Source organism: Euleptes europaea, chromosome 6, assembly GCF_029931775.1.
Source record: "Euleptes europaea isolate rEulEur1 chromosome 6, rEulEur1.hap1, whole genome shotgun sequence".
NCBI lineage: Eukaryota > Metazoa > Chordata > Lepidosauria > Squamata > Sphaerodactylidae > Euleptes > Euleptes europaea.
This window is the reverse complement of record NC_079317.1, coordinates 100,632,417-100,766,450: the sequence shown is the minus strand read 5'-3', so window position 1 is coordinate 100,766,450 and position 134,034 is coordinate 100,632,417. Positions and strand designations below refer to the sequence as shown.

General features: G+C 45.0%; 2 protein-coding genes across 3 annotated transcripts; one reads left to right on the top strand and one right to left on the bottom strand.

The window, feature by feature from the left end:
• The first annotated feature begins 7,149 nt into the window (after positions 1 to 7,149).
• On the top strand, positions 7,150 to 8,046 carry LRRC10B (leucine rich repeat containing 10B). Its single transcript, XM_056851187.1, has one exon. The coding sequence runs from the start codon at positions 7,150 to 7,152 to the stop codon at positions 8,038 to 8,040; it is 891 nt and encodes a 296-aa protein (XP_056707165.1). The 3' UTR covers positions 8,041 to 8,046.
• Positions 8,047 to 39,703: 31,657 nt separating this feature from the next.
• Positions 39,704 to 119,668, bottom strand: SYT7 (synaptotagmin 7). 2 transcript variants are annotated; one of them, XM_056850978.1, is made up of 8 exons: positions 119,464 to 119,668; positions 111,235 to 111,600; positions 84,214 to 84,349; positions 63,236 to 63,506; positions 59,282 to 59,451; positions 56,861 to 56,975; positions 53,256 to 53,455; positions 39,704 to 40,283 (listed from the first exon to the last, which is right to left on the bottom strand). In XM_056850978.1, the coding sequence occupies exons 1-8, from the start codon at positions 119,571 to 119,573 to the stop codon at positions 40,179 to 40,181; spliced, it is 1,473 nt and encodes a 490-aa protein (XP_056706956.1). In that variant the 5' UTR covers positions 119,574 to 119,668; the 3' UTR covers positions 39,704 to 40,178. The 2 variants fall into 2 exon arrangements, with proteins under 2 accessions (XP_056706956.1, XP_056706957.1); XM_056850979.1 differs by lacking the exon at positions 119,464 to 119,668 and adding an exon at positions 93,707 to 93,829 and having other exon boundaries at positions 111,235 to 111,664.
• Positions 119,669 to 134,034: the final 14,366 nt, after the last annotated feature.

Below are 134,034 nucleotides of genomic sequence, written 5' to 3'. Positions count from 1 at the left end.
ACTGCTGCAATGTCTTCAGGCCTCGTCAGCATTCCCCTGTTGAGGAAGGAGTTCCAGTTCACGTGTTGCCACCAATCATACTTTATCTCAAAAGCTGTGGTGTTTTAAAGACATTAAAGAGTAGTTCTTGCTGATGTGTTCACTAGTATAAACAAATAATCCTGGAAAGATTTCTGAGGAAGGAAGGTGATGGCTTCTATGAAGAATCTGGGGAAACTTCCAAAGATACCCAGGGGCAGAGTGACCACAAGGGGGCCTGTTGTGACCATCTAGCCTGCCCCGTATGCAGAGCTTGGCAAGGCAGGACCAAGCCTGGACCAAGGGCTGTATTTGCTCCCTGCTCTTATCCAGTCTTGACCAGGATCACCAGATAAGGCTAGTATCTAGGACAAATATCCTATTTCTCCATGCCTGTGATCTGGCCATATGCTAAGCAGGTTGCAGGATCCTAATATCTGTGTTCCACATCCTTTCCGGATACTATCCCTTTCCTGTTCTGCTGTCCCTTTTCTGTCTGCAATGGATGCACTCAGCTCCCAATAACTGTAAAGGTTGCTTGATACTATGTCAGTCTTTGATGGAGAGTGAGAGCTCCCTCATTAATGGTCAGATCTGGGAGAATGTCCCCTTCCCAGTATTATTTCATAGTATTTTCTTCTCAAGTACTAGTATTTGCTTTTTGGCAGCAGCTCAGATTCTTTTCTTGACCTCAGCATGAATGAAAATGCACAACACAGAGACAGTAGGATCCTTTGTACCCCCACTGGGTGTGATAAAATAACCTACAGCAAGAGTTCCGCGTGGCCCTTTGTGCTGTGATACACAAAATCACCCACCTACGTTGTCAGTAGGATGCTGCTGCTTTCATGCTTTGTACATTAAACATTCACACAGTTGGCGATATAGTGTATGGTGTGAAGTGGTAGGAGGTGCATGTGGAACTGGCGTTCCCAGTATCCTGTCATGATGCAACCCATTTGAAAAGCAGATTTCCACTGTAGCCTCGAATAGAACAGACCCATTCAGACACACGCGTTACCCTCCTCACTGTCACGTGAGATGATACATGGATGTTTTTCAGCACCTCGGTATCTCTTCTCCTGCCGGCATAATGCACACCATCGCAACTCTTGTTCTCAGCTTTCTGACCAGCAATAATAGGTGCCATGGTTATACGGCCTTCCTTTTTCCATTTCTCACATTTCTCTCTGTGGATTGAGTTTTCATGCCTAGTGAATGTTTCATGAACTGGTGGCACAGGCTGCTTTGACACTGAAACACACACACACAAACTTCTCCATACCACACACAGCAGCTTTGTGTCTAGTGTAATGCAATCCGGCATGCGATCAGCTTTCCACTGAGCTAGGAGTGTGATAACGTACTTGATCTCTTACTCAAACTGAGAGGAGGAGAGTGGCTTGAGAGGAGTCTGCCCTTTTACCCAGCAAATCCTCTTGTCCTTGTCCAGGAATTTCTCTTGATCTTAGCTGGTGCACAGAATGCATGTTTGAGTTGACACTGAAAGATGGGGCAGAAGCAGTGACTGGTGGGCAGGTTGCTGCTTCCCCCCCGGTGTGTATATACAGAGTAGAAGAACTAGCTTGACTGACAATTGCAACAAGATTTTTTTTTAAAGAAAGGGATAAGCACTGTGAGGTGCCATCTAATATAATCCTTCCCCTACCCTTCAAGGTACTGCTTGGCTATCTCTGCAGCCTCAAGGTACGATTTTAATATCACAAGCAAGAGCTTTCATTATCTCAGTGGGTTTGGGTGCCACACAAATGCTCCCTCGTTACCAATGCTTTGCTTCAAATATTTCTTTCGCCCCCACCTCCCCAAGATTTCCCCCCTACATTTCTGAGATTTTCAAATAGTTATTAATATGACTCCATCTCTGTCCTTTCCCAGAGAAGCAATGTAGCGTCATATCCTTCAGAGTCTCACCTTGTAAGCCATTTCCTCCTATCGCTGGATTGTCTCTTAGCACTCAAGATCTTCTTGTCCTGATGACCTATTTGAAGCAGGCTCTAAGGCAGAGGGCTTCATCTCCTCCATCTCCCATAATCCTGGCATTTCCATCTTTGTATACATCCTGCAGAATCACCATCTCTGCCATGCTGTTCTCTTACATATCTAATTTGCTGTCTGAGTCTTTCTCTCTGCCTTTTCCCACCCACTGAATATCTGTGTTTGTATTTCCCCAGATGGATCAGCTGCATTTTCTGGTGAGAAGCGGTCCATGCTGTTACTTAAGGGGGGGGGGGTGTTGTCCCGAAATGTGTTTCTTTCTATACATTTGTGGGTGGATATGGAGGTGTTTTTTGTGTGTGCAAGTTTGTATATACTGGGTGGCAGTGGTGGTTCCCAAGCCATGGACCCTTGTTTCATGGTTATCTATCCCAGAGGCAATGTTAGAGTTTGGAAAGAGCAACTGGATGTGGATCAGCTCTGAACCATCAGCTGGTGACTGACTCTATGGAAGACAGAAAAACCAACGTCTCGTTCTGGAAAAAGAATCCCCATCACCTTTGCAACCATCTGGCATGAGACTAATTCAGAGCGAGTGTCACTCATGACGCTAGATATATGTATATATAAGACTGAGGGGGAGTTGGTATCAAAATAACTAACCTCCCAGTGGGGATACATTGAGGGAGTTACTCAGGATCAGGAAAGTGCAGAGCTGATATTTGCTCCCTGTGTGTCTGTGGAGGATCTGATTTACTTGCTGTGGAAGCCAGTGCTGAGAATTGTTCATCTCTAGGAAGCGAGACCAACAGTTGAAGGAACATTCGCCAGATTTGGAGACTTCATATATCATAAATGTTAATTTATATACCACTTTTTTTATTTCGTGTATATTAGGTAGGTGCCGGAGCTCTTTTATTTATTTTTCCTGTAACTGAAAGGATACTTTTTATGCCACAAAGGTCCTCTGGCCACAAAGCTTTTAGGGCATAACATCTGGTTTTTGTTTGCAGCAAGAGGCTGGGAGGTAAGAATATGATGTTAGCCTGTTTCCTTATCTACTATGGTCATCCCCAACACGGATCCACACAGTGGCAGCCGTTTTGTGGTAGTGTCCAGTACCAAAACTGCCCACAGATTCAACACGGCTGGGAACCCCTGTTCTACTGTGTCAGAGTAGTCCAATGCCTTTAATCAGCAATAATAATACAGCAAGTCACTCATGAGTATGGCAGCTCTGGTTGCGAAGACAGCCACAATGCTGCATATCCCACCCATTCACATCCTTTGCAGCCTAGTGTCGGAGCATTCATTTTAGTGCCAAGGGACCGGAAGTGCATTTCTTGTCACATTCTTGAAACAAACGTTTTGTGGTTTGTCTTACTCCCACTTCTGGGATGTGATCAGCTGCAAAGCACTGATTTCAAGTGACAGAGGCTACATTCTGAATTTGTTCATGCGAAGGCCAATAAGGAGTGGTTAAGAGCGGTGGTTTGGAGCAGTGGACTCTAATCGGGAGAACCGGGTTTGATTCCCCACTCCTCCTCCACATGAGCGGCGGAGGCTAATCTGGTGAACTGGGTTGGTTTCCCCACTCCTACATATGAAGCCAGCTGGATGACCGTGGGCAAGTTGCAGCTCTCTTAGAGCTCTCTCAGCCCCACCTACCTCACGGGGTGTCTGTTGTGGGGAGGGGAAGGGAAGGGGTTTGTAAGCAGGTTTGATTCTTCCTTAAGTGGTAGAGAAAACTGGCATATAAAAACCAACTCTTCTTCTTCTCCATGCTCAGAAATCTGTACGGAACCGCTTTTCACAGATCACTTGTGGCTGAAATAGTGCATGAGATGCCAGTCCTTGCAGCATTAAGATGGCATTGGCTTTCATGTACGTTTCATGCATTGGCTTTCTGCACATAGCACTGCTGTTGGATGTCATTGCAGGCAGTGGGTTCAACCCCATAAGCAGTTGTCAGAATGGCCCTCATTTCCCCTGGTGCAAAACAGAGAATGATCCCTATTTAGTGTTGCTGCAAGGGTTCAGCGTTCAAAGAAAACCACTCGGGTCTGGAAGAGCAATCCTCTCCAGGCTTCTTGCTATTTTCTTTCTGCTAACAATACGGGGTATTTGGTATTCTCATAAGTAGCTTATGAATGCTTCAAGATGGGAACCTTACAGCTCAACCCTTTGTGTTTATTTAGAGGTAATGCCCACTAATATGGATTACTCTCACGTAACTGGGTATAGAATTGGGTGTCTTGGGAATAAGGGCCGCTCTGTTGCCTACAGACCCTGCAGCACAGTTGGGACCACAGAATAGATTGCTCTTATCCTGCCCCAAAGGGAATGATGCAATTTTCATTGCATCTGCAGACCCTCCATCTGCTCCAGCGTTGAGGCTCAAAAGTACAAGCACCAGTAGTGGCAGAATCAAAGTAAAGCTAGTCCTGGACTGTATACAAGCTGCAGATGAGGAAATTCGGTGACTGAATGCTTCCCCCACAACAGTGCAACTCCCTGCTCACACAGAACTAGCATTTGTGAGGTTTTCTGCCCAACCATACTTTGACATGCTGTTTTTCTAGGTGCATGGAGTCTGCCTGTGTCTCCGCTAGGAGCATGCAGGATATCGTGCTCCTCTCTGCCTCTTTCTTGCTCCTACTACAGCCGTCTTCCATCCCTTGCCACTTACTACCTTCTGAACTATAACTCAGGCAATCCCCCCCTTTTTGTGGCTGTTTCTCCATGCTAGGCGTTAAACTGCACCTGTTGAAGTGCTTCCTGTTAACACAGCTGTTAAAGGCACAGGAACCTTGGGAAGAGGCTGTGGCTCAGTGGTAGAGCATCTGCTTGGCCTGCCGAAGATCCCAGGTTCAATCCCCGGCATCTCCAGTTAAAAGGGACTTGTCCCCTGTGCAAGCCTGACCCATGGGGTGACGTCACATCCCGACATTTACTAGGCAGACTTTGTTTACGGGGTGGTTTGCCAGTGCCTTCCCCAGTCATCTTCCCTTTACCCCCAGCAAGCTGGGTCCTCATTTGACCGACCTCGGAAGGATGGAAGGCTGAGTCAACCTTGAGCCGGCTACCTGAAACCCACTTCCGTCGGGATCGAACTCAGGTCGTGAGCAGAGCTTGGACTGCAGTACTGCAGCTTACCCCTCTGCGCCACGGGGCTCTTCATCACCTAGGCAAGCAGGTGATGTGAAAGACCCCTTTCTGAGACCCCGGAGAGCTGCTGCCAGTCCGAGTAGACAATACTGACTTTGATGGTCCAAGTGTCTGAGTCAGTATAAGGCAGCTTCATGCGTTCAATAAATGTTTTTTTTTTTTTTGGTGGTGGTGGTGGGGGAGGTAGTTTGGAATTTCCTGCATGGGGCAGGGGGTTGGACTAGATGACCCTGGGGGGGTCCCTTCCCATTCTATGAACCACGTGTACGATTCGAAGCGGCCGCTCTGCCTTTTGCACGGATAGAAGGAGCCCCACGTTAAGCTTACAGCTTTGATAAATCAGAATGATAATGAAAAATTTTGGGGGGAATGGGAGGCTTGGAGAATGTACTGTGAAAATTATTTTTTAACGGGACCATTTAAAGGATACTCATTGATCTAATCCCTTATTCATACTTTGTATTAATTTTTATATTAGGTATTGATTTAATAATGTTGGATACGACAAGAACAGGTTAATTAAAATAATATTGGGGTTCGTTCCGTTAGCAAAAGATTATACAATTTAATTTCTGATGGAAGAGGGAGAGGAGGAAGTCATTTGATTTTTAAACTAGAAATACTATTTGTTTTTCTTTTTATTATTATTATATTGTTTTTGTTGATCTATCAAATGAAGAAAAATAAAAAATATATATTAAAAAAAGAAGAAGTGAGCGAGACGGCCTAGGACTGCAGCCTCGACAACCCGGCAGCCCCTTTACCTTGGGAACGCCCGGCCGCGTGGGCTCTGAGGCGGGGGGCGGGGCCAGAACTCGTGGGCGTGGCCAAGGGGGCAGCAGGCGGCCGCCTGCTGCCCCCTTGGCCACGCCCACATGTTCTGGCCCCGCCCCCGCCTGCTGCCCCCTTGGCCACGCCCACAAGTTCTGACCCGCCTCCTCCTCAGAGCAGGCGGCCGCCTGCTGCCCCCTTGGCCACGCCCACATGTTCTGGCCCCGCCCCGCCTGCTGCCCCCTTGGCCACGCCCACAGGTTCCGCCCCCGAACAGGCGGCCGCCTGCTGCCTCCTTGGCCACGCCCACATGTTCTGGCCCCGCCCCCGAGCAGGCGGTCGCCTGCTGCCCCTTGGCCACGCCCACAAGTTCTGGCCCCGCCCCCGAGCAGGCGGCCGCCTGCTGCCCCCTTGGCCACGCCCACAAGTTCTGCCCCCGCCCCCCGCCTGAGAGCAGGCGGCCGCCTGCTGCCCCTTGGCCACGCCCACAAGTTCTGGCCCCGCCCCCCGCCTCAGAGCCCACGCGGCCGGGCGTTCTCAAGGCAAGAAGGTTGTCGAGGCTCCAGCCCTGGGCCGGGCTCCTCCCACCCGCTCCGGGCTCCTCCTATCCGCTCCGCTCTCGTGCGGGTGGGCGTGTCCTGGGCGGCGGCGGGAGGGGGGGGCGCGAGCCGCCCGCGTGGGGAGAGGGAGAAGCCGGGCAGGAGGGGCGCGCGGCCCCGCCCCGCCCCAAACCCGTCCGGCTCTGCCATAGGCGGCCCGTCCCGCGTGGGGGGTCGCCATGGAAACGGGTCGCTAGGCGCCGGGTGCGTGAGCGCGCGCGCGCGCGTGTGTGTGGGAGCCCCGCGCGGAGCTGCTCGCCGCAGCCCTGCCAGCCAGCCAGCCAGCCAGCCAGCCAGCGCGCCGGGGCCACCGGAGGCGGGTCCCTGCCGGCAGCAGGTGGGTGGGAGCAGAGGGGCCCGCCCGGGGGTCCCCCCTGCTGCCCAGGCGCTCCCTGCCACCGGGGGCCAAGGAGCCCCGCCCCCGCCCGTCAAGCACGAGGTCCCCCCCTGGGCGAGGACCCCAGCCAGGGGGGCTGCTGGAGGCCGGGAGGGGAGGCCCCAGCCCTGGCAGGGGGGGTCCCAGCCCCGGTTGGCCGGTGTGGTGGGCAGGGGCCTGGGTGGCGGGGGCCATGTCTCGTGGGAGCCCGCCTGGCAGCGGAGGCGCTGGCCTGGGTCCTGCCCCCCGCCTCCCTGGGCCATGAGGATGGGCAGCGGCGGGTCGTCGGGGGGCCGGGAGGAGCGGCTGCCCTCCGCCTGCGAGGAGCAGCTGAGCGGCGGGGACCAGATGCTGGAGCTGACGGGGCGCCACTTCAGGCGCCTGCCCGGCCCGGTGTGCGCCCTCAGCGGCCTCCAGAAGCTCTACATCAGCGGCACGGGCATCAAGGAGCTGCCTGAGGAGATCGAGGGGCTGCAGGAGCTGCGCATCCTGGCCCTGGACTTCAACAAGCTGGAGGAGGTGCCCGAGGCCCTGTGCCGCCTGCCCCACCTCACCCGCCTCTACCTGGGCAGCAACCGCCTCTTCGGCCTCCCGGCAGAGTTCGCCCAGCTCCAGACGCTCCGCTGCTTGTGGATCGAGAGCAACTACCTGTACCACTTCCCCCGGGCCCTGCTCCAGATGCCTTGGCTGCAGTCCCTGCAGATGGGGGACAACCGGCTCAAAACGCTGCCCGGCGGCCTGCCGCGCATGAGGGGGCTGCGGGGTCTCTGGCTCTACGGGAACCGCTTTGAAGAATTCCCCAAGCCTTTGCTTCGCATGACCCAACTGCACATCCTTGACCTCGACCGCAACAAGCTTACTGAGTTCCCAGACCTGACCCACCTGCGGACGCTTCGAGTCTTCTCCTACGACCACAACCCAGTGGAAGCGCCGCCCAGCGTGGCCGACACGGTCATGGTGGTGGGGGAAGGGGCCCAGGAATTTCTGGAGGCGAGGGAGGAACGTCTCCAGAAACTTCGGGAGCAGGAAGAGGAAGAGCAGGAGGAGAACGAGTCTGAAACTCTGCAGGCCAATATGAAAAACGACTCTTCTGTGTTGGATGACGGTGAGGGCAGCTACTCTGCCCTGGAATGCTCTCCAGAAGAGACATGACATGGATATGATAACGATAATATGGTTGCTGCTCAAAATATTGGGAGGCGTTGGTTGGCTGATGAATCTGCTTCTGCCCCACAGGCAGTTGGGAGCTAGGCATGTACTGTCATTGGTCTAAGGAACCGTAGGCAACTGTCCACCATGGCGGTTACCAACCTTTTGTAAAGGACACAGGACTCATCAGAAGGTTTGCTGTCTTTTTTTCTGGAACTGTGGGCAGTCCCAGCAAACAGGATTGCTATATATCAGTAAAAACCATGGGTAATCTTTTATGTTTTGCACGCCTTCTACCTAATCCCAGGGGATGGGGGTGGGGTGGGATAAATTGTTCTCATAACAAATAATTCCATTGTGCCCACACACTGAAATGATTGTCCTTTGTCCCAAACTCAAGGCATGGATAATGGTTGCATCATGGTGAAAGCCGAGTATCAGATAGACCTTAATCTGATGCGGTGGTAGTCTGGTACCTGTGGGTGATCTCCATCCTGGTTGTCTGGCATGCTACAGTCAGACTCAAGAACAAGACAGGATAAAGCCATCTTGTTTATTTATTTTCTCCCTTGAACTCTGAGCGGTGTGAATGTAAAGCCTTTTTATTTTTTTTTAAATCCCAGGAATTTTTATCCTACCACTGGAATTAGATGTGGAGAGAAGCCTCTCCTGGGCTGTTCCCTCCAGCTGTCAGGCTTGAAAAGACGCTCCTGTGGAACCCTTGTTTGTGTAGATCTATCCGTCCTGGAAAGAGCTTTGCCTCCGCTCTTTGTATGGTGGGAAAGAAGCTTTGTGCATTACCCTGCGGCTTTCCTGGACTTTCTATTCCCTTAAAAGGACACAGAAGCAAAAGCTGGTATGACCTGGGCCACTGCAGGCGTGTGTGGATCTTGGGCAGAGGGGTGGCAGCCACGGGAGCGTCTCCTGTCTCCGGGGATGGCAGGTTCATTCTTGTTGGTGGCTCTCGGGCTAGATTTGTACTAAATCTAAGCAATAAAAGCACATCAAGGGAAAGTAGAGAGTGGGGGTGGGGGACACACATTCTCAGGGAGATTGCACAAAAAGCAGGAGACCAAAGCTGTTGGGCAGACTGGAGGCTATTTTTAAAGAGTGCTGTAAACTAAATTATAACACCTGGAGAAGGGAAGCGAGTTTCTCAGGCATTGGTGTTATTTATTTATTTTTTGATCCTCCCTTTCCTCTCTCCGATCAGAGCTCTGTTGTCTTCCGTGCCTTTCTCTTAGGTCCCTTCCCCACCCCTTTCCCCTTCCACTGCTTTCCTTCCTCTCTTCCAGCGCACACCTCTTTGTCAGCTGTGTGCAGTCTCCCTCTGAACTGACTCCACAGCGTTCAGCCTGAGTCTCGACCGCGATGTTGGCATGGCACGCTGCCTCAGCACTGCCAAAGTTAACACACTTGATCAAGCGTCTTTGTCTTGGATGCTTTTCAGAGCATAATGGACTCTGATGTTATGTATTCCCATTTTATTACAGTTTGTTTCTGGTTTACCGGCTAGTTGCCATTAAAAGTGAAACCGTTCCTTTTCTTTCTCTGTGTACAGTCTCTCCCCCCCCCCATCAGTTATGCAGTTTCTGAGAGTGTGAGGAAGCATCTCCCTTCTTTTGAAAGTCATGCAACAGAATGTGAAGTATCAGCTTCACTCATCCCTCTTGGACTGGTTACAAAAGGCTGATTCATGGAAAATGTTTTCACACTCTTATTTAGTCCAGCCACATGATCCCCATGGTTTTGAGAAGCCTGTTCGCATAGATCTGTGCTCACATACCTCTCTATGCCATGTGCAGCTTCTCCCTGGCTATCACGTGGTACTATACACAACTGAACTCCACTGAACTACTGACACCTTTTCCAGCACCATCGATTTTACTGCAGCAGGTGATGCTAATTTTATGCGCAAGTCCATCGATTCTCCTCCACAGGCTTCTGCTGGAACTCCTGGTTTGCATTTTGTCATTGCTGACTCTAAGTTTAGCAACAGCCAGGTTGAGATTTATATATTCCATCCCAACTGGGAGGCAGGGTTAGGTGGCTTTGAGAATGAAAAGCCTTGTTGGTAACTTGATTTTAATCTTGTACAAAGCCTATTCTTTCTAGGATGTTGTATAGATTCTAAAAGACTTGGAAGCAGTTCTGGCTATATATGGGAGACATACCTCACATATGCCTCCAATATGTTATATATATAAAAAAGGTAAAGGTCCCCTGTGCAAGCACCGGGTCATTCCTGACCCATGGGGTGATGTCACGTCACGACGTTTCCTAGGCAGACTTTGTTTGCAGGGTGGTTTGCCAGTGCCTTCCCCAGCCATCTTCCCTTTACCGCCAGGTAGCTGGGTCCTCATTTTACTGACCTCGGAAGGATGGAAGGCTGAGTCAACCTTGAGCCGGCTACCTGAAACCAACTTCCGTCGGGATTGAACTCAGGTTGTGAGCAGAGCTTGGACTGCAGTACTGCTGCTTACCCCTCTGTGCCACGGGACTCCTAATATTTTATATAGGCTCACTTATTTGCTACTTGTTAAGAGGAATGAACAGGTTAGAATTGGAAAATGCAATGGGGAACACTTTAAACAAGGTAAACCAATGGGGGGTAGCCATTACAATGGAGAATGACTGAATACATGAGGGTGGTAAAATGTAATAGCAAGGGAGAAGTAAACTCCTGCCAGCAACTTTGAAATCAGCACATTATTTAACTGTTCTTTGCCTGAATATCACTGGGTTTTATTTATTTGATTTGTGCTCTGCCCCAAAGGCCTGTTATTTTATTTATTTACGTTATTTATAACCGGCCCTTCTCACAGGAACTTAAGGCAGATTACACATAGTGAAGTCAGTACAGTCAACAAAATGGGACATTCAATAAACAATTCAATAGGATTTTAGAGGTCTGGAACCAACCAGAAAGAACCAAACCACAGCATAAGTATTAACATGACTAGTTAAGCTGTGCAAAAATTTACATAATAGGATCCTACTTACAGTAACCTATACACAGCAGTATAGACCACAGTTCCTGATCATTTATCTATTACAAAACTTCTCTAATTCTACCCTGTTTTTGGCCACCAAAACCAAGAGAAAATGGATTTGCTTTGCTTTTGGATCTGCTGTCAAGCTACCAAGAACGTGTCTGTGTATGGACTTGCAACCCCAGTTTGATGCGTGAATGGCAGGCTTGAGAGAGTGATCCTGTGAAAAACTGCGGAGGTCATGATGAAAAAGAAGGATGAGTCAGTGAGTTATGTTGCTTTGTTTGGTGCATATAATTTTTAACTAATGCTTCATGTTAAGCCAGGAAGGCAATAGGGAGCCAGAGCCGATGCTAGGGCAAGGGTATCCTGTGCTTTTCCTGGCCTGTCTCCATCAGACGGTTGGGTTGTGGCTTTTTATACCGTGTGAAGTTTCCAGTCTGCCATCATAGGAGATAACCACGCTGCATACGCTATAGCATTCTCACCTGGAAATTAGGACAGGAGGAGTCACAAATTGAGCCAAGAGAAAATGCTAAAATGGAGTTGGTGGAAAGCACTGGTGGCCACTGTGGCAACCCGGGTGCCAAGGCTCAGAGACCAATCGAGGGACACATTATGGCTGTGTGCCTATGGGTCCAGCAGGACTTGAGCGCCGTCTGTGACAGGTGCTCCAGTCCCCCCACCCCTCAAAGTCACAAGGCCTGCAGCTCTTCATGACTTCTCTGTTGTCTCCATTTAATTTCAGTCACCCTCATCAAGCCCTCCACATGTTTGTACATGTTCATGTGACTCTGCATTTCTTAAGCTTGTGTTCCATTTCCCTAAGAAATACGTACGTCCAGGAATGATGTATAACTGTGTTCAGTGTTGAACCCCGTTGAGTTTCGGCAGTAGCTTCTTCCAGGGTTGTGAATACAGGGATTAAATATTCTAGAGTTTTCCATTACTGAGAACAAGGGTAGTGTAGCGGGTCTGAGAGCCGGAGCTCCCGCTCAGGAAATCCCTCCTTCAAATATCACCAGTGCCGTGAACCTTTGCAACAACCTTGAAAAGTAGGCCGCTATTATTATCACCATAGTATAGGGGAGATGGGCTGACATGGCTTGCCTGTGGCCAAGTCAGGCAAGCCATGTCAGCCCATCTCCCCTATACTATGGTGATAATAATAGCGGCCTACTTTTCAAGGTTGTTGCAAAGGTTAGATAATGTATGTTACGCGTTTTCAACATTTGACAATACTATACCAACACAAAGTCTTATTATTACTTCAAGCTGAAGGCCTGCGAGGAATTGCTGGCTGGGGAGAATAAATGATGGGGAAATTTCACCTTGACCCAGCCCTCCCCTTTCAAGGTACTATGAGGGCTTGCACAGGCTGGCCTCCATCCGTTTACTTCCTTCCCCCCCCCTTCAACTGACACCTGTCCTTTGCATCCCATGCTTCCCAGAGGCCATCCTCATTGGGGATCCATCCTTTTAAAGTGTTCAGAGTAATCTTTCCCTGCATATCTGGGAGGTCCCCACAGTAGGGTTGCCAACTGCCAGGTAGTAGCTGGAGATCTCCTGCTAATTCAACTGATTTCCAGCCAACGGAGATCAGATCACCTGGAGAAAAATGGCCGTTTTGCCATTTGAACTCTATGGCATTGAAGTCCCCTTCCCTCCCAAACCCAGCCCGGCCCAAAAATCTCCCGCCTGTGGCGAAGAGGGACCTGGCAACCCTACCCCACAGCCTGCAGAAACCCTGGTGGCCCCATTTTGCTGCCTGGAGGGATATACAGAGGGATCAATTCCCTCTCTGAGCTTGATCTTCTCCCTCCTGCAGATCTGATCTTTTGCCATAGGTGCCTGTTGGCAATTCCAGTTCACAAGTAGGACATGCACAGTAGCATAGTTTGGTTACAAGCAAAACTGAAAGTTTTGTGCTTTATTTTTTTATTGGACTATGGAGTTCTTTGCCAGGGATTGATGTTCTGAGGAATAGTGTGTGAGAAGTGGCTGATAACTTTGGAAAGAAACAGTGAGAAGTTCATTCAGTCATTAAAGGTGCACATGTTGCTGGTGGGCAGGGCTAGCTCAAAATATCCCCACTCCAGCAGATATGCTGCCTGTTGGGGGAGTGAGTGAGCCCCAGTGGTGCTAGCAGCATCACAGGAGTTTGGTTCTGACCTGGGCTGTGGCAACACAGGGCTGAGAGGCGGCCAGGGGCCTAGGTCCTGCCCTTGGCCTCCTCCCAATGGTGCTGCCAGCACTTCAGGGGCTCTGCTTTGACCTACGCAGCACTGGCACGGGAATGGGAGGCAGCAATGGATTGGCATCCCTTTCTGTTTGTGGCACCGCAAGCAGCTTGTGCGGTCTTGTGGGTGCTAAACTAGCCCTATTGATGGGATTGGCCATTGTGGGGGGAAGCTTATTGGCAAGATGCTTTTCTGGGCATATTCTTAGTTGCAGAGATACCTTATTGGTATCCAGAAATATGAATGGAGTTTCTGGATCCATGTGCATGCCTCATCTTTTTTGCTGAATGCTAATTCTCGTTCTTGACACCTGATTCTCTGTGGTCATGGTAGCTGTCTTCATTCGATAGGAATCCGTGGACCTGCAGGATTTGCAGGGCCTTGCATGCTGTTACTGTAGTCGTCCCGACTGTGTGGACACTCACTGTGTGGGGAGGGACAGCAGGCACGAGCATGCTGCACCCCCACCCCTGCCACCACGCGATTGCCAAGTGGTCTGTGTGGGGCAAGCTTGCAAAGGAAGTTCCCGCATGTACACCACCTCCCCATCATTAGCAGTGCCTGTTTTGGAGCATTGCTGATCATGGTGAAAGGGTGTGCACATGGGCAATTCCTCTGCACGTTCTTCCCACGCAAGCCACTTGGCGATAAGGTGGAGGAAAGCCCAGACGGCAAAACAGGTAGCCAAATTTTGTGCAATAGCATATAAAGTTCGACCCCTAATATTGGGCAATTGCAATTAGATAAATCATAATTTGGTCAATTTTAGTCTATTATAAATTATTTGGAAATTTTAATTAGGAATATTTTTTGGTTGAACTGCTGAAATTTTTTACCTTTTGTATAAATGACACATGTGTTTTTACTGGCTTATGCTGTATTAATGAAGAAGAAGAAGAAGAGTTGGCTTTTATATGCCGACTTTCTCTACTACTTAAGGGAGACTCAAACCGGCTTACAATCACCTTCCTTTCCCCACAACAGACACCCTGTGAGGTGGGTGGGGCTGAGAGAGTGTGACTAGCCCAAGGTCACCCAGCTGGCTTCATGTGTGGGAGTGGGGGGAAAAATCCAGTTCACCAGATTAGCCTCCGCCGCTCATGTGGAGGAGTGGGGAATCAAACCCAGTTCTCCAGATTAGAATCCACTGCTCCAAACCACCGCTCTTAACCACTACACCACGCTGGCTCTAAAAATCTAGGTGGAGGAAGGCAGTGGGGAGAGCACCCTCACCCTTCCCGCACGGTGAGCGCCCACTTGATCAGGATGCCTGTACAAGGCTTCTTTGTCTTGCTCTCAGGAGTATAAATCAGGAATGGACCATATAGACCAGGTACCCATTTTAAGCTGATTTTAAGATGTTAAAGAAGTGGGGAATGATCAAATAACATTGTCTGTTTACATTTTCAAGCGTTTTGTGTTTAAAAGATGATTTCATAGGTGTTTGTTGGGGGGAGGGGTGCTGTCTTTTCATAGTTACACATAATCTGGCCACCGGTACATTTGGAACGAAAAACTAATCTGGGAAGTTTTATGATTGTAGCTGAAGTCAGCAGCACCGTTTTGGTGTCTTTCGGTCTGGGAAGACTGGAGGGCCCTGGTTATCCTTATATGTGTTTTCTCTGTGTGCAAATTCGGCTGGCAGCAGAGCTAGTCTTGTCTCCTAAAATGCACACAGCTTTGGAATCCAGAGTCGGGTATAGTCATGACTAAAGCCTGGTTCACACACACATAGGCATGGGTGCAGAGCCCAGAGGTAGCAAAATGGTCTGCACCCCTTCAAAGTGCCAGGGTCGGGTTCCAGGGCCACATCCGCGCATCGTCGGATACTGTGCCATCAGTGTGCTATAGTGGTAATTCTCAGATGGAGTCTGTTGTCTCTCCAGGAAAATCCAAAGGCAGATGATGGCTATAGTGCACCAGGAGCACAGTGCCCAGCTGTGTCTGGATGTGGCCCTGTGAATGTTCCTTTGCCTCAAAAAGCTCAGGGAAAGCTGAAAATCAGAGCAGCAGGGAGAATGGCTGTACCTTATCTTATTGTGGCTGTACCTTATCTTAGCTCATTGTGATGGTTTCCTGTTTTTAGAGAGTTTTTCACATAGCATTCCAAAATGTGATTTGCCATCATCCTCCACCTGTGCTCTGTTGTGGTTCATTCCCTTGCCACGCTAGTCTCAGGGCAAAAACTCATGGTCACTTTAGCCTCCTTTATTCCCTGTTTCAGCCAGGATTCAGCCAGGATCGAATGCATGCATTTTCACCGAACGTGCTTTCGATCCTGGCTGAATCCTGGCTGAAACGGAATAAAGGAGGCTAAAGCGACCATGCATTTTCACCCTCAGAGCGGCATCTCATTCCAGTGTGACTTATTTTCCCTCTCGACCTGTCTATGCTGTTCTCTATTTCTCTCTCCTTGCGCATTTACTGTCCTTTTTTGTATCCCCTGCTTTGAGTCTCCTGCAAGGGGAGCCACCCGTGCGTGGGCCCTTGCCCCTCCTGCCAAGGAATGCCTTGAAGCAGAGTCTGTCGGGGTGGCTGGCCCTGCACTCCTCTCCACATGAAATCCTCCTGCTGGTGCTTCTCCAGTGAGAGATGAGTGTTAGGAGGGCGAGAGAAAGAGTCATGGTAAACTTGAAAAACTTGCCCTGCTTCAATAGCAGCTGCACCAGGATGACCACTGTGCAGAGCACCCTCTCCCGTGTGTTCTGGGTCTTAGCGCTGGGCCACCCAGCCAGGATTAAAATGGGACCATTTTAGCTCTCCCTTCTCCAGGCACTCTTGTGTCCTTGTCCCGTGCCGTGTCTAGAACTGGGGCAGCCTGGGCTGAAATCCCCACTCTGCCATAATATTCACTGGGTGACCTTTGGCCAGCCATGCGCTCCCAGCCTAACCTCACTCACCGGGTTGTTATGAGAATGAAATGGGAGGGGAGGACCTGATGTGCCACCTGGGAGCTCTTTGGAGGAAGGGCAGGATGACATGATCCAAGTTCTTGTCTGGGTGTACTTTCACAGGAGGTCAGACTCTCTAAGAAAGTTGGTATCTGCTAGCAGTGAATTCTTCATAATTACTCAGCATATTTGCTCAGGCATAGTTGCCCCATTACATACAAAGCACAAAAGAAATCAAATGTTAAATATTTTAATACAACATAACTTTTGAAAGCAATTACTTTTTCACCACCACTTGATTAATAAATTGGGAGGAATCCCAGGAGTTGTATGAAATTGCTTTAAGAATCAAATCAGACTTGCAGGCTGACAATTGGCTATTCTGGGTGTCCGTGACCACTGTAAAGGAGCCCTGTGGTGCAGAACAGAAAGCTGCAGTACTGCAGTCAAAAGCTTTGCTCACGACCTGAGTTCGATCCCAACAGAAGTCGGTTTCAGGTAGCCGGCTCAAGGTTGACTCAGCCTTCCAGCCTTCCGGGGTTGGTAAAATGAGTACCCAGCTTGCTGGGGGTGAAGGGACGATGACTGGGGAAGGCACTGGCAAACCACCCTGCAAACATAGTCTGCCTAGTAAACGTTGGGATGTGACGTCACACCATGGGTCAGGAATGACTCGGTGCTTTTTTTTATGACCACTTTATTCTGGGACAAAAGGACTCCTGGTTTTGCCTGGGTATTGTTAATGCTCTTTCAACTTCTTTTTTATCGTGATCTTTTACATACACACAGAGACAGACACACTAATAGATTGCTGAAGATGCTGTAAGGGATTTACTCCAGGATAACTGACAGTGGTCACGGACCCTGACAAACCTCTGCATCTGAAGGTTGTGAACTTTACCTGCCTTCTCAGCTTGCTTGCTGGAGAGCCAGCGTGGTGTAGTGGTTAAGAGAGGTGGTTTGGAGCGGTGGACTCTGATCTGGAGAACTCGGTTTGATTCCCCACTCCTCCACATGAACGGCGTTGGCTAATCTGGTGAACTGGATTTGTTTCCTCACTCCTACACATGAAGCCAGCTGGGTGACCTTGGGCTAGTCACACTCAGTCAGCCCCACCTACCTCACAGTGTGTCTGTTGTGAGGGAAGGTGATTGTGAGCCGGTTTGATTCTTCCTTAAGTGGTGGAGAAAGTCGGCATATAAAAACCAACTCTTCTTCTTGTGCATTGGTCCATCTGGGATAGGTCAACTTAACAATGCATTTCTTGTACAGTTGAACAGATAAGTGAAACGTTCTTTGGCTAGCGTGATACACTTTGTGTCTTGTTGTGGTGGTACCACTCGTGTTCCCATTTGCTGTTTCTGACTGTGCTCCCAAGGCTGCCCAGCAGTGTGAAAAGCATCATTCGGAAGGGCTCAGTGCAAACAACGTTACTGAGATGACCGAGAGGGAAAGTCACTCAGTTTGTTACATCCCCTTTCAGGAGAATCCTTCAGAGCTGTACAATTTCTGTAAGAAGAAGGGAGAAAAGGTCCCTGGCAACATAAGGAGAGTTGAGTCATGCTGGCTATGTGCAATGTGGTATATTGATACGAAATGACCACGGCAATTCTTGGTAGGGAAAGAATACAAACAGGAGTGGTTTTTTTTCAGATGGTATCAACTGGGGCAGCCCGGAGGGAGTCAATGAACCATCTGCACCCAGTTCTCTGAGAAATGGCACATAAGCCTCTTACAGTTCTGTGTTTCAAAGGCTAGATTTGGTAATGGGACACGGAGGTTAAAAGCAGAGGCGGCTTTCCCCGGTAGATGACCTTGGGCTGGAGTGTGTTGCGGTAGTGATCTGTGAATGTTTGGAAGTATCGTAATGGATGGAGGCTGACATAATTGATGAGACTTGCATATGATTGTTAGAATGACTGTTAAGTATAGTGTATTTGTCCCGTCCCCCCCACTCCCTTTAATCCCATTGTCATCTCTGGCTATCAAGGCCTTTGAGGGATGACCTCGAAAGGCTTGTTTCCTCTGTAGAAAAGTCTGGCTCCTCTGTAGAGAAAGCAAGCCGATCTCTGACTCACTGCCCGCCCAAGAACCTCAAAATATGTGAGTAAATCAGCTATCTGCCCCTCAGAGCCCATCAGCAAGTTGCTGGAGCATAAGTAAAGTCCTCCCATTAGTCCTTTTCCATTCTCTCACAATACAGACAAAGAGGTTAATTTAAGTCAATCTTCTTGTCTCCCCTGTAGGCCAGGCAGAGTCTGTTCTTTGCAGTTTTTCCAGGAAATCTAAGATTAGGTTTTCCTTGGCCTCCCTGCTGGCACAGCTTAAGTAAGGAAATTGAGCAAGTCATTATAAAATGTGAGATTTTCAAACAGGAAGCGTCTGTTTTAGATAGTTGCTCGTAGGTCTATCACCCGTTACTACCTGGAGATATTTGAGGGAGCTTGTACAGCAAGGAGAAAGTATTTGTGCCTCAGGAGCAAAGGTAAAGTAAAGGTAAAGGTCCCCTATACAATCATACATAGATTAAAGACAAAAATATAACAGTAGTGGCGGATCTACACATAAATGTCTATAAATGGTTTCTATAAAGGTAAGGTAAAGGTCCCCTGTGCAAGCACCGGGTCATTCCTGACCCATGGGGTGATGTCACATCCCGACGTTTTCTAGGCAGACTTTGTTTTTTTACGGGGTGGTTTGCCAGTGCCTTCCCCAGTCATCTTCCCTTTACCCCCAGTAAGCTGGGTACTCATTTTACTGACCTCGGAAGGATGGAAGGCTGAGTCAACCTGGAGCCGGCTACCTGAAACCAACTTCCGTCGGGATCGAACTCAGGCTGTGAGCAGAGCTTGGACTGCAGTACTGCAGCTTACCACTCTGCGCCAAGGGGCTCATCCACATTTCAAAGGGGGAGTCCTAAAAAAATGCATACAGTTCCAAGGTTCCCTACGATTATATGACTGCATTTGTGGTTCTGCTAAGCCTTCATAGGCCTCAGCAAATTATCGGTTCTATTGGTGTCCAAGGGTGGGTAAAGGAATCTATTACATAGACTGCAATCTAGATTGAGAAGAGTTAGTTACGATGATTCCCTCAGAGGTTGGAGTGTTACTGTAGATCCATTCCATACACTGGGATAGAACTTTGAAGCATATTTTAATTTGCCTTTTCATGAATCAGACTATTAGCCTAGTATCGTATGCTGTGGGGACCAAGGTTCTTCCAGTTATTAGGCAGACACTTTTATCCGCTATGCCACTCAAGAACATTTTAACTGGAAACGCCAAGGTTGGGACCTGCCTGCAAAGCAAGCTTGAGTTGTCCCACTGAATTACAATTCTTCACCAAGACAAATTGTTCGTATCAATCAAAGGCTATTTCCACATGGCCAGGATTCTCCACATTGCTTTCATTGCCTCTGCAAGTGCAGAGGCACGTGTGAAGGCCACAGAACTTCCACACACAGGAGCTTTCTGCTCACTTTCCTATTCCCCCCCCAACTTTTCCTTCTGTTATTAAAGGTGCATATGTTCCAGTCCTTCCACATGACAAACTAGCATGCTTGGACTGCATCCTTTCCCAAAAAGATTGGAGTGAAGCAGGTTTGGGAAAGCATTATTGAGGATGGGGAAAACCTGGAAAAGATGATTGGAGCATGATGTTGTGCACATGTTCCCAAAACAACAACAACAACACCCACTCCAGTTTGGAAGCCAAGATGGAGGGAAACCATGTGGAAACAGCCATATTCTGCCTTTGTTGTTTGCAACCAGCATGCATAGCTAAATTCTAACTATGTATGCACGACCAAGGCAGGATATGGCTGCTTCTAATGAACATAAATGCAAAGGGCCAGTGGCAAAATCAGTGCCAGTCATTCCATCCCATGTGTCTTTTTTGTGGGTAGCTCTACACAGCTATTCTTCTATAAAGGGAAACTTACAATGGCAGCGAGACCCAAATTTCTCTTGGGGAAAATCAGGGCTAAAACCCAACTTCCGTTGGGATTGAACTCAGGTTGTGAGCAGAGCTTGGACTGCAGTACTGCAGCTTACCACTCTGCGCCAAGGGGCATACACACACATACATGCACAAGCACCAGGAAGTTGCTGCAGACTAGAGGAATGTTGTTGGGGCTGCTTAGGCTGTCAGATTCACACCGGTTATCTTCTTTTTGTATCTTCAAGGCTTTCTGAATTTAACATTTAAAAATGGAACAAAAATATCTAACCATTTGAACTCTGGCCCCTCTGGAGAGACTGTCAGCTATAGGTTAGTCATTCTTGAGCAACCTTAATGTCAATGATAAATCCAGACTTGTTGCTGTCAGGATGCTGCCTCTTGTCCCCTCTAACCTGGCACAGCCCAGAAAGTATTAAAAGGGACTATACAGCTTTGGGTAAAAAGGTGAAGGAACTGGGAGCACAGGTTGTGTTTTCGTCGGTTCTTCCTGTAGGCCGTGGATTGGGAAGAGAACGAAAAATTCTGTAAATAAATGAGTGGCTGCGTCGATGGTGTCGCCAGGAAAGGTTTGGTTTTTTGGACCATGGCTTACGCTACCTGGATAATACCCTTCTATTGGGAGATGGCTTGCACCTCTCAAAGGTGGGTAAAAATGTGTTTGGCCACAGCCTTGCAAGCCTGATAAGGAGGGCTTTAAACTAAATCTTCTGGGGGAGCGAGACTTAAATTTAAAGCCTCAAATGAGGACAATAACTGCAAATATAGATATGAACGATTTGCAGAGGGTAGCACATACGCAAGGAAAGACACTTCAAAAATGTAACAATGGGAGGGAGACAATCTTACATAAGCTGCCAAGAAGGACCTGTGGTTTGCTGGGAGAGCATTGTGTTTGTTGTGCCAGAGGGTGAGTGGGTGATTAAAGCTTGATTGCTGTCTTAAAGCTTGATTGCTGCTCCTGAAAAGGGGGTGTTTTGATTGGTGCTGGGTGGAGCTTGTGTGTGAAAGGCAGGGGCTGTGAGCATATAAATTGCAAAGGCCCCTGCTTGCCAGAGGCGCTCTTGCCCTGTGGCTCTTAGCCTGGGGATCGTGACTGGGGACGTGTAAGGTGGGTAATAAATCTTGTTATCTTGTTATTTGGTATAGAAGAGTGTGGGGTTTAAAAATCAAAGAATAATATAATAATAAATTGATTAATAAAATACCAGTTATGAAGGTAAAAAGCCAGCAGGGGTTGGGGGGCTATCCAGTGTGCTACATGGAGTGTCACATGTATGATTATCTGCCTGCTGGACAGAAGTTGTGGGTGTGTGCTCGGTGCAGGGAGCTCCTGGCTCTCAGGAAGTGAGTTCGCTTCCTTGAGGCCAAGGTAGCTCAACTGGATGAGCTGAGGCAGGCAGAGAGAGAAGTGACTAAGGACTTCGGGGATGAAATAGTCACATCCCAGTCCCAAGGTGACGGCAACCTGCCAGTCACGGATGATGGAGGCCTTGGGGAGGGAGGCCATCTCACTGAGGTAAGGGGATATGGTACCTTAGAAGGGACCTCTTCCTTGGTGGATGAACAGATATCCTCTTGTACTGAGGATATGCCTTGGGGGGAGGGGGGCTTCTTGTAGTGGGGGATTCAATCCTTATGAATGTAGATAGCTGGGTTTCTGGCGGGCGCATGAACCGCATGGTGACTTGCCTGCCTGGTTCGAAGGTTGTGGACATTACTTGTCATATAGGTAGTCTGGTAGATAGTGCTGGGGAGGAGCCAGTAGTTGTGGTGCATGTTGGCACCAACGACATGGGGAAATGTAGTCTGGAGGTCTTGGAATCCAAATTTAGGTTGCTAGGCAGGAGACTAATAGGCAGGACCTCCAAGGTAGCTTTCTCAGAAATGCTACCTGTTCCACGTGCAGGACCAGCTAGGCAGGCACAGTTGGTGAGTCTCAATGAGTGGATGAGACGGTGGTGCAGGGAAGAGGGCTTTAGATTTGTAAGGAACTGGGCAACATTTTGGGACAAGCCGGGCCTATACAAAAGGGATGGGCTCCACTTGAACCAGGTTGGAACCAGACTGCTGGCGTGTAATATAAAAAAGGTGGCAGAGCAGCTTTTAAACAACCTGGTTCGGGCAAACTCAGTGCACACGGACAAAGGGAAAATTGCTTCAGATTGCCCACATGGGAATTACTTGGGCATGGAAGGGGATGGAGGGAAAATGCTGGATAGCCACTTAAAGATGCCCAAAGGCACTTGCCAGGCAAGTCGAAAGAGAGGAACAGTGTGGAGATGTTTCTATGCTAATGCTAGAAGCCTCCAAGCAAAAATGGGGGAGTTAGAGTGTATGGTTTTAAGAGAAAACATAGATATAGTGAGCATTACGGAAACCTGGTGGAGGGGAGAGAACCAGTGGGATACGGTCATCCCTGGTTACAAACTGTATAGAAATGACAGGGAAGGGCGTATTGGAGGGGGTGTTGCTATGTATATCAAGGAAGGCATAGTGTCTTATAAGTTAGAGACCATAAAAAGGGCAGACTTGTCCACAGAATCCTTATGGGTGACTATTCCGGGCCCCAAAGGTGATTTAGTACTGGGGACGTTCTATCGGCCCCCTGACCAAATGGCTCAGGGTGATCTTTAGATGGAGAATGCAATTAGGGAAGCATGTAAAGGTAATGAAGTAGTAATAATGGGAGACTTCAACTTCCCTCGTATCGATTGGATAAATGTATGCTCCAGTCAAGCCAAAGAGATAAAATTTTTATCCTAAATGACTGTGCCCTCGAACAGTTGGTCATAGACCCAACCAGAGGGGAGGCGAACCTGGATTTAATACTCTGTGGTGCTGCCAGTGACTTGGTGCGGGATGTGGATGTAGTTGAGCCAGTTGGCAATAGTGATCACAATGGCATCAAATTTAATTTATATGTAAGTGGGAAAGGGACTGGGAAATCTCACACAATTACCTTTGACTTTAAAAGAGGAAACTTCTCTAAAATGAGAAAACTGGTAAAGAGAAAGTTGAAAGGCACAGTTAGGAGGGTTAAATCTCTAGAAAAGGCTTGGGGTCCTTTTTAGTCCACATTACTAGAGGCTCAGCTAGATTGTATACCGCAGGTCAGGAAAGGTAGTAATAAGTCCAAGAGGTCACCACCATGGCTAATGGGTAAGGTGAAGGAAGCAATCAGAGAAAAAAAAGTCTTCCTTCAGAGACTGGAAGGTTTGCCCAAATGAGGCGAACAGGAGCAAACACAAACTTGCACAAAGGAAATGCAAGTAGAAAATTAGAGATGCAAAAAAATATTTTGAGGGGCATATTGCTAAACACATCAAAACAAACAATAAGAAATTCTTTAAGTATATTAGGAGTAGGAAACAACCAGCTAGGGAAGAGGTTGGACCATTGGATGACAATGGGAGTAAAGGAACTCTGAGGATAAAGCGATTGCTGAAAAACTAAATGAATTCTTCTCATCTGTCTTCACTGTTGAAGATTCAGGGCAGATTCCTTCTCCTGAACAGAAATTTTGGAGAGGGGAGAATGAGGAACTGAGGTAAATAGTGGTAACAAGGCACTCTTTTTTTGAAAGAGTGACAAGTATGGTAGATAAAGGGAATGCTGTATGTAGTGTACCTTGATTTCAGTAAAACCTTTGATAAAGTCCCCCATGATCTTCTTGAAACAAAGATAGTAAAATGTGGGCTGGACACTGCTACTGTTAGGTGGATTGGTAATTGGTTGACCAACCAAACCCAAAGGGTGCTCGTTAATGGCACAACTTCATCTTGGAGAGGAGTGACCAGTGGGGTACCACAGGGGTCTGTCCTGGGACCGGTACTATTTAATATTTTTATAAATGACTTGGATGATATAATAGAGAGCATGCTAATCAAATTTGCAGATGACACCAAGTTAGGAGGGGTAGTTAATACCCCAGAAGGTAGGGTCAGACTTCAGAATGACCTTGATAGACTGGAGAGCTGGGCCATAAGCAATAAAATAGATTTCAATAGGGAGAAGTGTAAAGTACTTCAGCTAGGCAGAAACAACATAAGGCACAGGTACAGGATGGGAGAGAGTTGGCTTGACAACAGTACATGTGAAAGAGATCTGGGAGTCTTAGTGGACCACAAACTGAACATGAGTCACCAGTGTGATATGGTGGCTAAGAAGGCCAATGCAATTCTGGGCTGCATCAATAGGAGTATTGTGTCTAGATCAAGGGAAGTAATACTACCACTGTATTCTGCTCTGGTCAGACCTCACTTGGAATACTGTGTCCAGTTTTGGGCTCCACAATTTAAGGAGGATGCTGACAAGTTGGAGTGTGTCCAGAGGAGGGTGACCAGAGTGGTCAAAGGTCTGGAATCCATGCCCTATGAGGAGAGACTTAGGGAGTTGGGTTTGTTTAGTTTGGAGAAGAGAAGGTTGAGGGGAGACATGATAGCCATGTTTAAATCAAGGGATGTCGTGTTGATGAGGGAATTAGCTTGTTCTCAGTTGCTCCAGAGACTTGTAATGGATTTAAACTAATAGAAAAGCTATTCCACCTAAACATTAGGAAGAACTTTCTGACGGTGAGGGCTGTTCAACGGTGGAATGTGCTGCCTCAGAGGGTGGTGGAGTCCCCGTCTTTGGAGGTCTTTAAGCAGAGGCTAGATGGCCATCTGTCGGGAGTGCTTTGAGGAAATGGCTATAATTTTGTAAGGTCTACTGATGCACACCCCCTGCATGGCAGGGGGGGAGGGTTGGGTCACTGGGGATGTGTGGGGAGGTAGTTGTTAATTTCCTGTGCAGGGGGTTGGACTAGATGACCCTGGTGGTCCCTTCCAACTCTGATTCTAACCAATTCTGCTCTGCTCTGTCTGCAGAGAGCTTTCCCGAAGCTGCCCTCTTTCCATGCACTGGCCACTCTTACTTTTGATCCTTGCACAGCTTCTGTGCCCGTGAAGTTTCAGAGCCTTGCTGATGATAGATCCTTTACGTATCTCCCAAGTGAGCCTCCCTGGGAGAGACTGTCCACCTATTTATTATGCAGACACTAGTTTGCCTCCCTTGGTTGCTGCCAGTTCATACACCACAGAATTAGAATTCTGCTGCAAAATATTTTCAGAGTCTGAAATCAGAAAAATCAAAATCATGCACATAAATTATGGACAGCATAAAGTAACTTACATTTACATAATCCTGTGTATGTTTATTGAATCAAGTCCTGCTGAATTCAGTGGGGCTTACTTCTTGGTAAATGTGGATAAGATTGCAATCTTATTTTCCAAGTATGCATATTTTTGTTTGCATTTTTCTTTTGTCACCAACTGACACTGCCTGAGCTCTTTGCAATATCAATATAGGGTTTAGGAGACGGGGGGGGGGGGGCATAACAAGGAAAGGAAGTTCTGCTAAATAAAGGATAACTTTCTTTGCCATGTAGCTCCCTTCTGCTTTGTGCAGTTTCAGGACAACTTGTTATATGCATATGAATCTTATGTTCTTAAGATGCTGTAAAGGTATCCAATTTGGCATTCGAATCTGTATTCTGAACCTGGAACTGTCATCCCAGTCGTATCTATTTCTAGTTCCTTTGTTTCTGTCTCTCAACCTTATAAAACTTGGACAGCATGCAAGAGAATTTACGTGGTCATTAATGTATTGGCATAATTGATAAACCTCGGCCAACATGAACCAAGCTATCCTTCTGAACTTCCACTTGCCGATGCTAGTCATTCCTCTGGATGTTTTGGCAGCTCCCTGGGTCTATCTATGAGCAAAGCGATACTAAGCCCTTTGCTAATGTCTTCCCTTTGCCCATTGAGGCACAGTAGGTGACAGTTTTCACTCACCTGCACTTTGCTCAGAAGCCTCTTCTGATGTTATACCTCTTCTCGTGGAATCTGTCAGAGCAGATTAATTTTGGCTTCATGCATACCTTGCAGATGTCATAATAAACCATAATTATCTTGTCATCCTCTTTGTGGCTTTTCATCTATCAACAATAGGTGCACCTCTTTTCTTCTTAACGTATTGTTCTATAAGTTCTATTTTTGTTTCATAAGAAAGAAATGGCCACATTTCTGGGTGGTTTGCCAGATTTCCTGTCTCTTGCAGACCCTGGGAAGCCACTGAGTCCCATCCTGTTAAAGACCAACAGGGAAATCAGCTGTTCTTGACACTGCATGGCATGTTCTTGTGTCTTGTGTTCAAGATGCTGGATGGGGGCATCACTGTTTGGATCATCCTGTCATTTCAATCTGCTTTGCTCCTCTTGTTAGCAGCCCCTCCACTCCAATGGAAGTATGAAATCAGCGATGATCAGAAACGTGAGCAACCAATAATCTTTGAGATCTATGCTTGCTTTGCTAATATGCAGTGCATGCATGCCTGTGAGTGTGCACATATCATGGGAGTGGACAATTTAGGGTTGCCAGTTCTGGGTTGGGGAATTCCTGGGGATTTGGGAGTGGAGCCTACAGAGGTTGGGGTTTGCGGAGGAGATTTGGAAGTGGGGCCTGGGGAGATCAGGATTTGGGGAAGGGAGCGACTTCAATAGGGTAAAATGCCATGGAGAGTCCACACTCCAAAGCAGCCATTTTCTCCAAAGGAAATGATCTATGTGGTCTGGAGAGCAGTTGTAATTCTGTGAGATTCCAGTCCCCACGTGGAAGCTGGCAAACCCTAGTGGGCATTGCATTATAAATGACCAAAAATGGGGAAAACACCGCCTGGACAATGGACAGTTTGGGCTCTTCTATTTCCCTTCTCCAATAGCTCTTCTCTTTTGAGTATAATTACTTTCCTTTCATTTTACTGTATTTCTCCTGGAAACCTTGTGCTGCAGGAGCAGGTGATCCCGCATGCCACCTGCTGCCAAGGTGTTGTTTTAGGGCAACCATTCCGTACACCAACATGAACGAGGCATGTGCTTGTAAATCTTCTGCTTGTAGCTGTAGAAGTGGTGAAGTTTGGACTTCTACAGACTGGCACAAGCCAAGAGATGTGGGAATCTAAATCGTCAGTGACTGGGTGTCTCAGAGGACAATTCATCCCCACCTCAGATCAGTATAGTGAGGGGTTGAATGTTGGTGTGAAGTGTTAGATTTCCCCCACACACATCCCACGTAATTCAACAGTCCAGTTGACCAAAATACCTGAGTCCTAGTCCTGTGCTGGGATGTGTTAATGAAGGTCCCTCCCCCAGAACATGTTGGTGGGGGATTCTTGAGGAGGATCTCCTGCCTGTGTATTCCAGATGCAGCAAAGGGACATTAACCCATTCCCTAGAAAATGATTTCCATTAGAGGTTGAGCCACAGAAGTCGTTCCAGGCACACAGACTCAGCACAACTGCAAGGAGGTTCTCACAATTATACTGAAGTGAGAGTGAAAGAGGACCACCCCTTTTCTCCTGGAAGAACTCCCCCTCCATCTTAAATGTACTTCTGAGATGGGTCTCAGCTCAGATCATTTACAGAACCCTCCAAGTTACAGGCTGTTAATGCAAAGGGAGTGTGTGAGCCAAGGGAAGAGCCAGTTCCTCGCTTGCTCTCTATTTACCAAGGTGCATTTTACCCTCAATGCAGGTGCAGATATTTAGTTCACCCCTGTGAGGCCTGACACAGGTCTTTGTGCATGCCTTGTTGCTTTTTTATTTTTTGCCCCTTTCAAAACAAGATATTCCTGGATGAGTGTTCCAGCAGCAGCAGCAAGGGAGCAAAGCAGAAGAGCATACAGTCAGAGAAGGTTTTAAAATGTAAAGGCAGTTGGCGTGGGCATGGAAATAGGGGGAAGTGTGCCATTTGCTCCTAATTACATTGCTGAGATCCCCCCCTTACAAAGTTCCCATATAATGAGAGCAATAGCATAGAATCCGCTTCTGCTTTCCTCGCCTTTTAGAAACTGCTGGGACGACCAGTCCTTCTCCCCCCTCTTTGTTACCCCTCTGCTTTTGATGACACACAGAGAGAGCCAAGTGATGAGTTATTTTACTATCCTTTATTATTTAGACTGGGGCCTCCTCTACAAAACAAGGGGCCTGGTTCTCAAAAAATATGGTTCTGCAAAGAAAACACCCCTACCCGGTAGACATCAGTGCTGATCACATCACACTGGTTTAGTAGTAACAGCAATAGTCGAAGTAATGTTGTTTCCATCCTTTTTTGTGTTTTATCAAGTTTTTATTATAAAATATGTCTGCTCCATGAGTTTCAACATCTCCAAACACAATAGAAAGAAGGTGGCTGAGGAGTCTAGCTGGACTGCCGCCTTCACCGCTAGTAAAGAAGTCGTCTACAGTGTAGTCATATTTTTCTGGGGGTTGTTTTGTCACCTTTCCAGTTTGTACACACTACGTTAGATGGTTAGCATCACATGAAGAAGAGATACCTGAACAAGATACAACTAAGAGCTCTAGAGTTTAAAAATAAACATACAACTCTCAGAATTCCAGTCGTACAAAAGAAACCACTTCTGGTTTGCAGGGTGGTGGTGGGTGAAGACAGCGCAAAGGGAAGCTGGCTAGAGCAACTGTTCAGTTTGTCAACAGTAATAATAATACTTGGTGTTTCAATAGTAGCACCTTTACTCAAAGGATGTCCTAGCATTTGGGGACCTCTTTGGGATACTTCTTCCGCAGACTAAAGAACCTTCTGTCCCATGAAGCACCGCTGAGATGTCAAGTGTGTCTGTGTGGGTGTTGCTTGTGCAGTGAGGTCTTGTTTAACTCATGGCCTTGATTATGGAAGCCTCACAATAACCCCTGAGAGGTAGGGAAGCATTATTATCTCCATTGTATAGGTTGGCAAGCTGAGGCAACAAGAGATTCAAGGATTTGGCCCAAAAGGTTACTCTCTACAGCAGAAACGGCAAGAAGTCTGCCCCCCTCCAGTCCAATCCTTAGTAACCTCCCTTTATATATGACACATGCTACCTCCCACAGATTCACATGACTCCCGTACCCTACCAATGCCACCCACCAGGCCACCCTGTTGTTAGTCAATCAGTGCCGCCATTGTCATCTGCTGACAACATGAAAGAGGTTCCATTCTGTTTCCTTTCCAGTGTCAGGTTCTAATTCTTTTTAAGTAAGCAAGACTGAAAATAAGAATAGATATTTTACGATGTTATTTGATTGGCTTTTAAAAGACTGTCCAGCCTGTTAAGAGATGTTCATCACTGTCGCTTTACAGACAACCTGAAGCTGTCTGCTGAAGATAGATGTTTGTTAAAGAGCAACAACCGGACAGCCTTTCTTGAGCCACCACATATTCCTGCCACACACATTCCTGGGTGTGAGATGGGCAAGCTACTCAAAAAGGTTTCCCTGTGTTGAGTTCTTCTGTCTCTTCTGTAAGGTCTCAGTTCACTTAACCCTGTGTTGTGACACTGTGACGTGCTTCTATGCTGCCATTAGCCAAGGATGTGTAATGTCTCTGTGTGTGCTGGGGGGTGGTGGATGGGGACGGACACATTTTATGACATCACAGCATGGCAAAGAGGGGAGGAAATCAACAGAAGGGTGCCCTTTGTCACCTGCTATGTGAGTGACTGCCTCATGGATGACGTATCAGGGGTGAATGGGTGCCAGTGGGACTTCAGGGGTCTGGAGATTTGTTGCTCTTGAATCAAAGGGGAGGTGGCTCACATTGTTTCCTGATCATTAATGAAAAAGGAAAAAGACCCTGGTGTTATTGTTCCTGTTTTGGAAGGAGCCCTGTGGCGCAGAGTGGTAAGCTGCAGTACTGTAGTCCAAGCTCTGCTCACGACCTGAGTTCGATCCCAACGGAAGTCGGTTTCAGGTAGCCGGCTCAAGGTTGACTCAGCCTTCCATCCTTCTGAGGTTGGTAAAATGAGGACCCAGCTTGCTGGGGGTAAAGGGAAGATGACTGGGGAAGGCACTGGGAAAACCACCCCGTAAACAAAGTCTGCCTAGTAAACGTTGGGATGTGATGTCACCCCGTGGGTCAGGAATGACCCGGTGTTTGCACAGGGGACCTTTACCTTTTTTGGACAGGAAGACACACTGAGCACACTGAGTGCTATGATGTAGGAAGGGGGGCCTACAAAGGCGTCGTGTGGCTTCTGCTTCCTATCCTAGCTCATGGCTGAGGTGGATGATGGAGGAGAGCAGCCATTTGGCACAGCTACTCAGCAGAATGTTGATCTCATGATGGGAACATTCATATTTCTTGTGTCTGGGGAAAGGAAACAGACACTTTCCATGTGCTAGACATCAGGACAATCTGGGAGGAATCGGCCACCACTGTTGTAAACTAGGTCCATGCAATAAAGTAAGGAAAATCAGGAAATATTTAGGCTAAATATGCCGCGAGGTATGCAATTGCTCTGGCAGCTCTATATGGTTTGTGATGTAGCAGCTGAACAGCAACTCACACAGGGTGGCCCACGGGGGATCACAGAGCCCCTAGTTTTGCTACCTGTATGGAACTGCAAGAACCAAACAGACAAGAATAATTGCCTTGTGGGTTGTGATTGGCTTGGTGGGTTACAAGGGATGAACAAAACTTGACTTATGCAATGTTTCCAAACCATTAAAGTTGGATACCACCAGCTTTTTTTTGCTCAGTCTTATTCAATCCTCCTCCCTTTTACAGCCCTGTCCCACATGGCTTTTGTCCATGCAAGCCCCATGGTCCACAAGTTGCGTTGATCCCGTTATTTGAGTGTGAGCAGTAAATTTTGTGGGGTTGCTCAATATCCACCTGTATTACCTGACACCAGATACATTGTGTAGTTTCTCTCATTAAAACTTCTACCCCACCACTGCTAGAATTCTTTGATGATAATCACAATGCTGTATCTGTAATATGGTCTGAGGAACTATAATGTCATGATGGACCCAGATCATGATGCATGGGGAGCTTACGGTGACCTGAAAGTCCGCAGTTAACCAGGACTTTTATAGTAGGGTTGCCAGGTCCCTCTTAACCAACGGCTGGAGGTTTTTGGGGTGGAGCCTGAGGAGGGCGGGGTTTGGGGAGGGGAGGGACTTCAATGCCATAGAGTTCAATTGCCAAAGCGGCCATTTTTCTCCAGGCGATCTGATCTCTATTGGCTGGAGATCAGTTGAATTAGCAGGAAATCTCCTGCTACTACCTGGCAGTTATTCAAACTAGTAAATACAACTGCAATATGTTAGTAGTCAAAGTTTCAGTTGTAGGCTATTTTAAATAATCAAACTATTGTGATAACTTAAATGGTTATATTTCAAGCATATAACGTGGTATGAGAATATCTCATAAATACATTATTTTTTCATAATGTTCCTTCAAAGTTCACAGTAATATACTGATATCCTATACATTATTACATGCATAATGTAACATAGGTCTCAGTCAAACTGTAAAGCAGGCTTGTTACAAAAAGCAAAATAAAGTGCAATCTCTTCTTGAACAACGTGTTTAGATTTTCTTCTTAAAGGGCTTTTATCCGCTTTGGTAGTGGTACAGGATGCCGGTAAATGCCTGTTTCAAAACTTCTTCAGCCACCACAAAATTCACGGAAGCCTTCAGCATCTGGGTTATGTATATACCTCAGAGCCTTAGCTGTAAAATTGTTAATGCCAGCATTACAGTAAAGAAATCTTATAATTTATATACAAACTGAAATTAAAAATTCTCATACTCACTTTCTCTTATCAGTATAAACTCTTTAGCACAGTAACTTGTGAGGTTCGACCCGACAGAGATCCTATCTTGTTCACAGTCTAACAAATCTAAGAAATCATTACATTTAAATGCAATTCTAGTAAGATCCCAGGTGCAGAAAATGGCATTTACAGAAAGGAGGTGAGATCGTTAGCCATATTTAACCCTTTAGGAGTAACACAGTCAAAGAGGTATATAACGATCTCACCTCCTTGTTCAAGAAGGATTGCACTTTATTTTGCTTTTTGTAACAAGCCTGCTTTACAGTTTGACTGAGACCTATGTTACATTATGCATGTAATAATGTATAGGATATCAGTATATTACTGTGAACTGTGAAGGAACATTATGAAAAAATAATGTATTTGTCGAAGGCTTTCACGGTCAGAGTTCATTGGTTCTTGTTGGTTATCCGGGCTGTGTGACCATGGTCTTGGTATTGGTGTTACTCCTCTGAAGATGCCTGCCACAGCTGCTGGCAAAACGTCAGGAAAGAAAATACCAAGACCACGGTCACACAGCCCGGATAACCAACAAGAACCAATAATGTATTTATGAGATATTCTCATACCACATGTTATATGCTTGAAACATAACCATTTAAGTTATCACAGTAGTCTGATTATTTAAAATAGCCTACAACTGAAACTTTGACTACTACCTGGCAGTTGGCAACCCTATTTTATAGGCCTATAAGTTGTGACTATTTGGGCAGTAGCCAAGTCTGCAGGAAAAAGATTTGCAACTCCCAAATGCATTTTGAATGTTAACATGGTTTGTTTTGCAAACACACACCAGAATGTAGAAAGGGCTTGTTGCCTAAGCATTTTAGCAATCCAGTCAAGGAGGAGGAATCAGGGCCCATGATTTAGATCAAAGCTTCTTAATCTGTGGGTCGCAACCCCATACGGGGTTGCATAACTGAATGTGGGGGTCACGAAAAATTTGGCAACAGTAAAAGGTTTCTTTATGATCTATTATCAGTAAATGTTTGATTTGTATTCCTATTTTATGTACCTATATACCCGGGGTTGCATAAAAATTTCTCAGGCGAAAAGGGGTCGCAAGTGGGAAAAGTTCAAGCCCTGATTTAGATGACCTTTTGCTCATGCTAAATAACATTACACAGACTGGAGTTTTGTGAATCACCCAGTAAAGCTTTAGCAAAAAGAAAGATGCCAGGCAGCCTCAAAGTAGGCACAGTTTATCCCCCCCCCCCTTAGAAGAATACAGTAATGAAGAATGAATGGTATTCATAACAACTCATGTTGTTGGAACGTTATGAGTCTTTGAACTATATGCTTAGGAAGCCACTAAGGAAGAAGGACCGCAGACTGTATAAAACACTAAAATAGAAAGTTGTGTATTTCCCTGTTTGTTTGGGCAAGGCAGTCGTCCCCTTTATGGTTCTCATATACAACCTCTCATGTGGCATCTGATTGGCTGACAGTTGTACTGGTGGGGCGCAAAAAGAGAAAGCTGTCCCCCCCCCATTTCATTACAATTTAGTTTTATTTCCTCCAATAAGAAATCAACTATTAAATAAGCGTCTGTTGCTCAGTTGTGACAACAATGGAGTAATAAAGGAGTGTATTAAAAACTCTCCTGGGGCTTTAATTTTTTTGAAAAGCCTGCCCAGCTGAGGTGATACCGCAAAATGCCATAGGGAAGGGGAGAGGGGAGCCTAACAGTGCAATCCTAATTCCATCTGTCCGACAAGATCCCTGACTTCTGCCAAAAAAAATGCCCAACTATTTGGGGCCTTTCTTCTTGTCCCAAAAGCTTCCCTTGCCTTTGCTATATATTGATTCATGTATAAAAAATGTGCCTGTCGGAAATATGATTTAGGTACCTGTACACGGTATAAAAATACTGTAAAACACTGACTAAATCAACAAAAGAAAACACTCTTACTCTCCCACCCCTAAAACTATTATACATGGCTTGTCATTCTTCTTGAGGCCAGTTTGAGAGAACAGGCTAGTGGGGTTGCTTGGAAGAAGCAGCTAAATGCCCAATATTACGTACTGGAAGATGACCCCTAGTCTATGGGATTAAAGGCCTAGGACTGCAGGAAAATATTAAAAGCATGGAAAGCACGCTATAGTTTCCTGTATGCAATGTTCTTGCTGGACTTCTGACTGGACACAGATCCCTTCTACAGCTATATTGTAAAGATCTGGAGGAAGAAGGAACTTGCATAATCCTGTTATGTATAGGTGGAAGAATCCCTCCCATTCAACCCTAGCAGTACTGGGTGCAATGTGCTGTTTAAAAAGATGGCTGCAGGAAAGGGAGGAGCTTCAACCAAGGAGGGTGTTCTAACTGTGGACTTTGTTATTTGGAGGCCTCGCTCGGTCTGTTGGAAAGGGAACAGCTGTAGACTTATGTGGCTAAAGACTTACTGCTAGGGTAGAGAAAGAGGCAAAGAAAAGGGGGAGGGGAGGGGATTTGTCAATCAAGTTTGAGGAGTACTGCACATGGAACTGTGTCCAAAGGAGGCTGGAAAAAGAATATTGTCAAGATACATGAGTGTGGGAAAGGGATAGAGGGGAGCTGAAGGGGGGAACTGATGGGCAAGAGGGTGAAGAGGCAGCAGGTAGAATAAGCTATGTGCTCATGCTAGGACTGCTGAGGTGGACTTGGCTGGAAAGAAGTTGTCAAAGTGGACATCTCCATCATCCTGTGTTGCAAAAAATTTTTTTTGACCCAGCTACTGATATCATGGCACTCTGCATGCAACCACCATTCACCTGGCCCACCAAACCCTCCTTCCCGGGTCTGGCTCCTCCACCACCACTAACTCGTAGATTTGATGTTCCAAGAACCCTCCTACTTATTTATTCACCAGCTTCAACTCTCACTGCAGGTATGCCTGTATTAAATGACTTCTTTATGTTCTCACTAGGCTTGCCAAGTCCCTCTTTGCCCCTAGCGGGAGATTTTTGGGGCAGAGCCTGAGGACGGCGAGGTTTTGGGGAAGGAAGGGACTTCAACGCCATAGAATCCAATTGCCAAAGCAGCCATTTTCTCCAGATGAGCTGACCTCTATCGGCTGGAGATGTTGTAATAGCAGGAGACCTCCAACTAGTCCCTGGAGGTTGGCAACCCTAGTTCTCACTCTGCTACCATCCAATCATTCTCTTGAAAAATGCCCCATTTCCGCACAGCCAGCGAGTTCTGGCATAATCTTTGTGTAAAACAGTCTTGCAATCTGCTCACCATTCCTCAGCAATCCTATACTTTTTTTGGGGGGGGATCTGAAAGTGTTGCATTAACTGTCAAACCCATGAGTAGTTGTCTCTCAGAGAAAGTATCAACTGAAGTAGTAGAAAAGGGCAAGAGTCCAGTAGCACCTTAAAGACTAACAAAAATATTTTCTGGTAGGGTATGAGCTTTCGTGAGCCTGTGGCTCATGAAAGCTCATGTGTGTGTGTGTAAAGTGCCGTCAAGTCGCAGCCGAATTATGGCAACCCCTTTTTGGGGTTTTCATGGCAAGAGACTATCAGAGGTGGTTTGCCAGTGCCTTCCTCTGCCCAGCAACCCTGGACTTCCTGGGTGGTCTCCCATCCAAAGACCCAACAAGAGATGGATTGACTCAATAAAGGAAGCCACAGCCTTCAATTTGCAAGATCTGAGCAAGGCTGTCAAAGATAGGACATTTTGGAGGACTTTCATTCATAGGGTCGCCATGAGTCGGAAGCGACTTGACGGCACTTAACACACACACACACACTCCCATCCAAATACTAACCGGGGCCGACCCTGCTTAGCTTCTGAGATCTGACGGGATCAGGCTAGCCTGGGCCACCCAGGTCAGGGCAATGAAAGCTCACACCCTACCAGAAAATATTTTTGTTAGTCTTTAAGGTGCTACTGGACTCTTGCCCTTTTCTACTACCGCAGACAGACAAGGGTTGAAAACGCATGGTCACATTATCCTCCTTTAATCTCTGTTTTAGCCAGGATCGAACACACATTAGGTGAAACGCATGCATTCGATCCTGGCTGAATCCTGGCTGAAACAGGGATTAAAGGAGGATAAAGTGGCCATGCGTTTTCGACCTAACACGGCTACCCAAAATTATCAATGAAGTGTTATACTGTTGCATTGGAACAATGCTGCCACCTAGTGGCTATGTTGCATGTTTGCACCTGTTTTATTTATAGCTCATTGGCAATAGTGGGCTGGATCTCGAGAACACCAAAAGCCTTACCTGACAGATAATTTATTCCTCCCTGTCTTGGCTGCTGTCACGAGTGCTCAGTCCATACACCATCTCAAGGCTTGGAGTGCATCAGATAAGCAATTTCACAGGTCCCGAAAATACACTCCTTCAGTGGGAACCAGACGATTGGCTATATTAGAGGCAAGCAGGGCTCAAGGTGCTGGTGGGTGAGGGGTAGGGTTGCCAGGTACCCCTCTTGATTGGTAGGAGGATTTTGGGGGGGCGAAGCTGGGGCAATCGTGTATGTGTGTGCGATTGTTGATCCAGAGCAGCTGGGTGGATTGGTGGGCAATTGCCCGCCGGAACCACCCACCCGGCAACTGGGGTTGCCAACCTCCAGGTACTAGCTGGAGATCTCCTGCTATTACAATTGATCTCCAGCCGATAGAGATCAGTTCCCCTGGAGAAAATGGCCGCTTTGGCAATTGGACTATGGCATTGAAATACCTCCCCTCTCCAAACCCCACCCTCCACAGGCTCCGCCCCAAAAATCTCCAGTTATTTTAGGGTTGCCAGGTGCCCGCTGGTGGTGGGCAAACCCCTGGCAATTTACCCCTCTGCACGCCGAGCACCTGAGGGTCGGTGGGCAAACGTGCATGCATGCGTGCATACCGCGCACGACACTTCTGGTTTAGAACCGGAAGTTCTGCCTCGCGAGGGGCCTTATACCTCTTAGTTTGAGTGGTAAAGGGCCGCTTAACCACTCAAACTAAGAGGTAAAGGCCCCTTGAGAGGTGGCACATCCGGTTCTAAACCAGAAGTTACGCGCGTGTGTCGGTGCGCGTGTGCGCACATGCACTTTCTGACAAGAACCTTTTGCCGGAGGAGAGGAGGGACCTGGCAACCCTAAGTTATTTCCCAACCCAGAGCTAGCAACCCTAGTGGGTGGAGAGACACTTTACTTGAGCCTGGGGCTTCATGAAGGCTCCAAGCCTAATATTACAACGTGGTCTCCTTAGGTGACTGAGCTGGGACCATGTGTGCTCATGGGACTCATGCTGCAAGTCTGTACTAGGCCCAGAGGCATTAAGCTTGGTCTCTGTGTAGGTGAAATGTCTTGGGCATGGGCATTATGAGCAGAAGATAGGGTTGCCAGGTCCCTCTTCGCCATCGGCGGGAGGTTTTTGGGGCACAGCCTGAGAAGGGCGGGGTTTGGGGAGGGACTTCAATGCCATAGAGTCCAGTTGCCAAAGCAGCCATTTTCTCCAGGGGAACTGATCTCGATCAGCTGGAGATCAACTGTAATAGCAGGAGATCTCCAGCTAGTACCTGGAGGTTGGCAACCCTAGCAGAAGATATGATGGGCGAGTGATAAAAGGACCCTAAATTCTGGCTCTGCCTGACCTTCACGGTATAAAAGTAAGTCAACAGATAAAGACAGTTTTGGGCCCGATACCCAGAAATGCGTTTGGAATCTATCCTGGCCTCTGTGGTGTACCAAAGCAGCTCGAGACATTTTGATGCCAGAGGAAGAAAATCCAAGTGGTGTTTTCCATGGTGGGAAAAAACACAATTAATTTAATATTAGCTTGCTGACCTTTTAATGGCACCCCCCCAAATAAACCCACTGTCTCCAGAGGCAGCCCTGCCTTTCCCTGTCAAATTGTGGAGCTGGCCCTGCTTGTGCGTCAGGACTGTGCTGCTCACAATTCTTCGGCCATGGAGGAGTGGGGTGGGTGGGTGCTGGAGCAGCCAGCCTTCGGGGAAATGAGGCAGCTGCCAGACGGATGACTGGATGGCAGCATCAGGCAGCGAAGGAGGATGGAGGCTACCAGAGCCTTCTTGAGCCAGCTAGATAGCTCCAGCCCACACACAGGGCCTTGGAGGTACCTGTGCAACAGCTAATTGTAACCTAGGCATGCCACTTCAAAGCTGATTCACAAAACCATGATGAAGACAATATGAATTAACTTTGAGGTGGGGGTCTAGATTGAGGAACGTTCCATACATATGGCCACACACCATTTTTTCACTCCAGACTGTGCCAAAAACATGGCCAATGGGTTTGTCAAAAACATGCTATTGCCCACCACACGTTAGGAAAGCCTGCGGCTTTGCACAAAATTGAAGTGCATGCTCATAAGTCAGAGGATCCTCTTCTGTGGTACAAGACAAGCTAGGGCGTGGGGGGATGCAGAGTCATCTTGTAGTATTGGCTCATAGATGTACTATGTCCTGGCCTAACTCACTTTGGATTTTTTTTTTTGTCAAGCGACTGTGATCTGGACACTTGTCAAAATATTCACAAGACTTAACACCAACATGCATCCCAAATAACTGACAAAATCAAGTCATGCAGATTTTAAAACATCACAAGCGTTGTATGAATTGATCTTTGTTCTCTGATAGCAGGAAAAATATGGTAGGGCTCTGTCAAAAATCCAGAGCAGAACTGAAATCACATGCAAATGATTTCTTTCTAGTCCTTGCTTTCACAGCCCTGCCCACCTATCAAGTCTTGAGAGGGTTTGGGTTTTATGCCTCGGGGAGTCAATGTCCTCTGACATTGAGGGATACCATCAGGCAATACGGGAAAAAATTGCAGAGGAAAGTTATAACATTCTGTCAAGGTCAAAGAAGGAACTACTGAACTGACATCCCACACCCAAAGGCCGCTTTGGGAGAGTTCAGCCATCTTGGCAATGTAAAAGAAATTTCTCACTCTAGGGAAGTTTTGGTACCTCTGAAAAATCAGATCCTTCTTTGTCACCTACATTAATCTGGGGACAGATGTGCCCTGAGGACATGTAGATGACTAATGAGAAATCAATTCCCAGGCAATCCATCTTAGCAGTGCTGCAGGAGAGTTCAGAAAGTAGGAAACTGATTGGCTGGAGGTTAGCTAGGAGGTGTTTTCGCTGCAATGGAAGAAAAGTGGTCTGGGGGAAAGTACGTGTCGAAGTCGAGATGGGAAGACCAAGTTTGTACCAAGACATATTGGCTACTGGGGAGTAGGTAATGTACTCAAGTCTTTGGCTGGCAGGGTGGAAAGTTCGTGAAAAGTGGGGTGGAGTATTAAGGTTGGTATCAAGTTGCTTGACACCATTTGTGACAAGGTTATTGGTGTGCTGAGAAGGGTCAGTTTGAGTTGCTTACCCCAGGAAATTCAGGAGTGCCCAGCGTGTCTACTTTCCCTCTGCTAAGAAGCAAGAGAGAGAAAGGTTAGCCCCCCCGCCCGACACTATGATCACACCCTTCTGTTTGTGACACGCATTTCACGGATACCAATTCTATGTGCCGCAGACTGGCAAGGAGAAATTACTTCCTCCCTGTCCCTTTCCCTTTCCAATCCAAAGCTCCTGCGCTCCTCCTTTTCCACATGGCATAAACTCTCCACGATACCTGCGGGGCTCTCAATCAAACCCTCTCAGGCAGGGAAACAACTTCTCTAGGGCTGAGAGAAAGAGAACACAAGTGACACATGAATGTCCTGCACGCATAATTACAACACACACACACACACACACAACAAACACACAAGGAGCTGTAAGGAGCATCAGGGCTCCTCTCCTCCCCCCCTTGCTGAGAGGCCTGGCCATGACAAAGGTCTAGCCAGCACTGTTATTTATATTATTCTTATTACTCTTACCAGTTTTTTTGAATTATAAAGAAACAACCTCATTGAGACAGCGTGTGTGACCTCCTTGCTATATTCCCCTTCTTCCGACTAGGCAGCCGCCGGCAGGGGCCAGCTTCCTCCTGGCGGAACAGGGTGCCATCCCAAGGGGCCTTTGGCTGGAAGAACTCATAGGAAGTCTTGTATGGCGATAGCAGACCCCTCTCCTCCCATCACGCCAGCGCCACTGCCACACCGGGAGCCCAAACAAATCAGTTCTGAGCCCATTTTCAACTGGAGGGCTGGTCTCTCTCTCTCTCTTTCTCTCTCGTTCTTTCTACAGAAGGAGTCTGAAGGAAAGGCTAAAGCAGGAGGCTGGGTAGTAATGATGCTCCTGATGGTGCTGTGCGCTGAACCAGCACACTGGGCACCAGCGCCACTTTCCCAGAGTCTGGTATATGTATCAAGTTTTACTCCCTTAGCCTCTGGTCATTCCCGAGCTTTTCCCCCTGGGGGAGACCTGGGCGCAGCCATTGTGCATAAAGTTGTGAGGATGTGGCCAATAAACGTTGACTGGGTGCACTGAAATCCAGAGCGATTCGTGGGCCTCTGCCTCTCAGGCCTTCAGCTGGTGCCACTGTGCCACAGCCTGTCGAGGGTGCGAAATCATATCCTTCCAGTGCTTCACCTCGCCCGGGCCACTCTTCCACGACAGGTAGATCTAGCAGAGATGGGGGAAACAAATCATACACAGATCAGAATGCAGGAGGGTCTGTCTCCTGGAAGGAGTCTCCCGGTTTTCCATCCACAGACAGCCTCCCAGGTAGAACCTCGCCCTACCCCTCTTCCAACAGCAAAGGCTCACTCCACCGTGTCCTGTCCTGTCTTCGCTTCCTCCTCTTCCCTTTAAAAGCTTTCTCCACACAACCCCCCACGTCTCTCCTTGCTGTTCTCCTGCACGCTCCACAACCATTCCTTGCTTGCCAAGTGTTTCTTTGGCACACACTTTATTCCAAACTGCTCATGTCAGAATATATCCCCTTTAACAGACAAGCTAAATGGAATAAGGGCTGCCACATTTGTTTATTCAAGGGTTTGCCCTGTTTGTATTTAAAGCATGGGATGTCTGTTGTTGTTTTTATAGCAATAGGGATATGTAAGTTTAGGGCTGGGATTGCCAGGCTCAAACCTGGAACTGCTGGGACACTTCGAGGGGCAGAGATCAGCAAAATCCTAGAGCGGGGGGGGGGACATCAGGCCCGGGGGCCGTTTAAGGCCCGTGAAATCATTTGTTCCGGCCCTAGCTCAGAAGGATCAAAGACTGGGGATCTGCCCCCTCCCACAGACAGGAATAGCCTCTATTAAAGGCAGATGTGAGTTTGTTTTGCCAAGAAAAGGAACCTTTTCCCCCCCTTGCATAAGAGTTGTTAGCTATGGAAATGCTAGGACCGCCCAAGAAATTGTGTTAACCCTTTCCCACCCGGGCCATGGAGAAACGTATTCCCTCTGTACTACAAGAGGGCTGGGGGTAGAAGTGGCGACAGTGGAGGGGTTAAAGGGGGCAGGGCCAGAATGTGCAGGGGGGGGGGCAAGTTCTTAGCCAGTGTGTCCTCATTTCATCCCTGCAGGCAGAGGTAGCAGGAGCCGGCTGTAGAATCCGGCCCTGACCATGCAGAGCAGGAGCAACTCCGGCGTGTGGCTGGACGGCTACACCCGGCTGGTGCAACAGACCATCCTGTGCCACCAGGTGGGTGAGTGCGCCACCAGCTGGATGCCTGCCTGCTTGCCCGTGTGTGTGTGGGGGGTCATCTGGGGCAGCTGCCTGCTTGGGACTTGGTTGGCTAATTTTTAAGTTGATAATTTTGTATGGCCTGGGAATGATGTTATAAATATCCAAATGGCCCTTGGCAGAAAAAAAGGTTCCCCACCCCTGTCCTAGAGCATTGGTAATGTCACTTTGTGTAGCTCTGGTGTAAGGCCAACAGTGACATTCACAAGTTCACAAGGTTGGAAGAGACCAAAAGGGCCATCCAGTCCAACCCCCTGCCATGCAGGATCCCACAATCAAAGCGCTCCCAACAGATGGCCATCCAGCCTCTGCTTAAAGACCTCCAAAGACGGGGACTCCACCACCCTCCGAGGCAGCACATTCCACCGTCGGACAGCCCTCACCGTCAGAAAGTTCTTCCTAATGTTTAGGTGGAATCGCTTTTTTATTAGTTTAAATCCATTACTCCGTGTCCTAGTCTCTGGAGCAACAGAGAACAAGCTAGTTCCCTCAACATGACATCCCTTCAAATATTTAAACATGGCTATCATGTCACCCCTTAACCTTCTGATATGTTCATGACCCTCGCCCCCCGCCCCCCATTTCCCCCCACCCCTCAGTTGTGCACTGGCAGGGGATGGGTCTGCAGAGGTCTGCCTCCTGAAAGCCGGCAAATGGCACCCCTATTTAAGGCAATGGTCTAACCTTTCTACACCCAGGGCCCACCTTCAACACCAAGGTGGCAGCGTAGGACCTGCTGAGCAACATGCACAGCACAGAAAATCACATGAAAGGAAGGAGGATCCAGAGTGACCTCACTGTTGTGGCAGAGTTCTGTACTGCACAGAGCACTGGATGAACAATTGATGGGGATGGGGGGCAGGCTAGGGGAAAACAAAGAAGGGAGAGCTTTTGTGCAGAGGGAATCTCCAAAGAATCCTGTCTACTTCTGGGTGACCTCACTGTGCTGGTCCTTCTGGTCCGCTCAGGGTCTGCCTGAGCAGAGGCAGGAGGCAGAACCACCTTGCTCTGTATGCATGTAGTCCAGCAGCATGCTTCCACAAAGCTGCAAAATAATGGCAGCTCTACAGGAAGTCACAACCCAGAAGGTGGGATTCCATGACCCACCTGGGGTCCTGACCCGTGGTTTGAATATCCCTGGTCTAGGAAAAGAAGGCCTGTAGGCAAACTCACAGGGAACACACAAGAAATGGAGAATCTCACAGACAAAGACAGAAAGATATCTACAAGGTCTGATGGTCTAATGAGACTTCCTGCAAGTACTAAGAAATGGTGACATATTTCAGAGAACAGCATAATCCATCCGACTGCGTAACACAACTAATCATGCTACGGAGGAGAAAAGCCTGGTGCCAACTTGTACACCCAGTTTCTTGTCGAGAGACGTCTCCGGCCACCGACTCTCGCTAAACTGCTTTGGGCCTCACATTTGCCAGTGGAATACTAACGGTGTGGTCCTGTTTGATGGAGCTTTTCACCCACACCAGCTGCCACCCTTCATTCCTCTTCTGCTGAACAAACGTGTTGGAGGTGTCAAAATTAGCTTCATGGCAATGCAAACAAGTGTTAATCCCTTTGTGTAGCTGTGGTTATTTTTACCTCCTGGCTTTCTCTATTGCTGCATGGAGGGGTGCGTGTGTCAGCTACTCCCCCGCAATGACAGCCAAGACTTGTCTTCCAGATTCGCTAATGGAGCTTCATGACTCTCACTCAAAGACAAATGACTTCATAACTTGATTGGAGGTTGCACAATAGTGGCAATTATTCAGTCACTCCTTATTATCACATTGCTGCGGCAGAGGTTGAGGAAGGAGAGCCATTCTAAACCTCGGGCTGCAGTCTCTTGGAACTTTCTTGGCAAGTTCTCTTCTGTTTGGGTCCTGACTCACTTGGGACTTTTGCCTCTTTTGTGGCCAGCGAACCAAATGGTCTGTGTGAATTCCACCCCTCTCCTCTTTCTCTCCCACAAAAGATGTGGAGAGAGACTTGGATTCTGCTGCACATTTAATAGAATCTGAGCTAAGATCCTATGTCTTTGCCTCTCTCCTGACGGGCTATATTTGGAGCCTTTTAAAAATGGGCGGGCAGGGAGTATTAAGAGGGTGTTTTTGAAAGGAAATGTGTTGAATTTGCCATAGTACTTTGAGGTTTTGTGTCTTTGGAGAAATAACTCATGACAAACCAAACAAAAGCCAAACTCGATACATGAATACCTTCCTAATTACTGTGGACAGAACTCCCAAAATATGAACAATCTGTTTTAAAATAACCGAAGGGGCGGCAAGGGCCTCTTATGCAACATGTGCCTTAAGCAGAGAGGCCGTCACTTTCATTCCTCAGGAAACTGAAGCACAGAGACCCTCTTCGGTCATCACCTAGAGAGCCATTGGCATAGCTGGTCATTTGACAGGAGGGTTCTGAATTCCTAGAGACGGGGCCAACCTTGCGTTTGCTAAACAGTTTTAATGTTCTTTAAGTTCTCATCTTCTCGATGCTGGTTTCATTTTATGCTGATTTTAATTTAATGTACATGTTGCTTGTTTTACTACAATGCTACATTAGGGAATAATTGAATCTCTGCAGCATGCAGCAATAATAATGAGATCGCCATGCCAATTTATCATCATTACATTAATGGAAGTTAAATTATATATATTTAATGTAAATCAGATTTGGAGCTGATTAATTTCTTATAAAGCGCTGCTTATAATCTTGCATTTTTAAACAACAGGCCAGGTCTCCAGCTGATAAGAATTTGCATTCCTTATTCTCTACATTTAAATGAGCCATACTGATGTATGCTAAGGAAAAGCCAAATTGCACAGGGGAATGGGCCAGTGCCGAATGACATCTGATGAAGGAGAATGACGGCTGGCTTGGCAGGTCCTTCACCGGGCATCCAGCTTGCAACTGCGCCCACGATACAAAGCTGCTAAAACTGGCATGGTGCTTTTGGGTTATAATCTCGGAGCACAGCAAAGGAATTACATGGGCCTTCTCCTAAGGGGAGAGACCATTCAATAGCTTTGTTGTGCACCTAAATCAAAGTTCATTGGTAGAGCACACACTTTATATGTATAAGGTCCCAGGTTCTAATCTAGCACTGTCATTTTTAAAAAGGCGCAGTGCTAGAAAAACAACTGTCAGAAGCTCCCTAGAGCCACTGCTTATCAGAGTAGGAAGTTCTGGACTAGAGAGACCTAGTGTTGTGGGTCAGTCAGGACTGGATGGCAGTGAGGACTCATCAGGGGAAGAGGGGCCCTGTGTAGCCAACCCAGAGCTAACAGAAAGCATCCAGCAAGGGACTGAGGCTCAGACGGAGCTGGGCAAGGAAGCACAGCCTCCCCTCAGTCCTGAGTCAGCAGACGAAGGGCAAGCAGTGGGGCCTGGCCCTCCCAGATCACCTACACCTTTGCAGCAACGTAGGAAGAGACTGCCAAGGGAGTTGCGAGAGAGAAGACACAGTGCTCGCCTGGCAGCTGTTGGCTAATAGTGGAGGTGAATTGTTGCAGGATTCTGACTGAATTAGTGGGAGCCAAGCATAAAAGGCTCTTGGGGGAATATGTTGGGCGTGGCTATAACGAGTACAGCAAACGCTTACCTGACGCCACTCTGTTGCCTGGACCTCAGACCTTAGCTTGATTAATAGTGCTGGCTAACCCTCGATAGCTGACCTTGGACTGAAAAACTCTGACTCCTGGAACCCTCCTTGCTCTCTGCTACCAAGACGCTGCAACCTGACACCTGGAGCCTGCTAAGCAGAACACGGAGGGTCTTGTGATCAGTGCAAACATACCTATGGAACAGAAGTATGCTCAGAATTCAGGTGACCAGCCCCACCAAAGCCTGAGAGAGTAGTTTTGCCACAGCCTGAAAATTACAGTGCGCTGCAGTTATCCTGGACTTTCATTTTACACCACACTATAAATAGAGTTTCATTAGATTCAGTTTTATCCTAAGCAAGTTCCTGCCCTCCAGAGGGATGAGGGTTGCAGAAGTGTTCAGGAGCAAAGAAAGATTGTATACAATATTCCAATTGTGCTATTCCACTTGTTGATTGCATGGGTTAAGCCTGAGAATGTGGGATCTCAGCTAAACTTACAGGACCAGGTTAAAACATGTTCCCTAGCTTAGTTCATCTAGAACTGTCTGTAGACACAGAGTGTTTTTCGGTACAGCTGCAACCCCTTGTTTCTATATGCTGGCGAGCTTTATCTCTTTGGTACAATACTACAGTACTTGGAAATACTGTTGCATCATAGGAACAAATGTATGAATACATCACACACACGTCTTGAATGAGAAAGGATGCACAGCCCATTTACTCTCCTCCTAATTGCAACATCTGGTGGTAATATAGTACCAGATGTTCTAGTTTAAGCACAAATATGAAACCTTTTAAAAGAAACAGCATACTCACAATGACATACAAGCATGGCACTCATAAACAGGATTATTTAGGGACCAGATAGGGAGTAATATTATCATGATTGGTTTGCTAGTAGCTGCTGATTTAGGAATGATTCAGATCCTCTGGAACCCACAACTGGATGAGACTGACTCACCAAGGAACAACATATCCGTACAGAGTTGGCAATTCAAAGGTCAGAGAAGACACATTAGACAGATGCAAAGCATTCAGCATATTCATACTCTTGAGATTTCACCGCTGTTGTACTTGGAGGGTCTAGCAACCTGCATGACAGGATCAGTTTTTCTAATAAAGAATCAGGTGGCTAGTTGTGAAATGTAAGAATTTTAACTTGACTTTTTAATATAATCAAGTTTCTAGGTCTCATTATCTTATATTCTAATAGTGAAGTTGCCCAAATCTTTGGATACTTAAATCTGTTGGCTGGAGCTGTGAGCAGGCAAGACAGATCTTTCTACAAACCTGAAAAGAGCCCCAGGTTTGCAGAAAAATGTGAAATCTAAAAAAGAAAAAGAATAAAAAAGAATTGAGGTTTTTTAAAAAACTAAAATAATAAAAGGAGTACCTGTAGCATTAAAAAAAAAAGGATTCCCTCAGTGGCTGTTGCTAGACAACCAGACCATTCTAGGCTTCAGCTTCTGTGAGCAAAAGTCAGAGGGGGGGGGGAGCAGATCCTTCCTAGAGTGGTTTTGGCCTCCAAGGGAGGACTCATTGGGGCCTGTGCCTGGTAGCAACCTTTGGGTGACTTGATACTACCTGACTTTCATGATTCAACTAGGCCTAGCTGCTTGCTACTGTTCAACAGCAGGCACTCTATAAAAAACCAATGTGGTATAGCTGTTAGCGTTTCAGAGTAGAGTCTGGGAGACCCAGGTTCCAAGTTGGCAGCCATCACCACATCCTGGGGCAGGGAGTTCCACAATTTAACTATGTGTTGTGTGAAAAAATACTTCCTTTTATCGGTTTTGAATCTCTCACCCTCCAGTTTCAGCAGATGACCCCGCGTTCTAGTATTATGAGGGAGAAAAACTTCTCCCTGCCCACTCTCTCTAAACCATGCATAATTTTATAGACCTCTATCATGTCTCCCCTCAGCAGCCTTCTTTCCAAGCTAAACAGCCCTAAGCGTTTTAACCGCTCCTCATAGGGCAGTTGCTCTAGTCCCCTGATCATTTTGGTTGCTCTTTTCTGCACCTTCTCAAGCTCTGTAATATCCTTTTTTAGGTGTGGTGACCAGAACTGTACATAGTATTCCAAGTGTGGTCTCACCATAGACTTGTACAAGGGCAGTATGATATCAGCAGTTTTATTCTCTATTCCTTGCCTAATTATGGCCAGCATGGCATTTGCCTTTTTTACAGCAGCCGCACACTGGGTTGACCTCTTCATCGAGTGATCCGCAACCACCCCAAGATCCCTTTCTTGATCTGTTGCTGCCAGCACAGATTCCATCAGTGTATATGTGAAGTTGGGATTTTTTGCCCCAATATGCATCACTTTACACTTACTCACATTGAATCTCATTTGCCATTTTAATGCCCATTCTTCCAGTTTGAAGAGATCCTTTTGGAGCTCTTCACAGTCCGATTTTGTTTTAACCACCCTAAATATTTTGGTGTCATCTGCAAACTTGGCTACTTCGCTGTTCAACCCCAACCCCAGGTCATTAATAAACAGGTTGAAAAGCACCAATTCCAACACAGATCCCTGAGGCACCCCACTGCTCACATCCCTCCATTGGGAGAACTGACCATTGATTCCTACTCTCTGCTTCCTATTTTTCAGCCAGCTCTCAATCCATAAGAGGATTTGTCCCCTTATCCCATGACTATGAAGTCTGCTTAGCAGTCTTTGGTGGGGGACTTTGTCAAAAGCCTTTTGGAAATCCAAATACACAATGTCCACAGGCTCATTCCTGTCCACATGCTTATTGACACTTTCAAAAAACTCTAATAGGTTCGTGAGACAGGACCTACCTTTACAGAAGCCATGTTGGGTTTTGCTCAGCATGCCTTGCCCTTCTATCTCTTTGGTATAAAGAAAGAAATATATGGATATATAAATATAGCTGAAAATGATAATCAGATGAAAGGTAGGTTGGTGAATGGCTGAGAAGGAGAGAATAAGGCAGGGAAACGGGAGAGGATATGGGAGTTACCAGGGGAGGGAAAGAGGAACCAGTGTGGGGAGGAGGATACAGGGGAAAGTGAGGTGGTTCCACCCCACAAGTCCTTGAGGGTTCCCTACCAAGCAAGTGGGCCTGGCCCAGTACCCGGCACCACACAACTGGGCCACAGATTTTCTAGGTAGAGGCTGTGAGGGGGAAGAGACGGAAAGCTTAAGACAGAGGGCAGATAAAGGTAGGTTGGCTGTTGGGTGGGAAGGAGACGGGGTTGCCAACTCCAAGTTAGGAAATTCCTGGAGATTTGGGGTGGGAGTGGTGGAGCCTGGGGAGGGTGGGGTTAGAGGAGGTGAGGGACCTCAAAGGGGTACAATGCCATAGACTCCACCCTTGAAACAGCCATTTCCTCCAGGGGAACTAGGGTTGCCAACCCCCATGTGGGGGCTGGGGATCTCCCAGAATAACAACCACTCTCCAGATGAAAGAGATCAATTTCCCATGAGAAAATGGCTGCCTTGGAGGGTGGACTCTATGACATTGTACCCTGCTGCAATCGCCTCCCTCCCCAAATCTCACCCTCCCAAGACCCCACTTCCAAATCTCCAGGAATTTCCTACCTCATTGCACAGCTTCGCATCCCCCCACTTGTGATTCTCAATCATTCTTTCATCCCACTGTTAAATGACTCCACCACCTCTTCCACTATACCATATTTTGATAGGGGAACCTCCTCCCTAATTCCTACAAAATTTGCCACCAGATTCAGCAATGTAAGGTCAGTACATATGTGATGATTTCCTCTATTTGCATAATTTATCATGATCATGGCATCTTGTCCTGGCTGAACAATCTGCTGTGGACACCGGAGTTCAAATGCACCCGGGGAACTGCCCTGCCTAGGCAAGAAAACCCCCAAAGCACAACTTCCCAAAATGTCAAAGACAAAGACTGGGGCAAATATATATGCTAGTGCGAAAACAAGCTCTTTATTCTGAAGATACTGACATTGATTAAAATGCCAAACAGATTTTAAAGTGAATCCTGATCAGGGTTTGTGTGTTCTTTTTCTTCCAGTAGAGGTATGTCTCACAGCTCTTTACTTACAGAAGTGTGTTCTGCAAACAGACCCCTGCCCAGAACTGTTTTCCATTCATTCCAACAGAAGGAACCTATCTGTACACTCACTGTTTTATGAAGCTGCGTCCAGTAAAAACGGTGCAGCTGAGTACTTATCAGGATCAATATCTGGATCAAGGAACTTGCAGTTTCTGCCTGATTTGAGGTTTGAGTACAGACCTTTAGACCCAGCTGTGCTTTATACTTATTTCTATATATTTATCTGTTTCCTAAGGAACATGCTGTTCTGAGGCTATATTCAGCTGAAATCTTTGACAAAAGGCAACTGACTGAAAAATGAAACCCTAATGCAACCTATGTCAGGCTAGAACTGTCTTTCTCAATCTTTAACCGCAAACTCTGGACACAAACCCCAAACTCTGAACACAAACTCCAAACTCTGGACACAAAAGAGCTGCCATTGGGAATGCAGAATCGTCTGTCTGGAGCGTCAAGTGTTGTGTCCCACAGGAGTTTGTTCTCTCACCAATTCTCTTTAATGTTTATGTCCAGAAGCTGAATGAGATTATCCACAGCTTTGGAGCTGGCTGTTATCAATGTGCAGATAACACCCAACTTATATCTATTGCTACATGCTATGTTTTTGCTTGGGGCATCCCCAGCTTGGGTGAAGAGGTCTGTTCTGAAGTCCCACTCTTCCCAGGCCCCTGGGGGACCTGATTTGGATTAGGACCGCAGCATACAGAGAGAGACCTTTCCCCTGCACCAAACAGCTCTGGGGAAGGGGGGAGGTACTATCTGCCCTAATGTAGCATTTAGCTTATCAGGATACATGCAGCCTTCAGTGGGGCAAGTAGTGCCCCCGGCTATTTTGGCTCAGGAAAATGGTAAAGGGGAGGTCTAAGACCCCCCCCCCTCTTTATGCACTATGGCACCAATCCAAATCAGCCCTCCCTGCACGCTTGGGAAACACCAAACTTCAGAATAAGCCTATGCACCTGGCCCTGGGAAGTCCCTGGGGAAAAGTTACTATGTAGTTAGGCCCTAAACTTCTGAGTGCAAATCATCTCAATCCTAAGCGAGTACTCGGATACTGTGGTTAAGCAGACAAGGGAAACAGGATGAAACTTTATTCAGATGATAGTAGTTGATGCTAGTTGGGGAAGCTGATATTCTGGAAGAAGTTGATTTACTAATTCTGTACTGAGTAAGATTTTTATTGGCTGACCACATTAAGAGGCCAGAAATGCTCTTGGACTTGTTAATGGAGAGGGAGGTTGGTGAAGTGTGCCTTTCTCCCTCTTATCTTTACTTGATCTGGCCACCTCGACCTATTCTTCAATATCCTCTAGAGTGGGTTATTGTGTAATGTACTTTACACTGGGCTGCCCTCAAAGACCACTTGAAGCTTCAATTACTACATTACTACAATTAGTACTGCTCATTGATTCATTGGGGCCAGTGGGTGTATCTTTTGCCATACCAGTTTTAAAACATCTCCACTGGTTGCTTAGTTGTCCGGGTTCATTTCAAGGTGCTGCTTCTTACCTTTAAAACCCTGCATGACCCACACATCTGAAGGCCTGCCTCACCCCAGATGACTTTGTGCTCCAGGGGCATTTGGTTTGGTCTGCCCAGAGACTCTCTTGCTTGTCGTGATTCTGTTCCAGAGGCCTGCGTTTCCACTGCCTGTTCCTCTGCCTTTTTGTTCATGGCTCCAGTTTTGCAGAATGGGCTCCTGGAGGCAGAGTGCAAAAAGCACTTTCCCAGCCTTCCAAAAGGCCCTAAAGGCTGTGCTGTTTCAATGAGCCTCCTCTTGAATCTGTCAGTAGGGCTTTACTGTGTGTAGCTGAGCAGTAAGTTAGCATTTAGTTGGTAAGCTCATGTAATGTTACTGGAGGCACTGTTTTTTTATTGTATTAGGGTTTTGTTTGTATCTTATGGTATCTAGATTTTAACAGGATTATGTAATTATCCCAGAGGGCAGGAAAATTTTTAAAACACACAAACAACTTGCAACATGGGATCCACATTTATGATCCTAAAGGCCCATCTTTCTCCTCTCTATAGTAAGGCCAAGATGCAAAGGATGTAGGGTTGCCAGATCTGGGTTGGGAAAATACCTGGAGTTTTTGGGGGTGGAGCCTGAGGAAGGCAGAGTTTGGGGAGGGGAGGGACTTCAATGGGGTGTAATGCCATAGAGTTCACCCTCTAAAGCAGCCATTTTCTCTAGGGGAACTGATCTTGGTAATCTAGAGATCAATTGTAATAGCAGGAGATCGCCAGGTGCCATCTGGAGGTTGGCAACCCTAAAAGGATTAGATGTCTCCTCTGCTTTTAAGAGTGATGCAGGAGAGGAAATTTTGGCATGGGCAGTTTTTCTACATAACAAGCTACACTGGCCACAATACCTATGAATGATTCAAGGTACAGGAGCTTCATCCTACTTTGCATCTGTTCTCCTCCCTTTAAAAAAGAAGAAATGGTTGTAATGCCACTCATGAATCCTGACTCACCCTTTAAAGATGAGTGATTAACGTCCCACTTCCCAAAAGTGAAAGCAACGTAACAGATTAGACAAATATCTTATTTGGTCTTCCTTAGGAGTAAATTACGTTTTCCACACAAATATGCATAATGAAGTCCAGACTTTAAAAATGAAATGCCACCCTCAGGAGGCTGCAAATTTGAGTAAAGTGGTAGAGGGAGTAAAAAAGGAGATGCTTAATTTTTTCCCTGATGGATACTTTTCTGCTTAGAACGACTCCTGCCAAAACTGCTTTTCCCCTTGAAGAGGTCTAAATGTTATGGGGAGGAAGGAAAGCAGCTTGAGCTAATTTGGGGGTGGAAAAATGGCCAGCAAGAAAGAGGTTGAGTATCCCTTCCCACCTGCCACTCCTCCTCTCAAAATTGCAGCGACCTGTCTTTCCTTGAAAAGAAATTTGGGCTTTGTTACATGCACTTGCTACACCAAGAGTTTCTGGTTCTCAAAATTCTAGGCTGGTATGACATCTCCAGCATTTACAAAAGGGTTGAAACTTCAAGGAACAAGAGGCATCCTTTCCCTCCTTGCCCTCCACCCCATTATTCTGTTCTTATTTCTGCCTTGATCTTCTCTCCTCCGACTGCGCTGCCCTCAGCCACTAGAAGGCCTCCTGTGTGCTGCCCAGAAACTCCCACCCCGAATACCTGTGTAGTGACAGTGTTCTTTCTTCACATTCCTTCTCAAAATCCATCTTTGTTTGCAAGGCCTTTGTCTTAACCCCATAATCCTGACCCCCACAAATGAAACAAAGCCTCAGTAATGTTGCTACAGTTGCTCGCATTCATCCCTGGTTGCCCTGGATTCTCTCCCTTTTTTATTACTATTAAAATAATTTATATACATCCCCTTGACTCTCTTATCCCTTCTCTCCTTTTGCTAATGTTGCTGTGTACAGTGCCATGTATTTAATACTGCAATCTAATTAATAGTATTGCTAACAGGGCATTGTGGGTATTGTTGCATAAGAACAGAGAAGAATGTTAAACCTCCCGATGTGCAAGCATGTTTATTTTCCCCATGTTGCGTGCTGATCTCTCTATTCTTAAGAGCTTTACAAAATGGTATGAGAATATTTTAGATCCTCGTGAAAAACTACAGCATTTCCGGACAGGTTCCTCACAATACCTGACAGAAGGAGGCAGTATTGGCTTCCTGTGAGGATGGGACTGAAGGAACAGAAGTAGATCCCTGCCATTGGTTGTACTCCTTCTCCAGCTAGGTCAGGATTCAGGAAGAGCCTGCCTGTGCAAACAACTGCATAATCCTCACTGAGGCCCCAGATGCCACCTCCCCCCCAATCAATAATTCACTGTCCTTTTCATCTTGGGATCAAATCCTGGGATCAAACAACTCCATTTTTAAGGGTAATAAAATGCATCCTAGCTGACTACAATATTTGCTTCTGTTCATGTGCTTTTATTCTGCTGCAGGCCATATGCTTGTTTTTGCCAGTTGCTTGGGGCACCTCTGACCACCATTGCTGTTGTTGCTGCCTGTACACCTGTTCGAACATCACAACTGAAGTGGGGCAACAGAAGGTTGTTTTTTTAAACGTACGTGACTGTATACACGCCTGGTAATTTCCTTCCCTCTGTTGTGTCATGAGTTCATCTCTGCTGACACAGTTCACTCACCTTCTGCTCATTCACCTGCCGTCTTGACCAATTTAACCCCTGTCGACAAGGGCGTGCACACGATCTTGTAAGCTCCTTGGATGGGACAACTCACCTTTCCAATGACATCATTCCGGCTGAGCTTGTCCTTATCCATGACAGTGATGATAATGGTTGTCTCTCTCAGCTTCTCTGTGGGGATGTCAAAGATGAAGGACTCATTGAAGACAGGGTTCAGGCACCGCTTCATCACAACCGTCTTCTTCTTTTCCACCCTCTTGTCTTTGTACATCAGCCACACCTTCACGTAGGGGTCTGGCAAAGGAAAAGACAAAATGAATAGCTGTGGGAGGGCTAAGAGTGCCCTCCCAGAACATAATGCAGCTCCAGTATGCAGCTCTATCAGACCTGTTAACTATAGATCATTTGATTGCCTGAATGATTGATTGAAGATATTTTTATCTCACCTTTTTCAGCCTGACACAGCCACAAAACTTTGGCTAACAGTAAAAGTAAAAACATAAAACAATGCACAGAGAATCAACACTAAAACAGAGTAATAAGCAATAAACATCCTCCCCCCCCCCAAACCAATGAGCCACTTTACACTGATGAGGATTTACATGAATTTAAAAAGCACAGTGAGGTTCGGTTTTATTTACACAAAAATATGAAGTTATTAAATTGCGTTCCTTATGGGAAAATGGGGAGGCTTATTCCAGATTAATTTTATACTCCAGTCTGTCCCACCTTGGGAGTTCTATCCCATTGCCAGAGATTCATTTTATCACAATTTCTTTTCAAACCAAATACATTTACATAGATAATGGACTAGCCAATTATGCAAATAATTACTCAGTTACTTTGTCAATGCCCAAGTATGATCAATTACTCAATATGGATACAGGACAAGCTAAATCGTGCTCAGTTTCAAGTGCACGTTTCTCCCAAAACATCATGCTAGATTAGGGGTTGGGTTTGTTTTGTGTGTGTATGTGCTGTTGTTTTTTGCTCTCATTTGTACCAGCTAGAGACATGTCAGGCTGCCACAGCTAGCAGCTGCATGGCTGATAACAACACTCTGGAGTTTGTTTGCTTGTACCACCAGCAGCCTCCCAGGCTGAACACTTAAGGCAATAACACACAAGAAGCTGTGAAATCCATGATTGCATCTTCCCAGCATTTTAAAACGGCGAATAGCTACTGCATCCTCCCCAATTCAATTTAGAGCAACAGCACATGGGGAAAAGGGATTTAACTCTTCTGATCTGCACAGTTTTCTAAATCAAACCTAACCCCCTACCCCTGCAGAGTTATTAGTACTAGAAAGGAAGGGTTCTTGTCCTCTTTTCTCTCTTGTCAATTTAATAACCTCACCGGATGGAGATTATTTTTGACTGAGAACATAATATGGGGGCAAAGGGTAAAATGATTCTTCCCCAGCACAGTGGCCCATATCTGAATTTGGGGAGGGGGGTCCATACAATACCAATTAGCTTTTACGAATTTCAGCTTTCCCAGCATCTTATCTATTTTGGACCTAAGAGTTTGTTCTTTAATCAGGGTTTCTAGCAGTTCTGAACCATCATGTTCCAAGAGGTAGATTTCTAATAAAGAGGTAGTTTTCTAATAAAATCTTCCAAACCAACATATTTCCTGTTTCTCCTACTATAGACCTTTCCAGGGAAGGCAATTTACCTCCTCAGCAAATAATCCACAGATTTCATCCTCCTTGGTGCAGAAGAGAGAATGAGCGAGTGAGAGAAAAATATCTTTCTTCCACTACAAGCTGCATAAGGTATTTGAAGGTATTGCCCTTTTGATACTGAGCAAGAATGAAGGAAATTCCTCTCCTTCAACTGGGCAGAGAAACTTCTAAAATGTCCAGATTTCGAACTTTATTATACTGGAGACCCCTATTCAATTTTGCTTAGAGACTTACTTAAAAAGAAACATGAGAACTTGTACGTTGTTACAATAGATTATTGCGTGATAGTGATCTGTGAGGAAAGGGTGGCTATGGGGGCCAAGGCAAGGGAAATTGTACCAGTGTTGGTGGGACCAGTAAAAATTCACAACTTTCTGCCCACACGATGTCCAAAGGCACTTTGACTGCAATCTTTTCCAAAAGATTGTATGGTCTAAAACGCATGGTCACTTAGCACAGTTCCAGCCCTGTTCCATCCCCGTTCCACCCAGGATCAAATGAACCCACATTACCTGGAACGAGCAGGTAATGTGCAAATGGATCCATGTAAACAGAAAATGCGGGTTCCTGCTGAGTAAGCCCTTCCCCCCAACCCCAGCTCCTGGTGATTGGTCCTTTCGAATTGACTAATGGAGGCTTCCCTCCACCACTTGTAATTTTAAAAGCATTTTAAGAACTAAAAAAACAAAAAACGGAGCTACCTGAAAGAGGGGGGGGGGAATCCAAGCCTCGTTTTAAAAAAGACTTTCTTTGGGCGAAAACGCACCGACGCTTTAGCCTCCTTTCTTCCCTGTTCCAGCCAGGATGCAGCCAGGATCGAACGCACGTTCGTGCGTTCGATCCTGGCTGAATCCTGGCTGGAACAGGGAAGAAAGGAGGCTAAAGCGACGGTGTGTTTTCGCCCTTTTTCTCAGAAAAAGCTCCTAAGTAGCAGCAGGCAGGAAGCATTTGAATTCCTGCCTCTTCACAAACTGCCTCATGATTGATGCCAATCATCTGTGTTTCCCCTATTTCTGTTTCTGTTTCTCCCAGAAGAGGAATGGGAAAAGGCGGGTTCATTTCGCTTCGATACAGGGCTGAAAGAAGAGTAAATAAGGTCCCGTCCGTTTGCGAAGATTTGATCCTGGGTGAAACTGGGAGGGAACTGGGCTGGAACTGGGCTAACTGACCATGCATTTTAGACCTATGCAATCAGGTTTGGGAATGATACCAGCAAAGCAAAAGAAAACCTAGAAGAAAGATGAATAGAGGACCATGTTGTGTGGATGCTCCTGAAAATAGTGCTGCTGTAAGGAATAGGGATGTTATCCCAGGCTTGACCCATCTACACTGGCTCCCAATCTGTTTCCGGGCACAATTCAAGGTGTCGATATTGATCTTTAAAGCCCTTATATGACTAGCAAACTTGAAGGACTACCTACTCCCATACAAACGTAACCAACCGCTACAGTCATCTTTGAAGGCCCTGCTTTGGGTGCCCCTGCCTTCTGAGATTAGGTGGGTGACAACCTGGGAGAGGACCTATTCAGCCCTGACCCCCAAACTCTGCAACTCTCTCCCCCTGGAGACTCGTCTGTCCCCTTCTGTTGCTTCCTTCCATCAGCGGGTGAAGACTTTTTTGTTTCATCTGGTATTCCCTCAGTGACCCCGTTGTTCTGATTTTTGTTTTTATGTTTTCGTATGTGTATTTTAGCTTGGTTTTAATTGTTTTAATGATGTGTTTGGTTTTAACGGTTTTGAAGATGTGTTTTTTAATGTATGTTTTTAATCTGTTAGCTGCCTTGGTGGCCCTGATGAAAGCAGAATTTTTTTTGAATAAACAAAACAAAATAATAGCTGGAACAAAATCCATGTGGAAACTGCCCTGGTCATCACAGCGATTGTGATTATGCATAGATTCTGGCCAGGTTTACTGGAAACTGATAAATGCCCAGAAAGAGTCATTTCTGGCTCTCTTAGATGAGAGGCACAAAATGCCATTTTATACAGAAGGCTGTCCTGATATGGAATACCTGATGTTCCCCCAATGTCCATGGCTTTAAGATTCCGAGCTTTTATAATATTCACTACAATAGAGTTAGCGGAAGGGTTGTAGCAAAGGGACAGAAGTAGCTCTCCTCGGCTTCCCTGCAGAGAAGAAAGGGACAGAGATTTAGGAATTCCTAAGACCTTTAACATTGTGCATCACTAATGTACATTGCAATAAATGCAAACAATGTTTAAAATATGGACTGAAATAATCCTAAAACAATTCAGGGCCTTGTCTGCTTCCCTCATAGAACATGACTTCAAATATGCTTTCACTGTGTGATCAGTTACTAAGGCTGCAATTCTGAAAGGGAGGAGGGGGCTAAGCTCCTTAGGAGACGATGTTACCCCGCACTGGCATAAGTGCCCCTTTAACCCAGGATAAGGGGCACTTATGCTGTCTCAGGGGCAAACATGCTGGCATCGGGGAGCCGCAGAGCTGTGCCAGCCGCTGCTGGCAGGGAATTCCCAGAAGGGAAAGCTGGCTTGGAGGGCCTTAGGCAGCTCCACGTCCAGGAACGCCCTCCAAGCCGGCTTTCCCTTCTCAGAATTCCCTGCCAGCAGCGGCTGGCACAGCTCCGCGGCTCCCCGATGGTGATTGCCTAACCCCTTCCACCCTGGGAATACCCCCTTGCGCTGTGGAATTGCTACGCTACCTTTTTGGGTGGTGCAGCCTCACTGTTTTCAATGGGGGCATTTCCCTGCTTTTCTATTTTTAGCTCCTTTTATTTTATTTTCTGCGGCCGGGAAGCCTCTGTGGAGGCAGTGGGGCTGCGCTGCTCCCGGCCACTGCCTAACTGCCCCCCCTTCAGGAACGGGCTGCAAATGTGAGAAAGAATTACCCAACACTGGTTGACATTAGGATTTAAATCAGGCTTGTCTTGACACTGACCAACGTAAGAAAATGCTAAGAACTGGTTCAAGTGAAGCTGGACCAGAAATAAACCTGAGACATGGCCATGTTGCCCTTTTGGAATTTAATTGGAGGACAAAAGCCGAATTAAGATAGTATGACAAACTGCAAATAAGCAGTCTGGAACTTCCCACAGGCCAGGCTTCTAAAGTGGGTTTTGAATTCCAGCCTGCGTGAAATAAGTTCCAATTACCAAGGCACCTGTCTGTGAATGTCCTGTTGAGGGCTTGATCAAACTGGTAAATTTTGCATCAAGCTCCATGCAGGGGGTGGGGTGGAAGGAGCAAGGGGCTGGCACAAGCCCACAACAAGCAGTGATGTATCTGATTGGAGTTCAAATGCAGTTTGTTGTGATCTATGTGCAGGGAAGGTTTTTTTGGGGAAAGGCACAATTACTGGCAAGATCTCTTCATGAATATATTTAATATTTTAAGAGCATTTGTTATTACTCTTATACCTCACAATAACTTTGTTTGCAGTAACCCACTGTGAATAACTTTGTTATCCACCCAGGCAAAACCATTTTTGGAAGCAAAGAGACTGGCACCATGGGCATTTCATTGTTTCCATCAATAGTCAGTGGGTATACAACCAGACAGCTGTCCACTTACATAGGCATTCCTGAGTAATTAAAAAACACAGAGCTGTTTTATACCCAGTCTGTATATTGGTCCATTTTGGTCCATCTAGCCAATATTGTCTACTTTTACTAGCAGAGGCTCTCCGGGATCTATGCAGGCCTTTCTTATCACCTGCTACCTGATAGAAATGCTGGGAATTAAACCTCAGATAGTCTGCATGCAAAACTTGCACTCAACCAAGGAGCTATGTCTCTTCTCTAATGGGTGTGCCATCTGATAATCACACAAGTATGCATATATTTATTAACTTGCTTCTCCTGATCCCCCCCAAGGGCACTTGGGGGTAGTCTATATTAAAAAGGTAAAGGTTCCCTGTGCAAGCACCGGGTCATTCCTGACCCATGGGATAACGTCACATCCCGACGTTTATTAGGCAGACTTTGTTTACGGGGTGGCTTGCCAGTGCCTTCCCCAGTCATCTTCCCTTTACCCCCAGGAAGCTGGGTACTCATTTTACCGACCTCGGAAAGATGGAAGGCTGAGTCAACCTTGAGCCAGCTACCTGAAACCAACTTCCGTTGGGATCGAACTCAGGTCGTGAGCAGAGCTTGGACTGCAGTACTGCAGCTTACCACTCTGTGCCATGGGGCTCCCTTTATTACAAGGCTTTTAAAGACTGAAAACTCTCCTCATTCAAAATAGTTACTTAAAAGAAGCGGGATGTCCACACCAGCACTGAAGTAGTCCTCTTTCTCTCCTGGAGACAGCTGCGGCAGAAGCCTTGGGGTCTGGCTAGACTAGATATAAGGTACTATTGTCACAAGGCCAGCCCCTAACACATACACCAGGCTAGGCTGGTCTTTGATGACCTGGGGGACAACTCTTTGTTCTAAAAGCGACATGTGTCTTACACTTCCATCACTGCAGGGCTTTAGTTCTTTCCAGAAGGTCTGCATCTGGGTCAAGTCCAGCTTGTTGAGGGGAAGAGATACTTCCCCGATGGGATCATTACGGCTGAATCGATCATAATCCAGGACCTGTAGATAGAGTACCCGTTGTACCACTTTCTCATAAGGGAAACCTGTAAAAGCAAAGGAACCAATGAAAAGCTGAGAACTGCACGCCACTAACTGCATTAAAGAAAGCCCACCCAGTTTAGATGAATGAGTGCTGCAAGGCTGTATTTTTTTTTAAAAATCCATTGCATATACTGATTATTTTCATCTCTGGATATAATATATTGCTTTATCCAGGCTGTCAATGAAGAAGGAGCAGTCATTGGCCTAGGCCACACATGCCTGGCCCACATGCTTCTGGGTAACCTTGAATAATATTTGTAGGTATTTCTGATGAATGAAGAGTAATCTGTTTTCATCCATCAAACTTGATGCTTCAGAGAACTGGCTAGCTGCTGTAAGGGCCAGGAAGGAATCTCATACCCTATCCATCACTGTACTTAGATCACTGGTGAAGGCTTTTGGCCTTTCTCTGGTAGCATAAGGCACTGGCCATTCATTCGAGTTTGGGAACTAAATGTGATGGACTAGTGGCATGATCTGATTTGGCAGGAGGCAAGACAGTCGATAAAGTAAAGGGACAATATGTTATATAGCACAAACAGAGCAAACCGTGAAGCTGAACTGTATGGAGAAATATTTAGGACATTTCTGAATCCTCTTGCTTTTGTGTGATCTCAGAAAAGTGTGGAAGGGGCAGTCATGGTCTGAATTTCATATTAGTACGGGTCTTTCTGATGAGTGCTCCTCTTAATGGTTTCTGCACATGGAAGTGGGCACCCCATTCAGGATGCACATAATTAGCTTAAGTATCTTGCAATGCTGTTGCCATCAGACATTAATCCACCTGTCTTCCTCCATTATCAGTCTTTTTCTTTTTGTTAGAAGTATTTATCCACAGTTAGTGGGTTCTACATTAAATCAAGCCTGAACTTTCCCTAGAAGCTAAAATGACTAAACTATGACACCAAAGAAGGTGTTGTAGCTATGCCGCTGCGTAAGGGGGCATTCCCCGGGTGAAAGAGGTTAGGAAGCTGACTAGTGCCCCGGGAATGCCTCTCCCATGCTGGTACGGGCGTTCTCTTCCAGGATTTAGTTCCTGGAGTGGATGTGCTGGCAGTGTACCTCCATGGCGCCCAGGCACCACTGTAAATGCCCTCCGTGATGGTGTAAGTGCCCATTATCATGGAATAACTGGGCATTTACGCTGCCGTGGGGTCACACCGGCTCCTAACAAGCTTCGCCCCCTCAGGAATGCATGATTCAAGTCTGTGTGAGAGCCCGTTTTGTGTAGTGATTACACTATGAGAGTACAACTGGGAGACCTGGGTTCAAAGCCTCACTCAGCCACTGGGTGGCCTTGGGTTAGTCTCTCTCTTTTGGCTTAGAGTGCCTCACAGGACTGTTGTAAAGATAACACGGAGAAGGGAACCGTGCTGTAGACTTAGTTTATTTAGATTTCAGTAAGGCTTTTGATAAGGTTCCACATAGTATTCTAGTTGACAAATTGGGAAAATGTGGGTTAGATCCTATTATTGTTAGATGGATCTGCAACTGGTTGACAGATCGTACCCAAAGAGTGCTAGTTAATGGTTCCTCGTCCACTTGGAGAGAAGTGACTAGAGGAGTTCCTCAGGGATCTGTGCTGGGCCCTGTGTTGTTCAACATCTTTATAAATGATTTAGATGAAGGAATAGAGGGGATGCTTATTAAATTTGCAGATGATACTAAATTGGGAGGGGTAGCAAATATGGTGGAAGACAGAGCCAAGATGCAGGATGATCTTGACAGGCTGGAGAAATGGGCTAGAACTAATAAAATGCACTTCAACAAAGACAAATGTAAAGTTCTGCATTTAGGTAGGAAAAATCAAATGCATAATTATAGGATGGGGGAGACTTGTTTGAGCAGTAGTGTGTGTGAAAAGGATCTTGGGGTCTTAGTAGACCAAACACTGAACATGAGTCAGCAGTGTGATGCTGTAACTAAAAAGGCAAATGCAGTCTTGGGCTGCATCAACAGAAGTATAGTGTCCAGATCACGCGAAGTGATGGTATCTCTTTACTCTGCTCTGGTTAGACCTCAACTAGAGTACTGTTTTCAGTTTTGGGCACCACAATTTAAGAAAGATGTAGACAAGCTGGAACGTGTCCAGAGAAGGGCAACAAAGATGGTGAGGGGTCTGGAGACCAAGTCCTATGAGGAAAGGTTGAAGGAGCTGGGTATGTTTAGCCTGAAGAGGAGAAGACTGAGAGGGGATATGATAACCATGTTCAAATACTTGAAGGGCTGTCATATAGAGGCGGGTGCCGAGTTGTTTTCTGTTGCTCAAGAAGGTCGGACCAGAACCAACGGGTTGAAATTAAATCAAAAGAGTTTCCGTCTAGACATTAGGAAGAATTTTCTAACAGTCAGAGCGGTTGCTCAGTGGAACAGGCTTCCTCAGGAGGTGGTAAGCTCTCCTTCCCTGGAGGTTTTTAAGAAGAAGTTAGATGGCGATCTGTCAGCTATGCTGATTCTGTGACCTTAGGCAGATGATGAGAGGGAGGGCATCTTGGCCATCTTCTGGTCACTAGGGGTGTGGAGGGGGGAGGTAGTTGTGAATTTCCTGCATTGTGCAGGGGGTCGGACTTGATGGCCCTGGTGATCCCTTCCAACTCTATGATTCTATGTGTACATTGCCCTGAGCTCCTTGAAGGAAGGGTGGGATAAAATATTGCAAATAGAAGTCAGACGTCATCTGGCATGAGCATGTATTGGAGCCCATACCCTAAAGTCCCAGCTGACCAAAAGGCAGTATCTCCATCTTGGTTCTCATTTTGCATGGGATCCAGGTAGGTTGGAAGCAGTGCATATTGCTATGATTTGGCCAGGTCCATGATGTGAGAACACACCCCAGAATCTCCTGGGATGGTGTAGGGGACTTGGGGCAGTTCCTACTCTCCTCCATCCTTTATTTGACATGGCACCCCCTCATTCCTTTCCAGCCAGTTAAGGGTCCTCCTTGGCCAAATATCCAAGGGTACCCAAATCCTTGCCCTGCTGGTACAAGCTTTGCAAATATCACACTCTAGGACAGATTTATAGCTGTGCCTCTTAAAGGAGTATTTTGAGCTGTTCCCACAGTCTCAGGTATATCTATGTCTGACTCATTAGTAGACATTAGTAGTATAACCTCTCCCACATTACAATTTTGTGGAGTTCCCTTTCAGCTGCACTTCCTGTATACAAACAGTGACCCTAACCTGATAATATAGCAGGTGGTGCATTGTAATTGAATGCCCATTCCCAGAATGTGTGCCCAACTCTGTACATAAAATAACAAAGGCATTTCTCATGTTACAGCCCCCCTCCCATGTAGGACGATGATAGAAGCGTTTCAGTGTTTCAGAGTCAGAAAGCCATTGTCTTCATGCCTGCACTGCATTCTTGGTGGCCACTCTGACACATAATTGGCCAATCCAGACCATGAGTGGCTTTTAAATGGTAGAGTCAATTCCAGGTAGAGTCAATTCCAGCAATCTAATATGTTGACTATCCACTAAATGATAACTGCCCCCAATTGTTAGTACAGGGGCACCAGAGCAAATGGATCAGTGGTCTGGTTCCATTTGGCATAGTTCCTTGTTTGGTTATTCTGGACAGTGGCACTTTCTGGAAGTATTCTGGACAGTGGCACTTTCATGTTTTAGTATCGCTTGCCCTTGCTTTCTGCCAATGAAGATAAGCATTATCACAGCTGGTAGGTAGAGAACTGAAGCTCAAAGTAGACATACTAAGTGACTTGCCTAAAGCCACAGTAAATCCATGACCTACATAACCACTGTCCTAAACCCTAGACCATCTTACCTTCAAAGAGAAAGGTCTCATTCCAGTGTGGGTTTAAGTTCTTCCTTTTCACTTTTGTCTCTAACTTATTTTTTTTATCTGGTAGGAGGTAAATTTTGACAAAAGGATCACTGGTGCCACTGAAATCCTTGGCTGGCAGCTCCTGACCTTTCAATATTTTGACAGTCAGGGTAGATTCCTGGAAATTGTAACCAACACTAAACTGGATTCGGCCTAGGTTCTCCCGGCTGGAGCTGTCATGTCCCTCATCATCCTCAGACCCTGGAGAGAGCTGTGGGTTAAAAAAAATGAAAAGAGGGAGCCATGAGAATCTAATGAGTAGGGTTCATCTTCTGCAGACATGGATTTTCAAGCACAAGAAACTGAAAGGCAGTCGCCTACCTTGGTTTGAAGTGGAACAATCAGCGAGAATTTATTTCTCATGGTTTATTACCTACAAATACTTTATGTTCAATTACCCGAAGAGAACATTTTCCTTTACAATCCACTTCATCCTATCTAGCCAGTGACAGGGAGAGAAGGCTGTGGTTCTTCCCTTCTAAGGCCTGGAGCCTTTCCAAACTGTTTGCTGTCCTTAGGTAACAAGCAATACTTGAAGTATAAATAAGTATCTAAAGGGGAATGGGCTTTGAGAAATTACTGCAGAGAGAGGATATGGTTACCACAACGTCTGTTTAATCAGAGGCCTAACTGGGTGTGAGCCTGAGGGACAGGAAAGATGTATTCTACAGAGAACAATATGTCTCTGCTGCTCGTTGCTGGAGTGTGAAGCCGCTCAGCTCACAAATGCTTTACCTCACTGTCATCAGCCACTGCTCCAGCTTCCTAGTTAACTCTCTCTCTTATATCAAGCTTCTACATAGTTCATGTCTTTACAATAACCTCCAAAATGTTGGGTTGAGAAATGAGCTCCTCTGACTATGTATGAGAGAAGCCTTTATATCCTTCTGTGGACCTTGGGCTACTACCTCTCATAAAACATGAATCGTAGGGTTGCCAACCTCCAGATAATCCTGGAGACAAACGAGGCTCAGTGCTGCAATGGTAATAGAAAAGATCCACAACAGCACTCACAACTATAATAATAAAGTAAGGATTTATAAAGTGAAAAGGGTGCAAAAAAGTGAATATATACACATAAATACAAGGGTACAATAAGATACAAATTATCAAAGGAATCCAGCACAGATAGAAATTCAATTGAAGAATATAAGCATCCTGTAAGCCAGGTAAGTCAATGTATATTGTCCACAATATGATGTTATTTCTTCTCTGTATATAACAGGCTGGACGGTAAACAGCGATGGTGAAGCCACAACGAAGAAGTATCAGGACGTGTCATCTAGATCAAAAGCACGTTTTGCACTTGGCTTCATCAGCTACATGTATCTATGTACCATGAAATAAATATGCTATTTTATATTAATAAATATTTGTAACATGTTACAATTTATACTTTATTTCCAATATTATTAAAAAAGTAAATTAGACTGAAATATGCATAAGCCATCATATATGTAATCTAGATCGATGCTCGGCAATTCTGGTCCTAACTGGTCTAATTGTGCTTTCTATGTACATAGAGCCACATTTGCATAAGACGCAATATACGACATTTTTTGAGGCACAGTTGAAAAAATGCCTCAAAGAAAACTTAAAACCCGTAACAGGGGATGCAAGTTCTTTAGTTGTAAAGCACAGGTTGCACACCAATGACTATTAAGAATTCTCTTAGGTAAGACCTTTTTAATATGTGATACATATATGATGGCTTATGCATATTTCAGTCTAATTTAGTTTTTTAATAATATTGAAAATAAAGATAAATTTTAACATGTTAAAATATTTATTAATATACAATAGCATATTTATTTAATGGTACATAGATACATGTAGCTGATGAAGCCAAGTGTGAAACGTGCTTTTGATCTAGACGACGCGTCCTGATATTTCCTCGTTGTGGCTTCGCCATCACTGTTTACCGTCCAGCCTGTTATATACAGAGAAGAAATAACAACATATTGTGGACAATATACATTGACTCACTTGGCTTACAGGATGCTTATATTCTTCAATTGAATTTCTATCTGTGCTGGATTCCTTTGATAATTTGTATCTTATTGTACCCTTGTATTTATGTATATATATATTCATTTTTTCACCCTTTTCACTTTATAAATCCTTACTTTATTATTATAGTTGTGAGTGCTATTGTGGATCTTTTCAACCTCCAGATAATAGCAAAAAGAACCAGCAACAGAGACCACTATAAATTAATTATTCTTATTCAACCACTCATAATACATGCAACCACAGTATGTATATATAATTACACAGTTCATAAAACAATTATAATAGAAAACATCCAGTGTACAATGCTACAGGTAAGTAAAAATCAGCAAACGCTGAAGAACAGTTCTTGAAGGGACGCGATGCTGAACTCTGTGGCTGAAGCCGCCGTGTAGGTCCCGTTTGAAAAGACACTTGAGAGCAGGGTGCTCACTTGGTGAAATAAACGCTGCAGCAAGTACTTCAATTCCAATGGAAGTCTAATAGAAAACAACCAGTGTATAACCGTACAGGTAAGTAAAAATCGGTGAACGCTGAAATGCTGAAAGACAGATTTTAAAGGGACGCGAAGCTGAGCTCCGTTGCTAAAGCCGCCGTATGGTCCCGTTTCAAAAAACACTTGAAAGCGGAGTGCTGCTTTGGTGGAACGAATACTGTAGCGAACACTTCAATTCTAGTGGAAGTAAAACGACATATACACTTTGCCAACTGTGGCACAGATGAAGTTTAAGGGAAGACAATTCCTGGAGCATAGGATGCACCACACAGGATCCCGATCCGCAGGTTGAAATTGACAAGATTCCGGTAAATCTTGTTTCGGATAGTCTTCTTCAGATAAATTTAATGCATTGATTTATTGGACCGAGTATTCGTTCCACCAAACGAGTGCTCCGCTTTCAAGCATTTTTTGAAACAGGACCATATGGTGGCTTTAGCAATGGAGCCTCCCCAAACCCCGCCCTCCTCAGGCTCTGCCTCAAAAACCTCCCGCTGATGGTGAAGAGGGACCGGGCAAACCCAAAAAATCATCATGTCTTGGTACTGTGGGTAGAAGAAAAAAAAGCAGTCTTGTCTGTTCCATTTCCTTAGATTGTCACCAGAATTAAACTGGTGCTAATTAATAGAGATGTTGGAACAAAGGAGCCACCATCATTTCTTCACTGTAAAGGAGGAAACTTCCTGAATCAAAGGATATCCAAGATACAAATGTGCGTGCACCATAATTTGCTCTAGAGTAAATTTCAGTCCTACTGAAAAATACACTACAACTGCTTTTATGCTAAAGCACAGATACTTAAAGTCTTCATAACCAAGAAATATACTCGCAATGCAGATATTTTATTTACAGTGGGAGACCCCAAAGCAATGACTGTGAGATTGTGCAAAACTGCATCTTTTGTGTCAATCCAAAATGCACTTATAGAGGCCTAGATTCTTTAAACAACTCATTCCAGTGCCAAACCAGTAATATTTGCAATCAGGAACAAGTTAAAAATATTGTCGAAGGCTTTCACAGTCAGAGTTCATTGGTTCTTGTAGGTTATAACCTACAAGAACCAAGGAACAAGTTAGTTTGGGCAAATGATGTGCTTCTTCCCTATTGCAGAGTTGCCAGCCCTATTGCACAGTCACCAGGGAGAAACTACAATCACTACCTGACCCTCTGCATCATCTGTAAAGGAGTTCTTGATGTGGTACAAGAATAGATACAGTGTGAGTGGCTCCTGTCACAATAGTAATGGAACAAATCAGTAAGAAATCAGAAATCATGGGGACAGCAATCCTAAGTAGGTCCACTCAGAATCATACAACAGTCAATGGAAATTACTCCCAGGGTAGTGTTGTTAGGATTGCAATGTTAATTGCAAATACATGTGTTTAGGATGACAGTTTGTGTAGCATTTCCTTCTTGTACAGCTGAGATCAGTCATCATGCCAGAGGTAAGCTACAGTTTCTAACTTACCTCTACTTAAGTATCTCTAAGAGCAAGTGTACTTACAGGCAAATGCAGTGGATACATTTTGCAACAATTAGAGTGAAAACAGTATGTTTATGAAAGCCAGTGGTAGTTACCACTAGTAGTAACCAATAGTAGGAGCTAGCAGGAGAGGAAGGTGGGAAACCTCTTGATAGCAGCAGCTGAATAGGATCTGTGCTGAGTTTGCTTCTCCTCTGATTCCAGGTTTTTAGTTTGGCTGTGACCACAGACTCAAGCTTCTTGCTTGAGCTGAAGGGCACGATCCAAAAGGCTCCCCCCTCCCCAGTTCTTAGACTGTGGCTTGCAGCCTGAGGTTTTGAAGTGAGCTTGGCCAGTGGATCTAGGACCTGCCCAAGATTTGGAGTACCGGTATTCTTGTTTAGGTTGTTTAGATTAAGTTGTTTATTTAAACTGTATTCTATATGTTGCTTTAGGTCTTCGTTGGAGATGACAGCTGGATAAAAATAAATAAATAAATCAGAAGTATTGATCAAAACCAGAATATATCTGATTGACAAAGGGCATTGCAAACTTGATTGTATCGCGCTGCACAGCAACTTTATGAAGTTGGCAACTGTTTTGCAGATGAGGAAGACCAGACAGTAAGTCAGGGTGTTGGAAACTTTCCCATTCTTTACTAGGCCTAAAGCCTGAACCAATCTTTTAAAGAACAAAGGGACTCACTTTCTTGACACCTGGGGAAAGCGAGGTTTAGGGAGGAGAGGGACTTCAGCAGGATAGAATGCCATATGGTCCACCCTCCACAGCAACTATTTTCTGCAGGGGAGTTGATCTCTGTGGACTAGGGTTGCCAGCTGGAGCTTTTTGGGGCGGAGCCTGAGGAGGGCGAGGTTTGGGGAGGGGAGGGACTTCAATGCCATAGGGTCCAATTGCCAAAGCGGCCATTTTCTCCAGGTGAACTGATCTCTGTCGGCTGGAGATCAGTTGTAACAGCAGGAGATCTCCTGCTGTTATTTGAGGATTGTAAAGATGGAACAAATACTGCATGGGCTGATATATATCAAAGGGAATCCCTAAACTTAACAGGGAACAAGTTTTGTTAGCAGCGCTATTGAGATTTTGTAATCCAATCTCCAATAGTCTGTGTTTTATTGTTTAAAATGCTTCTGTGTCTGAGAGCATAAACTACAAATCCAATGGTACACCAATGGATTTAATTTTACTCTCAATGTGAATTAACCAGATATAAAGGTGTGATTCCAGAAGCATATGGTAAATAAGGGAGGAGGGATCCTTGAAATGTAGGCGTAGCCAGAATTTAACAGTGATAAAACTCCCTTGGTCAAATGGGTAGTAACAGGGTTGTGTGGCCAGTTGATATAATTGACCATGCATTTGATTGACCAAGTAAGATAATGCCAGTTCAGACCCCCCGGGCATATAGATCAGAGCCTTCATTCTAGTTTTGATCCTTGATCCTGATTCCTTTTTTGAACTTGTCATGTGGGTTAGTCTAGCTGACTGGGAACCTGATTGCTCCTGGACAGGAGTGGACACTGAAAGCTGAAGGGCTTCAGCCTTTGTAGTAACATCTAGAACCAATGCTGTCACTGTGTAGTTAGCCTTTTGAATTGGAGTTTTTATTTTCTGCCCTCACTGTTCTTTTATTGCTATTCCTTGCACAATTTTAATAAATCACTTTAATTATATTCCTCTGTTGTCTTTGACTTCAGGAGGCTTCAGTCTAATTCCCGTACCTTGGCCTGGATTGGCTCTGGCTACCAAGTTAACTGTTTTCTTGTGAAACTCACTTTGCAAGTGGTCTACCTTGCAGAGGTGACCTTCTTGACTTTGATCCCAGGAAGGTTAGAAGCTTGTCCCTTGGCTTCTGGCTGTTTGGATAATTAAAAGGACTGGTGGCAGCTACCTAGACTGAGGCGTGGGATTAACACCTCAGGATTTTGTAATTTGCTTGTTAACTGTCCATCCTATGAATTCCCTTGGACTAGGGATTCTCAACAAGAGGCTCCACCCCAAAATAACCAGGAATTTCCGCACCTGGGGTCCATGGGAGAAATGGACCTTGAAGATAAATCTCTCCTCAGTCCAAGGTCAGTCCTGATTTCTAGTCACATGATTGGCCAAGACTGGTGACATACCTTAAAGAACCACTTGCCCTTTCTTGAGTACAGTTTCAGATGTTATATGTTATTATGCTTATGATACATATTATTCACTTTATTTACTCATATCCTGCCTTTCACCCCAATGGGGACCCAAGGCAGCTTACATCGTTCTCCTCTCCTATGTTTATCCTCACAACAACCCTGTGAGGTGGGTTAAGCTGCGAGTGTGTGACTGGCCCAAGGTCACCCAGTAAACTTCCACTGCACGAGTAGGGATTCGAACCTGGATTTCTTAAATCCTAGTCTGACACTTTAACCACTGCAAAATGCTGGCTCTCAAGAGAACCCTAGAGGCATTAGTTATTTCAGCTCAGTTCTACAATGCCCCTACACAGCAGACCTAGGATCCAACAGATTATGACAAGAGATTGGAGTGGTAGAGGTAGAGAAGTTGATTCTGTGCTGATTCAACACTGTCTGTTTGCTGAGTTTTACTAAGGGCACATAGAAAGTTAAAGTGTCTAGTGGAGATTGGAATCCATGGTACATAAGGAAACTAAATGTCTGTGTTGACTCCCACAATAAGGTCAACAATTTCTAATTTTAAATCTCATCCTCCTTGGCAGCTTGCCCTGAATCTTTTCTTGTCTCTGAAAGACCTTAAGAAACCCTCAGCTGCTATTGTTTCTAAAGACTCTTCAATATATGTCTGCTATCCAGAGGCAAGCAAAACACTCCAAAGAAAGGGAGATAGTAGACCCTCAAGGCTGGGGGTAAATTCTTCACTTGATGGGGCAACATCATAAAAGTATTTGGGGTTTACAATGCAAACATTGCAGCCAGCTGGAAGCTACAGTGTACAAGTATTAGCAATTGAGTATTAGCACACTTGAGTTCTGTGTTTTATATCAGGTCCCAAAAAGATGCGCAAAGATGTCCAAGGTTAGATCCTCCCAGCATTTTAAAAATGTAAATACTAGTCACATAGGGTCCAACTTCAAATTGGGACCAGGTAGTGGGAGAAGAAGGGGTTTAACTGTCCTGCCCCATGTAGGTTCACGTGTAATTATTCTAAAAACAGATGGGGAAAAGATGGGTCATTTTCTTTTTCAGGGCAAATGCGGGATGGGGTCTCAACTTTCAATTGACATTGCAGGAGGGGACAGGTAGTTAGAATCTTCCATAGCTGGTTACCACAAACCCTATTATTCTAACTAGGTTGGACATTCTGGACCTATCATGAGCCTTTCTTTTCTGAAGGAAGATGACATCCAGTAGGCAGCTTCCTGTCCCCTTTCAGCCTGGCACGCTGGTGGGGAAAATGGTGTTGCTGCGCCTGCTTTTTTGCTGGTGCAGCCTCACTGATCTCTATGGGGTGAAATGCCCCATTTAAAATTTAAAAAGTCAGTGGAAGGCTTTTTAAAGCCTTTCGGTGCCTGGGAAACAAGTTTGGAGGCACCGCCTCGGCGCCTCGGCCATGCCGTCCCCAGCCGCCAAAAGGTGAGGAACGGGCTGTAAATGTATTTATTGTGGCAACTACTACTGGGCTCATACCTTTCACACCTTCCCAAAGGCAAGAGCCCTTTTATCCCTGGAATGGTCCCAGCTAGAGGATAACTTGTACAATCACTTGCCACTCTGTTGGAAGCTCTGAGCTTCTCAGTATTGTCCTCCTTTCACTCTCCATTGATGCTCCTTTCTTCCATGCACTTTATGTCGGAGTTACAAGGCTGTCAGAGTAGTTTGACAGGTTGTATTTAGATCTAGTGGATCTGGAATGAGGTCACAGGTCTGGAAACTCCCTGGAGAGCAAGAGGGAGCTGGCCAGAACTGGTTATGGCCAGAAGGCTGATGCAATGCAGTAGCAACAGGTGTATGACTAAGCAACTACTGTGATTGGTGCCTGAGATGGCTTAGTGTATATAACCACATGGGAATCAAGCCTATGTGTGGGAATGCTATAAGCGGAGGAGTGTATAAAGAGTTGTATTATATGCACTGTAAAATAAAACTAGCACTGCTTTTCTAGTAGCCAGGCGTTCTGGTGGTGTTTTCCTGGACCAACTGCGTAATCCGCTGGCACCCGGGTCACTTTACCCTGTCTGGGCTATTCCAGTGACATCTTTGTTTTCTCTCTAGAGAAGATCTCTTGGTGGGATAATAGGAATAACTCTCTGAGTTTAGATAAACTCTTGAATTTCTTGCCTGTAGCTTTGGTGAAATTCAGGGAGCTGTCAGAAAGGATCACCCCTCTCCCGGTGTTTCCTCAAATATCTTCTGGCCCCAATCCATGTGCTTGTTTCAACAGAGTCAGAAGGACCAATTAGATAAATACCTGCTGACAGCCTACCTGCCATATTACCAAAGCCATCTCCTCAAGATCCAGTCAGGCAGCACAGACTTCGTCTCATCCAGTGCCATAGGTCTTGTGGGACTGGAATATTTACTTCGGCCATAGAAGAGCACAGATGGGATTTGGCAGAGGAACAGAGCTAAATCACTCACAGCTTTCTAATGACGGGGCACAGTCTCAGAGTACAGCAGGAAAAGGACGGCAGGCATTTAGATGGATATGGAAAGCATACGGATGAGATAGGAGAGGGGAAATGATAAACCAAAGGCGTAATCATGGAGGAAATGCTTCTTCTAGGCACACCATTTTACCAACCAATTTATTTATGTGCCACACAGAGTAAAGAATCTTAGACCTGAACCTCTTTCTTATGAGTCATTCAGATTAACAAGGTTCGTCCAAAGGGTTTCGTTTAATGTTCATTTAATGCTGAAGAAAGGACACTTGATGTCTCAGAACAACCAGTTAACTTTTCTAAACAGCTCCCCTCTATTTTTGAGGTGTTGAACCATTCTCGAACAGGTATGTCTGGGGAAGAGATTCTGCCAAATGTAGTGCCTTCAGAAAGTCTTTATGCTGGTGGATCCCGCTTTGCAATGGGAGAAAACAAAGCTGTTGTTTCCCTTCCACCATCCCTATCACCTAAAATCAGATTGTCATCTCCAGGCCTAGAGACTATCTACAGCACTGAGAGCCCCAGGGGAAAGAAGGGTTTCCATCTTAGTCAGGGATGGACTAGTAGAGAATCATAGCCCTGGAAAAGGATCTGCCCCCCGTCTGCCACAGTCCTGCCCCCTCAAAGGAGGGAGAGAGTCTTTCCCTGACAGACTTAATAGTCAATCCTCCCCTAATCTTGGCTTTAAACTGAAGAGCACCGGCTCTCACAAGGTACTGCGAGGGGCATCTCACTGGTTTATTTGATTTGCAGCATGTGAAATCAGATTGTATCCTACTAAAGAGTCTTCAGGGCCTGCTATGAAGAGCAAGGGATGTAGTTTGACCTATTCATTATGCCCTCGTGACATCTAGCCTCCCTCGTCTTCCTATTGTGTCCAAAATATTCTGGACTTTCTTGAATCATCCCTTCTCACAACTGCTTTTCAAGTTACGCATAACATATAAATTGGGAAGCTTAGTAAAGCTGAATGGGCTAAATAAGGACCTGCCCCCCCCTCCAGCCTTTACTCTGGGATGACAAGGAGTTCCTGAAGAGCAAGCTGTTACTTGTCCTGAGGACCTGAAGGTAAATCAAAGCAGATGGTGTATGTACTGTCCTTACTTACCAAGGAAATCTCTATTTTTTGACGCCACACCTCCTTCAATTGCTAAATCAATTTTGTCATTTGGGAAGCCTTTTAAAAATGTTCTTGGTGTGCACCCACGGGCCCTGGAGGGCATGGTCCACTTCCACAGCTACATACCTGCCTATCCAAATGTTGCTGTCTGAACTGCAGTTCTGCTAAAAACTACTAAGTTCACTGTGATATTAAACTTTTCAAAAGCATTTGTTAACCCCCCCCCCAATGTGAAACCCTAGAAGGCTGAAAAGCAGATGATAAATTTCAAAGCAAAACCAACTTGCTAATCATCCAGATTAAAGGGAAATGTTACGGTCAGCTTAATGCACCTGCTACAGAAAGCCATTGCAGGATAGATTATTTCAGTTTAAATGAACACACTGAGGAGGGATTTTCCTCAGCCTTGCTGAGCCAGTGGGCGATTCGGGAATTTTGAGAAAGGGTAGCAGGAACCACCACAAAATGGCTGCCATGGGGGCAGTTACAAAATGTTTGGAGGTTTCAAGCTAGACATCCTCTTATTGTGGGGGCAGATATGTCTGAATGGGCACTCCCTGCAGACCCAGGCACACTCTTATTCCTTACCATATATCGGGAAAGAAATGACAAAGCATCATCTAGCCCATGATGTAGGAGTGGAGTAGGTGGGGGTATGCTCAAACTGTGATATTTGTGTGAAGGTAAGGATGTTTCAAGCCCACAGCAGTGCCACTAATTTATCTGTGAAGACTGGAGAGTATGGGAAGGAGCCAGGGTCAAGAAGAAAGCGGTCAGCACTTCCCCTTCCCCAGGAGCTGACGATGAATACTTACAGTGCATTCCTGAGATTTCGGTGTTCGGGGACGATGGGGAGGAGGCGCCGCTGCAGCACTTCCTAACCTGTTTCCCCAGCGCCAAAAATTCAAAAAAAAGCCTTTTAAAGGCTTTTTAAATTTTAAATGGGGCTTTTCGACCCATAAAGAAAAGCGAGGCTAGGCCTGCTAAAAAGCAAGTGTAGCCTTGCTCTTCTCGCCGCTGGCATACCCAGAGCAAAAGGGGACGCCCCGGGAATGCCTCCTGGGATGCCGGGATGCCCCCCGCAATGCCAGTGCCAGTTTGGCTCTAAGGCTCCACCATGCAGAATTCTATTTTCTTCTGGGCAAATTATTTCTTCTGTCTTGGAGACAATGCTGGAAATGTGTCAGTAGATGATCAAATGCATAGCATCCCTCCGTGCCCTTACTACAGCTAAAAGACTCATATTACAACAATGGAAAGATAAAAGCCCACCTCTGGTAAATCAATGGATTGAGGACCTTTGAACGCTTTCAATATTTGAACGCATGGTATATTGATGGCAATGGCGTATAGAATTATTTTTAGATACCTAGAAACCATTTAAAGGAGCCCCGTGGCGCAGAGTGGTAAGCTGCAGTGCTACAGTCCCAAGCTCTGCTCACGACCTGAGTTCAATCCCGACGGAAGTTGGTTTCAGGTAGCCGGCTCAAGGTTGACTCTGCCTTCCATCCTTCCGAGGTCGGTGAAATGAGTACCCAGCTTGCTGGGGGTAAAGGGAAGATGACTGGGGAAGGCACTGGCAAACCACCCTGTAAAACAAAGTCTGCCTTGGAAACGTCAGGATGTGACATCACCCCATGGGTCAGGAATGACCTGGTGCTTGCACAGGGGACCTTTACCTCACCTTTATAGAAACCATTTATAGACATTTATGTGTAGATCCGCCACTACTGTTATATTTTTGTCTTTAATCTATGTATGATTGTAAAATTTTAAAAAGGGAAAAAAAGAATGAATAGTGTCCCATGAGCTGGAAGCAAAATGGAAATGAAGCAGCACAACAGTATTTTTCTATTCTTCTACTGGTTTCTACTATTTGAGATGTGTTATCGAGCTCAATAATATGTTTAGGGAGCAACACTGGGTGTATGACATACTAGAAAATTAAACTGAATTGTATTGCACTGTTTAGTGCTGACACACTGGCCACATTCCTGCCTGTGTAACTGCATTTTGCCATCCCCTCCGCCACCCACACAACCTCTCTTATATGTCCCTAACAGTACAGCCAGGGATATTACCACTGGCAAGGTCTTGGAAATTGTGAAGCTTAAGGAAAGGGAAAAAGAAGCAGAAAGCACAGAGATGAGAATTATTAACCAAAACAATGTTCTCCAGCTTGTAGGATACTGCCCCAGGGTTGAAGACCTTACACACAAGGTCATTTAAAACAAGAAGGGTCAAAGCTCCCAGAAACAGGCTGACTCCAGGAGAACTGCACTAGGGAACGAATTGCCTGAAAATGAGAATCAGCACATCTCTGGTTGCAATGAAAGTAAAGCTACGTCTACAAGCTTTGCCACAGAAGCACCCTGTTTATGTGAAGATAATTTGGAAGTTTTAACTACCATATATACGCGGGTATAAGCCAACCCGAGTATAAGCCGAGGTGCCTAATTTCACCCCCAAAATGGGGAAAAATTAGGCACCCACGTATAAGCCAAGGGGGAAATGCACCCCCTCCCCCCCGCAGGCTTACCTGACCGGGCTCCAGGAGCGCAGGCAGGCGGTGGCAGCGGTGGCGGCCCCCTCCCTGCACGCAGGAGGCCCCACAGGGTCAGCTGGCAAGCGGGAGGACCGCCCGGTGAGGTGGGGTGGGGTGTGGGGGAGGTGGGGTGGAAGAAACCGCCGCAAAAGGCGCGATGATCGCGCAAAAGGCGCGATTGGGTGGGGTGGGGGGGGAAGAAACTGCCGGCGCCGCGCAGAAGGTGCGATTGGGGGGGGGTGCAGGAAGAAGCTGCCACCGCCACCGCGCAGAAGGCGCGATCAGGTGGGGTGGGGGGGAGAAGGCGGGACAGCCCGCCCATCAGCTGGCCGGAGGGAGCGCGCTGGGAGAGGGCCCGGCAGGCGAATTACCGTATTGACCCGAGTATAAGCCGAGGTGAGTTTTTAAAGCCAAAAATAATGGCTAAAAAACTCGGCTTATACTCGAGTAGTCCAAAATGCTCTAGGACAGTTATTGACTGTAGCCAGCTAGAAGGACCATATTGTGGCACTATTAATGGAATTTTACTGGCTGCCAATTTTCACTAAGCTAAATACAAGTGGCTGATGGAGATCTTAAAAGTCCTACTGTTGAGTTTATCTGAGCCAGATATCTAGTACACACGAACACATGAAGCTGCCTTATACTGAATCAGACCCTTGGTCCATCATGGTCAACACTGTATACACAGACTGGCAGCAACTTTCCAGGGTTTCAGGCTGAGGTCTTTCACATCCTGGTCCTTTTAACTGGAGAAGCTTGGGATGAGCCTGGGCCTTCCACATGCCAAGCATATGCTCTACCACAATAGCCCCTACCCAGTATGAACCTTATGTATGAACCTTTCCATGCAGTAAGAGCTTCAATAACTACATTGAATGGATGAAATTCCACAACAGAAGAGGCTGTTCTCCAGATGTCTCATCTTTTGGAGATGAAGTTGGCATCTCACTAAAAGCAGGGTTGGTTGGTTGGGGGGTAATGGTATTCCATATGTGGAATATGCTGTCCTCCTTATAAGAATGGCGCTAGTTCCATTCTGGTCTTCATAGTACGAATTCAGACCTTATTATTTCATCAGGCCTTTTGGGGGGGGGGATATGTGTTTATTTAGGTAATATCTAGATGCTGACCTCCCTTTCCCCCTCCCACCCCATTTTCTATTCAACTTCCACTCCCTATCAGTTGTTATGCCTCTTTGATTTGTTTCAAATTAAGTCCAATCTGAGGTCCACCTCTCTCCCCTGTGGTATAAGATCCATTACTGGTGCCGTAAAAACATCCCTCCCTGCTGGAAATTATTTTGGTGCCATGAATTAGGCAACCTGTGCATATTTTCGGCATGGATAATTAATTTTTATCTCGTATTAATTTTTATCATATTGATCTATGTATTTAATATATTGGTTTGCTTATATTGTATTTTAACTATGATGCGAGCTGCCCTGAGCCCGACTTTACTGGGGGAGAGCTGAATATAAATTAAAGTTGATATTATTATTATGTAATTGATATGCTGCCTCTGTAGAGTTGCTCAAGAAGGCTAAATAGCTTCCTCCCTTTTTAAAAAGGCTGAAATGTTAGCATTTAGATTTTCTATTGTCCCGTTAAAATGATTTCTATCAAGTTGTTTGAGAAATGTTCACGTTTTATGACCATGTCACTTTGTGGAACGTGTGATATAAATAAAGTAAATTTCATAGAGACTGTAGCAGCACAGATCCTCTCTACTACTGTGTATATAACATCTGTCTGAGTACATTTTCATCCTACTCTTCCTCATCCTCTCACTCCCCAGCCAGCTGTTTCCTCCTAACAATTCCCCTGCCACTCCCCTTAATAGTCGCATGCTTCACTCTTGCCTAGCTGAGCATGGACTCTCGCACAGCAGTCTTCTTAAGACTAGCGTCTAGCCTAGTCTCAAAAGCTGTGAACTTCTCCACAGCCCTGTTACATTTGCCTTACTGCCGAGAAAGACTGTAGATAGCAGTTAGTCCCGCACTGTTCCATGAGGACATTTGCTCGGCTTCAGGCTCTGCATCTTGGGACAGCTTTTCTACATACTTAAGATTATTTCAAAAGTTAAAATTCCTACAGGCAGCAAATTGAATAAATCCTGATTGTAGGACATCACATGTGATTATTTCATATGATGCGCATCTTAAACATGTGCATTTGGAGAAGTCAAGCTAGAATAGTAGAATCACATAATCATACAGTTCGAAGGGTCCACTAGGGTCATCTAGTCCAACCCCCTGCACAATGCAGGAAATTCACAACTGCCTTCCCCCCACACACTCCAGTGACCCCTACTACATGCCTAGAAGATGGCCAAGGTACCCTCCCTCTCATGATCTGCCTAAGGACATAGAATCAGCATTGCTGACAGATGGCCATCCAGCCTCTGCTTAAAAACCTCCAGGGAAGGAGCGCTTACCACCTCCCGAGGAAGCCTGCTCCATTGAGGGACTGCTCTGTTAGAAAATTCTTCCTAATATCTAGACAGAAACTCTTTTGATTCAATTTCAACCTGTTGGTTCTGGTCCGACCTTCTGGAACAACAGAAAATAACTCAGCACCACCCTCTATTTGACAGCCCTTCAAGTACTTGGAGATGGTTATCATGTCACATCTCAGTCTTCTCCTCTTCAAGCTAAACATACCCAGCTCCTTCAACCTTTCCTCATAGGACTTGGCCTCCAGACCCCTCACCCTCTTTGTTGCCCTCCTCTGGATATGTTCCAGCTTGTCTACATCCTTCTTAAATCGCAGTGCCAAAAACTGAACACAGTGAGGTCTAACCAGAGCAGAGTAAAGCGATACCATCACTTTGCGTGATCTGGACACTACACTTCTATTGATTCTGTTAGACCTGACCAGGCCGCACTTTCTGCTCTTCCCCTTCACATCAGGCACACTTTGCTTCTAGCACTGCTTGCCCCAGTTCTACCACAAGAGGGAAGCACATGACACCATATTGACTCTAGTGCGAATGATGCCTGTCCCCCCGCCCCAGCCTGGTTATAAATTACTAAGATTAGGGAGGCGATAATGCTCAGGAACTTGACACTGTCACAAAGGCAAGCTCCGAGTGAGGTACAAGTAGGCAGTGTGCAGGGAAAATGACAGCCTGTGACTGTATAGTAGAGACCGAGAGCTATTTAGGACTCTTGTGGGCTTGCTTATTTCTCCAGAGGCCAGTTCACATGTGCATGCACGTCTTGATTACTCAGCAGATGATCTGCAGCTGAATGTGTGCTCAGACTTCACTAAAAAGCATTGCATCGTAGGAAATATGAGACCACATCAAAGTTCCTTCCACAGTGACTGATCTGTGATGGCTCAATCACCACCTGATGCTAGAATCAAGAGATGATCCATCACTTGTGAACCAGCAATGATAAAAAATGGCTATTTTACAAGCGTACATCCACACAAACAATTTACATGGATGTGAATAGGTTATGCCTATTCAAACCAATTGCTTCTCCCAGCATAGAACAATGCACACAATTGTGATTCCTTTTTTGGGGATGGCACAAACAAGGGCAAGGCATACCAATTCCTACAGAAGTGCTTCATTTCTTATATTTGCACCAGTTTTATAACGTGTTTACATGGGATTTCCTTCATGGGGTTGCATCTGGAACCTTCTAACAATGAACAACATATGTTTTAGTAGTTTTTAAAAATGGAATGAAAATGAGAAAAGCTCATTTGAACAAAATTACATGTAGACTGGTGGATAGAGCCACTAGCAAAGCTATTTACTACCATCAACAATTCGGGCTCTATTCCTGAAGATTGGCTACGCGCAATAATAATACCAATCTATAAAAAAGGAGGATTAGACTGTCCCGAAAACTATCGCCCGATCAGCCTCTTGAACATTATATCTAAGATCTATGCTAAGTATCTAGAACAACTACTAGTTAAATGGACATATGATAATAAAATCATTGGTCCTGAACAAATTGGATTTATAAAAGGATGTTCTACAGTGGATCACTGTCTCCTCTTATCTTGCCTAGCAAAAAAAAATATGAAATCGGGCACAAAAAGTTACATATTGCCTTCATAGATCTAAAAGGAGCTTTCGACTCAATTGATCGGAACATCCTTTGGAACAAATTAGAGTCCCTGAATATGGACCCCCGTCTTCTATATCTCATTAAACAACTTCACACAGGTACCTTTTGCCAGGTTAAATTCTCGGATGAAGGCCATTTAACACCAGAAATTCCCACCCTAAAAAGAGTAAAACAAGGCTGCGTTTTAGCCCCACATCTTTTAAACCTATTTTTAGCTGATCCTCCAAAGATTTTTAACCTAACTGACGGTCATTCCCCTAAGATTGGAAATTTGAAAATCCCACTGTTACTCTACGCCGATGACGCTTCTATTTTATCTTTTACAAGGGTCGGCCTATTAAGACACCTACAACTGTTCGCTGATTATTGCAAACAAAACAAATTGCATATCAATTATGCCAAAACCAAAATCTTAGTTTTCACCAAAAGATGGCACCTTTCAAAATGGTCCATCGATAATGTACCAATAGAGCTGGTCAAGTCTTTTAAATATTTGGGCCTCACTTTTAACTACAACTTAACCTGGACAAATCACAGAAATAATGCCATCAATTTAGCTAAATATTCAGCATCACAGATTAAACGTTTTTTTTTTTTTTTACTTAAAAGGGAACCAATATGTACCGGCAGCTATTCACGTTTTTACAGTTAAGATATTGGCGCAACTTCTGTACGGAATAGCTGTTTGGATAGAAGCATTGAATAAAAATTTGGAAGCTGTACAGACTTCCTTCCCCCGGCAAATACTAGGACTTCCTAGTTGCGTCCCATTCCAATCTATCCTTAGTGAAACGGGAATGATGACTTTAGAGACCAAAGCTTGGCCCTTAATTTTTAAATATTGGATTAAGATTCATTTTTCTCCAAATGAAAATCGTCTTACTCCCTCCCTATTAAAGGAAGCTGCAGATACAGAATGGTTCATGCTTGTCCCACACAAACTGAAAATCTTGGGATTAGATATAGACAATCTATTGATGCTGGATAGACAAACCATTTTCCGAGTTATCAAGAAGAGACTACTTGACCATGAAAGACAAACAATTCTGCCCACAACTCCTTTGTCTTGTTCTCCATCCAAATTGGGTCTTTTCCCCAATTTTGGATCGCTTCAGGGTTACTTTTATTTTTTAAGTGAGCCCTCCCTCTGCAGGGCTTTTATGTTAGCTAGACTAAACGCCTTTCCACTGGCGGTTTTATTCGGGAGATTTAGTGGTACCCCTTTGGAAAAGAGAATTTGTGGCTGTGGCTTGAACCAGATAGACTCCATCTATCACATTTTATTGGAATGCGAAATGCTAGTGGACCTACGCACTAAATTTCTAATGCCATTAATTCTGGATAGGAATTCTTCCCTCCACTCCTTGTTTAGGCTTCTAATGAATGGGTATGATTCAGAAATTACTGAAATAGTAACCATGTTTCTGAAGCAAGCTTTAATGATAAAAATTAAACAAAAAAGATAATAGCTGCTATTTCTGTTACTTGTAGACACTCGTTTTTTATATATACCTTATATCCACTGTATTCCGGCATACCCCATTTCATTCATGTCTATTGATAGACTTTGATATTGATGTTTTGTTATTTTGACTAATTCTGGAATACCTGGAATGATCTTATATGCCAATAAAGGTTTTTGAATTTGAATTTGAACAAAATTACATACGTGATATAGAAAGACAGAACAGTCCAATATTAGAGCTTTTTGGCAGCTCCTGAGCATTGCAAGATGTCTAGCTGTGAAACCTGTCAAGGGATTAAAAACTCAGTGTTGGCTAATATTTTAAGATTATCTTAATGAGACAAAGGATGCCTGACACCGGAACTAAGCTTGATTCAGTACAGGGGAACTTCACAAGTTAATTTTCTGTGTGTACCATGGGACCCTCTATCAAAGTTCCTTGCCTCAGGGTCTACATAATTTCCAGATATGCCCAAATTACAGGGATAAACTGTGCCTGTAATTTAATGGATCCGGAAACCACTTCTGTACTTGCTGTATCTGTGACTGGCAGTGCAATCCTAAACAGAGTTATACTCTTCCAAGGCCACTGACTTTAATAGACTTAGAAGGGTGTAATTTGTTTAGGATTGCATTGCTTATCTCAGCCAGCAAAATTGAATAAGCTACTGAAACAGGATAACAAGAAGGGTGGGAATGTCAGAAATTGGGAGGCCCATTGTGGAGATGTGGAAAAGATAGTTTATTTATTTATTTCACTTATACGTATTATTTTCCACTGGATTTTGATTATTATTTCACTGCATGTCTCTACCAGGGATTTTAAACAGTTATCTTTCTCTTTCACTTAAGAAATCTTAAACCAGGCGTGTTCCATGTCCATTCAGTAGCCTTCCTCTCTGTGTGCATGCTTCCCAATGTGGTATCTTAACAATATATGAAACAATTCAATTGCAATATTTGCTCCAGAGCTCCATTCCATATGGTTTCACTCCTTTCAATACAGTGCTCAAAGTGAGGCCAGAATCACTAAAATCCCTTTGGTAGTGACATAGTGGTTCAGGGGGAAGGCAGCATGGTATGGCTCAATCTCGTCAGATCTTGGAAGCTAAGCAGGTTCAGTCCTGGTTAATATTTGGACGGGAGACCACCAAGGAATACCAGGGTGGCTGTGCAGAGGAAGGCCAACCACCTCTGTTAGTCTCTTTCCTTGAAAACCCCACAAGGGGTTACCATAAGTTGGCTGAGACTTGACAGCACTTTACACATGCAGAGTGACACAGTGTGGACTCAGGATGGGAGTCAAAGGTGAAGGGCACAGGGAAGCTCAAATATAATTGTAGCTATCACTTTATAACACACCTGTATGAAACGGAAAGCATGGCCTGGTTTATCATAAATGGTTGCTTCTTATGTTAGGCAACCACCTGTAAATGAAAAATTGTTTTTGACTCCTTAAAATCAATATGTGAACTGCCCTTCAATACTCAATGTTTTTTAGTAATTTAAAATATACTTAAGAATTTCCATTTGGATCTAGTGTGCAGTGACCTTGCAATTTTCAAAACAAATTTCAATTTAAATTTCTGCTTCACCACTTTTAACCTATTTGCAAACATGGCTGTATGAATGTTGTATCACCCTAGAAATATGTTATTTGCAACTCTCATTCTCAGTAAGTTGATAAAAACACAGACAATGAGAGGAAGTTTTTCATTGTGTTGCTCTGAACAGGACAAATGTCAGAACCTGGTCAGCTTTGTTAGCTTCTGTTGATGCAAAGTGAAGCGAGTTGGCCAGAAATACGAGTCCCAAGGCCTAGAGCAGGGGTGGGGAACATCAGGTCCGGGGGCCATTTAAGGCCCGTTAAATCTTTTGGTCTGGCCCTTCGTGGGTCCTGGCAGATTTCTAGCTCACAAGGATCTAAGACTGGCGATCTGTCCCCTCCTGCGGACAGGAATAGCTTCTATTCAAGGCAGATGTGAGTTTGTTTTGCTGAGAAAAGGAACCTTTTTCCCCCCTTGCAGAAGAGTCGTTAGCTATGGAGCTGCTAGGACCGCCCAAGAAACTGTGTTAACCCTTTCCCACCCGGGCCGTGGAGAAACTTATTCCCTCTACAAGAGGGCTGGGGGCGGAAGTGGCGGCAATGGAGGGGTTAAAGGGGGCAGGGCCAGAATGCGCACGCGGTGGGAGGGGGAGTTCTTAGCCAGTGTGTCCTCATTTCATCCGTGCAGGCAGAGGGAGCAGGAGCCAGCTGTAGAATCTGGCCCCAACCATGCGGAGCAGGAGCAACTCCGGAGTGCGGCTGGACGGCTATGCCCGGCAGGTGCAACAGACCATCCTGTGCCACCAGGTGGGTAAGTGCACCACCGGTTGGATGCCTGCCTGCTTGCCCACACCAGGGGGGGTCACCTGTGGCAGCTGCCTGCTTGGGGCTTGGTCGGCTAATTTTTAAATTGATAATTTTGTATGGCCCGTGAATGATGTTATAAATATCCAAATGACCCTTGGAGGAAAAAAGGTTCCCCACCCCTGGCCTAGAGGCTGATGTTTCAGGTTCATAGTCCTAAATCAAAGCAGAATGGCTGGGTCTGGCATGATTTAATCACAGCGCTGGAAGATCCTGCTCACAGGTATGTATGCATTTCAGTGCGGTTTCCTCTTACATGATTCATGGTTGAAATTAATCCAATACAGGCACGTGCAGTTGCCCACCAGGAGGAGGCTGGGAAATTTCTAGTTAAGAAGACAAATAAAAGAACGATATTCTAGGAAACCTTTGCAAACCTAATGTATAGTCAATTTATTAATGATCAAGACCATGAAGGGATGGTTTTAGAACACTGGTTTTTCACTGAAATCTGAAACACAAATAGTTAAATGCACAGTAACACCAGATTAAACCTTGGCCTCATTTGCTGTTTTAGGAGGGGAGACTGAATTCCTTGTTCAAAAACATGCAGCTTCATTTCCTTTTGACTCCGTTCCTTTTGACTCCCAGGAGAAGGAAATGTGGGAAGTTCAGAGTAGAGCCCTCTCCAGCCGGTATAGGAACATGTAACATGAAAACTGGGCAAACCTGACTGCACTCACCATCAGCATCTCACTGGTCAGGGAGTTTACAAGGTCTGAGACGGACGAGCGAGGCTCTGTTTTGTGGTCAGTCTCCTCATGCTGCATCTGTCCTGGCACAGATGCTGTGTTCACTGCCTTGCCACCAGAGGGTAACCTGGGGGAGAGAGGGAAACTATATGCATCTACACTGGGTATAACAGAGGTACAGTGTTCAAGAAAGGGGGAAACACATACAAGGGAATAGAAGGCCAGAACCCTAGCTCAAGGCACACATTTTTTAAAAACAGCAACTTCCTTTGATAGCACATTTATGTGTTCATCTGCAACCCATTCCTTTGAATATAGGTCCCCTCCTAGCATGTCTGATTCTTACCTCTTCAGTATTTGTTTTCTGTTGGATTTAGGAATCCTCCCTTCTATGCTGCTTACAATTTAGATTGTAAATGTCTTTACAATTTAGATTGTAAATGTCTAGGGGAGGAACTTGTTTTTTCCCTTTGTAAAGCGCCATGCACGTTGATTTCATTGCTGTATATAAATAATAACAAATACCAATCCATGTCACTTCATTCTTGCCCAGAATCTCCCCGTGTTCTGGCTTGAGATTATCACATTCCTTTCCATCTGGATAGACCCCCCTCCCCACAATTCTTCTTCACTTGTCCCTCTGTGAGTATTTGAGATCCACTTCTATGATGTGCAATTATTTGCTGGTTTTGCCTCAAAATATATACAAGATTCAGCCAGACAGGGAGTGCTGAGGCGTCATGGGCTGGGTCTGTGCTGGTGCTTCCTGCAAGCTCCCTTCCTGCCTCTCCAGTCCATTAACCTTCTCCAAAAACAAACACTTCCTCTCACAAAGAGGCAACCGCCTTTGTTTGCTTTCTTTGACAAGCAATTGCTGAGATGACGTATGGCCAGATGGTTTCTCTGCCAGCCTCGGCGTATGTAGAGCACCTGGGGAACCTGAGTACAGGGTACTAAAGGGATGTCTCATGGTATCCCAGTAAAAGGACTAGCATCAAATATACAGGGCATGATTGTCTGCATCATGCCAGGTCTATAGTCCAAACTTGACACATGTTGATTTTGGAGACTTGAGAGTGATTTATCTTTCGCCAGATGGGCCTGGCAATGCTGCATTGGCTTATCATCAACTGATTATGTATTGCCTCACTAATAATGTAGCGTAGACCTGCTTTCCTGGCTACCTTTGTTTACCCTACAGAGGGAAATAGCCATGTGGCAGTACCCACTCCATGCTCTGTCTTTCTTTGTGCCCCCATATCAGCAGGGCTATGAATGACCAATCTAACAAAGGAAACAGAATTCTTTCTCATAAATGCAAACACGCTCTCATCAAAGGGCCTGTCAACAGAGAACTTCATTCACATCCCCATGGCTACTCCTATCCCATATGTCAAACATTCCTAATTTTAATAGGCCTCAAGTGAGCTCAGATCTGAGTAGTCTATGCCTGTGCCAGCTACCAGATGATCCCAGCATGATATTCTTTCAGAGCTCTATGTAATATGTCAATGATATTGCTTTTGATAATGTTGGGAGAATTCATAACAGTGAGGAATTTCACTGGCTATAACAGGTGTATTGCTTCATCTGGAAATAAGTTAGGAACTTATAGGAAGTCAGGAGGAAGAAGGGAGCCAGGAGAAAGAGCTGGCAGGAAGCACAATGCCAGGAAGGCACACAGAAGTGACATAAACTTGTTCATTGCCCAAAGAAATACAATGGCAATGGATTTACAAGGAGACAACTTGTCACAGTTAGAAACAGACTGACATACAGACATATAAAAACCAAGACACTAATATAAAACATAAGCAGGGGACCCATAAGGACTTGTATGGGGCATCTCATTTTCCCTCCCCCACTATTACCTCTTTCCCTTCCCTGATAGCCCCCAAAGACTCTCTCCTTTTCCTGCTTCTGGTTCTCCTTCCCACCCACCAACAAGCTTACCTAGATCTGCCCCCATCTTCAGTTTTTCTTCCTTTCAGCCTCTGGCAGCCTCTACCCAAGAAAACTCTAACCCAGTAGCACAGTAGGGAACTCAAGAGGAACTGCAGGGGCACCTCATTTCCCCTGGAAGTCCCTTCCCCATGCTATTTCCATTTTTCCTCCATCTGGCAACTCCCATATCCTCAACTTTTCTTGCTTCTTTTTCTCCTTCCTTCCCGCCCGCCCATCAGCCTACCTTCTATCTGTCCCCAATCTTCAGCTATATTATTTATTTACTTCATTTATACTCCACCTTTCTCTCCAATGGGGACTCCAAACAGCTTACATCATTCTCCTCTCCTCCATTTTATCCTCACAACAATCTTGTGAGGTATGCTGAGAATGTGTAACTGGCTCAATGTCACCCAGTAAGCTTCCACAGCAGAGTGGAGATTCAAACTTGGGTCTTCTAAATCATATTCTGAATCTCTAACCACTCCACCCAACTAGCTATTGTGGGATGGTTGCTGTTGAAGAGTAGCAAGCAGCCAGTCCTGAGTAAGTCATGCAAGTCAGGTTATACCAAGTAACCTGGTGGTTGCTGGAGGGTCTGGCCCCAATGAGTCTTCCTTCAAAGGACGAAATAGCCCTAGATAAGGCCTTGCCCCTTCCCCCTGCCTTTTACTGACAAAAACCAAGGCTTGAAAGTTAGCAATACTGTTGTGGTTGCCTAGCAATGGCCACTCAGGGGATTGGTTTTGTAAAGCTATGGTGCTATTTCTATTGTTTTTTTAAATAAATAAATAAATTCTGATGTTTCTGCAAATCTGGGGCTATTTCAGTTTTATAGAAAGAGCTGACTCGTTCATGGATCCAGTCTCCGAATTTAAATATCTTCAGATACTTGAAAATTAAGGAATTAGATATATTGATACTCAGGGACCACATACTACCCCTGCCAGGATTCAAGAGAAATAGGGGCAGACATATAAGCCAGCCCCACCTCCGTGTTACATGGATTAGGGATGCAAACATGACAAGTTAGAAACTTTCCCCCCTTTTGTGTGTGTGTAAAGTGCCCTCAAGTCGCAGCCGACTTATGGCGACCCCTTTTGGGGTTTTCATGGCAAGAGACTAACAGAGGTGGTTTGCCAGTGCCTTCCTCTGCACAGCAACCCTGGTATTCCTTGGTGGTCTCCCATCCAAATACTAACCAAGGCTGACCCTGCTTAGCTTCTGAGATCTGACGAGATCAGGCTAGACTGGGCCATCCAGGTCAGGGCTTCCCCCCTTTTAGTCCCAATCAAATTCAATCTGAACCCTGAGGCATGAATAAAAATGTACCTCATTTTCAGTGTGAAATTCAGCAGAGGGGTTGGACAGCTTGTTTGTGAATAGCTGGAATAGTTGGTGGGTTGCTTTTTTCAAATATCGGCAACCTGCTCTGTTAAGGCAGCTTCATGTGGAAGAAGTATGATGATCAAAACCTGAGGTAGCCCACAGTCTTCTTACTAAAAGGGATAGGTTAAACTAGGCTTGGGGATGGAGAAAAGTGCAACATAGGAGGAGGTGGAAATGTAATTTCCCCAACTCCCAACAGGAAGTATGTTAAGGCGAGACCTCTGTTGCAGGTTGCTGGAGACATGGCAAGCCTTGTTTGTACCATGACTGTAAGAATCTGGGAGGATACAGCTTAAATTCTTCAAGAAGCCAAACAAACTTATTATGTGGCCTTGGACCAATCACTGTCTTATCTATCTCACAGTTTATTATAAGGATAAATAAGAATTAGATAGCACTTTGCATATTACCAAATGCAGTAGAGATAATTGGTAATAAACAGTACTGCCCACACAGAGATGGATTCACAGATAAATGTGGGGACACACACAAAAGTTTCATACACCCCAGTAGAAAACTCATTATTCCATGCTGAGGCCCGCCATTGGACAAGGCTATCATTTTTAAATAGCCAATAGCGGCCAGTGTCACGCTTAGCTTGAAGTCAGCTGTGCCCCATTCACTGAAGTTTTCTATAGAATGTATAAAAGCTGTCTGAAAAGCACACAGAATGATAAATTGTTTAGAAGCATGAAAATAATGTCAAAGAGATGCTGATCAAGGGAAAAAAAACACACACAAAGACATTGGTCTGATATAGATACCTCTTGATGTTTCACAAAGTGTCAGAAGTTATGATAACCAGAAGGAGATGGATCAGCACACACCAATGAACACATCACATGCACAGTGCAGGCACAGCACACTGTTATGCATACACAACATGCATATGTCTAGGCATACTGACACATATCCAGAAAAACATACACAGAAACCGAGCAGCATACAGAGACCAAGCATTCCCATACACAAATAGTGGGAAACAGGGTTGCAAAGTGCCAGGTGGTGGTGAGCAAACCCCTGCCAATCCACCTGGCTGCCCGCCAACCAGCTGAGGGTCAGAGGGCAATGCATGTACGTGCGCCTGCCCACCGCACCACATCACTTCCGGTTTACACCCAGAAGCGCCGCATCCCAACGGGCCTTTTGCCACTCAAACTCCCAGTTTGAGTGGTAAAAGGCCCCTTGTGATGCGGCACTTCCGGGTGTAAACCGGAAGTGATGCAATTGCGTTGGCATGGCCATGCACGTGTGCACGATCTTTGCCTCACCTCTGCCCCAAAAACCTCCCGCCAGAGGAGAGGGGGGACCTGGCAACCCTAGAAACAGGGGACTCAAATATCACAAAGTGAGGCAGACAGACACATGCACAGTTTCAGACATGGTGGTGTGCACTGGCATACAGACTGGCACATTCATGCGCAGATAGAGGGGGCTGAAATAGCTAAAGATGAAAAACCAGGTTATAAATAGACAGATACAGAGAGAGATTGACTGTCAGAAGGTATGACAAATTCAGAGTTATTTTTGCAACCCCAGAGTACTGGATCAGTTGCAAAGCTGTCTGGAGGTTGGTTAGTGCAGTCACAAGACTGGCACACAGACATACACACATACACTCAAACACACACACACTGAGAGAGAGAGAGAGAGAGAGCAAAAGAAAGAAAGAGAGAGAGAATATCTTCTGCCTCATGGACTGCAGGCTGCCTCCTGATAGAAGGGAAATGGGGTGGACGAAAAGAGAAATAAACACACACACACATACATATTAGTAACGTAGACGCTGCCACCACACGCGCACAGAACAAGGCACTGGATTGGCGTTGCCAAGCCTGACAATGGGAAAAGGCTGGGTGCAACAGTAGCAGCAGGGCTAGAAGGAAGAAGAGGAAAAAGTGCAAGGTGGCTGGAGGAGGTTATTACATTGGGGTACAAGGCAGGAGAACACCAGGTGATTACTGCAAACAAGAGTGCTGGGAGGGGAGAGACTGAGGTACAAGGGATTTGAATGCACCCGCCCCACAAGCTCCAGCTAATGCCATCGGCCCCCTTGACAACCACTTCACAACTATCCACATTCCACAGGCGAGGCAGGCAGGGAAGTGTGTGGGAAGGAAAGAAGGACGTGGAGGGGATACAAAAAAGAAGAAGACAGAAGCACTATAGTGGGTGTGTAGAGGAAGCAGAGAAGAAGTCACACACAAGTGGAGTGCAAACACGTGGAGAAATGCTGCTGCTAGAAAGAAGAGAAGGGAAATCACTTGAGAGACGTGGAACCCGAAACTGAGGCCCAACTCAGATGTGATACAGTTGGTAGTAGTTGCTACAACCCTGTGGTTCCATCGCAGGTTGCTTCACTAACATACTAAGCTCTGATCCCTTCGGGTTATGCTGATCACATTATTTCTTCCTATACTATGATGGGGGGTGGGTCAACATCGACGTGGAAAGGAATGCTGTTATCTGTACAGCCTCACATGAGCAGAGGGTAATAATTACCCAGATAGGGAGCCAAACCACAGGGCTTTTCTGCATCTACCATGTCTCCTCAGGTGTGTACAATATAGGCCTCACAGGGAAGCAGACAGGAGAAAAGCAAGTGGCAGTGAGGTTTTTCTGATTCATTTAGCTTCAGATATACAATATAGGAGAGACATTGTGCTCATGGAGCAGTGAGAGAAGCTGAGCATCTGTGGCACTGACAGATGAGCAGATCATATCCCCATGAATTATGCTGCACCAAGACTATGTGGTGTTTGCACAGCATTTTAGGTTAGGAGAAACTCGTTCTGTCTGCCCAGGCATACAGTATCAGCATTTCTCCTTTAAGTCATCTGCTTTTAACGCTGTGTTTTTATGTTTCTAGCAGGATGTGAAAACATAATCCCATTTAAACTGATATCTCTCCTATTCAAGTAGATGATACTAGGAGAACACTTCCTACCTGGCTTGTTGCTGGTGGTAAACACAGGTCCACTCACATGACAAACAAGCATGCAGAGATCTGACAGAGTTTAGTACATTCAGCATGTGTCCAATCAACACTCTTCACACTACTGTATAATTCAGAGTTCTGCATCTTTGTGGTGATATCTTAAACATGATTGAGTAGAAAGCTTAGTCCATGATAAAGAACCATAAGTCCATTTCACCACGTGTGCAAATCTAGCCAGATCCAAACTGACCCAAACACTTTAAGCTTAACAGCAGTTAAAAATTACAGTTGCTATTAATATGCTACTCTGCTATCTGAAGTGAGGCAAACAGCCATCTGACTCAGGGGTGGGTTGCCATGTAGTAATTCTAAGACAGCTGTTCCAGAATTATCCCTTTATTTTTCCAGATTTCTTGGTGACTTTAACGAGTTGGTAGTAATACAGGGCTCAATAATGTGGAAGCTACTGACAGACATCTCTTGTCACCTGGAGTCTGAATCCTGCTACCTGTTTATGAAAGAGGACAAGCTTCCCTACTGTCTCCATGTGTTCACAGAAGATGTTTTCAAGTGGCTATTACATTGCTCCTAGTCGTCTGAATGCAACCAAATGAGAGGGCAAATAAGCACTAGTGTTTTTGTGCCCAGCGTTAGCAAATAAACCGAATCAATTTCTATGCTTCTGGTGTTTGGGGTTAAGAAAGTTACTCAAATGGAGAGTTCAAATAATGAAAAATCAAAGATATGCAGCCTAGACATTCTGAATGAATGTTATGTTTTATGCAGTGATTTTTTTTGCACGTATCTGAACATGTGAGCAAAGGGCTCCACAACTCATGCAGTCTGCAGAAGCTTGCATTGGTAAACTAGTGCAGGCAATCGTTTACCAAGGCATATCAAATTCAAAAAATACATTGTTAGAAAGATTCTTGACAAAATTATGAATATTTATGTAGAAAAATAACATTAAAAATAAGCCCCAGATTTCTGCTCTGTAATGCTAGATGCCTTTCCAAAGGCAACTGCATGCATGTTGCAAGATGCTTTACACACCTTCATGCTGTGTGTCCTACACATGCTGCATGCCCAGGTTCACAGTGAAGGCCAGAGACATAAGTTCCTTGTCCCATATTGATCCTCACTATTGCTTTAAGCAGATCTCTCTCAATGGGTTTCCTTCCATGCCCCTGATACGATGAAAAATGGAGTGATGTTCATATTCAGCCCTTTCAAAATGCCTGTTAAGATCTGCATTTTCTACTTGCCCACCTTCTTCTGTCCTTGAGTTGCTGAAATTATTATGCAACGGGTGCAGTAAACACATGCAGGTGTTCTTATTACTGAAGCTGTGTCCATAACCTAAGAGGGCATGCTCACGGAGCTGGGACTAGGGAGATCTGATGATGCAGAGAAACTTCACAGATTGATAGGGTTGCCAACCTGCAGGTGGGGCCTGGAGATCTCCCTCTACTACAACTAATCTATTGATGATATTACAGATCAGTTCCCCTGGGGAAAATGGCTGCTTTAGAGAGTGGACTCTATGGTATTGTACTCTGCTGAGGTCCCTCCTCTCCCCAAACCCCTTCCTCCCCAGGTTCTACCCTCCAGCTATTTCCCAACCCAGAGCTGACAACCCTACAGTTTGATGGTGTATAGAATGGACATGTGCCAACAAGTGATACTCCCGCTGGTTTCAGTGGTCTGAAGGGCCTCTTCATTCACCAGCTACTACTTAAAATTGCAGTTTGAAAAAGCAGGGGTGTAGTTGGACAATCAAATAGGTAGTGCTAAGACATGTAGAGGAATATAGCCACAGCAAGTTAAAAATAGTCAGCAAGTGAGAACGATGCTATTTAATTAATGCACCGAACATGTGAAATCTGCTCCTTCACACCTCCTCTCCTCTAAAGGTAGAATTTAACATACACGTGGAACTATTTGAAGCCTCTGCCTCTACCCAGGAAGTTCCCCTCCCATTGCCTATTTTCTGAATCACACAACATGACCCTGTTAGATCCTATTAGCCAAGTAAGGGAGCATACAGGATAGGGGAAGCTGGGAATGAGACTCTATTATTGCTCCACAGAAAGCATCTTGCAATTAATAACAATGTACTCTGTGTAGCTCAGAACAGGCAGAGACGATATTGCTATTTGCATCTTCAGTAGAAGAATTTGCCATAGACATGTGGCTTGAGTCACCTATGACCTCCTTGTGATTATGAATCTTCTTAATGTGAAATTGAAGACCTTGGTTATCATGGTGCACTTCAGCAAAGTGAGTATACTGATGGGAATGGGTTTAGGACCAATGCTGACACACTCTGAGTATGCTTTCTCACTGCTCCATAGTTTATGCCATCTGCCTCTGGGGTAATCTGGAAGTCCTCGGTCACTACCATATCTATGGAAGAGACATGGTGGGGTGAGGCATTTGAGTTATGGAACTGCTGTGAAGCTTTATCCTCCGCACTGTGATTGAAAATTCCCTGTTCCCATGACGTTTAATTTCATTTGCAAGATCAGGAAATTCCAATCTGATTTTATATGTGTGACCATAAGAGACCACGTTTTCCAAAAGGCAATTCGGCAGACAATTACTTCTCAATTGAATTCATGCCCTTTTTCAGGACCACAGAGATAACAATTGGTGCTGATTGAATAGTGCTTTCTTTTGAAAAATGACTGTGTACATTGATTCAGGCTTTCTGAAACTTTGTGGAACGTTTCCACAGAAAACAACACTGTCTTTTATTTGGAGGTTCCACTTACTCCTTATAGATAGCATTGCCAATAGCGGATCTGGTCAGAGAGACCATTCTCAACACAGAAAACTGATCCCCTCCCTACAGGAAATGCTTCTCATAAGGCATACCCATTCCACATATACCTATTATTGAGACTGGGAGGGCTCATGGAATAAGACGGATCTGAAGAGAGGTACAAAGGGAAGGATTTAAAGAAGCATGTGTTCCCAGCATAGCATGCACAGGAAAGAAATTCCAATGCCTCTCTTCAAGAGGGACCTGGCTGTCAGAGATGGAATGAGGTACTGAGCAGGAGGGGGAAATGTTGTGAGACCCGCTTAGATGTGTCACCAGGACCAACAGTGGGGCTTCTCTTGCACAAGGGCCATGATGTAAGCCTCCCCGTGAGGCTTTCTTTCCTGTTGCTGTTTGCTGCCACTGAAACCCCTGTCTCCTACTCATACCTCTTGTCCCCCTGAGAGTTCTGGTTCTGCTGGTTGCCGGCGGATTGTAGATCAGGTATATTGGCAAAGTCGTCCTGTTCTGAGAGCCCCAGTACAAGGGACAACACCACCATACGGCCTTCCCTGTCCATAGGTGTTCCAACCAGGGGAACGATGAGGCCCCAAGTTCAGTGAGCAGGTTGCAGATAAAGAAGACAGACAGACAGGAAAGAGAAAAGAAAACAAAGCTTAAGAAATTAAACTGGCAAGAAAACATTACTGCAGAGCTGCAATGCAAAGAGATTTGAATATATTTCAACCATACAAAACACACATCAGATGCTTAGGCTTCCTGGGCAAGATTCAGAAGCCAGGGAGAACAAAGAATAGATGGTCTGCAAGGATACCGTGTTTGAGAGCTGCATAAGACGGTGCTCATGGAATGTTTAAATGGGCAAACATCCTGGAGAAGTAAGACTGTGAACTCCTTTTGCATAAAATAAAACTTGATCTGTCTCCAGAGGCATGCCCCACATGTATCTGAACTTCAAAACACACAGTTATTATTGGTTAATCTAATCCAGACACTATGGATTCCCTGGATACCTCCTCTTCTCACTAATCAGTGATATCATGGACTACAGCCAGCCAGTAATCCGGATATACAAGGAACAAGGGCGAGCAAAGTTACTGCTGGACATAGAAGAGGTTGGGATTGTAGGTTACGGACAACAACTGGTTAAGAGTGATTGATACTGATCAATGTGGCCCTAAGCAAACAATGCAAAACAATACAAACCACTAGGGCAAGGACCCCCAAAGTGGCGCTCATGAGTGCCATGGTGCCCAGTAACACTTTCCCCAGTGCCTCCCAAGTGTTTTTAGAAAGTGGGTGAGGCCATGCAGGGCTTTTGCCAGCAGGTCTTCTGATTGGCCACTGGAGATCGACTGTGCAGATTTTTAAGAAGTTGCTTTGGTGGCAGCTGCCACCACAGCACAAGGACCTGCATTAGGGTTGCCATCCTCCAGATGGCACCTGGAGATCTCCCACTATTACAGTTCATTTCCAGATGACCAAGATCAGTTCCCCTGGAGAAAATGGCAGCGTTGGACTTTGTCTATGGTCTGTGGTCCTTCCCCTCCCCAAATTCTGCCCTCCTCAGGTACCACCCCCCAAATCTCCAGGTATTTCTCAACCCAGAGCTGGCAACCCAAATCTTCACTGTGTGACTGAAGGTAAGCTATGTATATGCAATTAAAAAATATGTTCATTTTAAAGGACATCCTATTCAACAAAGCTTCTGCCTGAAATGTTGAAGAGTTACTATTAGAGTTATATACGACCTCACTCCCTGACCTTTTGTGGCTGGCTCCACCTCACGTGGAAGCCATTTTGTGGCTACACCCACCATCCTGAGTCAGAACTCCAAAGGTGCTCACCGGCTTAAAAGTCTGGGGACCCCTATACTAGGGACAAGGTTTTTTTTTATTTGGCATCTAGATATACATTGAATGGTGCTTACATTCTTTATTGTAAACAGCAAGCTAAATGGGCTGAGCATTTATCTAATGCTGGATTTGAAAGTGGATTAGACTTGAATATGGAGCATTCATGTGTATGGGGAATTAATTTATGTTTAGTTATGAATCAGTTCAGGGACCATTTAATAGATTTCCGTATTTTCTCATTCTGATATGTAGTGGGTGAAACAAAGTGAAGCATCTGGATGAATTTAATAAGCCATTAAGTTATGTTATAGCACTGTGAAATCCCACCTACTAGGCACAGGCGGTCACTTTGAGGAACAGATTTTATAAACGTGTGTCAGCTCCTCTTTTAAAGCTCACCTCTACTGAGGACTTGAGCACTTTTTAGTGCTGAGCAAGAAAGCTCCTTGGCCTTTGGGAGCAGACAGCTGCGCTACATGCCCTAGGTGGCTGAGCGTAGTGCAACGGAGAAACAGTGCCATGACCCTGGTTCAAGTGTGGTGCCTTTCCCAGTGAGATGTGATGTGCCCACTCTCTGACATCCACGCACCGCTACTGATCGCACCTTGTAAAACCTTTCACATCGTTGAATTCAGAATGGGTCAGTGCACTCAACGGACTGGAATAGGTGCTCGAGAAGCTCTGTAATTAGATTTGAAGCTATTGAGCTGCATGTATGGAAGATCAGATAAGCACACAACTGAGAGGGAGGTTCCTGGCAGGTTCCTGGCAGGAACCGAGGCAGGTCCAAACAGCAGACTGCAACCAAACGGATCTAGCAGGCAGCATTACCACCCCCTTTTGTCTTTCCTTTGCGGGACTGAAGCTTGCTGTGTTCTGGCTCAAATGTTGCTGCTGGTTTACAGTTTGGCCTTGGGCAAAGACTAAACCTATCTGAGGCTTGTTTGGTGAGCCTGCTCTGTTAGCAGAGGGATCCTGTGGGAGCTCCGATATTCAGGGAATTAATCCATGACTGACATTTTTTTTAATGTTGGAAAGCAGAAGCTGTGCTTAAGAGCTGTTCAGCTGCTTAGGCTTAGATTGCTTGGCTTGAAAGGTGTAACAAAAGTTAAGGGGGGGTTGTCTCTGTAAACCTTACTTGTATGGTGCTTCTTACTGATTCATTTGATGTCTCCCCCCCCCCCCCCTTTATTTGCAATATTGCATCCAGGTACAATTCAGTGCTGGTTCTTACATTTAAGGCTCTAAATGGCTTGGACCCAGGGCACTTGAAGGACGGCCTCCTCCCATATTTCCCAGCCCACCAGTTAAGATCTTTTCAATCCCCGGTCTCTGTGCCCCCACCTGCAGAGGTGGGCAGCAACGAGAGCTGGGGCTTTTTCAGTGGTGCCACCTCGCCTTTGGAACACCTGTTTCAAGTTTTGAAGTCTGTTTAATCAATATCATTTTAGGCTGCTCAATGTATGTTTATGCTGTTTTTAATGACTTTGGCTTGTTTTGAATGGTTTGTTGTTAATTGCCTTGTTTTACTGTTTTTGTTGTAAGACATTTTGATGTAAGATCTCTGGAGAGATGATATATAAACTTTCCACATAAATAAGTAAATAAATAAATAAATGTTAATATATTGTCAGTCTACTTATGTATGATACACTGCTTTACTTTACTGTACTTTTAATGTTAATTAAGTGCAAGTGGGGGACCTGCAATAAACTTGCCGGAGCAGCTCTCCATTCCCCTCCCCTTTGCTTCCTGCCCTCTCCCCCTACTTCTTTCAGCCTCTCACCCTTTCTCCCTCCTGCCATCCCTTTTCTTTCTCTCTCTATTCCACTCCTGTCCCTTTCTGTCCCCCACCCCATCAATCTTTCTCTCTCTTTTTGCTCCCCCTCCACCTCACTGTCTCTTTCTGCCCCCCATCATTCCCCCAGCCACAGCAGCAGTGGGGGCCATGGCTCTCCTGGAATCATGATGGATCTACCAACTACAGAGATCAGTCCACCTTAGGGTTGCCAGCTCCAGGCTGGGAGATTCCTGGAGATGGGGGTGGAGCATTGAGATGGTGAGGTTTGGGGAAGGTATAATGCCATAGAGTCCACCCTCCAAAGCAACCATTTTCTCCACGGGAACTGATCTCTGTCATCTGAAGGTCAGTTGTAATTCACCTGGAGGTTGGCAACACTAGTTCCCCTGGAGGAAATGGTTGCTTTGGAGGATGGACTCTATGGCATTATACCCTTCTGAGGTCCTTCCCTTCCTCAAACCCCACCTTCCCCAGGCTCCACCCCTCAAATCTCCTGGAATTTTCCAACCTGGAGTTGGCAACTCTATCTCCTTCCCACCCAATAGCCACCTGACCTTTATCTGCCCCCTGTCTTAAATTTTCCATCCCCTCCCCCTCTGCAGCCTCTACCTTGGAAAACTACAGTCTTTCTCCACAGTGGGGATCAATCAGCTTACATTAGTCTCCTCATCCACACAACAACCCTGTGAGGTAGGTTAGGCTGAAAGTATGTGATAGGTCCATAATCACCCAGTGGGATTCCACAGCAAAATGGGGATTCAAACCTGGGTCTCTCAGACTCTGCTCTGAAGCTCTAACCCCTACACCACACTGGCTTTCATAGGGTGGCTGCTGTTGAGCAGCAGCAAGCCTAGTCAAGTCATGCATAAGAACATAAGAAAGGCCCTGCTGGATCAGACCAAGGCCCATCAAGTCCAGCAGTCTGTTCACACAGTGGCCAACAAGGTGCCCCTAGGAAGCCACAAACAAGACGACTGCAGCAGCACCATCCTGCCTGTGTTCCACCGCACCCAAAATAATAGGCATGCTCCTCTGATACTAGAGAGAATAGGTATGCAGCATGACCAGTATCCATTCTAACTAATAGCCATGAATACCCCTCTCCTCCATGAATATGTCCACTCCCCTCTTAAAGCCCTCCAAGCTGGCAGCCATCACCACATCCTGGGGCAGGGAGTTCCACAATTTAACTATGCAATGTGTGAAAAAATACTTCCTTTTATCTGTTTTGTATCTCTCGCCCTCCAGCTTTAGCAGATGACCCCGTGTTCTAATATTATGGGAGAGGTGTCCACTCTCTCCAAATTATGCATAATTTTATAGACCTCTATCATGTCTCCCCTCAGCCGCCTTCTTTCCAAGCTAATCAGCCCTAAGCGTCTTAACCGCTCCCCATAGGACAGTTGCTCTAGTCCCCTAATCATTTTGGTTGCTCTTTTCTGCACCTTCTCAAGCTCTGTAATATCCTTTTTTAGGTGTGGTGACCAGAACTGTACACAGTATTCCAAGTGTGGTCTCACCATAGATTTGTACAAGGGCAGTTTGATATCAGCAGTTTTATTCTCAATTCCTCGTCTAATTATGGCCAGCATAAAATTTGCCTTTTTTACAGCAGCCGCACACTGGGTTGACATCTTCATTGAGCTATCCACTACCACCCCAAGATCCCTTTCTTGGTCTGTCGCTGCCAGCACAGATCCCATCAGTGTATATGCGAAGCTGGGATTTTTTACCCCAATATGCATCACTTTACACTTACTCACATTGAATCTCATTTGCCATTTTAATGACCATTCTTCCAGTATGCAGAGATCCTTCTGGAGCTCTTCACAGTCCATATTGTTTTAACCACCCTAAATAATTTGGTGTCATCTGCAAACTTGGCTACTTCACTGTTTAACCCCAACCCCAGGTCATTGATGAACAGGTTGAAAAGCATCGGTCCCAACACAGATCCCTGAAGCACCCCACTGCTCACATCCCGCCATTGTGAGAACTGACCATTGATTCCTACTCGCTGCTTCCTATTTTTCAGCCAGCTCTCAATCCATAAGAGGACTTGTCCTCTTATCCCATGACTATGAAGTTTGCTTAGCAGTCTTTGGTGGGGGACTTTGTCAAAAGCTTTTTGGAAATCCAAATACACAATCTCCACAGGCTCATTCCTGTCCACATGCTTACTGATGCTTTCAAAAAACTCTAATAGGTTAGTGAGACAGGACCTACCCTTACAGAAGCCATGTTGGGTTTTGCCCAGCAGACCTTGCCCTTCTATATGCTTGACATGCCCTTCTATATGCTTGACATGCAGGGTTGCCAACCTCCAGGTGGGACCTGGAGATCCCCTGGAATTACAACTTCAGACAACAGAGATCTGTCCCCCTGGAGAAAATGGCTGCTTTGGAGGGTGGCCTCTATGGCATTATACCCTGCTGAGGCCTCTTCCCCCCCACCCCAAACCATGCCCTCCTCAGACTTCACCACAAAATTTCCAGGAATTTCTCAACCTGGAACTGGAAACCCTAGCCAGGTCCGGCCCCAGCAAGTCCTCCCTCAAAGGTAGGGTTGGCAGGTCACTTAGACTGGTGGGCAATTGCCCACCCATCCAGTGCCCGGCTTGGAAGCGGGGATCGTGTGCACATGTGGTTGCGCCGATGCAATTGCATTACTTCCGGTAAAAGGACCATTGCGATGCAGTGCTATGCAATCACGACAGCACGGCCGGGTACACGCGATCCCTGCCTCAGCTCCACCCAAAAAACCTTCCGCTGGAGCCAAGCGGGGACTTGGCAACCCTACTCAAAGGCCAAAATAGGCCTGGAAAAGCCCCTGCCCTCTCCCCCAGCCTTTTACTGGCAGAACTAAGCCTGGAATCTGTGGTCGCCTAGCCACTGTTACTGAGGGAATTTTTTGCTTAAAGCTAAAGGCACTCCTTTTATTGTTTTTGGCTTTTTAAAACTCCCCATTGTATTTTTTTAGATTCCTGGGGCCCTTTTCAAGTTTGTAGAAAGTTTTGTCTTGCCCGTTCACAGTTCCAGTCACCAGATTTAAGTATCCAAAGATTTGCTGACTTTGCTAGAATATAAAATTTCTTCTTCTGAAAAAGCTGTTCAGATGAGCCAGTGTGCTAAAGCAGTCTGCTTTTAGGCTTCTGACTATGTCTCCTTTAATATAATCCCCTTATCTCTTTTCTTTCTGTTTTCAAAAATAGCAATCAGTTAACTAAAAAAAAAAAGGTGTACTAAATAGATCAACTCCCTACAACGCACAGGTGTATTTGGAAGCAAGTGTTGCTCATTTTACTGGGACTTTCTCCCAAGTAAGGGCCCATAGGTTTTTTGCAGTTCAGATTAAGCTACTCAGTAATAAAACCACAGGAATAGGTTTATTAGTGGCACAGCACACATTATATGATCTTTGAGGGTTGTTAATAAAACCAGTGCTTTTGTGGCAAATTCTCTGCTTACTGTGTGGATGGGAGCCATCAACAGTATTTCTGTGGTAATTGTAATTTGTGTGCCAGCTTTTAGAATGATGATGACTACTCTGAATGATTATAGAAAAGGGCAAGAGTCCAGTAGCACCTTAAAGACTAACAAAAATATTTTCTGGTAGGGTATGAGCTTTCGTGAGCCACAGCTCACTTCTTCAGCTGTGGCTCACGAAAGCTCATACCCTACCAGAAAATATTTTTTGTTAGTCTTTAAGGTGCTACTGGACTCTTGCCCTTTTCTACTACTGCAGACAGACTAACACGGCTACCCACTGTGAATTATCTGAATGATTATGACTATCAACTGTCCACCAGGCACTAGGGTTGCCAGCGCTGAGTCCGAAAAACCTGGAGATTTTGGGGATGGAGCCTGAGGAGGACAAGGTTTGGGGAGGGACTTCAATGCCATAGAGTCCAATTGCCAAAGCAGCCATTTTCTCCAGGTGAACAGATCTCTATTGGCTGGAGATCAGTTGTAATAACAGGAGATCTCCAGCTAGTACCTGGAAGTTGGCAAGCTACCAGGCACCAATCCTTGGCTGTGACCTGGTTCCACCCCCTCCTTGGGGTTAATATTCTGACTTAGTCTTCTATCTTTGTAGCTGTTTCTCCCAAAGCATGGCAGCAGGGCCGTCTTAACAGCATTATAAGCCCCCAGGCAAAGCCGCGCACTGGGGCCCCCAACCTTACAACCACTCACAGGAATAAAAATGTAATGATTGATAAAATTAAAGATATATTTACTGGTACTTCCACAATGAACAAGTCCTTTCTTACATTATACTTCAGTGTTTATTATTTATCCAAACCCAAATTAACATTAATATTGTTCATTATCTTTAGTAAAACACATGATAAATAGGAATTTTCCAATAACAAATATTTAAAGTTTAGTGTAGTATTTATTTATTCATTGACAGCAAGTCGCAACATACATAGATTAGCATGGGGCCCCTATCTTCATGGGCCCCCTGGGCAACTGCCCAGCGTGCCTGTGTGTTAAGACGGCCCTGAATGGCAGCAGTTATAAGAGAAGAAACCTTTTTCCTTCATACTTTCAAACCCAAATTCATTTTCAGTGCATCCTGAGAACATTATCCTACCGGTAATCCCCACTGAATACACCTGAGCAGGATTCTGGGTTGACCTGCTTAGTATGACACTGTCGTAACATTGCAAAGCACATTTCTGATACCACTGAAGGATCAGTCAGGGTTCAGTATTGCATTGGGTTGGGTTGTACTGAGGAACCAGGTCAAAATTCATGCTCAGACATGGAACTTATTGCATATTGAGGGTCACTCACTAACTCCCAGAGCAGTTGCATAGATAAAGGGAACATTCTGCCATGAGGTTTCATGACAGGGGGTGTAATATAAATAAATATCACTACACTCTATAATATATTGTTCTGTTGTTTGTTATAACAAGAACAAAAAAAAAACCTCATGTACTATGAGCTATGAACAGGATGAAATAGTCAAGAGTGTCTATCTGGTTTTTCAAATAATCTCCAGCACAATAGAGTCAGTCTCTTTGACACCTAGAGTATTCTTTGACATTTCTGGATAGGTCAAGTACAATTCTGCTACAGTAGGCAGAAAGCAAGGTGAAGACATGCAAGTGAAACTGAGTGTTTGGATTAGTTTTGCTTAGGTAAAAATTTGTCCTAATTTTTCAGACGGGCTGAGCATGCAGTTTCACACTTGGAACTGAAGTCTGCTACTGTCTTTGAAAATAAGAACATGTCGCTTTAAAAAAATATTCATCGTGCAATAATGCTAGCATGATACAACCTGGTATATAATCTTTGTTTTCCATGTATTGCAATCTGAACAAAGCAGTGTTGAAGTTCACAGGACCCTGTTCCAGCGTAGGGTCTGGTCTAGGTTGCCCAATTCCATCACAAATCACGATATGGCTATCACGAATTGAGCCAACACCTCTTGTATTCAAAACTAGTTCTGTGGTGCACAAGAACAGGCTCAGGCTAGTCAGCGTCCACGTTAGCTATCCTCATCCTCCCATAATATTTTCGCCCAGGTAGATAGTTATGTCAAACAGAAGCACCTCCAAAAAGCATCTAATGTCCAGGCAGGTTTTATGAATACTCTATTGCTGGAGAATAAGTGAAAACAGTTTTAGGAAACTAAAAGAGGCTTTCCCACTGATGCTGGGGCCACTGAAGAGGGCCACTTTTCAATACTGTCAATTTCAGTAGAAATCTTTTTCCAGAGTGTTATAAAATGCAGACCCCTAGTTTGTGAAACCTCAAAGGAGCACAATGGAATGCATAGGCATCAAAGAGATGAGAACTTCAGTAGACGCTCATCATGTGTGTTCAGGTTGAATGGTTTTGCAGTCTTGTGTGGTAACATTCTGCTTCCCTGCCCCCTTTTTTGTGCCATCAAGTTGCAGCTGACTTATGGTGACCCTGTAGGGTTTTCAAGGCAAGAGACATTAGGAGGTGGTTTGCCACTGCCTGCCTCCGCATCGTGATCCTGGTGTTCCTTGGAGATTGCCCATCCAAATACTAACCAAGGCCAACCCTTTTTAGCTTCTGAGACCTGACGAGATCAGGCTAGCCTGGGGCTATCCAGGTTAAGAGGTTCAAAGATATCACACATACACCCCAGACAGAAGCACTCGTCTTGAATGAGTTCGCATTTAGAAATACCACATGTAATTGCATCACTTCATCTTGCAAGGGTGGGGTGACTCATCCTGCAATTCTTCTCATGAAAAATTCCCTGCATGAAGAAAACTAGCATGTAGAGGGAGAAGGCAAGGCTAGAACCCTTCTTTCTTATATGCAATATTTTCTTGGAGAGAGGTGAAGGAGGCTTTCAAAATTTGATCACTCATCTGAATTTTGAGCTAATGGTATGAGGACTGTACTATACGAATACGAAGAAGAATGCAACAGTGACCTGTGCAACTAAGAAACTTTGCAAACCCCTCACTAGGTCTGTATTCCTTGGCTTCAAAATAAAGCTCTACAGTTGTTCACAGATCACTTCACTGACCTCAGCAAAAGCTGCAGAGACCAAGAAAACATATGCTATAAATAGCTGAAACACTGTTCTGTAAGCACGGTTTGCTGCCAGCTACCATGCTGTCATTTCTGCCTTCTGTTCTACAAGGACAAGAGTAAAATTCACATGGTGGCATCAACCCACAGCTGCATCCTAGGGGATGGGTGTGATGCACTCAGAACAGAGGGCTTTTGGGGGTGAACTGCTTAATGACCACTTCCAAAAAATAATACCAATATCTGCACTCAGCTTCAATGCATCTTCCATGCAAGAGTTGTGACACTGAGAGTCAAAGTGTACAGGATGTGGGGATTCATGTTGGAGCCCCCATGCAGCTGACTGCAGCTTCAAGGTGGTGGTTGTAAGATTTTAATTGGGGGAAGGATAAAGAAGTAGTTAAACACCTAATTCCCCAGCAAGGGACAGCCAGACAGACAGAGACACCCCCCATCTTAGCTGCTAATCACAGATCTCCTACATCAGGTTTAGTTTGACCCTTGCACTACTTGTTGTTAAAAAGCTGTGATTCTGTCTCAAAAGGATTAATTTTTAAGGCACTGGCCTGATGATACTTAAAAACCCTCTAAACCGCATCACATCTCTGGCTAGCAATAGAAAGAGTGCAGCCAAAAGAGTACATATTTTCACATTTGGTATGGTTTTATGACAAGACCAATCCTTTCCGGTCCCTAATATTATTTTAGATCTGGGATATTATTGGGGTTGAGGTACAAAACAATAATATAATAATTATATTAAGTTATTATATAGGTTATATTACTTTGGTTTCTTCAAGTGATCCTGTGTAATTTTTTTGCTCATTGAAATGAAGGCAATGAATGCATCTTACTGGGAAGCTTAAGATACTGACAAGGAATCCAGTTGGTATGGGGAAAAAACTGACATAAGAGTCTCCTTGAGAAACCAGAACACTTTTTAGCTACTTGGCTCTTGTTTGTGACATTTAGGGATTCCAAAAGTATTCAAAAGTATTAAGCAGATGATGAGAGGGAGGGCATCTTGGCCATCTTCTGGGCATGGAGTAGGGGTCACTGGGGGTGTGGTGGGGGGAGGTTGTTGTGAATTTCCTGCATTGTGCAGGGGGTTGGACTTGATGACCCTGGTGGTCCTTTCCAACTCTATAATTCTATTCTATTCATGCTGATGAACCCATTAGGAACTGTTCCTACTGTTTACATAGAAGAAACTGATTGTTACCCGTCATTGATTTTGTAACTGGTACACCACTTCTAGAGCTGGAATAGTATAATAGTTGGCAACTCTGGATTGGGAAATTCCTGGAGATTTGGTGGTGGAGCCTGGGAAGTTTGGGGTTTGGGGAGGAAAGTGACCAGAGCAAGGTATAATGTAGGGTTGCCAGGTCCCTCTTCGCCACCGGCGGGAGGTGTTTGGGGTGGAGCCTGAGGAGGGTGGGGTTTGGGGAGGGGAGGGGCTTCAATGCCATACGGTCCAATAGCCAAAGTGGCCATTTTCTCCAGGGGAACTGATCTCTATCGGCTGGAGATGAGTTGTAATAGCAGGAGATCTCCAGCTACTACCTGGAGGTTGGCAACCCTAGTATCATGTCATAGAGTCCACCCTCCAAAGCAGCCATTGTCTATAGGGAAACTAATCTCTGTAGTCTGGAGATCAATTGTCATTCTGGGAGATCTCCAGGCATCACCTGGAGGCTGGCAACCCTAAACAGATCCTATGAATTAGTTGCTTGTCTTTATTCTGCATTCCCCCCTTTTCTTGTAACATTTTAAATTTTTAAGTAAAGGGGGAGCATGAGTGTGGACATTTTCTTCAGAGTCCCCTACCTAACTCTGAAAGGATGACACAGCCTTGTTACTGCCATCTCCCACAAGCCCTGGGAGGCTAATAAATGCATTTGAATTAAAATAGAAGGAGAAGAGCATGAGGTAAACAAGATTTACAAAATTCAAAGTTAATGGGTTGGTGTTTTCTTTTAGGTTGGGGGAGAGATGGTACTAAAAGGCAGTAACTTCTAAAAAAAGAAGAATAATTGAGCTGATCAGTTTGTTCTCTTTTTGTGGGTACTTTTTCAGCCAATTAAGGCAAGAACAAGCAAATGATGTTGTGCAAATGGAGAGGCCCATAATACTCTGGAGATCAAATGAAATTCCTTTATAAATCAGAAAATGTGCAAATGAAGAGAGAGGTCTATGAAGCTGAACATGAACATCTTTCTGTTTTAGACCAGGGTGCATACTATGGTGCTGATATGACTGGACAGGAAGGAAGATGACTGCTCAGAATAACAGAAAAGCAGTAGAATAGAATTTTTTAAATTCTGGATCAAACTGGAAGGAACTGAAAATTCATCTAGTAGTCTAACATCCTGCCCAAAAGGCAGGACTATCTACACACCACTCTCCTCACAGATCAACCCACATAATCCAGGTCACAAAAGGTACCTTCCATAATGGTGCAAACAAAGCAAAGAAATCCAGATGACCTAAGCAAGTAATCTTACCAGAGAGTAGGGTTGCCAGCTCTGGGTTGGGAAATACCTGGAGATTTTGGGGGCAGAGCCTGAGAAAGGTGGGGTTTGGAGACGAGAGGGACTTCAATGCTATAGAATCCAATTACCAAAGTGGCCATTTTCTCCAGGTGAACTCTATCGGCTGGAAATCAGTTGAAATAGCAGGAGATCTCCAGCCACCACCTGGAGGTTGGCAACCCTACCTGAGAGCATATGTTTCCAAGACAGGAGTGGGGGAAAGCACCTTCATTAACTAGCCAGTGTGACCTGGTGGAACATTTCTTTCCTGTCTGCAAATGCAGAGATCAGTTAGAATCTGGACATGAGCAAAAGCCACCCAGAGGGAAAATTGCCAAATCTGCAGCACAATTACATGATCATCAGAGCATTGATAAATAATTACCATTTGCATCTTTCAGCTGAAGATCTCAGAACACTTTACAAAACCACAAATTAATTAAATGTTGTAACCCACTATTGGAGATCAAGCAGCAATCAAAAGTAGGCTTTCTATTTCCAGGTCAATCTGGGGAGCAAATCTTCTCCCTTCTTTTTCCCCCCTGACACAGAGAAAAATCTGGCCTAGGGAGGAAAGGGAGGGAGAAATACCTTCTAGGACCAACCTTTTCTCAAAAAGATGTGTTCTAGAGGCCAAAGACCGGGTTCACTCAGAGTATGGGCCACTACCCAGGAAAAAGAAGGAAGAACAAATGCAGTATCTGTTACATAAAGAGTGCACTGATGCACATATTAGATGCAGTTATGGAAAATGAGTTGGAAGGGCTACCTCTAGGTCCTGCTGTTCTCTAAAACCTTTATGAAGCAAGATTCTACAACCTACTTAAACAGCTTGTGTTCTGTTGTTCAGCTTCTGCTACAACTATTTCTCCCAATGTTTTACAAAGGTTTTTCCTACAACTATGACATAGTTGCTCTCTCTCCTTACTTGTCTATTCACTGGGCTAAATACATTCAGCTTTTCCTTGTATGATGGTCTATCCAAAGCATATACCATCCCCATAACTCAGGGTTTATTTTGAATGGTTTCTTAATATTTACATCACACGGATGAACAACTTAGATGACTATGATTCTTAGGAGAGACCTGTGCTCATCTACCACTAGACAAGCTCTTTCTGCTGGTTTGGTATAAGTTCTAGCACCACCTGCTATAAGGGAGTTGTCACATAAAGTTTTTCCTTAGTTTTTAAATTAATATTCTGATTTCCTGTGCAACTATGATTTCATGCAACTCAAATCGTTTCTTTGCTTTATTGTCCTAATTTGTATCAGAGATCACTGTTTTAGCTACATCGATAAGCCCCTTTTATATATGGAATTCTCTAATACCAGCCATTCATGACAATAAATCTCATAAACTCTGCAGTACTCTTTTCGTGAGCCAGGCAATCATCTACTGACTCTTAAACAGTAACCCATTCATCTGATTTCCCATAGCAGAATCCTCTATCTGCTGTTTCAGGGCACATTCTGCTTCTGTTGCCCCAGTGAGCTCACAACTGCAAAGGCACTTAGAAGTTTTGTTTCAAGTGATAGTCTGGGTTTGGCTTCCCAAAGTCCTCCCTTGGTAGGTCATTAGTAAACATTAAAAGGGTCTGCAATTTATGCACCCAAGGGAGCAAGTCCAGATTCCTTTTTGCAGATTTGATTCCTCTAGCCAACCAAACGAGGGTCTAGTTTGGTCCCAGGGAGGCAGAACTCCCTTGCTCTTGTCCTATTTTTAATTTTGCCCTTGGCTGCTTTGTCGTATGGTTAGAGCTGGGTTGTATCTCAGCTGGATGCTCTATGCTCTGTCATAATAAAGGACTCTTGAAACTACTAGCTAAGCTTTTGACCAATATTTTTTTTAGTATATCACCTTTAGGAACATGAACTGATTACTCTGCCTTATACTGAGTCAGATAATTTGTTCATTCAGCCCAGTTAGGGGCAGAGGTAAGCAGCTTATGAGCTGGTATAGAGTAATGGTAAGAAAGTGGCCAAAGTGGAACTTCCCATCTTGTACTTTGAGCACTCTAACAGAGACTGTACACCAGTAACAAATGTAAGTTACATCAACCCCTGAGCCCAGTATTGCTTACTAAGATTAACAGCAGCTCTCCAGGGTCTCAGGTTGAGAAAAGCCTTTTGCAAAATCTGTTTAACTGAAGGTGATGATGGGAACCTGGAACCTTCTACATGCAAAGCATATGCACAACTCTTGAGTCACAGTGGCTCTCTGTTAGGTATGTATCATCTAGCTATGCCAGGGGTGGGGAACGTCAGACCTGGGGGCCATTTAAGGCCCACAAAATCATTTGGTCTGGCCCTTTGTGGGTCCTGGCAGATCTCTAGCTCAGAAAAATCTAAGACTGGTGATCCACCCCCTCCTGCGGACAGGAATAGCCTCTATTCAAGGCGGACGTGAGTTTCTTTTTCCGAGAAAAGGAACCTTCCCCCCCCCCTTGCAGAAGAGTCATTAGCTATGGAGCTGCTAGGACCGCCCAAGAAACTGTGTTAACCCTTTCCCACCTGGGCCGTGGAGGAATGTATTCCCTCTGTACTACAAGAGGGCTGGGGGCGGAAGTGGTGACAATGGAGGGGTTAAAGGGGGCAGGGCCAGAATGCGCGCATGCGCGCGGGGGGGGGTTCTTAGCCAGTGTGTCCTCATTTTACCCCTGCAGGCAGAGGTAGCAGGAGCCGGCTGTAGAATCCGGCCCCGACCATGCAGAGTAGGAGCAACTCCAGCGTGTGGCTGGATGACTACGCCTGGCTGGTGCAACAGACTATCCTGTGCCACCAGGGGTGCAAGTGCGCCACAGGTTGGATGCCTGCCTGCTTGCCCGTGCGGAGGGGGGGTCATCTGGGGCAGCTGCCTGCTTAGGGCTTGGTTGGCTAGTTTTTGATAATTTTATATGGCCGCGAACGATGTTATAAATATCAAAATGGCCCTCGGCGGAAAAAAGGTTCCCTGCCCCTGAGCTATGCCCTCCATTTTAGCTGTGCCCAGGATCACAAGAATTACAATGGGAGAGTAACTATCTGAGGTTTGTGTCATGCTCCTGTCACAAACTAATATAACACAAACCTCAGATTAGTTCTCGTGGAATATCACTGATGGTAACATGTGTAATAGTAGCAATTTACCTCCTTTTTTTAAACATCCATCCTGATGAAGAGTTCTTGAGAATGCCAAAGCTTGCATACTATGTTGTGTTGTTTTGGTTTGTTTAATAAAAGATATTACACAGTTTTTGTTTTTGAATTTGGCTATGGACGAATGTAGCTCTTAAGTCTCTTATGTAATAAACAGATACACATGAAGAAAAAACATTAACCACCAGTGCATTTGAGCTAGGAATTTTCCTCTCTAACCATATATTGAGTCCTATGAAAGGTATCTAGCCCAATAAACTGTTCTTCCCAGCTCTGAACATGGTCTCCCTCAGTCAGTACACTGGAAAAAGTAGTAATTAAGGCAAAAGAAGGCACAGCAGTGTCCCCTCCCACTGCAGAAAATAAGTAACAGTCACATTCCTAGATAAGATGACAGCGAAGGCTTCAGATTAGCCCTTGGTGCTTGAAATTTAGAAGCTGTTATCAACAGGGAAAGTATTTAAAACAGATTAAAAACCACACATTTCAAACTGCTCTGACAAAGCTGCCTTTCTATATCGCATCCCGGTGGATCTGAAGGGCTGATAGGCATGGATGTCATGGAGAAGAAGACCAAACACCTGTTTGTGGAGGGGCACGGAAGAATCATCTCTTTCTAGGAGGGTTTGTCAGCCTTGCAGCGATGTACAGAAACCTCACTGTTAACCAAAAAGAACAGTGCATTCCTGAACTGTAAGGGTGAAAGCTCTTAGGAGGCCAGGAAGGCGCGGCGCCGGCGTTTGGGGGCCCTGTGCCAGCGTCCAGGCAACTTAAGCCAGCTTAAATGGCCTGGAAGCCAGCAGGAAGGCCCGGACGCCGGTTGCTGGTCAATGCCATGGCAGCGCCGCTCCAGGATGTCGATGGGGCCTTCCGCCGGCGTCCCACCGCTGTCAAAGCCCACGCCAGCATCCTGGGAGGCGTTCCCGGGGCCTTCCGGCTCCGGGCTGGGGGAGGAGCCACCTTTAGGTGGCCTCCAAAGCCCTTTTAGGCCAGGAACACCCCACTTTTTTGGCGAGATATGCCATCTTTTTGGTGGCGTATCTCCCGTGCAACCCTATGAAGGGTTGCACAGATTTTTAACGGCACAAGGAGGTTTCAGCAGGGCTGAAACCTCCTTTGGAGGCAGCACAGGTGCGCTGCCTTCTATGGCCGGTGCAGGCATTCCTCTCAGGAATGCACTGTAAATCTACCATGCTGCTTTCTCCCCCACAGAGGCAAAATTAGGGCTAGACTGCTAGGTTGGAAGATGGATTTGAATCAGGTGCAAATCCCTCCTTAGCTCTCAAGCTTTCAGATTAGCCATGGATCTCTTATTTGCATTTCCACAAACATATGGATTTGATGTGATCTCCCATACCCACTATTACTTGTCTAATACAAAAACCTATGCTCCTTAGCGTCAGCACAGCAAGCAAGAACAAATCGGAAGGTCACTCTGTCCAGCCTTTAAACAGGAGATTGGATCTGTCATAGCCTAAGGCTTCAAATTTAGATTACAGTGTGTCCCAAACTAAGAGGGCAGGGTGCCAAGGTGAAACAGAACTGAAAATCAAGAAAGGACACATATTTAATAAAGATTTTTTTCCCCCATAGGATAATGATTCAGGGATGTTAAATATATGAGAAAACAAATGCTGCATTTGGGGAATCTACTAAATGTTATTACGAAGCTGAGGAACAAAATAAAAAAAGTGGTCAGAATAATTCCAAGGAAGGAAGGAAAGAGAGCAAAAAGTCTTCAGGTCTTCTCCTCAGAATTTAGTGTTACAAGATTTGAGTCTGGGTCTGAAACTAGCCAGTAAGTGCAATAAGGTAAAAAAAGATCTCTTCTGGGTTCAAGAAACCTGAAACAGGTAGGCAAAGTGCTAATTTTTTTTGTTTAGCTGGGTTTTGTGCCTTGAAAACCCTACAGGGTGGCCATAAGTCAGCTGCAACTTGATGGCAAAAAATAAATAAGAAGAGTTAGCTGTTCTGCAGCTGGAGCTTACAGCATTGCTAACTTTGGTGCCAACTACTGAGAATTCGCTGGAACCAAACAAACAGGGAGGAAGCAGAATCATAAGCAAGTCTGAGACACACAGAGAGAAAAAGAGAAAAGAAACTTACAGGAAAGACTTCATATCCAAGCCTCGGTTCCGAATCTGCCCCACCACATGGTCCCAGCTCCCGGGGTTGGAGCGGCTGCGTCCACCAGCTGTCCTGTGCTTGGCACCAGCAGGGATCCCTTGCCGTGACTGCCCAGTCCGACAGCCCCGAGGGTTGCCGCTGGTGGAGGAGCCGCTGTGGGATTGTAGCTGACCCAGGCTCTGGCTGGTGGTGGGCTGGCCGTGGTCAGGTTTCTGGTGCTGGCTGAGTGGCTGCTGGAGACTCTGCTGGCGCATCAGGGTGCGCGGGCGCTGACATTTCGGGTCTCCTGCTGAGGTGGGGATATACTCAAGGGTAGTGGCTGTGGACATGGTAGTATCCTCAAAACTTAGGGAGGTGAAGGATGAGGGGAAGGAGAAAAAGGAGAAGAAGGTGAAGGGGCAAAATTGGAGGAAGGAAAAGCAGAGAATTAGAGAGAAGATGCCCCAGCACAGCACTCTCTCTGCCAGACACCTTTGGAAGCAGCGCGTTGTCCTTTGGGGTTGTGGCCCCTCGCCTACTTCTCTCGCAGAATTGGGCCCCAGCCCTGTGGCCATCTCGCCGACCTTCCTTTTCCCAGAGATAAACTCCAAACCTTGGGGCTCAGCTTGAGATTGCCTGTGAAATGACTTCTCCTCTTCCTTCCCCTTAACTCGTAAAGACACTCAGCACGATAGCCCTAATTTCAGAACTAATTAGGCTGCGTTGGGCAGGGAAATCCCTTGGTGCCTGTGCTGCTGCCAGTGACAAGCAGCACGTCCAACAAGCACTTTCCCCATTGGCTGGTTCAGCACACCTCCCAGAAGTGGCCATGAAATTAGGGACTCTCATGTGCCTGGGAATGATTTCACGGACACCAATGGCCAAGCTGGTGGCACGTTCCAGGGCTCGATTATTTTTTCAGAACCGTCATTGGGAATTCAGGTCGTGTTGTCCTCCAGAGGCACACAATTATTCCAAACATTTTCCCCGTATTTTGTGTCCCTTTAATAGCCAGAGCCACAACAGAAATGCTGCTGCATGTCTGTTGCTGCATCTCCATCCTTCATGAAGCCATTAAAGGTAGAGAAACCTGCCCATAGAAGAGGAGCACCCCCTCTACTGAGGCCACTGAATAGGCCAGAAAGGAATGATTTCTCAATAAAGTTCCTGGTTGCTATCCACACAAGGACATCTTCAGTGAAAGTTCAGCAACCTGCTTGAATGAAAAATAAGATCTGAAGATGGAAAGTCTATGCCTTCAAATGGCGGTTACTACCAAAGATCTGTAACACATGCTTAATTTCTCACAAAGAAAAGTGGAAAGAGTGGGTGTGTGCTGATCCTCCACTCACCCCTTTTCTGCTTGCAACTCATCTCCCCGGGCCATTTTTCTCCTACCTGGGTTTGATTCCAGTCTTGGATCACAACCAGGGGCTGCATCCACACATCCTTTGATATTGCGCTCTTAATACACTATAGCAACAATTTACATCTGGCCTGCCTTGCCCACAGAGTAAAATCCACTTGCAGATGACTGCTGTGGTGCCAGGAGAATGCAATGTCCAAACATGTGTTGATGCAGCCTGGGAACAAGAGGCCGGGGAAAAGGTTCTCTGTGTGCATTAAAGTGTGTGTGTGAAATGGTGGGCACAGGAAAGATTCCCCAATGACTCTGAGCCTTCACATCTCTGCTTCAAATTATCTCCTGACTTTACAATTGCTGTCACATCTAGTTCTGCTTTTTGAAACAGCACAGCAACCCATATGAATAAGGAAAATCTAGACTCAAGCTGTCCTCCATCCTCTCAAGACTGGTGGAATATACAGGAGCTCCTGAGTCAAGATTTATATTTTCAGGTCTTAGTAGGTTCAACAATATTAATAGTATGTATTACGGTCCACGGCCAGCAAAAGGTCTTAGTAGGTGGCATCCTCACCATCTGCTACCACTGCCTTGAAGATTTCAAAGAGATGAAACTCTTTGTCACTAACAAACATAGAATTTGATTCTTAGGGTCATTTCATACATTACACAGAGACAAGTCTGAGCTCCCCATGGAGAGTATATTCCACTTGGAACTGCAGACACATACAGCTGGTGACAAGTGGACATGAATGATGAATGTTTATAAAAATCTTAGGTGTACACCTAAAAATGGAAGGGGGTAACTAATGCAAGTATTAGTACCTCAGTATCATTTGCTTTGTTTATAAAAGCCACTTTGTAAGGGCTCAAAAGTGACAAGGGAAGAGGGGACATGAAGCTTCACAGGTGTGGGAGAAAGACTCCTGGGAAGGCAACCTGGAGCAGGGAAATGGCAAACACTTAAACAGCTATGTGCCCCCTTTTCCTGTCACTGTTCCGTAATCAATCACTCCTTCCAAAGTAGCTTTTCTAAAACAGAAAACACCCAAACCACCACCCAGTATTGGGGTTCTAGTATATGCATTTGCACAGAATAAGTAGGTAGCTTCTTGGTCGAAAGGACAAGAGCTGTGTTGGGAGGGGGAGATGTAAGGTGACCACACAGTAGAACACATGAGAGACTTCTTTGTTAGGTAAGACCTGTCACCTGTGAAGTACAGGACAGGACATAAAGCTAGAAAGACAATACAAAGATACAGATAGCTGTCAAAAGACACGATAGAGCCCCACAGCTAACCAGACAGAGCAGGTGGCTGAACACATTTCAGAAAAACAATGTCAAATGTGAACAGCCATTCAGCCAAAGACATGAAAGGACCAGACATGGCCATGGACACACATGGAAGGAAGCATGCAGGTAGTGGCAAAAAAAAGGGCACCCATAGCCAGGGCTGTTCATCTTTTCCCAGACTGCACTTGTAAAACTCCAGGTGTAATCTGTCAAGTGGCACAGGATTTAGGTTCCTGATCAGCCTTCATGCAGTTAGAATGGAGCAGTTAGCTCATATGTTTGTGTAATTACATTTAAAATCTCACAGGCATTATTAGCTTCTGTCCCATGCACAGCCATCTGTTCCCCCTTATGATCTCCAACTACCTTCTCATACCCATCAAACCCTATTGCCTTTTACTTATGATACTTTTCAGTTCTTGCCCCAAATTCTAAATTTTACAGAAACACAGGTGTCAAGTTTAAAATTTTTGAGTGCAAATTTGCAGACATTTTATTGATTTGCAGAACTTGTTTGAATTTGTTTCTTCTATTCAGTGGAACTTGTTCTCTCGAACCCTCCTCCCTTTATGAACAGCCCAACCTGTAGTTAAAAGCAAAGCTATATTTAGGGAGGAGAACTGTGCAAGAAGGGGTCATGGAGGTAAATCCATGACAAAGCATATGCATGGAATAGAGATATGGAAGGTATTGGAGTCATACAGTGATTAACATATTTGGCATCCCTGAGGGACATGGTTAGGTATCACACAGAGATGGGCAATCACTGATCAGACAAATGAACATGAGACAGGACAGAGGTGCACAGTCAGGTCGTCGCCCACAAGTCTTATTGTTCACCATCTCTGCTTGTGTCCAAACTCTGCTGCTCTTTCAGGCTTGAGCTTTTGATGGCAGCAGTCACTCGAGAGCAGCCAGATGGGGCTGGTAGTCACAAAATGCTCACAGGCAGTTTTATCATCATTTAAAAAATAATCCAGATCTGGTTACCAAACAGACCTAAGGAAGCATGGGAACCAGGAGCTCTTGACAGGAGATTCTAGCATCTCTCATTTGCTGCAGCTGTGAATGGAGGCAGAGCAAGTGCCCGCCTCCACCAAAAGCAGCAAAAAAGCTGATGCCACGGATGCAGCAGCAAAGTTGTGTCGTTGTGTATTATGGTGAGAAAATTGGGAGGAAGAGAGAGAGAGAGAGAGAGAGAGAGAGAGAGAGAGAGAGAGAGAGAGAGAGAGAGAGAGAGAGAGAGAGAAAGATAAAGATAAAGATAAAGGGCAAGAGGCAGGGATTGTGAAAATCTGTGTAAGCAAAGAGATCCATCTCCCTTTTCCTGACTAGGAAAATTATGTTGATACTTCTGTGTACATCTAATACCAATGAGTCTGCTTGGATATGTACCGAGTTTCTAAGCCCAACCCACTGGGAGTCAGGCCTGAAGCAGAAATGGGTCTTTCCCAGCCACTGCCTCCTCTACCTGCTGTGACCTCATTTCATTCTATCAAATCCTAAATTAGTCCAATTTTCAGCCTCTCAGTCTCAGGAAACTAAAATTGGCTCCTCTAGGCCTGAAGCCAGCAGAATGTATACATTTCTATCAAGGGTATTTGCTGTGTGGGAAGTAGTCCCAGTGTTGAAAGGACTGTACCAGCCATACCTGGCTCTCTGGTATCTGCTGGTCCCTTATCCCAGTTGTAGTTTCTATCACAAGGCCATTGTGCAAGCAAACAGAAGAGCTCTCTCAGCCAGACAGACAAAGCAAAGTAGCTCTCCACGAAAGAAACACACATGCCAAATACACGAACAACCCGGTCACAAGAATTTTCAATATGACGGATACATTACAGATCAGTTTACTCAACACAAAGCTTTATTAAATTAGTAAATGCTTCAAAGTGTCTAGGGTTAGTCTAGAGTTGATTTCACAGCCAGAATTAATGTGGATATTCTTAACAGATGCTGCCACTCCCAATCGTCTTACACATTCTCTGGGACAATCATTTGTGTACACCGGGTGAGGAAGGCAGTGGAGTGGCAGCTGATGGTAAGTTTCAGACTGAATGTTAGTTTTAGAGTTTGGGAGAAATCTTTGGTGAGCACGTTAGATGCTGTAGTATGTGAGTCACTCCAAAAGGCTACATTTAAAGACATTGTGTTGGTTCTCACAGAGGATTTCTGCTAATTGAATGGGGAAGAGAAATTTTTGCAAATTCCCCCTTCCAATGGCAATCCTCTGAGTCTGCCCTCATGTTGTTCCTGGGGTTCCCGTCCCCCCAGAAGCAGCACTTCAGGGGACATTTTGGGCTGCAGCAGGAAGGGGGAGGTGAGGAAGTGGCGTGGTTCATGGGATCTAAGGCATTGTTGCAACTGAAATGTTCATTTCACATAACAATTGGTAAAACAGCCCTTATGGTCATTACCGTTATTATTGCAAATAGATTTCAGGGCTGTAAAAGAAAGTACTTCCTGAAAATGGGGCATTGATACGAGTTTAAGGATCATTGATTTGACACAGGATCTTAGTCAAACTAGAGGTATTGGGGCAGCCACATGTATTTATTCACATCTCTTCCCCTTTCTTGTATAAAGGAGGGGGGGGAAAGGTAATTTTGTGTGTGCAAAAAGAACTGCATGGATGAGGCAGTTAAAGCATCTCTCATTGTCTGCCTTACTTTGCAGTCCTGTACTATTTGAAGCACTTTCCTCTCAGCCCACTCAGACGATGGGGCCAGGGTAGAATCAAATTTAGTCCAGGAAATGTGGAATCTGGTGGATCATAGGTGGAGTCAGTGTGGAATCTGGCAGGTAATTCTTGGAGCCTGGTGAGTTGTGTTAATAGCAAAAAACAAAAACTCTAAATTTTACTGGTTATCTAGCAGTACATGGGTTTTACTAATTGGACCAGTAAAATTGCCACAGAAATATAAGTCCATAAACACATGAATATTGTCTAGCCGTGATCCAAACACATGGTTCACATACTCAAAAGTGAACAGCACATGCACATTGCTTGCTGTTTTCACCAAAACCGCACTCTCTGCCTAAAAGACAAGCTACTTTTACACCCAGGTGCGGCCTTAGCCAGTGGGCAATAGGGGCGGCCACCCCAGGTCTCATGCTTGGGAAGAGGGTAGACTTCCCACAGCCCTGCTCTCTCACTTGAGCAGACTTCTGCCACTGCTTGTGCCTACTCCGTGTGGGGCTCAAGCAGCAGCTTCCAGGGGCAGCAGTGGCTCCTACCCACCTTCCACAGGGCGAGGGCCGCTCCTTGCTTGACTCAAGAGGAGGAGGCAGCAGGGGTGGTGGCAGTGGTGATTCTGGAATCCCATCATGGACATTTGCCCAGGGCCCCAGAATCACTAAGACCACCCCTGTTTACAACTGAATCGTGGTTTGCCTCTAGCAGCGGGCGCTGCTGTGGCAGAAACAGCAAGTACTGTGCTTGCTTCCTGTGCAGTTCTCTCCCAGTTTGCCTATTGCTTTCTTGGATCAGAGTGTTACAGCTTGAGCTTATAAAAATCCTGTTTATAGTGGCAAAATTCTAACAGAATTTTTAAGCAAAAACAGTCAATACAACATCAATAATTTTCCTTGTATCATAGCCATGTTTTCTGCCATTTCACATGTTTAAAAAAGCCAGTGCGAGCTCCAAAACAAAACTATAATTATCATTCACTGAATAACAAGATAATATAGCAGTTTGAACTGTTTAATGCACAAGTATACTGCTTTAAAAAGTCCTTACAGAAAACGTCTGCAATGGTGCTTAGGAATATTGGGTAATATTCATACTGAGACTACTGATTAAAAGGGTGCAGTCTGTTTACTTGAGCTGCAAGTGTGCCTAGGGTTGCCAGGTCCCTCTTCGCCACCGGCGGGAGATTTTTGGGGCAGAACTTGAGGAAGGTTTGGGGAGGGGAGGGGCTTCAATGCCATAGAGTTCAATGGCCAAAGCAGCCATTTTTCTCCAGGTGATCTGATCTCTATCGGCTGGAGATCAGTTGAATTAGCAGGAGATCTCCTGCTACTACCTGGCAGTTGGCAACCCTAAGTGTGCCACCTATACGGGGCATGTGATAAATCCTCAGACATTCCCCCAGGGTTTGTATATGCCCAGATCACAAGGAGCTCTATTTGTTTTCATTTTTGTTGCAAAAGGGTTTGTCATGAAAGAGGGTCTTAAATGAGAGCTACATTGCAGGTCATCAGACTTTTTTCATATGGCCAAAAATGTGACCCAGAAGGAGACTTCAGCAGGAAGGCTTCAAGAATGGGGCAAACAGTAGAAGGACGACTACCATTTGCTTAATCCAGTGCAGTTTTAAGAAGCTACATTAGAATCGTTTGAGTCAAAAGTGAGAGCTGGACTCAAAATGGAGTTAGAAAACCTAATGGGAGATGTCAGTGAACAGGCATCCTAGGGAACAATTGTTGAATCATACTGCTCAGGACATTGCAAGCTGCTGTGACTACCCAAAAACGCGGGGGCTGGGGGGGATGGCATGAATCACATTCTAAACTCACACTTCTGAAGGATTCCAGAATTTCCCTGGAGCGTGTGTGTACTCTGAAGCGTGGTTACTCAGTATGTCTGCTGCATAGCATCTAGTTTTGTGTTCACTGCTGAAGATGGAATACTCAGCGGGGCAGCCCAACTAGATCCAATACAGAGGCCAGCTCTGATGTGCCTATGAGCAATGTACTTAAAAGTTACCAGAAAAACTGAGTCAGAACCTTTCTTCTCTGCTCTTTCTCCCCTCCCTCTTCTCCTTCTTTATGTGCCCCTTTCCATTTTTTTTTTTTTTTTTTTGTAGATTAACATGCAGGCAAGGCTTGTTCTCTTTCAACATTGCACATGCCTTATAACTAATAAATATTATTTTGCAGAAACAGTAGCATAATTCCTTTTTGTTAGGACCAGTTAACTACTATTTTACCATTATCATTACTTACTTGTCCTCCTATTTTCATTGTACAAATCTATAGCAGAAATGGAGGAATCACACCTAGCCCTCCCCACAAAGTTGCTTTGAAATAATCTGTAACCCATAAATTTGGGACTAATCTTTAAGCTGATCATTTCTGTTACAGCTCCAAAGGATATCACTGGGGGAAAAGTACTTTGCTGGGAAATATTTATTTTATTGCTGCTGGCTGGGAAGAGGAGTGGAACGGTTAGCTGAGCAGCGCCAGGAACATGGTCATTTGGAGACTAAGCTATGACACTGGAATGGGGCTCTAACCTCTTGCACCCAGGAATCATTTCAGATGGTGTAAACCTATTTTATTTATTTATTTGCACACTGTCAGGATTATTCTCAGATAATGTTGTGTATGTGGGGGAGTGGGAAATGCAGCTCTCTGATTATGCTCTTGCACAACTGAACTTTTCTCATTGATCACTGATGGGACACATAGCTGTCCTCTCCATGAGGTTGTCAAATCCATGGCTTTTGCATTCCTGTGTTCATCTGACTCAGCACAAAGATGGGAGCAGGGCTGTTGTTTTTGTTTCATGCTCCTAGCTGCAATACTGGGCCAGGAGACAGGGCCAGGCCCGTGATGCACTCTCACTCACTTGGATAGGCTGAGTTTCCCTGATGCTAGGTGGCTCTGCACCGTTTGCCATCGGCCTCTCCCCGCCTTCCCAATGCTGGGCTCGCTCTGGGCAGACACGCTGCTCTTCATGCCGTCCTCTCGGAGCTGCTGCCTCTCCCCATGCCGTCCTTCTCGCTCCCCTGCCAACCCTGATGTGGCCGAGGCAGCCAGCTTTGCACCTGATAGCAATGAGCCACTGGGGCATGCCAGAAAAGGAAAAGTGGAGGCAGATGGCAGCGAGAAGGAGGTCACACAAAGGGAGGAAAAGAGAAAAGAGAGAGAAAGAGAGAGACGGACAGACAAGGGACAGACAGACAGACAGAGAGAAAGAGAGACATCAGCACTGCAAAAGAAAGGGCCAAGGATAGCCTTCGTCCCAGGCAAAGACAGCAGGCAGCTCTGGCTTGGTTGTGAGGTTATGATGGCAGCCAAAGTTATTTTATTCCATAGACAACGAAGGGTTGAACAATGGATAAGACCGTTAGGAGAGGCACTGTGCAGGTGACGGGGGAAAAAAAAGCCATGTTAGTGAGAGAGCTTACCACCACCACCACCACACAGTGCAGATGTAGAGAACACGCTGAGAGGGTGACCAAAACGGGCAACCCCATCCTGTGCTGCAGAAAAGGGGGTGAGGGGTAGGAGAACCAAAGGGACCAAGGGAAGGGAGGGGAAGGGTGCTGGCCTCTCTCAGTAAGCTGCTTAAGGCAGTGGCTCTCAACTCATTGAGAACACCACACCAGCCTAGCAGGTTGAAAGGCTGAGTCAAGGCCTCTCTGAGGCAAGAGCATTGCAGTGGCTTATGACGTGTCACCCTATGCCAATTAGTACTCCTTTTTCAATTGGCTGAACACACCAGGTACATACTGGGATCAACCCAATTGGAAGCCAGCCATTTTGTTTTTGAGGCCTAGCCCAAAGGCTGAGCCACTAGCTTGTCTCTGGAGCCAGTGAATCCACCTATACAACACTCACTGTTTCCTTAGGACCAAGATTGGAGCCAAAAGGAGAAAGGCGGCGGGGTGGGGTGGGGGAAATACCAGCCAGAGAAATCTTACGTACCAGTACCAGAACATATGCTGGTAGTTGGGAACCACTGAATTAAAAAGTGGGGAGGAGGAAGAAGGGAAGGCAGGAGGGGTTGCTCGTCTCCATGGCCATCTGTCCATGGGGGAGGTGGGGTATGTGAGGAGGAGGTGGAATAGGGAGGAAGAGGAATGTGAAGGGGAGAGCAGGAAGAGGAAGGTGGGAGGCAGGGTGCGCATATACTCACTATATATGATCAAATCAGGTAAAGAGAGACTCACTTGAGGGAAAGTCGTGGATCACCATATGGGGCGTAAGGTGATATGTTTAGTATAAACTCCTTGGGAGGGTAGGAGCTCCATTTCTGCTGAACTGTGTTGTCATTGTTATTCCAAAAGTCTCTGTCTAGATCACTAGATCAGCCGGTGATGAGGGGAGAAAAAAAAAAAAGGGAAATACAAGAAAGAGAATCTAAATTCCTGCAAGGGGAGGAAGGAGGGAAAAAAAAACCTAACCCAAATGAGAGGCAGCAAGGTTAGAGCGATGATTTCTCCTCCTGTGGAAGGTAAGCTCTGTGCCTCACACCCACATGCGCACACACACGCACACACACACACACACACAGAGGGACAGGTGACAACAGGAGGTAGAGCTGGAGGAAGACAGGAGCAGGCACCTCCAGAAGCTGGTGGAGAAAGAGAGAGAGAGAGATGGAGTGCAGGTTAAAGATGTTTCTGTCAGATGGTGCTACACTTTGCTTTCTTGTGTCCCCATTTATCCTCTTAGGAAAGCCGATTGCTGTTTTGCAAGCACTACTCATTTTTCAACCTTTGGCATCTCCCTTCATTCCTGCCTTCTCCCCGTGGAGAAGGGTTGTGCAGCACCCAGTACAATGTTCACACAATTTCTAAAACAATTGGAATCTTTGCCTCAGGTCCCCAACGCTGGCTGGATCCACTACTTAGGAAAGTGAAATATCTTCAGTATTCTATGCAGAACTGTGTGTCGGACTACAGAGAAGTGCAAACAGAGCAGTAGAAATATCCTAAGCAGCAAAAAAAATCAAAAAATCCTGAGACAGTTCTTATGAGACATAGGACTAAAGGTGTTACTCAAATTCTTCCCACCAAGCATGCAAGGTACCGCAGATGGTGCTGAAGAACATGTGAGAACCATAGGATTAGTATTTGTGAAGAAGCATTAGCTCATGTTTTCTTATACTGAATCTACATTTAAGAAAATAACTCTGAGACATGTTGATTTTGAGCAAAGTTTCACCAAGGCTCAGGTTCTGAACCTTTGTCCAATACTGGGGTGTGTGCACCTTAATAATAAAGAAAGCTCTGGCTGCTTGTTCACAGGAAGCTTAAGGGACGTGGCATGTCCTCGCATAGATCTTCTGCTCACTTATGCAGAGGGAGCTGGGGAGGGTGATCTGCCTCAGGCAGGAGGCCGTCCACTGATGAGATGCTCCAAGGAGCTCACGATGCCACTCTGTGATCATCTACAGCCTCATCAAACCTTCTCCCCCTTTTAGAGAGCTTCCGATGTCTCCTCAGCACTTGATTCACAGTTCATGAGATCTGACAACAGTGGCCTTTGAAGTCAAGTGGTTCTGTGGCACATTTATTAGAGACATCAAAGGTTTTTTCCCAGGCTACATCTTTGCACTCAGTCCCTTTTCTTCTCATTAACTATCCTTGTCCTTCTCCGGCTTGGGGATGAAATGCCTTCCCACCTGCCTCTTGAGAATTATACTGAGGGGAGATGAAAAGACTGGGATAAAGGAGCAAAAGCCTCATTTACAGAGGCTAGATAATGGAAACGGGGAGGAAAATGTTCCAAGGAGGTAGGAAAGCAGGGAAGTAAAAGCAAGAGACAAGGCCTCTCGGTTGTATATCTCTGCCTGTCTCTTTCCTTATATGTCACTTGCCTTACTAAGCTTTGGATCAGAGGCACCCCAGAGGTCTCTCTCAATTCAACTGGGAGGGGCAGGGCTGAGGACGGGAACATTTTTTAGCTGCCGTAGGGAGAAGAGGGTTTCAAGTGTTCCATATGCCTGTGTGCGACTGTTTCAGTGCCTACCAACACTTCTCCATGAGATGAAAGGCCTCAGAGCTGTTGCTTTCTGGTGGTCTTGGCCCACGCTCAGGCATTCTCATTCATGGTCTCTGCTGACAGCAGAGTATACACAGCCTGCCAGATCTGAAGGACAGCAGGGAGACAGCAGTCATTGTTAAATACTTTTGATCAAAGAAAATGACCTTTGAACTCTGCAGCCAATACTTTTGGCTCCCTAAGAGTTCAGCTAAGAGAAGCCAGGATTGCCAAGAGACTCAAACTAGTGATAGGCCCAGGTATTTAGAGACCAACCAATTTATATACACACAAGCATACATTTTTTCATACCTGCACAGATGCACATATATACATAGAAGTGCACATATGCACAGCACACAAATATGTACACACTAGCACCCATTTGTACATTATGCACATATATATGCACAATCACACATAGATGTATGCACAAGCAAGCACACACATATACACAAACATAAACAAGTGTCACCAATCCATTTACTTGAGTATCACCATCCACATGGGCTTCTTTGTACCCAGTAGGAGGAGATACAAAGCAGGAAACAGTAGATGTCCACACTTTTGAGTGAACTTCCCTTGTACCCGATTACTACAGCTTCCCAGGGCAAACTCAGTGTCTCTTATTTCAGAGTACTCTGAGCCTCATGAATGAACTCCATGAGCTCCATGGAACAAATATCCACAGTGTCCCTTTTAAAAATTAGATACGCCAATGCACAGTCAGAGGGCAGAGGGGAACTGAGGATGAGTCATGTGATCATATTGGGGTTGGATATGGTACAAGGACCTTGCAAGGACTGTGCAAGGCTGGCTGATTGTCCCTGCCTCCCCACAGCAGCCATTTCTGACCTTGGGAAAAATTTATTCCTGGCTTTGTGGGACCCAAGTGGAATAACAATCACGTGGGTTGGGCAGCTGCAGTGGGGAGGGGGAAGGGTTGAAAGGGCACCCTCTTCCTGTGGCAAAGCTCTACTCCCACAAGGGGCAGGAAGGAGTGATTTCACCCCCTTCCCCCTCACCAGTACAGCCTCCCAACCAATGTGACTATGACTCCATGTGGATCCTATGACCCCAGCAATAAACCTTCTCATGATTGGGAATGAGTGAGGGTTGGGGGGAATGGCAAGAGGTTTGACAACCCCTCAGCATGTTCTGCTCACAGTAGGCAAAACGCCAACTGAGAAATTGGTATTGAATTCTGCTTTCTGGAAGCAAGAAATCCTTCTTGTGATTAAATTTCATTTATAACAAGCAAGTTAATTGTAATCATGAAAGTATGATAGGAAAAATATCGCCTCATGGCGAGATATTTATATAGAAAGGGATCATATAATCTCATCCTAAGAAATTCCTGAAATGGGAAAGGATGAGACTGAATGAAGACTCATTTTCAACTCAGTCTAGCCAGATCCATGGTCAAGGAGGTCATTTAGCTACCCTAAAGGCTTGTGCTACCTCATTGCTTGGCACAGTTACTTCATGAATGCAGGGCAAAATAATCAGCCCCCCCACTCCCTACTTCTTTAGATAAGGCTTGAGAGAAACTTTGCATCTGTCACTGGACAACTAAGAACTTTCTGTTAAATGGAATACCATGATCTATGCATTATAGGCCTGGACCCATACCCCTCAGGGAGAAAAAGGGATGTTACTAAAACATTTATTTGTATGAACACACATAATTGCAAAGGAACCTGGAATCTTTCCACAGACCACAGATTTGTCTCCACACATGTGATTAAAAAAATAGACTGCTGAAAAGTGGATGATGTGGCTGTACATAATGCCTGGAGCAGACAGAACTGATTTCTCCTGAAGGTGCACAAAGACATGGTCTTGACTTTCAGCAATCTGAGTACCAGAGAACTGCTATGGGGTGGATAAATATGGTTTGTAATCTTTTATAAATTGCCAAGAGGCTTTTACTAACTTTGCACCAAGACGTTGTCTATGTGCTAGAGAAAAAACAACAACAGTTGTCGCTGTTCCATGCAGGGGATTGACCATTTGCTCAGAGACAAGCAAAAGGTTTGTTCTGACTAGTATTATTAAGTGTGGGCGATTATACACAAGCCAGGAGGGCAGTTTTTGATCGATTTCTTGGGCAGTCTGTTTCTGTTGATGTCACACATGTTGGGATGGGAAGAGGATCTGAAATTTTCTGAAATACAGAGATGGGCCCAGGGGGATGTCAGTAGAACAGATGTGTGGCAGGGTGGGGTGGGAGGAAGAGGAACAACAGAAATGTAACATGGATGGAAAAGTTTTCGAGGTATTGCATTTGTGGGTTTGAGACTTCATGGGAAACAATGATACATTTGCAGTGTCAGCTATGGGATACCTTGGGGGGGACAAGGTAAGGGTAATAGGAAGAAGACAATATTATTTAGGAAGGACAAAATGTTAGAGTATTTGGGATAATAAAGAAAGGTGAATGTTGGAATAAGAATCATCAAGGTGCCAGGAAGTGATTACATTCTGGAAAATGTCCAGGTTGGAAATATCATGGTATGTCTAAGGTATATGTGAAGATATATGAATGATTGCAAATGATTGCACTATTAGGTGTTGATATGCACAAGGTGGTGTGGGCATATGTGGGCCTTTAGGTACGACAGAATGAAAATACGTGGCAGAAAGAGAGTGGAAGGTATGAGCATGTGTATTTGAGGCCACTCAGATAAAACATGTGTGGGGATGCAGAGGTTTTGTAGGCAAAGAGTTGCTTGAAGGCACAATGACCGGTGCATTTCAGAGGTGTGTCTTCCAAGTGGTGGTTGTGATCTGAGGCAGCACCTCCAAACCAGTTGCTCCTCCTGGGACTTACTTGATGGCTTTCTTCTCACTGCGGCCTCGGCTGGAATCTGGTGTCCCCACTGTCTCCAAGGAGTTTTTATAGCGTTTGCCCTGAAATTAAAGGAAAAGAGAAGGATTACCCATGAGGATGGAAGATTTTCCCTGTAAAAGGGGAGTGACAAGAGATTCAGGTAGACCCTAATCTTTTTTCATTCTTGCAGTCGCAGTTTGTAATAAACCAGTAGACTATACTGCAAGTAGAACATTTGCATAAACAAATGATCTGGGTAATTTGGGGGTTATCGCCATAGTTGTGCTTATAAAAAACACTCTTTGCATATATGCTAATTACAGCTGAATAATGTGAGACTTTCTTTCTTAGTGCTGTAATTCCACAGGCATTCCTTCTGAGGATAAATCCTGTTAAGTAGCCAAGGAAGCATTTGCCAAATCAAAGCAGGAACAGCAAAACGATAAATCCAGAGCTGGGTTGTGTAATTACCTCCAGTTCTTTGTGCTGTTTTCATTTTTTTTATCTTGTAGCATTTACTGGTACGCTTTTGTTTTGGTTCATTTAAAAATAATGAAATTTGAATAGTTTTTTTTAATGTTCAGAAGCGTCCATAAATATCCACTAAGCTAGATTTAATTCTATGTCAGCTAGAGAGACCAATTGGTGTAGCACACCATATCTGCTACTTTACTGCATTCCATTAAAATTTGCCATGAACATAAGACTAGTCCCTTAATTGTGCATTGAAGCATCAAGGCCACAATGGCAACAGCTGTGCCTCTGAGGTTAGTTAATGTAAACTTCAAATCATATTGGGGGATCAAAGTTAGAAGGAGGCTGGATTTCAATGGAGATGACTAATCATGGTTCACAATAAAGACAGTTGGAACTGTTGAGTGCCTTTGGTTTCTGAAAATCAGGCTGCTACAATTCAATTATCTGCCCCCAGAAAGAACATGTTCTCAGTAGTTTTTTTATTATTGCAACTTCCTTCAAACTCTGTTGGGTTTTTCTAGCTATATACTTTGCTTCAATGAGGGGTTCCTCCAAAGGAATATTTATTAGCTAAGAAACATAATCATCATTAAAGTACACACAGTTCTTTTTTAAAAAGAGCTTTCCAAAACAAAACAAAAAAATTACATAGAGGAGCGTAGTTTTTAGTTATTTGGAATCAACAAACAGCATTATTTGTGAAGACCTGGATGGTCACTAAGCAGTTGTGAAAGCAATTTTTGAATACCAAAAAGTTACTGACTTCGGGTTACTAAATTACATGAATGGGAACAAATCATCATCATCATCATCATGTGCTCAGTTTCCTATAGGGAGTCCCATGGCCAAGCTGAAATTTGAAGACCTGAAGTCCTAGTCTCGTCTAGCTCTGCTTGCCAAGCAATTTCTCATTTGCTAATTCCCTGTTCAAGTTAATTGGTCATACATATGTAATAATGAATATTCTGTGTGACTAATTCTTCAGCAGCCAATAGGCTATACATAGAAATATTTTATGCCAGTTACAGCATGGCATTACTTTTAGGAGAAAGGTCTAATTAATTGGAGAGGGCAGCAAGAGCAACTTTTGTTTTGTACAAGCCTACAGTCTCAAATGCTGAGTTTTTAATTCTAAAACGTGCCTTTTCTTGTTTTAATTTAGTTATTGGGCATGGTGGCTTATCTTTTTTCTTCTTATTTCAGGTACGCCAGAGATTTTCCTTGCATATTCAAATTAATGGTTGAATTAGGAGAACAAGTAGTGGAAGCTTCTTTCACCCATGCTCCCTTATTCCTTTTATCTACCCTGCCTCTCATAAAGCAGGCAACATGTAGGGTTGCCAGCTCCAGGTTGGGAAATACCTGGAGATTTTGGGGGGTGGAACCTGAGGAGGGTGGGGTGTGGACTTCAATGTCATAGAGTCCAATTGCCAAAGTGGCCATTTTCTCCAGGGGAACTGTTACCTGGAGATCAGTAGTATTAGCAGATCTCCAGCCACCACCTGGAGGTTGCAATAAAGATCAGCAGTAGGCTCAGTATTCTAATGACAAATAAGAACACAATTCAGGTAGAAATCAACAAGATATATTCAAAATGCTCCTAAGGAGCCAATATCACTAAGCAAGAAGGATACAAAGTTACAATGTTACAATGAATACAAAAGGTGAACAAGCATCAGAAACAGCTGACAGCCAACAGAAGCGCAACAAAGTTGTTAAGGAGTGGAATTGCTCCCTCCAAAACACAAACGGCTTGGCTTGTCGCAGATTGCTTGGTAGTATCAGGCATAGGTGATCAAGGAAAAGCCATCCCAGGTATTCACAGCGCTTTCGCCACGTAAAAGTGGCTTCTTCGGCCTGATCATGATGCATCAAAACAATATCAAAACTATCTCAAAGTGGACTACAAACATATAAAATATAAGTTTGACAATAATACTAATATAAATGATTAATCTTACCAAACAAGCTTGAAGTTTCAATTTATAATCAGCAATAGCTCATATGCTCCCCAGACAGGCTGCTTCTCTCATGGAGTTACAGCTGTGGAATAGCTGTATCATCTTAAGATGATACAGCTATTCCACAGCTGTAACTATTTGAATGCAAGCCTCTGCTTTGTATCTTTACTGAATAACTCCATGAGAGAAGCAGCCTGTCTGGGGAGCATATGAGCTATTGCTGATTATAAATTGAAACTTCAAGCTTGTTTGGTAAGATTAATCATTTATATTTGTATTATTGTCAAACATATTTTATATGTTTGTAGTCCACTTTGAAATAGTTTTGATATTGTTTTGATGCATCATGATCAGGCCGAAGAAGCCACTTTTACGTGGCGAAAGCGCTGTGAATACCTGGGATGGCGTTTCCTTGATCACCTATGCCTGATACTACCAAGCAATCTGCGACAAGCCAAGCCGTTTGTGTTTTGGAGTGAGCAATTCCGCTCCTTAACAACTTTGTTGCGCTTCTGTTGGCTGTCAGCTGTTTCTGATGCTTGTTCGCCTTTTGTATTCCTTGTAACATTGTAACTTTGTATCCTTCTTGCTTAGGAGCGTTGTTTGAATATATCTTGTTGATTTCCACCTGAATTGTGTTCTTATTTGTCATTAGAACACTGAGCCTACTGCTGATCTTTATTGCAAGCTAACTTTACAGTTTTCGTGAGTCCTCCTTACCCCCTGGAGGTTGGCAACCCTAGCAACTGGGGTAGGCTGGGCATTTAACATGCAGCGAAATTTCCTCGTGGGCTGCTACCCAAAGGGGCCATTGGTGGCCAGGAGCAAACTGAGTCAAGCCCCACCAACTTGCCAGCACCTCAGGGGCTATTTGGCTCGGACCCTTCAGAAGCAACGATGATCTGTGTCAGCTCACCAGTTGCCTCTTCCAGTACTCCTGGCAGTTTGTGAAAGAAATGGGTGAGCCAATGGGTGAGAGAAAGAAATGGGTGCCCACTTTTGGTACTGCTGGTCCTTCAGTACTGGCACAGCAAAGTTCCACTCAGCTTCGCTTGCTCAAAGGCCATTTCAACTTCCCAGTTTGCTCCTGGCAGGCAAGATGAAAGGATGCAGGGCAGGAAGGGAGAAATGAGAGGGGAAAGCCACAACTGTCTTTTCCTAATTCAGTACAATGGAGCTTATAAAGTGCAAACTCTACAAGTTTATAATATTTTCCTTCACATTTTCTGAAAGTCAGAGGCCCATGGAAATTCCCTATATTATGCCATCACAACATAGCTGTATTGAAATAGTGGGCCACCTTTGCTGCCTGATGCTCCCTGCCCTTCAAAATATTGGGACACACGAAACACCTGCAAATCAGTGCAGAAGGCCTGTGTTGGATCCCCATCACAGCAGGAGACGAGTAGGCCATTTCAGGATTAATTGAACTCTAATTAATTAAGTTCACAGTAATAAAAAAAAGTTGTCACAAGATAATGAAGTGTACGCTTTGTTCCGAATCAGGTCTTGATAATAAGGCCACTTGGTTGTGATTTCCAATGGCAGATTTAACGTGTTTCATGATTCCATGGCAGACAAGGGACAATGCTAATTAGTGAACAATTAGTAGGTGAGGAACAGGTGTAAAGGAAGGCAGTTTCCCACTCTTAGTGTAAGTGCACTGGAACACAGTGAGCACCTCAGTTTAACCAAAAGCACCTCAGGTACATGCACAGTCCAGGAACTCCAGCAAGGCCATCCTTCTTTCTTGGGCTGAGAATTAGATGTGAAATGCAGCAGGGTCTCACAAGGATCAGTACTGGGACCAGTAGTATCTAATTTGTTCATAAATGATCTGGAACTAGCGGTGAGCAGTGTAGTGGCCACGTTTGTGGATGACACAAAATTATTCAGGATGGTGAAAGCTAAGGATGACCGTGAAGAGGTCTAGGAGGATCTCCACAAATTGGGTGAGTGGGTGAAAATGTGGCAAACGAAATGCAGTGATTATAAGTGTAAGGAAAAAAAGATCTCAACTTCAAGAATATGTTAATGGGGTCTGAACTCATTGAGACTGAGAGGGGAAAGGATCTTGGGGCATAGTAAATAGCTCAATGAAAGTGTCAGCTCTGCTGGATCAGACCAGTGGTCAATTTAGTCTAGCATCCTATCTCACACAGTGGCCAACCAGTTACTCGGGGCTGACAACACTGCATAAAAGCTGAGGTCTGCCTCCTGGGACTGGTATCCAGAGGTTTACTGCCTCTGATTGTGGAGGTTCTCTTTAGTCACATGTCCTCTATGAATCTGTCTAATCCCCCCTTTTAAGCTGTATATGCCTGTGGCCATCATTATATCATCTGACAGCAAATTCCACATTTTAATTACTTGTGATGTAAATTAGTATTTCCTTTTGTCTGTTTGAATCTACTGCCCATCAGCTTCACTGAATACCTTTGAGTTCTAGTATTTTGGGAGAGGGAGGAAAAGTTCTCTCTGTCTACACTCTCTATGTATGTACTTGCTGTCAAGTCACAACTGACTTCTGGTGACCCCAGCAAGGGGCTTTATAGGCAAGTGAGAAGCAGATGTGATTTGCCATTGCCTTCCTCTGCACAGCCTTTCTCAGTAGTCTTCTAAGATCTGGCAAGATTGGGCTATACCATGTTGCTTCTATCCTCTACTCTCTCTACTCCATGTATAATTACAGAGTAATCTGATTTTTCACCTTGGTTAGCCATGGTTTCCCGTTCACCCCAGATGTGGATTTCATCACCCCCCTCCACTGTTGTCATGCTGCCATTATGAATCTCCACCCACCTTTTTATTTTTTGTTAGTAATGCTAGTAATGGAAGGTACTGGGTGTCCCACTGCATTGAAAAGACTATGGGCCTCCTACTGCTTAGGGGAAGGGGAGAGAACACTTCAGGAACTTTTCAAATGCTAAGCGGGAGAGCAGAGAAAAACATTTCTCACTTGTATTGTCGTAATGCACTAACAGTGCTAGCCCTGACCCACATCTAAATTTTGTTGCTGTCAGCAACAACCTCAAGGCTGTGTTGGTGTCAGCAACAACCTCAAGGGTGTGAAACTGCAGAGGAAAGGAACAAAGGGGGGATTTCCTTTAATTCAAACAGCAAGGCCTTCCTTTCCTTCCAGACACATGAAAAAGATGGTACAAATATGCCATGCTGGAAAAAAGCTTATAACATGGAAAAAACAACAACAACAGACTGTTCATGATTTGTGCAGGATGATGTTGTGTGGAGACAAACAAACAAACAAACAAACAAAAGGCACAGACCAAGAGTTGCTGAAATGGAGGGAAACCTCTGCTTGGAATCAGTGCAAGACTCATCTGTGACACACTGTGCCTTTAACCAACATCAGTTTTAATAGACTGATTTTATTATTTTACCTTTGTACTAGGCAGTCTAAAAATAATTCAAATAAATTAAATTCACACCACCCCCTTATAAAATGCAGAATGTGTATTTTTTCAGACTTAAGACATTAATCTGTTAGAAAAGTAACATGAAAACAGCATAGATCCATTTCACAGTAAACCCTCCATGCCTCCCATTCACCCATGAATTGTACATTGTCTTTTTGATTTATCAATGCAGTAAGTTTTGACATTTCCGCCATTTCTAACATCTTTTGTATCCAGTCTTTTTTGTCGGGAATTTCCGTTGTTTTCCATTTAGCTGCATAAATTAGTCTCGCAGATGTGGTGGCATATATCAAAAATGATCTCTGAGATACAATAGAGTCAGGTATCATACTTAGTAACATCATTTCAGGTGTTTTAGGTACATTGTTTTGTATAATTAACCTTATTTCATTGTAAATCATGTCCCAAAAGTTTTTTGCTTTATCACAAGTCCACCACATATGATGAAATGAACCTATTTCATTGTTACACTTCCAGCACTTCGGGGACATCGATTTGTAAGTCATTGCCAGTTTTTTAGGTGTCAAGTACCATCTATACATCATTTTGTAAATATTTTCCCTTAGTGATTGAGAAAGTACGAGTTTCATGTCTCGTGACCAAAGTCTTTCCCATTTATTTAGTAATATATCATGGCCCATCATCTGTGCCCAACTGATCACAGTGGGTTTTATTTGATCTTGTTCATAATAAAGCTCTAACAATAGCTTGTACATTTTAGATAATAAATTTTAGATATAGAACTTTAACTGGGGGAATTTAAAGGTTACTCATTGATCTAATCCACTTTTCAAAGATATTGTTAAAGAAATGTGATACACTAATTTTGCTTTTAATTTTAAATAATTTCTTTATTACTGTATCGAGTAAAGATACCATATTTAGTTAAACAAGACAATATTAGGATTAGAATTTTCAATACAAAAGAGTAAATAGGTTTATAACAAGATGGAGGAAGATGAAGGGGAAGTTTTCTATAGCTACTTAATAACAAAGATATATTTTCAACAATAATGTTAATTTTTTCTTTTTTCCACTGATAAACTGTATACATTGTTGAAATGTCACTGTCCTATTGCCTTTCTATCTGTTGGCAACTCAGATAAGGAAAACACTTTGTTAGACACTAATGAGTTATATTCCTCCTCCATAGCTTTGATTTGCTACCATGCCATACCTCTGAGGGGGGATACCTTTAGTTGATCTAGAGGATACTTTAGGCACTTCCCTCTGATCTGTGCTTAGGTCTGTACTTTGTACACTCTCAGAATCTGAATATACCTCCTGTTTTATCTGTGGCATATTATCTGTTTCACTATGCATAGGCAATAACACAGTAGATGGTAATTCATTAGCATGTATCTTGGCCCAATTTGCATCCTCACAGAAATTAGCTGAACGACTAAAACTCAGCGCATTGTAATTATCAGCAAATCTGTAAGCTTTCATTCCTGTTTATTATCCCAGGAATGTTAATTTCTTAGCCCTGGCACCACCTTTTCTACATTGCTTCAATGGGATATTTACCCATGCCTTGGTACCAAAAATTCTGATGTGATCCAAACTTGGATTTTTCCCATACAAAGCTTTAAAGGGGATATTATTTGTTGCACTGGTCCAAACTCTGTTCAATATATAGCAAGCATTCTTGGCTGCTTCTGGCCAAAACACCATAGACATTTCTGCATCTGCTAACATTGATTTAATCATTGTTTGTAGAATTCCAGCCTTTCTTTCCGCCACTCCATTCTCCTGTGGCATGGCAACATTTGCAACTCTATGCTCTATTCCTTGAATCTTGAACCATTTGGCCAATTCACTAGACATATACTCACCACCAAAATCACTTTGGATTTTACAAATACTGTGCCCTATTTGTCTTTGCACATTCTTGGCCCACATTTTTATTGTTTCACACACCTCTGACTTCTTTACCAGTGGGTATACCCATGTAAACCTTGTGGCATCATCAACCAATACAAGTAAAAACCTTCTTTTAGATATGCTATTTGGGAACGGACCTACTAAATCGGTGTGTACGAGTTTTAAAGTATCAGTCATTCTCTCACTTTTCTTTGCCACTGGATGTGCTTTTGATTTACTGTTTACACACATCACAGTCTAGGTATGACTTACACCCTTCCACCTTCTCTTTGCCTAACAGGGCAAGAGTTTTATTTAAGGTGCCCCAGCTTACATGTGCTAATCGACGATGTAATAAATGGATACATTTGTGATGTGGACTCTGATTAACAACAGCTTGTGCTTCCACTGACCTGTTCTCAAGCACATATACACTGTTTGTCAGTTTTCCAACTGCCATCACCTTGTTCTCTCTAAGAATATTGCAGCTCTTATCCTTAAACATTACACTGAACCCAGCTGCATCTAGCACACTTATACTAAGCAAGTTGGTCTCAAGAGAGGGTACACAGAGAACATTATCAAAACAATAGTTCAAACATTCAAACTTCACACTCCCTTTGCATGTGACAGTTGCAGAACGTCCATCTGCTAAACTTACATGTCCTAAAGACGATTGCTGTGAGTTCATTAAAAGTTTCTTATCATTGACAAAAATAGTTGAAGCACCAGAGTCAATAATCCATGTCTCTTGCTTGTTATCTGCTGCCAATCTCACCAATGTTGCTTGCTGGTTGTAGTTAAATGAAGATTTCATCCCTCCTCTGCCTTTTTTAGTTGCCGTACAAATTTTTTTC

Coding starts and splice junctions, on each gene's coding strand:
- LRRC10B (XM_056851187.1), top strand. CDS start 7,150: ATGAGGATGGGCAGCGGCGGGTCGTCGGGGGGCCGGGAGGAGCGGCTG.
- SYT7 (XM_056850978.1), bottom strand. CDS start 119,573: ATGAAGAGCAGCGTGTCTGCCCAGAGCGAGCCCAGCATTGGGAAGGCG. Junction 84,350..111,234: donor TTGGATATGAAGTCTTTCCT/GTAAGTTTCTTT, acceptor TCTCTCCCCCAG/GTTACCCTCTGGTGGCAAGG. Junction 40,284..53,255: donor GGAATGATGTCATTGGAAAG/GTGAGTTGTCCC, acceptor CATCTCTGCTAG/ATCTACCTGTCGTGGAAGAG.